The sequence below is a fragment of the Salvelinus fontinalis genome, chromosome 36, assembly GCF_029448725.1.
Source record: "Salvelinus fontinalis isolate EN_2023a chromosome 36, ASM2944872v1, whole genome shotgun sequence".
NCBI lineage: Eukaryota > Metazoa > Chordata > Actinopteri > Salmoniformes > Salmonidae > Salvelinus > Salvelinus fontinalis.
Window position 1 is genome coordinate 21,233,229 of NC_074700.1, and position 144,179 is coordinate 21,377,407.

Below are 144,179 nucleotides of genomic sequence, written 5' to 3' on the forward strand. Positions count from 1 at the left end.
CTAGCGAGACTTCACCTGATTGGCGACGAGACAAATAAAGTTGCATTTATTTAATTTAATGTTAAAACACCTACCATAGAAAACATACTAGACTAGAGAGCCCTTTGGGCCAAGTGTGCCCTGTATCCAACTATTCTTCAACATACCTTTCTCATTTGTGTTACGATTGCCATAGGCGTGGTGGCAGCGTTGGGGTAGTGGTGGGCCAGAAACTTACCTCACGGTGTAACAGGACCCAGAACCCCTTCTCAGGGGTGAGACACACCCCACGAGATGTCATGTTTAATTGCTATATTGTAATTTACTTCGCCACCATGGCCTATTTATTGCCTTACCTCCCTTACCTCATTTGCACTCACTGTATATAAACTTTGTTTTCTTTTTTCTACTGTATTATTGATTGTGTTTTGTTTATTCCATGTGTAACTCTGTTGTATGTGTCGAACTGCTATGCTTTATCTTGGCCAGGTCGCAGTTGTAAATGAGAACGTGTTCAACTAGCCTACCTGGTTAAATAAGGGTGAAATAAAATTTAAAAAATGACTTGCCACAGATCCATTTCCAACCCAGTCCTCCACCTCCACCTCCACCTCCCAGTAGGCTCGATGGCTGCTGAACCCCTGGGTAGCGAGGACGCACGGCACCTGGGTGAAGCGCTGGGCCGACAGGGGGAACTTCCTAGCCATCTTGCGCCGGTCCACCCGAATCTCACAACCATGGGACCCCCTTCTGAACAGCAGCGATGGGTGGGCTGTGCTGGGGTCAGGAGTCACCTCAACTGAGAGGAGGAGAAGGGATAGGTAGAGGAAAACTACAATCCATTGTTGAATTGATTTTCAAAGTTGAGCATATAGGGTTATTAACACACCAGGCACTAAATAAAACACACAACATGGAGGCAGACTCAGGACTACACATTAGCTCACCTGTGAACTCTTTAACCAAGGCAATCTGAGGGATAAACAGAAGGTAACAACAATTTATTAGAAAACATACAATTGCAAATGTTTAATGGTGCACATCTGGGCCCGTGTTCATATGTTGTCAGACTAGGAATGCTGATCTAGAACCAGAGGGGTATCCTAATCAGGTTTGAGGAGTTGTGAGGTGGCTTAGGTCAGGTCAGAGTGCAACTCGGGATAACCAGTCATACGAATGTCGCTCACCTTTACATCAGGTAAATGTTTATGGCAACAAATCCTTCAAAACCAAACTGCTCCCAGGCAGGCTAACTCAGGGCTAAAGCCCTTTATCCTGAATGAAGTGTTGGAGTTGAGACCAGTGAATGAAGTCTGATTCTCCCTCCCCCCTGCAAAGACATCATAATCTCCTTTTGAGGAAGATGAAATTATTTATCAATCAAATCTTTGTTAAAATACCTCACATTATTTAGTAATGACAGAATGCATTATAAACTTCACGCAAAGTAAAACTTGTGTACGACTCAATACAATTCCTACATCAATAAGTGAAGGGGAAGCCATCCCTGAGCATTGATCGGCACGCCAATGACAGAATTATGATTATTTTATTACTTAAGACAGGATTTCTAAAAAAACATTTCACATCATAGCCTTCTGAATCTGCAAAGATAACCAACTTCATTTGTATTTCAGCACAAATGAAAGTGTGGCATTGACTTGCCCATGGAATAACATTTCAATGAAGACTTTGGCAACCGACTAGCCAAGTGTGACATCCATGCGCAGTTACAAGCCTTCTAGAGTTAGTATTTGGCGGACGAGCAATAGCCAATGTCGTAGTAGAGATGAAGACTGAGCTAGAATTTGAAGCCAACTGAAGCTGGTTTGCTTTCAAAACCTTGAGTGATCTAGCTTGCGTCATTGTAAATGCAGAAAGGTGTACAGAGTTCAAACATTAGCAACACCTTCCTAATATTGAGTGGCACCCCCTCTTGCATTCAGAACAGCCTCAATTTATTGGGGCATGAAATCTACAGAGCTTCAAAAGCATTACACAGGGATGCTGGCCCATGTTGACTCCAATGCTTCCCACTGTTGTCTCATGTCGTCTGGTGGACCACTCTTGATACATGGGAAACTGTTGAGCATGAAAAAAACAGCATCATTGCAGTTCTTTACAAATATCGGTGCCCCTGGCACCTACCATACCCTGTTCAAAGTCACTTCAATATTTTGGCTGTGCCATTCAGAGTTAATGGACAACGTACAAAAGCCAAGTCTTTTATTTCACCTTTATTACTTTAAGTCTCAATTGGCCTATTTCATCTACGCTGACTGAAGTGTCTATAACAAGTGACATCAATAAGGGATCGTCGCGGTCACCTGGTCAGTCTCATGGAAAGAGCAGGTGCTCTTAACGTTTGGTATAATCTGACTTTGGCTATGTTGACACAGGCAGGCCAAATCTGATCTTCTGTCCAATCACATCAGATCTTTCTCAGAGATGATCTGTCAAAGACCAAGTAGTGAAAAAAGATCAGGATTAGGCTTCCTGTGTAAAAGCAACCCAATTGGTATTTTAACCAATCAGATCAGGGGTGCATTCCTTTGCACAGGTGTTGCGGACGTATGCCAGATCTTACAAAGCCTGGATAGGCATTTTAAGTAATAGCAAACCACATGTTTTAGGACTCCAGCGCCCGACAGCACAGATTAAGTGACACACCACCATTGGGCAAGCATGCAAAGTCTGAGCTGGGGGAACACAACCCAGATCTTGTGCCAATAACTGGGAAACAGATCTTAAATTAGACTTCCTGTGTAAAGGCAGCAATTAAGATCTTAAAGGCTGAAGTGACTATGTCATACTGAATACAGACCTGAGACAGCATCGCCGTTTGTCAAGTAGCCCATCTTGGGTAGTTTGTCCATGTTTCTCATGAAATTCTCCCGAAGGTCTGCCAGTAGATCTAAGGGGATGTTGACGCTGCATAGTCCTCTGATGCCATCTGGAGGAGCAGGAGGGAAGATGCTGAAAGGAGGACGAGCGAGAGATATTTAGAATGAATTAAAGGAGTTAAACATGCATGATGCATCAGAGAAAATAAAGTAGATGTCGCACGTCAAAAGTCTGATTTATGACCCTATGTCATGATGGTGTGCACACCCATATTTGGGCTTCTGGTCAGGATATCCTGGTGGGAAAGTGACCATGTGGTTATGCCCATATATGTGCATCCTGTTCCTGTTCTCACGCCATAGAGTGAGTGTGAAAAAATGTATATAATGTCTTTGAAGTTGTCATGATGCTTGATGTCTAGGGACGTCTTTGAACAGGGTGGGGGGATGAACATTTCAAAGAGTATGGCCCCCACCTAATTTAATGCCCTTAGGTTTGTTGTCTATAAAACAGGAATGTCTGGGAGGGGGCTTGTGTCTGTGCGCGTGTGTGTGTGTGTGTGGAAGTGTGTGCGTGTGTGTCTACCGCAGTGTTAGAAACAAGGTCCCTTCTCAGTGTGTACATTTCAAGCTTTTAACAACAATAAAACAGCCATATAAATAATGATTCTCGGCCCACCACACAGCCTATGGATGTTCGGTGCATGTACACTGGGGGGATTTTGAAACAGGTAGATTACAACCCCAAAGTATTGGGGTTAAGAAAAGATCATAAAGTTAATTTCAGATTCAGGTTTAGAGGGTAATAACTTTAGGGAAACCACATTTCACACTATGTACAGTCATAGAGAGCCAACAAATCAAGGGGTAACCCGGGATGAATGGAAATTAAATGTACAACAGGAGTCCTCTGTAACAAGCAATTCGTGTTAAATGTGTCACAGTCAATCACGACAGCCTCTTTTTGAAAGGCCTATGATCTGAAGGCCCTAAGAATCGCTTCAATGGCTTATAGCCCTGATGTCAAAGTGACAATATGATAGTGCTAATGCGACAAAGTCTGTCAATTCTCATGTATCTTCCATAGCAGGCAATGATGTCAACTTTTTTATGCCTGTTTTTAGTTTTAAATGGGTGGACTATCCCATTTTCATAACACTTATGAATAAACTGGACAATCTTTTCCAAAATCGTGAACAATTACGGCGCTGGCCGCGGCTATCCTTGAGACATACCCAGTACCTAAATGCCCGATGGATTATATAACCATGGAGTGAAAATTTACGGAGTTTTGATGGACCGTGCAAGAGAGCCAGACAGTTTGATGGGGAATTGGACAAGGATAATGGGGATGGTTACCCAGGCCCTTTATCTGTAAGAAAGGCATAGTAAAAAGGCGACATTAATTATGAACGGCTATAAAATGTATGTACTTGATTTTTGAATGAAATAAAATGGTTTTAAAAGCAGTATCTAAGGACAACTCCAAGGCTGAAACAACATTCAGTCATGATATTCTAAAACAGGAAGACAATGATTTTTACAGATATTCAGGAACAGATGGACAATAATTATTATTTGTTTTTTAAATATATTTTTTTAGGCAATATGTCAAATGGACGTATTCTTATAAGTTCAAATGTATCTATTTCGTATAAATACAGGTTAACATTATCTAACGTCTGTATGATACCCAGAGGCTACCGGGCATAATTGATTGGAACCGACAGAGTTAGACGGGGATTCTCAGAAGGAAACTGCGCCCGGTCCTTTACGTAGCCCTTCAACATCACACTATTTTCAACATAAATCCAAAAAAAACATTTTTTAATCCATAATAATATTTATACATTAAAAACAAAAAGTGAGCACCCTATTTTAAAAGAAATTTTTTTGTGTTTACAGCGGACAGCCAACAAACAGGGGTACATGCTGCATTAGGGACTCTGAACGACTTCGGAAGAGCAGATGAAACATGCTTTTCTACGTTTTTGGACTAACGGCCTTACCCTAACTCCAAACACCAGCCAGCAGTCCCAGGACAGATAAAATGATAATCGGTGAATCCTTCCTTCCTCATGGAACTTTTTGAAGGGGAGTTGAATATTCAAGGTGATGTTTGTATACAGATATATATTATTTAAGAATGACAGGTATTAATTCTTGGCATTTACATGTATGTTTTTTAAATGAAGGCTATTTATCCAATGAACCATTGTTTTTATTCAAACTGTTTGTAAACAATAGCTTCTTCCCTCGTAGGGTCTACTTGACCCGTTTATTAAATCAGACTAGAAAGTATGATTAGAAACCATGGCCAACTATATTCAATCTGTGATTAGAAACGATAATTAGAAGCTATGACAAAACTATGATCAAACTATGATAATAAACTATGAACAACGATGAAGACAGGGCTGTATGTGTGTGAATGATGATCTATTATTTAAGTGTGTAATTTTACTCTCTCAAAGTATACCCTTCCACTCAATGTATACCAAAGTAGCAAATATTTAACAACGTTTCAACATCCGGTATTGCAACATTTATGAAAGACAATGACATACAATTTTAGGCAATTATTGATATAATGTGTTACATAGTGTGCAGCTGCGACAACTTTAGGTAATATACTCTCTCTCTCAGGCTATGAAAAAGACAAGAGATAGGACATTGACTCCTGAGTGTTGATAGGTCTTAGATTTTATAGACAGGGTATCCGTAAAACACATTGTGACAACTATTGAAGATGCAAAAAGGGGTTTTCAGAAATACATTTTGTTTGACATCTTTGTATTATTATAAAAAGTAACATAAAAATTATCTGAATCTTTAGTATTATTATGTTATATGCGAGACATACCCAGAAATGTCAACGTAGACAACTTACAAGAATGTGTTTACCAGGCTGTGTTCCTTTTTCTCGGACTAACACACTGTAGAGTTCCCTATTTACTAAAGAACAATCACTAAGACAAAACACAAAAAGTTGTAATACAATCAGTATACATGGCATTCTACATGGAAAACAGCTACATTTTGAAAGATTATGATGTTGATGTGATTTTTTAAATTCATTTCTCAATTTAGGATAATACGGTTTATTTTATACTTGACTTAAATTGTATTATTTATCTTGCCTCATACCAGGCTAATACACTACCATGCCATGCAAACAGCTAGGGAATTAACCCAGAACCATTGTGTGTCTTTCTTGGACCAATAAATGATCAAGAATACCAATAGGCATGATCTGATCCTCAACCCTATCACGACATCCTATAATGCACAGACATATGCAAAACCATAAAACTCTGACAAGAAAACAATGAAAAGCTTAACATGACTACATGCACTGCCAATATTTTTAGTTACCATCCACCCAATGATTGAATTTGGTACTTTTTATTTGTACATGCACCGAGCCTCCAAGTGGCTGGAGACATACAACAGGCTAAATTAAAAAGACCCATATAAAAAGTATGTGAAAAGCTGGGGTCAAAAGTATTTTTTACGTTTGGTTTTTGTAACAACCAACAGGTCTTCCTAACATTCGACATAACTAGTAAGCCTTACGAGGGAGATTAAAAAGTAATAGGGGGTAAGAAAGATCCTAAAAGTAATTTCATATTTCGGTTTAGGGGGTTAATAACTTTAGGGAAACAATATTCACACTATGTGGATTATAAACATGTACATACATAGAGAGCCATCACATCATGATGTACCAGGGATGAGTGGCGATTCATCACATCAAGATGTACCAGGGATGAGTGGCGATTCATCACATCATGATGTACCAGGGATGAGTGGCGATTCATCACATCATGATGTACCAGGGATGAGTGGCGATTCATCACATCATGATGTACCAGGGATGAGTGGCGATTCATCACATCATGATGTACCAGGGATGAGTGGCGATTCATCACATCATGATGTACCAGGGATGAGTGGCGATTCATCACATCATGATGTACCAGGGATGAGTGGCGATTCATCACATCATGATGTACCAGGGATGAGTGGCGATTCATCACATCATGATGTACCAGGGATGAGTGGCGATTCATCACATCATGATGTACCAGGGATGAGTGGCGATTCATCACATCATGATGTACCAGGGATGAGTGGCGATTCATCACATCAAGATGTACCAGGGATGAGTGGCGATTCATCACATCATGATGTACCAGGGATGAGTGGCGATTCATCACATCAAGATGTACCAGGGATGAGTGGCGATTCATCACATCAAGATGTACCAGGGATGAGTGGCGATTCATCACATCAAGATGTACCAGGGATGAGTGGCGATTCATCACATCAAGATGTAACAGGGATGAGTGGCGATTCATCACATCATGATGTAACAGGGATGAGTGGCGATTCATCACATCATGATGTACCAGGGATGAGTGGCGATTCATCATATCATGATGTAACAGGGATGAGTGGTGATTCATCATATCATGATGTAACAGGGATGAGTGGCGATTCAAAGTACAACAGGAGTTTTCTGTAACCTGCAATACGTGTTAAATATGTTTAACATACATCCATGACTAAATAGTTTCACAAACTCCCTTTAAAGTTTTTGTAAGAAAGTTGTAACAGGCCTCATTCAACAGTCTAGAGATGAACCTAGAGACACCAAAACATCAACGTTTAGAGCAGCTTGGAGATTATTCCCCATGTAAGGGGGGCAAAGAGCTGATTTACCTAACTCTGTACAAACCAAAGGAATTTCCAGAGTTAGCAAACCCTGACACTGGGTATGATAACTCTATGTCTAATGATTATTGTAGATGTTTACACCTGAGGGAGTTTACAGCAGGTCAATGAGATGTATAAAGGCAAAGAGAGCAACAAATTGACCTACGTGACCTCAAAGGATAGCCTACTTTATAATAGAGAATGCAGGGGTGTACTTTTTTTAAAAGTCAGCTTAACGTATATACTAGTACAACATATTAGGTACATACACTTCAATCATTAGAATTATTTTCGTACACTCGTGAAAACATATACTTCGTTTTTACACGTATTCTATAATAATTTAAGTTCAATAAAGATAAAGATAAATAAAGAAAAAATATATTAGATTTGTATGTTTTCACGAACTCACCTTCAGAAAGCTCCATTAGGCGGGATTCCCAGAGGATCTTTTTTTTAACTGTTCAGTCCGATAACTATTGGGGTTTGCAGGCCAGTGGGATTGCAGCTGCGCTAAAACGGTTCTAGTAGAATGTTTACAGAGCAGGGGTGACGTTTTTTTTCCGGGCGCTATCCGGTATGCAACAAAAGTATATTTGATTACAAAGGTAGTGGGTTCAAACAGGATTGGGGTGTCGAGACACTATTACCCTTTTGATATTCTACATCCTCCGGGTTAACACCTAGATTCTGAGCTAAATTAGGATTTGAAAGACCTATGTGTTAATGAATCGTAAGTGTCCGTTTTTAAAAGACAGCGACACACTTTATGGTTGGGGGGTAGGCATCTGTTTTGCAGGATATTGTAAACCTGGGTTTCAAATGACCCCTGCATAGAGAGAGAGAGCTTTGAGCGCAGATGCATGGGCATTTTTGAACACACACCCTCCCCGTTTTTGCTTTTTGAAACACACGCGCACATGGCTTTTCTCTTTTTTCTCCGTGACAGACCGGGGTGAGAGTGAAAACGAGAGCTTACCGTTCCTTAAGGGGTGAGATACTGCTTTTAAAACCATTTTATTTCATTCAAAAATCAAGTACATACATTTTATAGCCGTTCATAATTAATGTCGCCTTTTTACTATGCCTTTCTTACAGATAAAGTGCCTGGGTAACCATCCCCATTATCCGTGTCCAATTCCCCATCAAACTGCCTGGCTCTCTTGCACGGTCCATCAAAACTCCGTAAATTTTCACTCCATAGTTATATAATCCATCGGGCATGTCTCAAGGATAGCCGCAGCCAGCGCCGTAATTGTTCACGATTTTGGAAAAGATTGTCCAGTTTATTCATAAGTGTTATGAAAATGGGATAGTCCACCCATTTAAAACTAAAAACAGGCATAAAAAAGTTGACATCATTGCCTGCTATGGAAGATACTTGAGAATTGACAGACTTTGTCGCATTAGCACTATCATATTGTTCGCAGGCTAAAATTGTCACTTTGACATCAGGGCTATAAGCCATTGAAGCGATTCTTAGGGCCTTCAGATCATAGGCCTTTCAAAAAGAGGCTGTTGTGATTGACTGTGACACATTTAACACAAATTGCTTGTTACAGAGGACTCCTGTTGTACATTTAATTTCCATTCATCCCGGGTTACCCCTTGATTTGTTGGCTCTCTATGACTGTACATAGTGTGAAATGTGGTTTCCCTAAAGTTATTACCCTCTAAACCTGAATCTGAAATTAACTTTATGATCTTTTCTTAACCCCAATACTTTGGGGTTGTAATCTACCTGTTTCAAAATCCCCCCAGTGTACATGCACCGAACATCCATAGGCTGTGTGGTGGGCCGAGAATCATTATTTATATGGCTGTTTTATTGTTGTTAAAAGCTTGAAATGTACACACTGAGAAGGGACCTTGTTTCTAACACTGCGGTAGACACACACACACACACACACACACACACACACACACACACACACACACACACACACACACACACGCCCCCTCCCAGACATTCCTGTTTTATAGACAACAAACCTAAGGGCATTAAATTAGGTGGGGGCCATACTCTTTGAAATGTTCATCCCCCCACCCTGTTCAAAGAGGACCCTAGACATCAATCATCATGACAACTTCAAAGACATTATATACATTTTTTCACACTCACTCTATGGCGTGAGAACAGGAACAGGATGCACATATGGGCATAACCACATGGTCACTTTCCCGTCAGGATGTCCTGACCAGAAGCCCAAATATGGGTGTGCACACGTCATCATGACATAGGGTCATAAATCAGACTTTTGACGTGCGACTCTACTTTATTCTCTCTTGCATCATACAAGCACGTTGATTCACCTGCAATGACCGAGTGAAGACTGTCCACACATCTTCATATGAAAGCGCTAGATTGGTGTAAGCATTGACTGGAAGAAGTTTTCACCATAGTTGCACCCATGACTGGGAGTGTAAGACAAGCCTATATGTCTGGAGAAGAGTACAATCGATTCAGGCAGTATGTGAGAAAATTAAAACCATGATTCATCATGGGGTAAATTGTGAGTGATCTACAAATAGCATTTAGTTATTTATGATATAAAGGGATTTTTAGATCAGTCAATCAACTCGCCTGCAATGTCAAACACGCCCAATAACTCACATCAAGAAGCTCAAAGGTGTCAGCCAATCAAACACTCCAGTGCAAAACCTCTGCTCGTCAGCGCTGTGATGTTATCTTCAAGCACACGGTTCCAATGGGACGTTGTGCTCACCAGCTCCTCCACCCTCCGAGGCCTAAGTGTTAGATCAGGCTCACCTTGCTGACCTGGGCTAGGCGGAACGCATTCACAAACTCGAGTTGGCTAATCACTGCATCCTGCAAGAGGGCAAGTAGACAAAACAGATCAGGGAGGATTTATGTGATTTGATACGTCCTGGACGTTGCAGATAGAAATGCAATAAGTAGCACAGACTCAATTTCCTGATAAATCTGACAGACATTTTCGGTTCTACATGATACATTTCTGAATGTTCTGCAACATTCCACCCCACCGCTGAAGAGGTCAAAGAGTGGTCTTCAAGGCATGGTAATTTTCATTAGCACAACAATTTGTAACCCCCATGGGAAGTTTCCATGATTTACTATTGATTTCTAAGGTGAAAGACTGCAAAATTACAATGGTGTAACATAGCCAATTCAAATGAAAAGTCACCTCACAGAGTAGGACTGAAGAGTTTAATTTCTCTGCCTCATTCTGAGTTGCCTTCAGCTTCTCCTTGACCACTGCCTGGTCTTTAGCCAGCTGAGCCTGAAGTTATGACCAAAGGTGTTAGCATTACTGCTAGAACAAAAACCTGCACACAGGGTCATATTTATTAGGCACAAAATGAAATCCCAACAAATACAATAACCAAAACCCAGGGTGGGGGGAGGGGGTACTGTCTACCCAAACTAGTCCAATAGGAAACAGTCTTCTGTTCCACATTTGTTGTGGTGTGTCGTAATGAACACAGCTCGGGATCAGTGTCAAAACAATATGAAACGAAAATAAACAAGCATTTATTGGAGTTCAGGTAGTCCCTCCTGGTTTCAGACAGTTTGCATCCACTTGGTTCCTAATGAATACAACCCTGGATTGATGAACAATTGCTCCAAAACCCATTCTTACCTTCTGAGCCAAGAACTCTACCTGCATCGATACAACCTGGTGTGCCGGCACCTGGTGAGCATCACATGCCCCACACAGGATGGTCTTGTCAGTGCGGCAGTAACACTCCAGGAGCCTGTTATGGTTCAGACACCTCTGCTCCAGGTTAGCCAGGGGTCTGACCAGCTGGTGTTGTGGACCCTTGCATGCGCCAGGCAGTACGACGACAAACACACCAGGCAGGTCTTGACGGCCTTGGGCATCCTGTCTCCTATGCATGTGTCACAGGAGACCTCTCCCGGAGCCATAGTCGGCTGGTTGACGGCCTCGTCCTTCACTTGCCCCCTTGAAGCTTTCCACAAGGTCTCTCAAGACTATGTTGACCTGGATGTTAAGGGTAGGTGTGAAGCTAGTCTTGCACAGATTGCAGGGTCTCCACTGATTTTCCAATCACCTTCAAGACAAGGCTTGCAAAAGGTGTGTCCACAAGGGATTGTGGCGGAGTTGGTGAAAACACCAAAACAGATAGAGCACAGGAACTCTGTCATGGCACTGTACAATGCCATCTCTTCAAGCTGGGGACAAATGTTGGAAAACATTGCAATCCCTTTGAGTTTCAAATTATTTAGTCTTTCTTGTCTGTGCCACTAAGAAATGACAATGTAAAAAAAAATATATATAGACTAGTCTGTAAAAAACACATTTATAAAAAGTAAACATTACAGCCAAAATCACCACAAGACACATTTTTAAAATACATACATTTGAGACAACCAAAAGCTGATATTAAAAGATGCATTAAACGTTTGCGCAAGTGGTGTAATTTTTTTATTTTTAAATGTGGCTTATGTACAGTGCAAGTAAGAATTTAAGTGTATAAGCTTAAATTCCCCACCTCCCACTCAACTACAAACACAACATTTGACTAAAAGTCCTTGTGAATTCCAAATGGGGATGGTGCAGCATTGTTCACATTTGACAAACTTTTCCCTTAGACTTGTCAAAAGTTTTCCTTTGAAACTCACCTCTCTTTGTGTGCAGCGTAGCACTCAAAATGAAACGATTCTCCTCTTCTGGGGGTAAAGCAATTTGATGAGTTTTCATTATTGCTTTCAGGTGGCATTTTGTACTGTTAAGCTCCTCCCTCTTTCATGAAGCAACAAATCAGGTTTAGCCCTGCAGTACACAGATTGAAAACATTGTAACGCTTTTGGTACTTTCAAGACAACTGGGAACTCGGTTAAAAACTAGGTCAAAATCATGATTTCTGTGATCTTCAGGTCGGAAAGTCGGAGCTTAAGAAAGAGGCCAGGGTTCCCAACGTGTAATTCCAAGTTGAATGACCATTCAAAACAATTTTTCCCAGTTGGAGATTTTTCACCGTTGTTTTCCCAATTCCCAGTTGTTTTGAACATGACATTAGTCCCTGTTCAGAGGTAAAACTACACTGGAGAGGCATACAACCACAGGTAAGAACTTTGATACATTTTTTACAAATTGATTGAATTTATTTGATCATTTAAAGTGGAAGTAGACATCACATACATCAAAGGAGGTATACTGTATGTTGGGCATTGAGATCAGATTGCTTCGAGTGGCATCAGTGAGCCTAAACATTACTGTAGGCAAAAATATAGGCCTTAGGTAATGCTCCCCCACCTACAGTAGGCTACCTGATCATCTAACCTCCCTGTTTGTTCAGCTATACAGTGCCGTGAAAAAGTAATAGCCCCCTTTCATATTCTCAATTTTTTTTCGATACTGAATGTTATCAGATCTTCAACCAAAACCTAATATTAGATAAAGGGAACCTGAGTTTACAAATAACAAAATAAATATATACTTATTTTATTTATTTAACTTGTTATGGATAGGGGGCAGCATTTTCACATTTGGATGAAAAGCGTGCCCAGAGTAAACTGCCTGCTATTCAGTCCCAGTTGCTAATATATGCATATTATTAGTAGATTTGGATAGGAAACACTCTGAAGTGTCTAACTGTTTGAATGATGTCTGTGAGTATAACAGAACTCATATGGCAGGCAAAAACCTGAGAAAAATCCAACCAGGAAGTGGGAAATCTGAGGTTGGTCGTTTTTCAACTCATTCCCTATTGAAGATACAGTGGGATATGGGTCATGTTGCACTTCCTAAGGCTTCCACTAGATGTCAACAGTCTTTAGAACCTTGTCTGATGCTTCTACTGTGAGGTGGGGCCAAATGAGAGTTGAATGAGTCAGAGGTCTGGCAGAATGCTTTGAGCTCGTGATGCTCGTTCACGTGAGAGCGAGCTCTGTTCCATAGCTTTTCTACAGACAAAGGAATTCTCCGGTTGGAACATTATTGGAGATTTATGTTAAAAACATCCTAAAGATTGATTCTATACTTCGTTTGACATGTTTCTATAGACTGTAATATGAGTTTTAGTCTGAACTTTTGCCTGGACCTGCCCGCGCGTCATGAGTTTAGATTGTGTACTGAACACGCGAACAACAAGGAGGAATTGTTTATGGAACAAATCAAACATTTATTGTGGAACTGGGATTCCTGGGAGTGCATTCTGATGAAGATCATCAAAGGTAACTGAATATTTATAATGCTATTTCTGACTTATGTTGACTCCAACATGGCGGATATCTTCTTGGGTTGTGTTGGTCTCTGAGCGCCGTACTCAGATGATTGCATGGTTTTCTTTTTCCGCAAAGGTTTTTTGAAATCTGACACAGTTGCATAAAGGAGAAGTATATCTTTGCATCTGTGAATAACACTTGTATCTTTTATTAATGTTTATTATGAGTATTTCTGTGATTTGATGTGGCTGTGCAAATTCACGGGATGTTTTGGAGGCAAAGCCAAATGTAAACTGAGGTTTTTGGATATAAATATGAACTTGATCGAACAAAACATACATGTATTGTGTAACATGTTGTCCCGGGAGTGTCATCTGATGAAGAATATCAAAGGTTAGTGATTCATTTTATCAATATTTCTGCTTTTTGTGACTCCTCTCTTTGGTTGGAAAATCGTTGTATGCTTTCTGTGACTAGTTGCTGACCTAACATAATGATATGTTCTGCTTTCGCCGAAAAGCTTTTTTGAAATCGTGCACTGTGGTTGGATTAACGAGAATTTTATCTTTAAAATGGTGTCTAATATTTGTATGTTTGAGAAAATTGAATTATGAGATTTCTGTTGATTGAATTTGGCACCCTGCAATTTCATTGGCTGTTGGCTAGCGGAACCCTAGTCCTAGACAGGTTAACAAAGTTGTGCAACACCCAATGCCCCTGTGTGAAAAATGTATTGTCCCCTTTACACTCAATAACTGGTTGTGCCACCTTTACCTGCAATGACTGCAACCTGACCCAGCATGAATCAATTATCAGGCACATTTACTCATTATGTTTCGAAGGGGGCAACAAGGAGAATTACAGAGGAGTCAAGTTGAATTAGCCAGACGATGATTGCTTTTGTTAGAATTTTTACTTTGCAAACAGTGAAAAGTATTTTTCATGCCACAAGAGGTATCGGATCCTGGCAAATGTGTCCTGGAACGAAACAGTCCAAAACTGAGAGATGCCGGATCCGGCTCAAATGAAGCACTGCCGTTAGTATGAGGTTCTTACTGCGGAATGCAGGGTTTGGTTTTCGCCAGACATAATGGGACCCATCTCTTCCAAAAAGTTTATTCAAGATTGCCAAAAGCACCTGGATGATCATCAAGAAACTTGGAAGAATGTTCTATGGACAAATTATTAAAAAGTTTAACTTTTTGGACAACAAGGGTTCCATTATGAAAACCAAACATTGAAATCTGCCACACCCCTTGAATCTGCTTTTCTATTGTCGGAAGAAAAAATATGCACACGTTTAAAAACAATATAATACTTAAGATTTTTTTTATATACAATGTGTTGGATAACTAACTTACAATTTGTTTTATCACTTTACACATTTATTTTGGGATCTACCCTTGTAAACGTAATTTGCCTGATGACATGCGAGTGTAGCAGAGTTATTTATTATAAACACATTTTCTTCCACATTCCCTTTCGCCACCTCTCCTTGATTTCCTTTGACCTTTTTTTGAAAGGAGGCGATAGAGGAATGAGGAGAGAGGACGCAGAAGTTGAATAAATCATGGTCCAGACGCGATAGTCCGGTGTCTCATTGCGACTTGCCTCAGACCACCAACCACGGAGGATGCACAGCCTGTACACGCACTTATCCAAAATTCTCAACCAACGCGGCTCCGGTACAAGTCTAATCCTTTGAATATGTTGACAGTTGGAGAAATTGCTTGAGCTGCACTGAGAATTAAAAAAAAAAGGAAGCCAACAGTCCAATATTATAGAACATTGCTGTGCGTACACAATTTGGACTATGATAAACAAGATTCCAAATATCTCTAACCATCGCCTCTGTGTGAGTTTTTTCATGTGCATGATGTCAGAAGGCTCTCACTATTCCAAAATGTGATTGTTACGCAACAGGACAGGTACCCCCACTGCACTCAAACCAAGGCACGCTGCCTGCTAATTATCTATAGGCTATGTTTCAACTTGTCCATTTCAAATAATTTTCTAACAAGTTTTATTTTCTAACAATAATTTGTATTGAGGTGTGTTCCGCCTCCTCGTTAATTCATATAAGTAGCCCAATTCACTGTTGCGGACAATTTATGTTTAAGGCTTAGTGAGCCGGACAAATTTCTCTCTTCAACAAGAGCCCAAGCACTGCCCTAGTGTTTCCCTAGATCAAGTATGAAGACATTGCACATCTCTAGTCAGAACAGGCCTTGCACAACCATTTTCCCCCAGCACATTTTCTCACTGGTGCCCGCATTTCCTTCATGGTTGTTTTCCTCACAAATTGAACTTTGGACATGTGTGCGTTCCTGTCAAAGTAAGTGGCTTATTTTCTGTATAGCATGTTGTCGTTTCTGCTGTAGCACACCGTATGTATGTATGGACCATAATGTATTTACTGTTTTATTCACATGTTTTCAAGTCTGGTGACTAATAATGCATTCTGATTCTTGCATATATTGTAATGGACACATGATGTCTAAAATACTTTTTTGAATGTTGTATTGATTATGATGAGCTAATGCTAAGCTATTTGCGGCACCATGTTTGTTGACATCATACAATGCATTCTGGTTGTCACGTAAGTGTCTGTTATAACAAGGGATAGGTCACTCAACTGACTTATGGTGCTTTCAAGACAACTGTGAACTCTGAAAAATACTAGATAAAATCATGATGTCAATGATCTTCTGGTCAGAAAGTCACAGCTCTAGAAAGAGGGCGAGTTGGAATTCCGAGTTGGATAACCGTTCAAAACAATTTTTCCCCAGTAGGAGCTCGTTTCTAATTTTCTTTATGCAATGAATGTTGAGATTTCCCAGTTCCCATTTTTTTACGCAGCATCAGATTGTAACTTTGGTACATCAGGGTTGCCAGCTCAGACCTCCCTTTCCAGGGGGTTTATTTAGCATATAAACTTCTCGTGTTTGCCCTCCATTTATTGATAATCCCACATCACAGTAATATTTCCTGCTTCATATCCCCCCACTTCTACCCACCATGGACTTGAAAACAGAAAAATGGAATGAAACCCCTCACAAACCCCCCTAAAATGGTTTCATCCCTGTTTAGCTTTCACGCTACGGTTAGGCTAGGCAGTAGGCTTGAATTTGGTGTGATGATCTGTGAGGTGAAGCTTGCCGTATGTGACAGGGATTTAAATCTATTATGGACTACAAAGAGAAACCCAGCCGCGACTTGCCCAGTGACACGAGCCTACCAGACGAGCTAAATGCATTTTATGCATTAGAAGTATGCATGAGAGCATCAGCTGTTCTGTACGATCACGTTCTCAGTAGCCAATGTGAGCAAGACCTTTATACAGATCAACATTCACAAAAGCAGGGCCAGATGGATTACCAGGACATGTACTCAAAGTATACACTGACCAATTGGCAAGTGTCTTCAATTACATTTTCAACCTCTGCCTGACCGAGCCTGTAATGCCTACATGTTTCAAGCAGACCATCATAGTCCCTCTGGCCAAGGAAGAGAAGGGAATCTGCCTAAATGATTACTACCCCGTAGCACTTCGAAAGGCTGGTCATGGCTCACATCTACACCATCATCCCGGAAACTCTAGACCCAGTCCAATTCGCATATCGCCCCAACAGTCCACAGAAGACGCAATCTCGATCGCACTCCACACTGCCCTTTTCCACCTGGACAAAAGGACCACTCATGTGAGAATGCTGTTCATTGACTACAGCTCAGTGTTCAGCACCATAGTACCCACAAATCTGATCCCTAAGCTAAGGACCCTGGGACTAAACACCTCCCTCTGCAACTGGATCCTGGACTTCCTGACTAGCCGCCCCCAGGTGGTAAGGGTAGTCAACACCACATCCACCACACTGATCCTCAACACTAGGACCCCTCAGAGGTGCTGCTTAGTCCCCTCCTGTACTTCCTGTTCACCCATGACTGCGTGGCCAAACACGACTCCACCACCATCATTAAGTTTGCTGACGACACAACAGTGGTAGGCCCGATCACCAACAACGTTGAGACAGCCTATAGGGAGGTTGTCAGAGACCTGGCAGTGTGGTGCCAGGACAACAACCTCTCCCTCAATGTGAGCAAGACAAAGGAGCTGATCGTGGACCACAGGAAAAGGCGGGCCGAACAGGACCCAATTAACATTGATGGGGCTGAAGTGGAGCAGGTTGAGAGCATCACCAACAAACTATCATGGTCCTAACACACCAATACAGCCACGAAGAGGGCACGACAAAGCCTATTCAACCTCAGGAGACTTAAAATATTTGGCATGGGTCCTCAGATCCTCAAAAAGTTATACAGCTGCATCATCGACAGCATCTTGACTGGTTGCACCACTGCCAAGTATGGCAACTGCTCGGCCTATGACCGTAAGGCACTACTGAGGGTTGTGCGTATGGCCCCGTACCTCACAGGGGCCAAGCTTCCTGCCATCCAGGACCTCTATATCAGGCGTCAGAGGAAGGCCCTAAAAATTGTCAGACTCCAGCCACCCTAGTCAGATTGTTCTCTCTGCTACCGCATGGCAATTGGTACCGGAGCGGCAAGTCTAGATCCAAAAGGCTTCTACCCCCAAGCCATTAGACTCCAACAGCTAATCAAATGGCTAACCAGACTATTTGCACTGGCTCAAATATTCCACTGCTTGGGCTCCTGTTCTTCTTTTAGAATATTGTACTAAAAGTATTGTGTAGCTCCTGCACATAAATATAAACAGTGCCAGCACCCACAATGAGTACAGGCACCTATTTCAGTCCAAGTCAAGCACTGATCTTTACACATTGAAGACCACATGAATATTGCTTACTGCAGTCACGGACTTAAGCACAAGTGATTATATAGAATATAACAATTCATCCGTAAATGCACAAACCAATGCATTTTACCGGAGACACCGACAAAACAGGAGACGGCAAACGAACATACAGTAGGTTGGGAACAATGATGAATATATACTCTGGCTTGCTGATGCTATGTATTGGCCATCGAGAGGCTTTGAAGCCACCGGTCGGCCATATTTGTTCTCCCTCCTAGAAGCAGTACTTCTAACAATTATTGTTGTTGTTGTAGTGGGGACAGTAACATTAGTAATCTCAAAATTATACTTTTAATGTACATTTGACACATTTTGTTGATTTTGTATAGCTCACATAATATAAAGAAAAGTATTTGTTAAGGTGTCTAATATAATACACGTGCCAAAATTTAATGTAGACATTAATAAATGCATTTCTATAGCTTCCAAAACTATTTATTTTTTACAGTGGAGGGAAACAAGATGGCGCCGATAGAGATGGCAGCTTCGCTTCTAGTCCTTAAGAAACTGTTCAGTATAAAAAAATGTATGTATTATTTCTTACATTGTTTGCCCAGAAAACCTTAAGTGTTTTTAGATACAGCCAGGAAGAACTATTGGATATCAGAGACGTCAACTTACCAGCACTACGACAAGGAATCCGACTTTCGCAAAGCGTATCCTTTGTCTGCACCTCCAAGGGCATTTGAACTGATTCTGTAGGCCGACCCAAAACAACGGAGGAGAGGGAGCCAGAGCAGTCTTCTAATGAGGCTTCGGAGGTGCGCACACCAGCCACCGCTTCTGAATACATTACTCGCTAATGTCCAGTCCCTAGTTAACAAGGCATCAGAGTAAGAGTTGCTTTCCAAAGAGATATCCGGGATTGTAACATACTCTGTTTCACGGAAACATGGTTAGTTTGGAATATGCTGTCAGAGTCGGTACAGCCATCGTGATTTTCAGTGCATCGCGGTGACAGGAATAAACATCTCTCCGGTAAGAAGGGCTGAGGTATATGTTTCATGATTAAACCTCTTGACGCTAGGGGTCAAATTTTTTTTTTTTTTTAAATAACGTTCCCAGGGTAAACGGACTATTTCTCAGGTCCAGATCGTAGAATATGCATATAATTTACATATTAGGATAGAAAACACTCAAGTTTCCAAAACTGTCAAAATATTGTCTGAGAGTATAACAAAACTGATTCTGCAGGCGAAAACCTGAGAAAATCTAACCCGGAAGTAATTTATTTTAAATCTGTGTTTACTGGCCTGTCTTTCTTCCATTTAAAGGGGTATCAACCAGATTCCGTTTCCAATGGCTTCCTCAGGCTGTGACCAAGCTTTAGACATAGTTTCAGGCTTTTATTTTGAAAAATGAGCGAAATGTTTCAAAACTAGTCAGGTGTCCTCTGATTAATTCCTGCGCGCGAGAGAGGTAGCTCTCCATTTTCTTTTTCTCTCTTATTGAATAGGTTACGGTCCGGTGGAAATATTATCGATTATGTTTGTTAAAAACAACCTGATGATTGATTATAAAAACATTTGACATGTTTCTACGACCATTACGGATACTTTTTGGAATTTTCGTCGAACGGAACGAGGCTTTGGTTTTCTGAACATAACGCGCAACCCAAATGGCGTTTTTTTTGTTATAAAAGTAATATTTATCGAACAAAAATTACATTTGTTGTGTAACTGGGAGTCTCGTGAGTGCAAACATCCGAAGATTATCAAAGGTAAGCGATAACTTTTATTGCTTTTCTGACTTTCGTGACCAAGCTAACCTAGCTAATATAAGGCTAACTGTTGTAGCATTGATTGATAGACTCACAAAAGCTTGGATTGCTTTCGCTGTAAAGCATATTTTCCAAATCTGACACGATAGGTGGATTAACAACAAGCTAAACTGTGTTTTGGTATATTTCACTTGTGATTGCATGATTATAAATATTTTTAATAATATTTTGTGCCCTGCAATTCAGAGGTTGTTTAGGAAAATGATCGCGTAAAAGGGATCCGTAGCGCAGAGAAGTTAACGACTCATGGTGTAATCGTAACAACATACAGGAAATCAAGTCCTTTTGTTCAGCTGACCTAGAATCCCTTACAATCAAATGCCAACCGTATTATCTCCCAAGAGAACTTTCAGCGGTTACAGCCGTGTATATCCCACCCCATGCCGATACAAAGACGGCCTTCAAGGAACTTCACTGGACTTTATGCAAACTGGAAACCATATATCCTGAGGCTGAATTTATTGTAGCCGGGGATTTTAACAAAGTTAATTTGAGAACAAGGCTACCTAAATTCGTTCTGCATATCGAGTGCATACACGAGCGAGTAACACGCTCGACCATTGCTACTCTACCCTCTGCAATGCATACAAGGCCCACCCCCACCCTCCTTTTGGCAAATCTGACCTTGTCTCTATCTTGTTGCTCCTTTTCTATAGGCAGAAACTGAAACAGGAAGCGCCCGTGCTTAGGTCTATCCCACGCTGATCTGACCAATCGGATTTCACGCTTGTTTCGATTACGTCGACTGGGATATGTTCCGGGTAGCCTCAGAGAATAACACTGACGTATACGCTGACCCAGTGAGCAAGTTCTGACTATTAAAACCTTCCCGAACCAGAAACCATGGATGGATGGCAGCATTTGCGCTAAACTGAAAGCATGTTCCACCACATTTAATCAAGGCAAGGTGAGTGGGAATATGGCCAAATACAGTGTAGTTATTCCCTCCGTAAGGCAATCAAACAAGCAAAGTGTCAGTATAGAGACACAGTGGCAGTCGCAATTCAACGTCTCAAACATGAGGCGTATGTGGTGGGGTCTACAGACGATCGCAGATTACAAACAGAAAACCAGCCCCATCGCGGACATTGACATTTTGATTCCAGATAAACTAAACACCTTCTTTGCCCGCTTTGAGGATAATACAGTGCCACCGACGTGGCCCGCTACCAAAGACTGCGGGCTCTCCTTCTCCGTGGGGGACGTGAGTAAAACATTTAAATGTGTTAACCCTCGCAAGCTGCCGGACCAGACTGCATCCCTAGCCGTGTCCTCAGCATGCGTAGACCAGCTGGCTGGTGTGTTTACATATTAAATCAATCCCTATCCCACTCTGCTGTCTCCACATGCTTCAAGATGTGAACAGGAACAAGGGTGGCCAAGAATGCAAAGCTAACTGAAGTAAATAACTATCGCCCCATAGCACTCACTTCTGTCATAATGAAGTGTTTGAGAGACTTGTCAAGGATCATATAACCTCCACCCCACCTGTTACCCTAGACTCACTTAAATTTGCTTAAAGCCCCAATAGGTCCACAGATGATGCAATCGCCATCACACTGCACATTGACCTATCCCATCTGGACAAGAGGAATACCTATGTAAGAATGTTGTTAATTGACTACAGCTCAGCATTCATCACCACAGTACCCTCCAAACTCATCATTAAGCTTAAGACCCAGACTCCCGACCCCGCCCTGTGCAATTGGGTCATGGACTTCCTGACGGGCCTCCCCCAGGTGGTGAAGGTAGGAAACATCTCCACTCCGCTGATCCTCAACACTGGGGGCCCCACAAAGGTGCGTTCTCAGCCTACTTGCAGACTTGATGTCATTGGCCACTTTAATAAATAATTGGAACACTAGTCACTTTAATAACGCCCCTTTAAGAATTTTTACACATCTCGAATTACTCATCTCATTTGTATATGTAACAGTATAACTTTAAACCGTCCTTTCGCCCCGACACGGGCGCGAACCAGGGACCCTCTGCACACATCAACAACGGTCGCCCACGAAGCATCGTTACCCATCGCTCCACAAAGGCCACGGCCCTTGCAGAGCAAGGTGCAACCCTACTTCTAGGTTTCAGAGCAAGTGACGTAACTGATTGAAACGCTACTAGCGCGTACCCGCTAACTAGCTAGCCATTTCACATCCGTTACTCACCCCCCTTTCAACCTCCTCCTTTTCCGCAGCAACCAGTGATCCTGGGTCAACAGCATCAATGTAACAGTATAACTTTAAACCGTCCCCTCGCCCCGACACGGGCGCGAACCAGGGACCTTCTGCACACATCAACAACTGACACCCACGAAGCATCGTTATCCATCGCTCCACAAAAGCCGCGGCCCTTGCAGAGCAAGGAGCAACACTACATCTAGGTTTCAGAGCAAGTGACGTAACTGATTGAAACGCTAGTAGCGCGTACCCGCTAACTAGCTAGCCATTTCACATCCGTTACACTTATACTGTATTCTACACCATCTATTGCATCTTAGCCGCTCTGTCACTGCTCATTCATATATTTTTTATATATTCTTATCCCATTCCTTTACTAGATTGTGTGTGTTAGGTTTTGTTGTGTAATTGTTAGATATTACCTGTTAGATCCTGCTGCACTGTCAGATCTAGAAGCATAAGCATTTTTCTACACTCGCAATAACATCTGCTAATAAACATGTTTGTGACCAATACATTTTTATTTGATTTTACCAATATGGAGGCACGATGGCTTAAACACAGCACCACCTATCAGTCATAAATCTTTGGTTGTCAATTAAATATGTTTGTACACGATTAATAAATGATTGTTGCAATAAATGGTTAAAATGTATTACAAAGAAGTTGTTTGTGCAGTCCTTATATTGTAATCTGTCTTGTAGCACAAAATAAAAGGTACGTGCAAGTGCTACAAACTTCTGATTGTCAAGCGTGCCATTTGTGTTTGACACAGTGGCAAGGGAATTATGCTACTTAATTTACACGTTGAAAATATTTTTTTCCCCACTTAAACGGCCCTCCAACTGGAGTGTTACTAGTGGGGAACTAGTCTTTCATCTTCAGCACCCACATGCTGACGTCACTTATGAAGGAAATTACCTTGACAACTGCATTTTCAGCAGTTACATGCAGCAACACAACGTATAAAAGCAATACATTATTTTATGCTAACTTGTTTACAAGCATGATAGCTGTAATTTTACTTTATGCAGCTTCATCATAGGGCTTAATGGTTTTTGCGACTGCACTTGAAGAAACTTTCAAAGTTGATGAAATGTTCTGCATTGACTAACCATGTCTTAAAGTAATGGACTGTCATTTCTCTTTGCTTATTTGAGCTGTTCTTGCCATAATATGGACTTGGTGTTTTACCAAATAGGGCTATCTTCTGTATACCACCTCTACCTTGTCACAACACAACTGATGGGCTCAAACACATTAAAGGAAATGAATTCCACAAATACACTTTTAACAAGGCACACCTGTTAATTCAAATGCATTCAAGGCATGAACTGCTCGTTTCAAGTAATGCCACATCTCAAATGAGATTGTCTGGATTTTGACTAGGCCATTCCAAAACTTCAAAATGTGCTTTTTAACCATTTTCACATAGACTTTGTATTTGGAACATGTAGTGTATTTTGGAACATTGTCTTGCTGTATGACCCAACCTGACATTCTCCTGTAGAATTCTGACCCGGAGCAGAATTCATGGTTCCTTCTATTAAGGCAAGACATCCAGGTCCTGAGGCAGAAAAGCATCCCCAAACCATCACACTACCACGCTTCACCGTTAGTATGAGGTTCTTACTGTTAAATGTAGTGTTGTCTCCCCCAGACATAATGGGACCCATCTAATCCAAAAAGCATTTGGAAGCACCTGGCAGATCATCAATATTCTTGGAAGAGTCTATGGACACACATCGGTCCCATTATCACACACATCGGTCCCCCTGGCGAAAACCTAACACTGAGATCTGCCCACACCCCCTTGAATCAACTTTTCTTTTGTCAGAGGAAACATGCACAAATTTTAAAACGATCAAATGTATTGATAAACGTAAATTGTTTTATCACTTCACAGATTTTGCGATCTACCTCTAAATATAATTTGCTTGATGTGCATGTAGGAGAGTTGCTTAATATCAAACATTTCCTTCCACATTCCCTTATGCCACCTCATCGATTACTTTTGACATTTTTTGAAAGGAGCCAGGAGTTGAGTAAATCGTAGTCCAGGCGTTATAGTCCGTTGTCGCATTGCGATTCGGCTCAGACCACCATCCATAGACACAGCCTGTACGCGCACCTCCCCACAATTCTCAACCAACGTTGTTCCGGTAAGATAGTATTCATTTGAATATTTTGATATGGAGAAATTGCTTGAGCTGCACTGAGAATGAATAAGCTAACAGTCCAATATTCTAGAACACTGCTGTGCGTACACATTCTGAAGCCATGTTTAACCACAGAAAAACCATTTTTACTTTTGTAGACCCTGGTTTGATGCTGGAAATAAATTGGCTGAAGTGTCAAAATTGCCCATTAGTACAGAAGAATGGAGGCGTGTGACATGTGCATTTTAATTTAACACTTCCCAGGATTCGTTTTAGCAGCTTGTATAAACACAGGAATGTGTTAGAATGTCATGGAACATTAATTGCCTCAAGTCACGAGTATATCCCAAATTTGAAGGTTTTATTCATCACCTTGCCACCCTGGAAGTCCCCCTCAGTTTTATCAGCAGCCTGTGCCAATGGAGGGCCCTCGAGTGAGTTGGTAGGGGAGAGGTTTGGTATTCACCAATGGATTGCATCCCAATAAATATCTCCTCTCGTGAAGTGTGCACTTCACTCCCAGTAATAGATTTAACGGTGGAAAAGCTCACACTGGAACCAATGCTTTTAAATCCACGGCAAGTGTACACAGAGAAGTGGGCTGCAACAAACACTATCTGCAACATTCTGAACGGATAACCAATGAATTTGACTGGCAAGAGGCTAGAGTAGTCAATACAAACATGTGCCCAGTTCTACACTTGGACTGAAATAGGACTTCAATTGCATAATCCACACATCCTCCCCTTCTCAAAAATCCATTGGAGGAGAAGGTCAGAGGGACAAATCGTTTTCATTCAATGGTTTAAGTGACGAGGGAGCAATTGATCTTTCCCGGGTCTCAACTCCATTGAGGAGAGGACCAAGGTCCCTTCAGACCGCATCCAATGACATGAAAAATGTAGACCAGGGAAGCAAAGTTTGAAAAGCTAGTCACAGTTTCAGACTCATCCCACGCGAATCGTAATTAAGGCGATGCCACTATATAGATATACAGTCGTGTTAGATGGGAGGAGACAGATGTACTTTTCTACATGCAAGATTAAGAAGCTGATTTAAAAAAATATATTTTATTTTGTAAAACTTCACACACAAGAAACATTCATACAAAACCTCTTTAAAACATTTTTGATTTCACCATTTTCTAATGATCCTGACAAGAACTCTGCCCCAAAAGGATTGGACTGGCAATGAGCATCATCGTCCACGTTGGTGGTTTGTGGCAGTGTGGGTTCTAACAATCATGGCGTGGTTGGCAGGTTTGAATGCAGAACGGAAGAAGTCAGGGCTGAAGACAGGGAAGAGTCTTTCATTGGTTGGCACGTGGTTGTACGTGTAGAGGTGATGACCGAGATGAATGTCGTAGAATGACACGAGTCGCTTCCGCCCGTCAAAGTACACACCCACATGTGCCTGTAATGTGTAATGAAGCTCATGAATTAAAAGTTATAGATGAGGAAAATTGCCCCTCGGATATTTATTACATTTGACTTGATATTAAAGCCGTAGATAAGCAAACCACCACTTCAATAATGTCAAATATCTAAACTTATGACAAAGGCTAGCTCCAAAGACATGCATGAAGCCAACTAAAATTAGCTATTTCGCCAGGTCAAATATCCCAGTGAGATTTCACCCTCTATTGGCAACGAGATGTTTAAAGAAAGTTGTATTTATTTAATATTAAAACACCCATCATAGAAAATGTACTAGACTAGAAAGCCCTTTGGGCCAAGTGTACCCTGTATCCATCTTCTACATACCTTTCTCATTTGTGTTACGATGGCCGTAGGGTTGGTGGCAGGGGTGGGCCAAAGCCTCCCCTCACGATGTACCAGGACCCAGAACCCCTTCTCAGGGGTGAGACTCACCCCTTGAGAAGTCATGGAGGACTCAGTTGCCACACCTATAAACCACACATCAGATCCATTTCCAACCCAGTCCTCCACCTCCACCTCCCAGTAGGCTCGATGGCTGCTGAACCCCTGGGTAGCGAGGACGCACGGCACCTGGGTGAAGCGCTGGGCCGACAGGGGGAACTTCCTAGCCATCTTGCTCCGGTCCACCCGAATCTCACAACCATGGGACCCCCTTCTGAACAGCAGCGATGGGTGGGCTGTGCTGGGGTCAGGAGTCACCTCAACTGAGAGGAGGAGAAGGGATAGGTAGAGGAAAGCTACAATCCATTGTTGAATTCATTTTCAAAGTTGAGCATATAGGGTTATTAATACACCAGGCACTAAATAAAACACACAACATGGAGGCAGCCTCAGGACTACACATTAGCTCACCCGTGAACTCTTTAACCAAGGCAATCTCTGAGGGATAAACAGAAGGTAACAATTTATTAGAAAACATACAATTGCAAACATTTAATTTTGCACACCTGGGCCCATACTCATGTTGTCAGACTAGGAATGCTGATCTAGAACCAGAGGGGTATCCTAATCAGGTTTGAGGAGTTGTGAGGTGGCTTAGGTCAGGTCAGAGTGCAACTCGGGATAACCAGTCAGGTAAATGTTTAAGGCAACAAACCCTTCAGAACCAACCTGCTCCCGGGCATGCCAACTACTCTGAATGTCAGAGTTGAGGACCAGTGAAGGAAGTCTGATTTCCCCCCCTTATTGCAAAGATATCATAGTCTCCTTCAATTGAAGAGTCAATAATTTATTAATCAAATCTTCATTAAAATACTTCACATTTAGTAATGACCGAATGCATTTTAAACTTCCGTACGACTTAATATAATTACATCAATAGGTGTGGAAAGTGGTCCCATGCCTTCAGAATAGCCTCAATTCATTGGAGCATGAAATCTACAAAGTCAAAACCATCCCATAGTGATGCTGACTCCAATGCTTCCCACAGTTCTCAAGTTGGCTGGATGTCCTTTGGGTGGTGGACTATTATTGATACACATTCCGGTGCGTGTAGCACCTACCATACCCTGTTCCAAGGCACTTAAATATTTTGTCTTGTTCATTCATTCTGAACGGCACACATACAAGCCATGTCTCAATTGTCATCTGCGCTGACTGAAGTGATTGTAACTAGTGCCATCAATAAGAGATCATTCTTTTCACTTGGTCAGTATGCAGGAATGAGCAGGTGTTCTTAATGTTTAGTATTCTGTGTATAATCTGACTTTGGCTGTGTTCACACAGACCTGAGCCAGCATTGCCGTTTGTAGTCAAGTAGCCCATCTTAGGTAGTTTGGCAATGTTTTGCATGAAATGCTCCACAAGGTTCCCCAGTAGATCTGTGGGGATGTTGACGCTGCATGGTCCTCTGATGCCATCTGGAGGAGCAGGAGGGAGAGAGGGAAGATTCTAAAAGGAGAAAGAGCGAGATTGAATTAATGGAGTTAAACAAAGGCATCATACACGCATGTTGATCCACCTACAATGATGACTGAGTTGGATCCAAGACATGTGGGGACTCTACAACATATTAGATTGGTGTAAGCATTGGCTGGAAGAAGTTTCCATAGTTGCATACATGACTGGGACTGTAAGACAGGCGTATACGTCTGGAGAAGAGCACAATCGTGTTCGAGAAAACCTAAACCACGATTCCTCACAGGGTAAATTGACTGAGCTACACAAAACATTTTGCCATTTATGATATAAAGGGATTTGCATATCAGTCAAACTCTCAAGTTAGCTGCAAAGTCAAACACGCCCAATAACTCACATTAAGAAGCTCAAAGGAGTCTGAGGCACCAATCACCCGCTCCAGTGCAAAAACTCTGCTCATCAGAGCTGTGATGTCTTCTTCAAGCGCACGGTTCCAATGGGAAGCTGTCCTCACCAGCTCGTCCACTCTCTTCGAGGCCTCAGTGTTGTAGCGATCGTAAATCAGCCCCACCTTGCTGACCAGGGCTAGGCGGAACTCATTCATTAACTCCATTTGCCTCGCTGCTTTATTCTGCAAGTAAAGGAAACAGAAGTGAGGATTCATGGAATTTGATACCTTCTGGAAGTTGCAGATAGAAATGCAATAAATAGCACAGACGCAACTTCTTGATAAATCTGACAGACATTTTGTTCTACATGACACATTTCTGAACGTTCTGCAGCATTCCACCCCCCTGCCGAAGAGGTCAAAGAGCGGTCTTCAAGGCATGGTAAATCAGAAGCACAATTTGTAACCCCCATGGGAAGTTGGAATTAATTACTTTTTAATTCTAAGGTGAAAGACTGCAAAATTACAACGGTGTAACATAGCCAATTCAAATGAAAAGTCACCTCACAGAGTAGGACTGAAGAGTTTAATTTCTCTGCCTCATTCCGAGTGGCCTTCAGCTTCTCCTTGACCACTGTCTGGTCTTTAGCCAGCTGAGCCTGAAGTTAAGACCATAAGTGTTAGCATTACTGCTGGATCAAAAACCTGCACAGGGTGCCCAATAATTATTTTTAATGCACCAAATGAAAGAAAACCCAATGAAAAGAACCAAAACCCAGGGTGGGGACAACTACCCAAACTAGTCCAATAGGAAACAATGTTCCATTCCAAATGTGTTATGTGTGTCATGCAGAATAGAGCTCAAGACCAGGGTTAAAGCAAAACCAACGCAGCGGGAAACAAAAATACATTTATTGGACAAGTTCAGCTAGTCCCTCTCGGTTTGTCAGTTTGCTTCCATTTGGTGCCTAATGAATACAACCCTGGATTGATGAACAATTGCTCCAAAACTCCTTACCTTCTGAGCCAAGAACTCTACCTGCATCGACACAACCTGGTGGGCCGGCGCCTGGTGAGCGTCACACGCCACACACAGCATGGTCTTGTCAGTGCGGCAGTAAAGCTCCAGGAGCCTGTTGTGGGTCGGACACATCCTTTCCTCCAGGTTAGCCAGGGGTCTGACTAGCTGGTGCCTGGAAAACCTGGCATTGTGGACCCTTGCATGCTCCAGGCAGTACGACGACAAACACACCAGGCAGGTCTTGACGGCCTTGGGCACCCTGTCTCCTATGCATGCGTCACAGGAGACCTCTCCAGGAGCCACTGTCGGCTGGTCAACGGCTTCGTCCCCTCCTCCACTTGCCCCCTTGAAGCTTTCCACAAGGTCTCTCAGGACTATGTTGACCTGGATGTTAGGGGTTGGTGTGAAGCTAGTCTTGCACAGAGCACAGATTGCAGGGTCTCCTCTAGTGTTCCAATAGGCCTCGAGACAAGGCTTGCAAAATGTGTGTCCACATGGGATTGTAGCTGGGTTGGTGAAAACACCTAGACAGATGGAGCACAGGAACTGGTCCTCTGACATGGACGATGCCATCTCTTCAAGCTGGGGACGAAGGGTTAGAAAACATTGCAATCCCTTTGAGTTTCAAATTAATTAGAGTTTCTTTTCATAGTGGCACAGACACGCAGTTGTACAAAGTGACTAGCCTGTAAAAAAAAAAAAGCATTTTTAAATATTAACATTATGGCCAATACGGCCACATGTCACATTACTGAAATCTATACATTTGAGAACACCAAAATCATTGAATGTTTGAGCACAGAGTAAAAATAGATCCCTCAAATAATGAGGGTTGTGTACAAGCTTAGAAATGGCAATATGACAATGTGGAAAATCAAAAATAAATAGTCTACATTGGACACAAGACTTGGCGAGTCCTAAAATCAGGCCCAAGTCACTCAGCTGAGCATATAACAAAGGCTTCAACACATGAATGGAAGTCTGCATGTGTAGCGTGCTGGAACATACACTCTAAAACCAGGCTAAACCATCAGATATGCCGAGGTTTTAGACTATAGGCCATACAAAGACAAGTCAAACCATTACAAAATGTTAACAGAAACCATTACTAGCGCTCAACTTGGGAAGGAGCTCACCGGAAAAGTAATAGCGCCAAATGTTCTACTGCTCGTTCCTCTTAGAAGATTATTTTTAAAGTATTGTGGATCTCCTGAACCTAAATGTAAACAGTTCCAGCACCCAAAATTAGTACAGGCATCTCTTTCAGTCCAACTCAAGCACTGATCATTAAATTGAAGACATGAATAATATAACATTTAATCCATTTTACCAGAGTCACTGACACAATAGAGCTGATGAGCACATGCACACACCCTCAAAACAGGAGAAAGTGAACACAAACAGGTTGGCAAGAATGTTATCTGGAGTTTATACATCCGCAAGGCATTGGCCATCTAGCGGCTTTTAAGCCACATTGGTACTCTAGTAGGAGCAGTACTTCAATTAAATGTTACAGACCAAATAATTTTTTTACAAGTATTTTGTGTGTTGTAGTAGGGACAGTAACAGCCATCTCAAAATGTACTTTATTATTATTTTTTTTTTACATGTGTTAATTTGTTTAGGTCACATAATGGAAAGTTCTCTTCAAGGCATCTAATAGAATAAACATGACAAAACTAATTCATTTTGTTTTAATATTTTACAGTGGTGAGTAAAAACCAACATGGAGGTGTGGTGGCTTAAACACAGCACCCCCTGTTAGTCATCTAGTGTATATACACTATCGTTCAAAGGTTTATGGTTACCTAGAAATATCCTTGTTTTGAAAGGAAAGCATATTTTTGGTACATTAAAAAAATAAATTGATCAGAAATACCATGTAGACACTTATTGTTGTAAATGACTATTGTAGTTGGAAACGCTGATTTCTCGCATTGAATAACCTTCATTTCTCAGAATAGACTGACAAGTTTCAGAATTAAGTTTTGTTTCTGGCCATTTTGAGCCTGTAAACAAACCCACAAATGCTGATGCTCCAGATACTCAACTAGTCTAAAGAAGGACCGTTTTATTGCTTCTTTAATGAGCACAACAGTTTTCAGCTGTGCTAACAGTTGCAAAAGGGTTTACGGATCAATTAGCCTTTTAAAATTATAAACTTGGATTAGCTAACAACGTGCCCTTGGAGCACAGGAGTGATGGTTGCTGATAATGGGCCTCTAGATTTCCGTAATGTTTTATTTAAAGCCATTTCCAGCTACAATAGTCATTTACAACTTAAGCAATGTCTACACTATTTCTGATCAATTTGATGTGATTTTATTGGACAAAAACATGCTTTAAAAAAACATTTGTATTATTCTGCTACATTCCCACAAACTTTAAAGTGTTTCCTTTCAAATGGTACCAATAATATGCATATCATTGCTACAGGCAGTTAAGATTTGGGTATGTCATTTTAAGTGAAAAGCGAAAGGAGCTAATTCTTAAGAGGTTTTTAAAAACAAGAACATTTCTAAGTGACCCCTAACTTTTGAACGGTAGTGTATATAAAATCAATGGTTGGCAACGAAATATAACATTAAACAATTGTTGCAATAAATGGTTAAACTGTTCCACAAATAAGTGTAAACTACCTTGTAGCATATGCAATGCGTGCAAGTGCTACAACACAGATTGACAAGCGTGAATCATACTGCTCTCATAACCAAGTGTGAATTTACCACACACTTGAACAGCCCTCCAATTGATTATTACCAGTAGGAAACTTGTATTTCATCCTGATCTCCTACATGCTTTCACCAAAAAAGGAAATGACCTTGATTACTGCATTTTGAGTAGTTAAATGCAGCAACAAAATCATGAAACCAATATATTTTTAAGACTATCTTGTTCACAAGCATGAGAGCTGTACTTCATGTTCTACACATCTTCTTGGCCATTAACCAATCGGTGTTTCTCAACAAACACCAAGCATGTGAATGCATTACACTGGTATGTGAGACATCACAAATGGTAAATTCCCACCTCGCACTACGTTCCAAACACAACATTTGACTGAAAGGCCTTATGAATTCCACATGGGGATGGTACAGCATGGTTCACATTTGACAAACTTTTCTGTTAGTCTTGTCAAAAGTATTCATTTGAAACTCACCTTTCTGTGTATGAAGCACAACAATCAAACGGAAACAATTCTGTTCTTCTGGGGGAGAAGTGATCTAATGAGTTTCCTTAATTGGTTTCAGGTGGCATTTTGTACTGGTAAGCTCCTCCCTCTTTCATGAAGCAACAAATCAGTGGAAGTGCCATTATGATTCCCATACCCACATCTGTGCTCAACAACCATTGGTTTAGCCCTGCAGTACACAGATTGAAACATTGTAATGCTTTTGGTACTTTCAAGACAACTGGGAACTCGGTTAAAAACTAGGTCAAAATCATGACTTCTGTGATCTTCAGGTCAGAAAGTCGGAGCTTTAGAAAGAGGCCAGGGTTCCCAACGTGTAATTCCAAGTTGGATGACCATTCAAAACTATTTTTCCCAGTTGGAGATTTTTCCCCTATTTTTTTCAGAGTTGTCTTGAACGCACTGAAGTCCGAAGTTGGAGATTTCCGAGTTCCCAATTCCCAGTTGTTTAGATCGCGTTATTAGTCCCTGTTCAGAGATAAAGCTACACTCGAGAGGCATACAACCACAGGTAAGGACTTTGATTCATTATTACAAATTGACTGAATTGTTTTTCTAATTACCCAGAGTCCGATGAACATGTTCTATGCAAACATCAAAGCAGTGACCTGCTCCTGCAGGTTCATGCTCTACAACATCCGCAGAGTACAACCATACCTCACAGAGGAAGAGAGTCCCTGCCCATCTTTCATAAACATCTGAAACCCTCTCTCTTCAACAGTATCTTAAACGATGCTCCTCACCTCGATGCTATTGAGAAAAAATTTACTTTCTATGCCTGTGATATGTAGTTGTCCCTTCTAGGTATATACACTGCTCAAAAAAATAAAGGGAACACTTAAACAACACAATGTAACTCCAAGTCAATCACACTTCTGTGAAATCAAACTGTCCACTTAGGAAGCAATACTGATTGACAATAAATTTCACATGCTGTTGTGCAAATGGAATAGACAAAAGGTGGAAATTATAGGCAGTTAGCAAGACACCCCGAATAAAGGAGTGGTTCTGCAGGTGGTGACCACAGACCACTTCTCAGTTCCTATGCTTCCTGGCTGATGTTTTGGTCACTTTTGAATGCTGGCGGTGCTTTCACTCTAGTGGTAGCATGAGACGGAGTCTACAACCCACACAAGTGGCTCAGGTAGTGCAGCTCATCCAGGATGGCACATCAATGCGAGCTGTGGCAAGAAGGTTTGCTGTGTCTGTCAGCGTAGTGTCCAGAGCATGGAGGCGCTACCAGGAGACAGGCCAGTACATCAGGAGACGTGGAGGAGGCCGTAGGAGGGCAACAAACCAGCAGCAGGACCGCTACGTCCGCCTTTGTGCAAGGAGGAGCAGTTGGAGCACTGCCAGAGCCCTGCAAAATGACCTCCAGCAGGCCACAAATGTGCATGTGTCTGCTCAAACGGTCAGAAACAGACTCCATGAGGGTGGTATGAGGGCCCGACGTCCACAGGTGGGGGTTGTGCTTACAGCCCAACACCGTGCAGGACGTTTGGCATTTGCCAGAGAACACCAAGATTGGCAAATTCGCCACTGGCGCCCTGTGCCCTTCACAGATGAAAGCAGGTTCACACTGAGCACATGAGCACATGTGACAGACGTGACAGAGTCTGGAGACGCCGTGGAGAACGTTCTGCTGCCTGCAACATCTTCCAGCATGACCGGTTTGGCGATGGGTCAGTCATGGTGTGGGGTGGCATTTCTTTGTGGGGCCGCACAGCCCTCCATGTGCTCGCCAGAGGTAGCCTGACTGCCATTAGGTACCGAGATGAGATCCTCAGAGCCCTTGTGAGACCATATGCTGACACATGCACATTTGTGGCCTGCTGGAGGTCATTTTGCAGGGCTCTGGCAGTGCTCCTCCTGCTCAAAGGCGGAGGTAGCGGTCCTGCTGCTGGGTTGTTGCCCTCCTACGGCCTCCTCCACGTCTCCTGATGTACTGGCCTGTCTCCTGGTAGCGCCTCCATGCTCTGGACACTACGCTGACAGACACAGCAAACCTTCTTGCCACAGCTTGCATTGATGTGCCATCCTGGAGGAGCTGCACAACCTGAGCCACTTGTGTGGGTTGTAGACTCCGTCTCATGCTACCACTAGAGTGAAAGGACCGCCAGCATTCAAAAGTGACCAAAACATCAGCCAGGAAGCATAGGAACTGAGAAGTGGTCTGTGGTCACCACCTACAGAATCACTCCTTTATTGAGGGTGTCTTGCTAATTGCCTTTAATTTCCACCTTTTGTCTATTCCATTTGCACAACAGCATGTGAAATTTATTGTCAATCAGTGTTGCTTCCTAAGTGGACAGTTTGATTTCACAGAAGTGTGATTGACTTGGAGTTACATTGTGTTGTTTAAGTGTTCCCTTTATTTTTTTGAGCAGTGTATATATATATATATAGTGGAGAAACATCTCACAGCAAGAACTGGCAAATCTGGTGCAGTCCATGAGGAGGAGATGCACTGCAGTACTTAATGCAGCTGGTGGCCACACCAGATATTGACTGTTAATTTTGATTTTGACCCCCCCTTTGTTCAGGGACACATTCCATTTCGGTTAGTCACATGTCTGTGGAACTTGTTCAGTTTATGTCTCAGTTGTTGAATCTTATGTTCATACAAATATTTACACGTTTGCTGAAAATAAACACAGTTGACAGTGAGAGGACGTAAATGTTTTTGCTGAGTTTATTACAATATTTGACATAGAAAAACACAAACATCAGAACAGTCTTATAACGGCTGAGATGTAGGCTTCTTTTCCCCTCATGTACAAAGGAAAGTATATATTTGTTTTTTGGGGTCATGTACTCATATTCTTTAGGAACATTAGAATACAATCATAGACTTCTAAAATGGTATGTTGTTTTAGTATTCAGTTACCTGTTTATTGTACGAAATTCTATTCTGAGGAATGTTCCTACCTGTGAATTTGTTGTCTTTCCTATTTACATCAGGGACAAAGCATACATTCTCCTTCAGAAGTTCTGTCACCCTAAAGTTGTAAAGAGGACTCATCCCTATCTTTGCCATTACCGTGTATGTGACAGTATGACCAGATCCATTGAGGGTTGTCTCCATTTTAAAGTAGTAAAAATGTTATTCTACTTCTAGGAGACTATTGGTGGTTCGTTAAACTGAAAAGTTGCATAATGCCTACTATTGTGTTGTATAGTTTCAACAGGCATAAATCAAAGCACCTGCACGGTGCTGGAATATTTGCTCAGAAGTATAATGCATTGGCTTATCACTCCCGCTGACCTGGATGGATTTCTGCTTAACCCATCAGAAGTTGATGTGTTTGACACCGTTTTCCATTGATTCCGTTCCAGTCATTACTATGAGCCCACCCTTCCCAACTAAGAGGAAACAATATACATGCATATTATTATACCTTTCTAGTCGTATGTTCCTGTTGTTGAATCACCACTTTTTTAAACATTTTATTTTGACTTTAACACAATCTTTAAAAGGTAGTATTGTTTTTACATATGTTTTTATTTATCATTCAAGGACACCGCAAATGTGGGCCTCCAAAAATATGTATGTTTGGTAACTTGCTATGTGTATAAAAACGTGTGATTTCTGTCCTCTTTTTAATTACAACTGTATCCCTGTGACTGTTTATTGTTGAAGTGATAATGCCTGAGAAGCTGGTGTTAGGAGGATATACTGGCACGGGTGTTGTTAGGCCTGAGATGAAGCCGAGGGCTGGCAAACCGTACCAATATATCCTCCAAAAACCGGCCTTGAGGGCTTTGACTTTTATACAACCGGTTACCAACATATTCAAATAATGATTGACACATCTTCATAAAAAAATATATTTTAAGGTTGCTACCCAAGCCGGCTGGTCGTTCGTTCTGTCGGTTTAGTTGCCAGAGACACGACCCAGTCGTTAAGTCTTTTTGTTCTGTATCTATGGACGCCACCCAGTCGTTTGTTCTAAATGTTCAATTGCCATACTGGCTGGCAATGTTCTTATCCCTTGTTTGCTTGCTAGCAAACCCCGGCGAACTTAGTTACTTCAAACAGTGCAGCCAGAATAACAGCAAAGTAACTGCATTTGCGTTTGTTAAAGCTGTTTTCTAGTGACATTTATTTGGATACGTCCATAACAATGAGCTAATGATGGGCGATTTCGACTGGCATAGAAAATGTGCTCTCGTCAGGACACTCTTGTTCAGATGAGCTAGACGACAACACAGCTAAAACAATCACTTCAAACTGAAGCTGGAAAGACAGCAAACTACAGTAGCTGCATTTCATTTGGTTTAACCTGTTTATTTCTGTGTATCTATACAAATTATGTCAGCTGTCATTTTTCTGTGTATATCTCTAAAAATGATGCCAGTTCTCTGCCTGTCTGTCTCATCCCTATTCCCGACACGTTCATTACTATGGGGGACAGCTGGAGATCGAATTGCAATATTGAAACAATGTTGCAAATGTCGAAGTGACAAACAGCAAGGTTTATACAAATCTCCGCTTTTGAAAACCAGATGCTAGTCTAAAAGAAATGGGAGATAATGTCAAGATGCTTTGCATAGTGGAGATGAAGTTTATACATTGCCTGGTTGGGCTGATAAGACTGGATTGCGCAGTGAGATGGAACAGAGTAAATATGCATTTCAACGTCATAGCTTAGGCCAGTGGTAACTTGTTGAATAGATATCACCTGGAATGCGGTTTTAGCCAATCAGTATCCAGGATTAGACCATCCCGATTAGGACACATAAGGTAGACTGAGTTTAAAACTCCTTAATTATGTTTATTTTTAGACCAAACTTAATTTAAACACTTTGTTTTCCCTAAATCCTTCCAGCAACATTCTTCAAAATGTTTTATTGCAACAATTACAATTTGACACAATCACCATTTTGTGTGCTATTATTTGATTGAAATAACTGACTTTACAATATACGTATGTATACAATGTCCTCCAAAATTATGGGGACGGTGAAGCATGTGTCTTTTGGCCCCGTACTCCAAAAGGTTAGATTTGAAATCAAAACATGACGATGAGGTTAAAACTTATTCGGGATCGGTGTCCCATCCATAGGACGGTTGAGCTAACGTAGGTTAATGCGACTAGCATGAGGTTGTAATAACAAGAAAATTTCACAGGACATATCTGATATTGTCAGAAAGCTTAAATTCTTGTTAATCTAACTGCACTGTCCAATTTGCAGTAGATATTACAGTTAAAGAATACCATGTATTGTTTGAGGAGAGTGCACAACATGAAACTTTATTAATAAACACATGAAGCACATTTGGGCAGTCTTGATACAAAATGAACAGAAATGCAATGGTTTATTAGATCAGTCTGCACATACACCGCTGCCATCTAGTGGCTAAAATCTAAATTGCAGCTGGGCTGGCTGGAATAATACATTACATTTTATTTATTTATTTATATATATATATATATTTTTTTTTCACCTTTATTTAACCAGGTAGGCTAGTTGAGAACAAGTTCTCATTTGCAACTGCGACCTGGCCAAGATAAAGCATAGCAGTGTGAACAGACAACAACACAGAGTTGCACATGGAGTAAACAATAAACAAGTCAATAACATGGTAGAAAAAAAAGAGAATCTATATACAATGTGTGCAAAAGGCATGAGGTAGGCAATAAATCGAATAATTACAATTTAGCAGATTAACACTGGAGTGATAAATCATCAGATGATCATGTGCAAGAAGAGATACTGGTGTGCAAAAGAGCAGAAAAGTAAATAAATAAAAGCAGTATGGGGGGTGAGGTAGGTAAATTGGGTGGGTAGTTTACAGATAGACTATGTACAGCTGCAGCGATCGGTTAGCTGCTCGGATAGCAGATTTTTAAAGTTGTTGAGGGAGATAAAAGTCTCCAACTTCAGAGATTTTTGCAATTCGTTCCAGTCGCAGGCAGCAGAGAACTGGAAGGAAAGGCGTCCGAATGAGGTTTTGGCTTTAGGGATGATCAGTGAGATACACCTGCTGGAGCGCGTGCTACGGGTGGGTGTAGCCATCGTGACCAGTGAACTGAGATAAGGCGGCACTTTACCTAGCATAGTCTTGTAGATGACCTGGAGCCAGTGGGTCTGACGACGAACATGTAGCGAGGGCCAGCCGACTAGGGCATACAGGTCGCAGTGGTGGGTCGTATAAGGTGCTTTAGTAACAAAACGGATGGCACTGTGATAAACTGCATCCAGTTTGCTGAGTAGAGTATTGGAAGCTATTTTGTAGATGACATCGCCGAAGTCGAGGATCGGTAGGATAGTCAGTTTTACTAGGGTAAGTTTGGCGGCGTGAGTGAAGGAGGCTTTGTTGCGGAATAGAAAGCCGACTCTAGATTTGATTTTGGATTGGAGATGTTTGATATGAGTCTGGAAGGAGAGTTTGCAGTCTAGCCAGACACCTAGGTACTTATAGATGTCCACATATTCTAGGTCGGAACCGTCCAGGGTGGTGATGCTAGTCGGGTGTGCGGGTGCAGGCAGCGAACGGTTGAAAAGCATGCATTTGGTTTTACTAGCGTTTAAGAGCAGTTGGAGGCCACGGAAGGAGTGTTGTATGGCATTGAAGCTCGTTTGGAGGTTAGATAGCACAGTGTCCAAGGAAGGGCCGGAAGTATACAGAATGGTGTCGTCTGCGTAGAGGTGGATCAGGGAATCGCCCGCAGCAAGAGCAACATCATTGATGTATACAGAGAAAAGAGTCGGCCCGAGAATTGAACCCTGTGGTACCCCCATAGAGACTGCCAGAGGACCGGACAACATGCCCTCCGATTTGACACACTGAACTCTGTCTGCAAAGTAGTTGGTGAACCAGGCAAGGCAGTCATTAGATAAACCGAGGCTACTGAGTCTGCCGATAAGAATATGGTGATTGACAGAGTCGAAAGCCTTGGCCAGGTCGATGAAGACGGCTGCACAGTAATGTCTTTTATCGATGGCGGTTATGACATCGTTTAGTACCTTGAGCGTGGCTGAGGTGCACCCGTGACCGGCTCGGAAACCGGATTGCACAGCGGAGAAGGTACGGTGGGATTCGAGATGGTCAGTGATCTGTTTGTTGACTTGGCTTTCGAAGACCTTAGATAGGCAGGGCAGGATGGATATAGGTCTGTAACAGTTTGGGTCCAGGGTGTCTCCCCCTTTGAAGAGGGGGATGACCGCGGCAGCTTTCCAATCCTTGGGGATCTCAGATGATACGAAGGAGAGGTTGAACAGGCTGGTAATAGGGGGTGAGACAATGGCGGCGGACAGTTTCAGAAATAGGGGGTCCAGATTGTCAAGCCCAGCTGATTTGTATGGGTCCAGGTTTTCCAGCTCTTTCAGAACATCTGCTATCTGGATATGGGTAAAGGAGAAGCTGGGGAGGCTTGGGCGAGTAGCAGCGGGGGGGGGCGGGGCTGTTGGCCAAGGTTGGAGTCGCCAGGAGGAAGTCATGGCCAGCCATTGAGAAATGTTTGTTGAAGTTTTCGATTATCACGGACTTATCAGTGGTGACCGTGTTACCTAGCCTCAGTGCAGTGGGCAGCTGGGAGGAGGTGCTCTTGTTTTCCATGGACTTTACAGTATCCCAGAACTTTTTGGAGTTAAAGCTACAGGATGCAAATTTCTGCTTGAAAAAGCTGGCCTTTGCTTTCCTGACTGACTGCGTGTATTGGTTCCTGACTTCCCTGAACAGTTGCATATCGCGGGGGCTCTTCGATGCTATTGCAGTTCGCCACAGGATGTTTTTGTGCTGGTCGAGGGCAGTCAGGTCTGGAGTGAACCAAGGGCTATATCTGTTCTTGGTTCTGCATTTTTTGAACGGAGCATGCTTGTCTAATATGGTGAGGAAGTAACTTTTAAAGAATGACCAGGCATCCTCAACTGACGGGATGAGGTCAATATCCTTCCAGGGTACCCGGGCCAGGTCGATTAGAAAGGCCTGCTCGCAGAAGTGTTTTAGGGAGCGTTTGACAGTGATGAGGGGTGGTCGTTTGACCGCGGACCCGTGGCGGATACAGGCAATGAGGCAGTGATCGCTGAGATCTTGATTGAAGACAGCAGAGGTGTATTTGGAGGGCAAGTTGGTCAGGATAATGTCTATTAGGGTGCCCATGTTTACGAATTTAGGGTTGTACCTGGTGGGTTCCTTGATGATTTGTGTGAGATTGAGGGCATCAAGCTTAGATTGTAGGACTGCCGGGGTCTTAAGCATATCCCAGTTTAGGTCACCTAACAGAACAAACTCTGAAGCTAGATGGGGAGCGATCAATTCACAGATGGTGTCCAGGGCACAGCTGGGAGCTGAGGGGGGTCGGTAGCAGGCGGCAACAGTGAGAGACTTATTTCTGGAGAGATTAATTTTTAAAATTAGAAGTTCGAACTGTTTGGGCATAGACCTGGAAAGTATGACAGAACTTTGCAGGCTATCTCTGCAGTAGATTGCAACTCCTCCCCCTTTGGCAGTTCTATCTTGACGGAAAGTGTTATAGTTGGGTATGGAAATCTCAGAATTTTTGGTGGCCTTCCTAAGCCAGGATTCGGACACGGCAAGGACATCAGGGTTGGCAGAGTGTGCTAAAGCGGTGAGTAAGGCAAACTTAGGGAGGAGGCTTCTGATGTTGACATGCATGAGGCCAAGGCTTTTTCGATCACAGAAGTCAACAAATGAGGGTGACTGGGGACATGCAGGGCCTGGGTTTACCTCCACATCATCCGAGGAACAGAGGAGTAGTAGGATGAGGGTGCGGCTAAAGGCTATCAAAACTGGTCGCCTAGAGCGTTGGGGACAAGGAATTAAAGGAGCAGATTTATGGGCGTGGTAGAATAGATTCTGGGCATAATGTGCAGACCAGGGTATGGTGGGGCACGGGTACAGCGGAGGCAAGCCCAGGCACTGGGTGATGATAAGAGAGGTTGTATCTCTGGACATGCTGGTCTCAATGGGTGAGGTCACCGCATGTGTGGGGGGTGGGACAAAGGAGGTATCAGAGGTACGGAGAGTGGAACTACGGGGTCCATTGCAAACCAAAACAATGATAACTAGCCTGAACAACAGTATGCAAGGCATATTGATATTTGAGAGAGACATACAATAAGGCATAAAGTGATTGCAGGTCTTGATTGGGAGAGCTAGCTAAAACAACAGGTGAGATAACAGCAGCTAGTCAGCTAACACAGCAACAGCAGGTAAAAATGGCGACGACTAGGCAGAGAGGGTCGGATTAACTACACACAGATCCTGAGTTAAAGCACAGAGCCGACAGATAAAACACAAATAAACAGAATGGAGTACCGTGAATTAATGGACAGTCAAGCAGGCATCAGCTATGTAGCCAAGTGATCATAGTGTCCAGGGGGCAGCCGTAGATGGAGCAGGGAGGCCTCCACTAAGCTAGCACGCGGCGTTTTAAAGTTAGTAGCCCGGGGGGTGGTCTGCTCAGACGGAGGGGGTCTGCTCAGACGGAGGCCGGTTGAGGGCACAGCGGATGGGGTATTCGTCTGCAGACCAAACGTGGTCGTGTCGACAGAGAATCCAAGCCATTACATTATCTTGCATTTAAAAAATGATGGTAGCACCATGTGCAATGCCAAATGTCGGCTGGAGTGGTGTATAGCTTGCCGCAATTGGATTCTGGAGCAGTGGAAATATTCTCTGGAGTGGTAAATCATGCTTCACCATCTGGCAATCCGAAACGCATTTTGATAAAAAATTTGTCAAAGTAACCGGTAATGGCTCTCCTCTGAAATAGTGACATGCAGCATATTCCTAGCTTCTTGAAACGGGTCAAATATGTTGTTAGCTTATACTTAAAATACCTATCCAGGCATTGTGAGGTTTAAGAAGGAATGTGCCCCTGATCTGAATAGTCAAAAGACCACATTAGGCTGCGTTTACATAGGCAAACCAATTCTGATATTGTTTTTCACTAACTGGTCATTTGAAAAAGATCTGATGTGATTAGTCAAAATACCAAATAGTGAAAGTGTCAGACCAAAACATATACATTCAGAGGGGAACTGCTGGTTCTAGATCTCCACTCCTACAACGTATGAAAACGGCCCAGAACATTTTGCAGTTGTATGTTTTTCTAATCAGTTTAACTCTTCTCTTTATCCCTCAGTGCTTGACATATGTTCTTCTCTTTATCCCTCAGGGCTTGACATATGTTCTTCTCTTTATCCCTCAGTGCTTGACATATGTTCTTCTCTTTATCCCTCAGGGCTTGACATATGTTCTTCTCTTTATCCCTCAGTGCTTGACATATGTTCTTCTCTTTATCCCTCAGTGCTTGACATATGTTCTTCTCTTTATCCCTCAGTGCTTGACATATGTTCTTCTCTTTATCCCTCAGTGCTTGACATATGTTCTTCTCTTTATCCCTCAGTGCTTGACATATGTTCTTCTCTTTATCCCTCAGTGCTTGACATGTGTTCTTCTCTTTATCCCTCAGTGCTTGACATATGTTCTTCTCTTTATCCCTCAGTGCTTGACATATGTTCTTCTCTTTATCCCTCAGTGCTTGACATATGTTCTTCACTTTATCCCTCAGTGCTTGACATATGTTCTTCTCTTTATCCCTCAGTGCTTGACATATGTTCTTCTCTTTATCCCTCAGTGCTTGACATATGTTCTTCTCTTTATCCCTCAGTGCTTGACATGTTCTTCTCTTTATCCCTCAGTGCTTGACATATGTTCTTCTCTTTATCCCTCAGTGCTTGACATATGTTCTTCTCTTTATCCCTCAGTGCTTGACATATGTTCTTCTCTTTATCCCTCAGTGCTTGACATATGTTCTTCTCTTTATCCCTCAGTGCTTGACATATGTTCTTCTCTTTATCCCTCAGTGCTTGACATATGTTCTTCTCTTTATCCCTCAGTGCTTGCCATGGTTAAATAGTTCACATGTCAGCAAAGGTATAGTCCTGAGTATGCTTCCCATGTTGTTTTACATTTTGGGATTTGTGCCTTGTTCATAGACTGCTTACGGGGTAAGGAAACCAATATGTGATTTTGCAATTTGAGTGAACTATCCTTTTATGTTCAAATGATTTATATTTTTGCTAGAGAATTTTAGTTTCTATGACTTCATATAAAAAAATGTATACCTGTACCTCACATGTTTAGATAAAAATGTATAATATTTTAAACTGTGACTTCTATTTCTCTCAGTCCTCCATTACTAAATCCAACACTACTATGCACTCTGTTCAACAGGAAAGGTAGCATTTATTTATCTTTGTATAGCACATTCTAGAATGCTTCTGAAAGCACAAAGCCAGTTTTATCATGGCCAGTGCCAATTATGGCTTCCACCGTTTCAAAGTAGTCAACTGGGTTGGACTTGACACAGTCGGCTGGTGGCTGCCTTAATTGGGGAGGAAGCGCTCATAGTAATAACTGAAACAGAATGGTATCGGACACATTATTTCCATGTGTCAATTCACTCCATTCCAGCCATTTATGAGCCATCCTCCCCTCACCAGCCTCCTGTTGGTGTAGCATTTTTACACTTTATTCATTTAGCAGACCCTCTTATCCAGAGTGACTAGGGTTAAGTGCCTTGCTCAAAGGCACATCAGATTTTTCACCGAGTCATATCAGGTATTCGAACCAACAACCTTTTGGTTACTGGTCCCACGCTCTTAAATCGCTTGGCCACCCCAGGACGAATCATAGAATTCCTTCTCGGTCAAGCAGGAGGGATCAGCCAATGCGTTATACCAGAGACAGAAGAGAAAGCAAAACACTCTACTCCCTAATTTCTTTCTATTTGGGTGCGGCCACTCTGGTGACACTAAGTAGCCTTTAGTCAACTGTTCCCTCTCTCTATAGCATGCCAGAGATTATGGAGGAACCATGAACTCTCCCGGGAAAAGCAAGCTCATGCGAGAGAGGGAGCGCCCACTTACAAGACAGGAACCTTGACAATTTATTTAAATGGAAAACAGCCTGAGTATCTTATTTATCCGCCATCTTTGATTATACTTCTAAGCAAATATTCCAGCAGTGTAGCTGCTTGGCTTTATGCCTGTTTAAACTATACATAATCCTGCACAGTAGGTGGCGGTATGTACCAATAAATTCACAGAAGTTTTGTCAAACTTTAGGTTGACAGATCTTTTGAAGGAGGAGTTTTTAATGCTTTGTCCCTGATGTAGTGAAAGTGAAAGTAAATAGGAAAGACAACACATTCACAAGTAGGAACGTTCGTTGTATTGGAATTTCATGTTATCAACATAAATGAATACTAAAAACAGCATACTTTTTTAGAACTTTATCATGGTATTCTAATACTTATGCAGTAAATGAGTACATTTCCTAAAAAAAAATAAATGCCTTAATCCCAACCACTATAAGAAATGTCCGATGTTTTTTTGTTCGGTGTTATATCTTGTAGTAGTTTTCCTGTCATGGAATATGTAGTTGTTGGTTTTCTACAATGCCTGAAAGTGCTAAATTCATTGTCGCAATGCACCTGTTATTGTTGTATGTGGATGAATATAATTGCTTTCAAGGGAATATGTTTGGGGCTGAGCAGTTCTTAACAGTGTATAGATATATTTATGGTATTTATATAAAAAAATGTTTCCAAGCATTTACCAAGAATGATTTTTCCTCATGTTTATAAAAGATGGTGTCATTTCTCAGAAACCTAATTGCTTAATGTTGGTTTGTTCACATTCTTGATGTGTCACCCTGTACTTTTACAGTATGTTGTTAAACCTGTTCTAGAGCTCATCTGATATGGTCTTAGAAACCAAGGGCATTAAAGGGACATTTCACCTTAGCTCTGTCATTCTACAGTATATAGTCATTACTTTAATAACAACAGTTTGTTTTGTCATAAACCACAATTCCTCACCAAGAGTTGAACAAAATGATATCATTGATAAGCATCCGTCTGGGAAGCTTTTGCATATACACTACCGGTCAAAAGTTTTAGAACACCTACTCATTCAAGGGATTTTCTTTATTTTTTACTATTTTCTAGATTGTAGAATTTTAGTGAAGACATCGAAACTATGAAATAACACATATGGAATCATGTAGTAAGGAGAAAAGTGTTAATCAAATATTTGAGATTTGAGATTCTTCAAATAGGCACCATTTGCCTTGATGACAGCTTTGCACCCTCTTGGCAATCTCTCAACCAGCTTCACCTGGAATGCTTTTCCAACAGTCTTGAAGGAGTTCCCACATATGCTGAGCACTTGTTGGCTGCTTTTCCTTCACTCTGCGGTCCAACTCATCCCAAACCTTCTCAAATTTGGTTGAGGTCAGGGGATTGTGGAGGCCAGGCCATCTGATGCAGCACTCCATCACTCTCCTTCTTGGTCAAATAGCCCTTACACAGCCTGGAGGTGTATTGGGTCATTGTACTGTTGAAAAACAAATGATAGTCCCACTAAGCCCAAACCAAATGGGATGGCGTATTGCTGCAGAATGCTGTGGAAGCCATGCTGGTTAAGAGTGCCTTGAATTCTAAATAAATCACAGACCTTCTCACCAGCAAAGCACCCCTACACCATAACACCTCCTCCTCCATGCTTTACGGTGGGAAATACACATGCAGAGATCATCCGTTCACCCACACTGCGTCTCACAAAGACACAGCGGTTGGAACCAAAAATCTCAAATTTGGACTCCAGACCAAAGGACAAATTTCCACTGGTTTAATGTCCTTTGCTTGTGTTTCTTGGCCCAAGGAAGTCTCTTCTTATTATTGGTGTCCTTTAGTAGTGGTTTCTTTGCAGCAATTTGACCATGAAGGCCTGGTTCACGCAGTCTTCTCTGAACAGTTGATGTTGAGATGTGTCTGTTACTTGAACTCTGCGAAGCCTATATTTGGGCTGCAATTTCTGAGGCTGGTAACTCTAATGAACTTATCGTCTGCAGCAGAGGTAACTCTGGGTTTTCCATTCCTGTGGCAGTCCTCATGAGAGCCAGTTTCATCATTGCGCTTGATGGTTTTTTGCGACTGCACTTGAAGAAACTTTCAAGGCTAATGAAATGTTCTGTATTGCCTGACCTCCATGTCTTAAAGTAATGATGGACTGTCATTTCTCTTTGCTTATTTGACCTGTTCTTGCCATAATATGGACTTGGTCTTTTACCAAATGGGGCTATCTTCTGTATACCACCCCTACCTTGTCACAACACAACTGATTGGCTCAAAAGCATTAAGAAGGAAAGAAATTCCATAAATGAACTTTAACAAGGCACACCTGCTAATTACCTCATGAAGCTGGTTCAGAGAATGCCAAGAGTGTGCAAAGCTGTCATCAAGTCAAAGGGTTGCTATTTGAAGAATCTCAAATATAAAATTTATTTGTTTAACACTTTTTTGGTTACTACATGATCCTCTTTGTGTTATTTCATAGTTTTGATGGCTTCACTATTACTTTACAATGTAGAAAATAGTAAAAAGAAAAGCCCTTGAACGAGTAGGTGTTTTAAAACTTTTGACTGGTAGTGTACTGTATGTGTCAAATATCTTGAGTTCAAACATTGCATTCAAGACAAAACGTCTGATGATAAAGCTGCTATCGGTAAATTAGTGAAAGACTCAACCTGACATACAGACATACCCTCTCAGACAGCCAGGCAGACATCTCGTGAAGCATACATTTTTTGCAAAAGTATACCAGACTGATGCTTTTCAGGTGATACCACAATGGTCACCTTCTACATCTAGCAATGAATCAGCTGATAGGAACAATGGCTCTATCGAACACGGACAACCAAAATTAAAACACACATAAACGTATAGTGTGATCAGTATAACAGAGGCCTTGCAGAACAGGACTGCTTTTACCTTATAAATGTTGTCCATGCAGTCAATATACCAGATGCGGTCATTTGGTGCGTCTTGTTGGCCAATTAATTAACATATCTGTGACCTGGAAGCGCTTCAGACACAAATGTTAAGTTTAAATTTTCATTTAAAGACATTTTTCATCTCACTCATTGACAAACTGATACATTTTTTTGTGAACACAAGCGTTTTGATAATTTTGTAAATGATGGGATATTTGGGGTTTGGGTCAAGATTCACATGGCCTGACAAACAAATGTATCTATTTTCAGATATGACTTCCTCCCTAAATGAAAGCCAATTCCATTGCTCCATCTGTCTAGAGGTTTTCACTGACCCAGTTTCCACTCCATGTGGCCACAACTTCTGTAAGAATTGTATCGGGGGGTATTGGGATATCAGTGACCTGTGCCAATGTCCTTTGTGTAAGGAGACATTTTACAGAAGGCCTGAGCTCCGAATCAACACGTCGTTCAGAGAATTTGTTGATCATTTTAAGAATATGACAGTTAATGAAGGGTGCATTGCTGCTACTGGAGAAGTGGCCTGTGACGTCTGCTCTGGGAGGAAGCTCAAGGCCCTGAAGTCCTGCCTGGTGTGTCTGACCTCTTACTGTGAGATTCACCTGGAGCCTCATCAGAGAGTGGTGAATCTGAAGAGACACAAGCTGATCGACCCTGTGGAGAACCTGGAGGACAGGATGTGTAAGAAGCATGATAGGCTGCTGGAGCTGTTCTGTAGGAGCGACCAGACATGTGTGTGTCAGTTTTGTGCTGAGACAGACCACAAACATCATCACACTGTGCCACTACAAACAGAATCGCAACTAAAGATGGTACCTTTTCCTAACGACGTTAACATTTCTCTTTTAAAACTAAATATACAAACACACATTTTTTTTAAGGGGTAGATCAGCTTTACTATTGCAGATTGTGGGTTCTATCAATGTTAATGTCTCATTTTTAAAATATATTTTCCTTCTTTATTACTTTCCCATAACCCTATCAGCCCTCCCCGTTAGTAAACTAACGGACAACAATGCTACACTGAGCAAAAATATGAACGCAACATGTAAAGTGTTGGTCCCATGCTTCATGAGCTGATATAAAAACATCTCAGAATTGTTCCATACGCACAAAAAGCTTATTTCTCTTAAGTTGTGTGCACAAATTTGTTTGCATTCCTGTTAGACAGCATTTCTCCTTTACCAAAATAATCCATCCACGTGACAGATGTGCCATATCAAGAATATTGAACAGCATGATTATTACACAGGTGCACCTTGTGCTGGGGACAAAAGGCCACTTTAAAATGTGCAGTTTTGTCACACAACACAATGCCACAGATGTCTCAAGTTGAGGGAGCGCGCAATTGGCAACACGCCAGCCAAGGACCCACATGTCCAGCTTTTTCACATGCAGGACTGGTGGGGGGCGGGTACTGAGGAGTGTTTGTCTGAAATAATGAGTTTTTCCCCACAAAAAGGGTTTTTATGATTGGTTGGGCCTGGCTCCTAAGTGGGTGGGCCCTCCAAGGCCCAACCATGGCTGCTCCCCTGCTCAGTCATTGAAATCCATAGATTAGGGCCTGATGAATTCATTTAAATTGACTGATTTCCTTATATGAACTGTAACTACAGTTGAAGTCGGAAGTTTACATACACTTAGGTTGGAGTTATTAAAACTCATTTTTCAACCACTCCACAAATTTCTTGTTAAAACCCCTTAAGGATCGGTGTCCCGCTAGCGGGACAACTTCCGGTGACACTGGAGAGCGCACAATTCAAATATTATTGATTTGAAACATTTAGGTACATACAAGTGTCTTATATCGGCTGAAAGCTTAAATTCTTGTTAATCTAACTGCTCTGTCCAATTTACAGTAGCTATTACAGCGAAAACATGCCATGTGATTGTTTGAGGACGGCGCCCCACATCAAAATATATTTTCCACCGGCACCGGTTTCATACATTCACATATCAAGATTAAATATTCACTTTTTGAAAATCTCTCACATTTGTCATCCAAAGGGTCCTAGCTATAACATGTAGTGTTGTTTTGTTAGATAAAATCCTTCTTTATATCCCAAAAAGTCTGTTTAGTTGGCAACAGCGATTTGAGTAATCCACTCCAACTTGCAGAGAAAGGATTCCAAAAATCTGCCCCTAAACTTTGTTTCAACAAGCCAAAATATGATTATATTTACTCCTCAGATACCCTAAAATGTAATCAAACTATAATATTTCTTTCGGGAAGAAGTTTGCTCGATAGGAAACCGATTTTAGCAGGTGTGTAATTTCTTCATGGCGAGCGCAAACACGGATTTCCAAGACTGTCCTTCTATCAAAACTGTTATTTCTTATTCGTTTTTGAAGTTACAAGCCTGAAACCTTGAACTTTGACCGCGGACACAATCTGGAAACCATAGGCATTGCATCCAGGGAGCTAATTTACAATATGACCTTTCTCTTGCATTTCTAAGAGGATGGTCACTCCAAAAAAAATAGTTGGTTTTTCTTTGGATTTTCTCCTACCATATGTATTGTGTTATATTCTCCTACGTTATTTTAAAACCTGTTATGGCTGCACGCTGAATATTGAAAAAACTGGAAAATGTGTGCACATTTTCAAACGGCCTCCTAAGAAACTTTTTATTTTCCAATATGCATATATTTACTACTGTTGGATAGATAACAGTCTGTAGTTTCTAAAAAGGTTTGAATTGTTTCTCTAAGTCGAACAGAAATATTTTTACAGCCATTTTCCCAGCCGAATTGAGTTTCCCAAAATGCGATGTGTCTCTTTAAGACCTTCTCTATAAAAGGCCATTTGACTTGGGACCATATAAACACGTCAGAGGCGTTCGTCAGACTGTAATGCGGAAGTGAGAATTGAAAGGAGTCGAACATCTCGTCCCTGGACTGAATAACACAACTTCTTGTGAGACCTGCGCAGTTAAAATAAAAATCCGGGCGCGAAGGATAATTTGATCTCGGCTTCTGGAACAAGGTAGTTAACGTTGAATATGATGCCTGACTACGATATTATTTGCTACATGTCACAAAATCATCCTAAAGTATGTTTTTTCAATATACTTTAATTATATTATTGCAATTTATTCTGGACTTTAGATGTGAAACGACGGAAGAATTTTTTGAAGAAACGCTTTCTGGCGCAGCAATGCTACCGTGCTAGCTAACCAAAGAGGGAAATAATTCGTTCTGGAACCCAACTAAAGACTCTACTGGACATTGGACCCCGTTACAACATTCTGATGGAGTACCAAGAAAGATAAGACCCAATTTGGGATGCTTTTTCATATATATGTCGAACTGTTGAATGCTAACTCTGCTAACTATGCTAGGCTAGCGCTTGACTAGAATCAATGCTGCCTTATGCTAGCTTATGATGTTAGCTAATATAACGATATATTGTGTTTTCGCTGTAAAACACTTCAAAAATCGGAAATGTTGTCTGTATTCACAAGATATCTGTCTTTCATTAGTTATCCACCATATGTTTTTCTGAAATGTTTTATGAGGTGTAATTAGTAGCCGACGTTGGTGTATGTATTTTCTCTGGCTACTCCCGGCTGGATTCAGACTGTAGCTATGTATTAGCATTTTTGGGTAGCATCAATGTAAAACTGATTTATAGCTAAAATATGCACTTTTTATGAACAAAACATAGATTTATTGTGTAACATGTTATATGACTGTCATCTGAGGTCGTTTTTTCTGGGCTCTTTAGGTTGGTTTTAGTTTATTTCGGTTGGTTGTGCATGCTACTTCAATCATAATTCATACTTCATAATCATAATTCATACGTGTCTGTCCACTTTTGTATTTGGTGGTGAGCTAACATAAATATATGTGGTGTTTTCTCTGTAAAACATTTAAAAAATCGGACATGTTGGCTGGATTGACAAGATGTTTATCTTTCAAATGCTGTATTGGACTTGTTAATGTGTAAAAGTTAAATATTTTTAAAAAATAGATTTTGAATTTCGCGCTCTGCAGGGGTGTCATTTTCGGTCCGAGGTCGGGCTTGCACCCCAAACAGGTTAACAAGTGTTTTCTTTGCAATGGTACCAATTAAATGCATATCCTGGGTTCAGGGCCTTAGCTACAGGCAGTTTACTTTGGGCACGTCATTCAGACGGAAATGGAGAACGAAGGGGCCTAGCCCTTAACTTCTCTAGAATAGGAGGCAGCATTCGGAATGAGAAGAATGCCCAAATTCAACTGCCTGCTACTCATCCCCAGAAGATATGCATATTATTAGTAGATTTGGATAGAAAACACTCTGAAGTTTCTAAAACTGTTTGAATCATGTCTGTGAGTATAACAGAACTTATTTAGCAGGCGAAACCCCGAGGACAAACCATTCAGATTCTTTTTATTTTGTTGAGGTCACTCTTTTCAATGGTTTTTCATTGGCAATCCAGATTTTAAGGGATCTTCTTGCAGTTCCTACCGCTTCCACTGGATGTCAACAGTCATTAGAAATTGGTTGAGGTTTTTCCTTTGTGTAATGAAGAAGTACGGCCATCCAGAACGAGGGTAAATTGAAGTGTATTGTTAGATAGAGGCGCGTGACCAGAAAGACAGTTTGTTTTCCTCCTGTATTGAACACAGATCATCCCGTCTTCATTTTTATCGATTATTTACGTTAAAAAAATACCTAAAAGTTGTATTTCAAAAGTAGTTTGAAATGTTTTGGCAAAGTTTACAGGTAACTTTTGAGATATTTTGTAGTCACGTTGCGCAAGTTGGAACCTGTGTTTTTCTGGATCAAACGCGCCAAATAAATGGACATTTAAGATATATATCGACGGAATAAATCAAACAAAAAGGACCATTTGTGATGTTTATGGGACATATTGGAGTGCCAACAAAAGAAGCTCATCAAAGGTAAGGCATAAATTATATTTTTATTTCTGCATTTTGTGTCGCGCCTGCAGGGTTGAAATATGTTTTTCTCTCTTTGTTTACTATGGCGCTATCCTCAGATAATAGCATCGTTTGCTTTCGCCGAAAAGCCTTTTTGAAATCTGACATGTGCTGGATTCACAACAAGTGTAGCTTTAATTTGGTATCTTGCATGTGTGATTTCATGAAAGTTTGATTTTTAATAGTCATTTATTTGAATTTGGCGCTCTGCATTTTCACTGGCTTTTGGCAAGTCGGTTAGGACATCTACTTTGTGCATGACACAAGTAATTTTTCAAACAATTGTTTACAGATTATTTCACTGTTTCTCAATTCCAGTGGGTCAGAAGTTTACATACACTAACTTGACCCTGCCTTTAAACAGCTTTGAAAATTCCATAAAAATGATGTCATGGCTTTAGAAGCTTCTGATAGGCTAATTGACATTTTGAGTCATTTGGAGGTATACTTGTGGATGTATTTCAAGGCCTAACTTCTAACACAGTGCATCTTTGCTTGACATCATGGGAAAATCTAAAGAAATCAGCCAGACCTCAGAAAAAGAAATGTAGGCCTCCACAAGTCTGGTTCATCCTTGGGAGCAATTTCCAAATGCCTGAAGGTACCATGTTCACCTATACAAACAATAGTATGCAAGTATAAACACCATGGGACCACGCAGCCGTCATACTCCTCAGGAAGGAGATGTGTTCCGTCTCCTAGAGATGCATGTACTTTGGTGCGGTGTTAAGGCTGTCGCTTTCCTCATCCTCGGATGAGGTGAGGAGAGAAGGATCTTCTGACCAAAATGCGGAGTCAGGGAAATAAGCCATCTTTTTATTTTATAACAACGAAAACTGAATGATGATGGCAACACGAAAAACAAACACTTTAACAAACTTACAACATAACAAAAACGACGTAGAACGAAACCTGAACATAAACTCACATTACTAAAACGTAAACTCACGAACAGGAACGTTACATCAAAACGCACGAACAGCCAAACAGCCCCGTAAGTGAAAATACATCGACAACGACATCACAGGAGACAATCACCCACAAACAAACAGTGAGAATGCCCTACCTAAATATGACTCTTGATTAGAGGAAAACGCAAACCACCTGCCTCTAATCAAGAGCCATACCAGGCAAACCAAAACCAACATAGAAACAAATAACATAGACTGCCCACCCAAAACTAACGCCCTGACCATAAACACATAAAAACAACATAAAACAGGTCAGGACTGTTACAGTACCCCCCCCTCAAGGTGCGAACGCCGGGCGCACCAGCACAAAGTCCAGGGGAGGGTCCGGGTGGGCAGTTGACCACGGTGGTGGTTCCGGCTCAGGACGCTGTCCCCACACCACCATAGTCACTCCCCTCTTCTGTCTACCCCTTCCACTGACCACCCTAAAACTACTTTCCCCTAAATAAACAGCCAGCACCGGGACAAGGGGCAGCACCGGGACAAGGGGTAGCACCGGGACAAGGGGCAGCACTGGAACAAGGGGCAGCACCAGGATAAGGACCAGCACCGGAATAAGGGGCAGCACCGGGACAAGGGGCAGCACCGGGACAAGGGGCAGCACCGGGACAAGGGGCAGCACCGGGACAAGGGGCAGCACCGGGACAAGGGGCAGCACCGGGACAAGGGGCAGATCCCGGCTGAAGGACTCTGGCAGGTCCTGTTTGGACGGCTCTGGCAGGTCCTGGCTGGACGGCTCTGGCAGGTCCATGCAGGCTGACGGCTCTCGACACTCATGGCAGACTGACGGCTCTCTACGCTCATGGCAGGTTGACGGCTCTCTACGCTCATGGCAGGCTGACGGCTCTCGACGCTCATGGCAGGCTGACGGCTCTCGACGCTCATGGCAGGCTGACGGCTCTCGACGCTCATGGCTCTCTGACGGCTCTGGCTGCTCATGGCTCTCTGACGGCTCTGGCTGCTCATGGCTCTCTGACGGCTCTGGCTGCTCATGGCTCTCTGACGGCTCTGGCTGCTCATGGCTCTCTGACGGCTCTGGCTGCTCATGGCTCTCTGACGGCTCTGGCTGCTCATGGCTCTCTGACGGCTCTGGCTGCTCATGGCTCTCTGACGGCTCTGGCTGCTCATGGCTCGCTGGCGGCTCTGGCTGCTCATGGCTCGCTGGCGGCTCTGGCTGCTCATGGCTCGCTGGCGGCTCTGGCAGATCCTGTCTGGTTGGCGGCTCTGGCAGATCCTGTCTGGTTGGCGGCTCTGGCAGATCCTGTCTGGTTGGCGGCTCTGGCAGATCCTGTCTGGCGGGCGGCTCTGGCGGATCCTGTCTGGCGGGCGGCTCTAGCGGCTCCTGTCTGGCTGACGGCTCTAGCGGCTCCTGTCTGGCGGATGGCTCTGTAGGCTCATGGCAGACGGGCGGCTTTGCAGGCTCATGGCAGACGGGCGGCTTTGCAGGCTCCTGACAGACGGATGACTCAGATGGCGCTGGGGAGACGGATGGCTCAGATGGCGCTGGGGAGACGGATGGCTCAGATGGCGCTGGGGAGATGGATGGCTCAGATGGCGCTGGGGAGATGGATGGCTCAGATGGCGCTGGGGAGACGGATGGCTCAGATGGCGCTGGGGAGACGGATGGCTCAGATGGCGCTGGGGAGACGGATGGCTCTGTAGGAAGGAGAAGGAGAGACAGCCTGGTGCGTGGTCTAGGCACTGGCTGCGCTGGAGAGGAGGAAACAGCAGGAGAGAGAACCCGGAGAGACAGCCTGGTACGGGGGGCTGCCACCGGAGGACTGGTACATGGAGGTGGCACCGGGTCTACCGGACCGTGAAGGAGGACTCGTGCTCTTGAGCACCGAGCCTCCCCAACCCTACCAGGTTGAATGGACCCCGTAGCCCTGCCAGTGCGGCGAGGTGGAGTAGCCCGCACTGGGCTATGCAGGCGAACCGGGGACACCACCTGTAAGGCTGGTGCCATGTACACCGGCCCGAGGAGACGTACTGGAGACCAGATACGTTGGGCCGGCTTCATGGCACTCGGCTCGATGCCCAACCTAGCCCTCCCAGTGCGGCAAGGTGGAATAGCCCGCACTGGGCTAAGCACGCGTACTGGGGACACCGTGCGCTCTACCGCATAACACGGTCTCTTACCAGTACGACGCCTACTACCTCCACGGTAAGCACGGGGAGTTTGCTCGGGTATCTTACCCGGCTTTGCCACACTCCTCGTGTGCCCCCCCCCAAGAAATTTTTTGGTCTGACTCACGGGCTCCCAACCGCGTCGTCGCGCTGCCTCCTCATACCAGCGCCGCTCAGCCTTCGCTGCTTCCAATTCCTCCTTTGGACGGCGATATTCCCCTGGTTGAGCCCAAGGTCCTCTACCGTCCAAGATCTCCTCCCAAGTCCAGAAGTTCTTGTTGCTCCGTCGAGCATTCCCATACCGCTTGGTCTCTGTTTGTTGGTGGGTGATTCTGTTAAGGCTGTCGCTTTCCTCATCCTCGGATGAGGTGAGGAGAGAAGGATCTTCTGACCAAAATGCGGAGTCAGGGAAATAAGCCATCTTTTTATTTTATAACAACGAAAACTGAATGATGATGGCAACACGAAAAACAAACACTTTAACAAACTTACAACATAACAAAAACGACGTAGAACGAAACCTGAACATAAACTCACATTACTAAAACGTAAACTCACGAACAGGAACGTTACATCAAAACGCACGAACAGCCAAACAGCCCCGTAAGTGAAAATACATCGACAACGACGAAGACATCACAGGAGACAATCACCCACAAACAAACAGTGAGAATGCCCTACCTAAATATGACTCTTGATTAGAGGAAAACGCAAACCACCTGCCTCTAATCAAGAGCCATACCAGGCAAACCAAAACCAACATAGAAACAAATAACATAGACTGCCCACCCAAAACTAACGCCCTGACCATAAACACATAAAAACAACATAAAACAGGTCAGGACTGTTACATGCGGAAAGTGCAAATCCATCAGAACAACAGCGAAAGGACCTTGTGAAGATGCTGGAGGAAACAGGTACAAAAGTATCTATATCCACAGTAAAACGAGTCCTATATCGACAGGCCGCTCAGCAAGGAAGAAGCCACTGCTCTAAAACTGCTACAAAAAACCCAGACTACGATTTGCATCTGCACATGGGGACAAAGATTGTACTTTTTGGAAAAATGTCCTCTGGTATAATGAAACAAAAATAGAACTGTTTGGCCATAATGACCATTGTTATATTTGGAGGAAAAAGGGGGAGGCTTGCAAGCCGAAGAACACCATCCCAACCATGAAGCACGGGGGTGGCAGCATCATGTTGTGGGGGTTCTTTGCTGCAAGACGGCCTGGTGCACTTCACAAAATAGATGGCTTCATGAGGTGGGGAAATTATGTGGATATAATGAAGCAACATCTCAAGACATCAGTCAGGAAGTTAAAGCTTGGTCGCAAATGGGTCTTCCAAATGGACAATGACCCCAAGCATACTTCCAAAGTAGTGGCAAAAAGGCTTAAGGACAACAAAGTCAAGGTATTGGAGTGGCCATCACAAAGCCCTGACCTCAAATCAAATTTGTGGGCAGAACTGAAAAAGCGTGTGCGAGAAAGTAGGCTTACAAACCTGACTCAGTTACACCAGCTCTGTCAGGAGGAATGGGCCAAAATTCATCCAACTTATTGTGGGAAGCTTGTGGAAGGCTACACAGAACATTTGACCCAAGTTAAACAATTTAAAGGCAATGCTACCAAATACTAATTGAGTGTATGTAAACTTCTGACCCACTGGGAATGTGATGAAAGAAATAAAAGCTGAAAAAAATAAATCAATCCTTCTCTCTGCTATTATTCTGACATTTCACATATTTAAAATAAAGTTGTGATCCTAGCTGACCTAAAACAGGAAATGTTTACTAGGATTAAATGTCAAGAATTGTGAAAAACTGAGTTCAAATCAAGTTTATTTTATATAGCCCTTCGTACATCAGCTAATATCTCGAAGTGCTGTACAGAAACTCAGCCTAAAACCCCAAACAGCAAGCAATGCAGGTGTAGAAGCACGGTGGCTGGGAAAAACTCCCTAGAAAGGCCAAAACCTAGGAAGAAACCTAGAGAGGAACCAGGCTATGAGATGTGGCCAGTCCTCTTCTGGCTGTGCCGGGTGGAGATTATAACAGAACATGGCCAAGATGTTCAAAATGTTCATAAATGACCAGCATGGTCAAATAATAATCAGGAATAAATGTCAGTTGGCTTTTCATAGCCGATCATTAAGAATTGAAAACAGCAGGTCTGGGACAGGTAGCACGTCCGGTGGACAGGTCAGGGTTCCATAACCGCAGGCAGAACAGTTGAAACTGGAACATTTACATTTACATTTAAGTCATTTAGCAGACGCTCTTATCCAGAGCGACTTACAAATTGGTGCATTCACCTAATGACATCCAGTGGAGCAGCCACTTTACAATAGTGCATCTAAATCTTTTAAGGGGGGGGGGGGGGGGGCAGAAGGATTGCTTTATCCTATCCTAGGTATTCCTTGAAGAGGTGGGGTTTCAGGTGTCTCCGGAAGGTGGTGATTGACTCCGCTGTCCTGGCGTCGTGAGGGAGTTTGTTCCACCATTGGGGTGCCAGAGCAGCGAACAGTTTTGACTGGGCTGAGCGGGAACTGTACTTCCTCAGTGGTAGGGAGGCGAGCAGGCCAGAGGTGGATGAACGCAGTGCCCTTGTTTGGGTGTAGGGCCTGATCAGAGCCTGAAGGTACTGAGGTGCCGTTCCCCTCACAGCTCCGTAGGCAAGCACCATGGTCTTGTAGCGGATGCGAGCTTCAACTGGAAGCCAGTGGAGAGAGCGGAGGAGCGGGGTGACGTGAGAGAACTTGGGAAGGTTGAACACCAGACGGGCTGCGGCGTTCTGGATGAGTTGTAGGGGTTTGATGGCACAGGCAGGGAGCCCAGCCAACAGCGAGTTGCAGTAATCCAGACGGGAGATGACAAGTGCCTGGATTAGGACCTGCGCCGCTTCCTGTGTGAGGCAGGGTCGTACTCTGCGGATGTTGTAGAGCATGAACCTACAGGAACGGGCCACCGCCTTGATGTTAGTTGAGAACGACAGGGTGTTGTCCAGGATCACGCCAAGGTTCTTAGCGCTCTGGGAGGATGACACAATGGAGTTGTCAACCGTGATGGCGAGATCATGGAACGGGCAGTCCTTCCCCGGGAGGAAGAGCAGCTCCGTCTTGCCGAGGTTCAGCTTGAGGTGGTGATCCGTCATCCACACTGATATGTCTGCCAGACATGCAGAGATGCGATTCGCCACCTGGTCATCAGAAGGGGGAAAGGAGAAGATTAGTTGTGTGTCGTCTGCATAGCAATGATAGGAGAGACCATGTGAGGTTATGACAGAGCCAAGTGACTTGGTGTATAGCGAGAATAGGAGAGGGCCTAGAACAGAGCCCTGGGGGACACCAGTGGTGAGAGCGCGTGGTGAGGAGACAGATTCTCGCCACGCCACCTGGTAGGAGCGACCTGTCAGGTAGGACGCAATCCAAGCGTGGGCCGCGCCGGAGATGCCCAACTCGGAGAGGGTGGAGAGGAGGATCTGATGGTTCACAGTATCGAAGGCAGCCGATAGGTCTAGAAGGATGAGAGCAGAGGAAAGAGAGTTAGCTTTAGCAGTGCGGAGCGCCTCCGTGATACAGAGAAGAGCAGTCTCAGTTGAGTGACTAGTCTTGAAACCTGACTGATTTGGATCAAGAAGGTCATTCTGAGAGAGATAGCAGGAGAGCTGGCCAAGGACGGCACGTTCAAGAGTTTTGGAGAGAAAAGAAAGAAGGGATACTGGTCTGTAGTTGTTGACATCGGAGGGATCGAGTGTAGGTTTTTTCAGAAGGGGTGCAACTCTCGCTCTCTTGAAGACGGAAGGGACGTAGCCAGCGGTCAGGGATGAGTTGATGAGCGAGGTGAGGTAAGGGAGAAGGTCTCCGGAAATGGTCTGGAGAAGAGAGGAGGGGATAGGGTCAAGCGGGCAGGTTGTTGGGCGGCCGGCCGTCACAAGACGCGAGATTTCATCTGGAGAGAGAGGAGAGAAAGAGGTCAAAGCACAGGGTAGGGCAGTGTGAGCAGAACCAGCGGTGTCGTTTGACTTAGCAAACGAGGATCGGATGTCGTCGACCTTCTTTTCAAAATGGTTGACGAAGTCGTCTGCAGAGAGGGAGGAGGGGGGGGGAGGGGGAGGAGGATTCAGGAGGGAGGAGAAGGTGGCAAAGAGCTTCCTAGGGTTAGAGGCAGATGCTTGGAATTTAGAGTGGTAGAAAGTGGCTTTAGCAGCAGAGACAGAAGAGGAAAATGTAGAGAGGAGGGAGTGAAAGGATGCCAGGTCCGCAGGGAGGCGAGTTTTCCTCCATTTCCGCTCGGCTGCCCGGAGCCCTGTTCTGTGAGCTCGCAATGAGTCGTCGAGCCACGGAGCGGGAGGGGAGGACCGAGCCGGCCTGGAGGATAGGGGACATAGAGAGTCAAAGGATGCAGAAAGGGAGGAGAGGAGGGTTGAGGAGGCAGAATCAGGAGATAGGTTGGAGAAGGTTTGGGCAGAGGGAAGAGATGATAGGATGGAAGAGGAGAGAGTAGCGGGGGAGAGAGAGCGAAGGTTGGGACGGCGCGATACCATCCGAGTAGGGGCAGTGTGGGAAGTGTTGGATGAGAGCGAGAGGGAAAAGGATACAAGGTAGTGGTCGGAGACTTGGAGGGGAGTTGCAATGAGGTTAGTGGAAGAACAGCATCTAGTAAAGATGAGGTCAAGCGTATTGCCTGCCTTGTGAGTAGGGGGGGAAGGTGAGAGGGTGAGGTCAAAAGAGGAGAGGAGTGGAAAGAAGGAGGCGGAGAGGAATGAGTCAAAGGTAGACATGGGGAGGTTAAAGTCACCCAGAACTGTGAGAGGTGAGCCGTCCTCAGGAAAGGAGCTTATCAAGGCATCAAGCTCATTGATGAACTCTCCAAGGGAACCTGGAGGGCGATAAATGATAAGGATGTTAAGCTTGAAAGGGCTGGTAACTGTGACAGCATGGAATTCAAAGGAGGCGATAGACAGATGGGTAAGGGGAGCAAGAGAGAATGACCACTTGGGAGAGATGAGGATCCCGGTGCCACCACCCCGCTGACCAGAAGCTCTCGGGGTGTGCGAGAACACGTGGGCAGACGAAGAGAGAGCAGTAGGAGTAGCAGTGTTATCTGTGGTGAGCCATGTTTCCGTCAGTGCCAAGAAGTCGAGGGACTGGAGGGACGCATAGGCTGAGATGAGCTCTGCCTTGTTGGCCGCGGATCGGCAGTTCCAGAGGCTACCGGAGACCTGGAACTCCACGTGGGTCGTGCGGGCTGGGACCACCAGGTTAGGGTGGGCGCGGCCACGCGGTGTGAGGCGTTTGTATGGTCTGTGCAGAGAGGAGAGAACAGGGATAGACAGACACATATTTGACAGGCTACAGAAGAGGCTACAGCAGCAAGGCCAGGTGGACTGGGGACAGCAAGGAGTCATCATGCCCGGCCGTCCTGACGCATGGTCCTAGGGCTCAGGTCCTCCGAGAGAGAGAGAGAGAGAAAGAAAGAAAGAGAGAAGGAGAGAATTAGAGAGAGCATACTTAAATTCACACAGGACACTGGATAAGACAGGAGAAGTACTCCAGATATAACCAACTGACCCTAGCCCCCCGACACAAACTACTGCAGCATAAATACTGGAGGCTGAGACAGGAGGGGTCAGGAGACACTGTGGCCCCATCCGATGATACCCCCGGACAGGGCCAAACAGGAAGGATATAACCCCACCCACTTTGCCAAAGCACAGCCCCCGCACCACTAGAGGGATATCTTCAACCACCAACTTACAATCCTGAGACAAGGCCGAGTATAGCCCACAAAGATCTCCACCACAGCACAAACTAAGGGGGGGCGCCAACCCAGACAGGAAGATCACGTCAGTAACTCAACCCACTCAAGTGACGCACCCCTCCTAGGGACGGCATGAAAGAGCATCAGTAAGTCAGTGACTCAGCCCCTGTAATAGGGTTAGAGGCAGAGAATCCCAGTGGAGAGAGGGGAACCGGCCAGGCAGAGACAGCAAGGGCGGTTCGTTGCTCCAGAGCCTTTCCGTTCACCTTCGCACTCCTGGGCCAGACTACACTCAATCATATGACCTACTGAAGAGATAAGTCTTCAGTAAAGACTAAAGCAGAGTGGAGTTTAAATGTATTTAGCTAAGGTGTATGTAAACTTCCGACTTCAACTGTAAATGCTACCTTTCCATTTGAACAGAGTGCATAGTAGTTTTGGATTTAGTAATGGAGTACTGAAAGAAATAGAAGTGACAGTTTAAGATATTATACATTTTTATCTAAACATTTGTGAGGTACAGGTATATATTTCTTTATATGAAGTCATAGAAACTAAAATTCTCTAGCAAAAATATAAATAATTTGAAAATTAAAGGATAGTTCACTCAAATTGCAAAATTACATGTTGGTTTCCTTACCCCGTAAACAGTCTATGAACAAGGTACAAATCCCAAGTTATGGTACCTATATTAGCATGTTTCACACAAAATTTAAAACATTGGAAGCATACTCAGGACTACGTGTGTACGTAAACTTCCAACATCAACTGTCGGTAAAATTTTTGAAATTGTTTCATGTTGCATCTATATTTCTGTTCAGTGTAATATGTACATTTTACATTACTTATCTTTTTTAATTACTTTCAACCCCTCCCATCTATCTCTGAAAACCATTCAGTTTGAATTTCTACTTGCCATATATTTTTCAATTGTGCTGAACCTTTCTATTTGCTATTCACCCAGCAGTGCTATTTGCAGAGTTGGCTCTATATCAAAAGTCATTTTTCAGCCATTTCTAAACCTGCAACCAAAAACCAGCTACATAGCACTTATGATTTGGTCAACTAATCTAGCAGGTCTGTCTGTTTGGTTACCATGGAAACTGCTGCAGCTATCTAGTAAACTTAGTAACTACTTTAGTGTATGTTGAACACATTTATACCAGTAAATGAACACATTGCTAGTGGCAAATGTGTTCAATTATAGCCATGGTATTAAAGGGATAAACAACTCGCTATCTATGAGATATCTAAAAAATAATGCAACTTCGTGCAATGTCAGTTCCACTCTGCTAGCATGTCGTGGAACACACCTTCCATGTGTTTCATTACTTTTCATGGAACATATAGCCCCTTGTTGATGATCCCTTACATAAGGTTATCTTATCCCAAGAAACTGCCCTACACCAGCTACGTTTTGGGAATAAATGAAAGAGTGTAGCCCAGGGGTACTCAACTCTTACCCTACGAGGTCCAGAGCCTGCTGGTTTTCTATTCTACCTGAATTATTGCATACACCTGGTGTCCTAGCTCTAAGTCAGTCCCTGATTAGAGTGGAACAATGGAAAAAAATGCAGTGGAACTGGTTTTGAGGTCCAGCGTTGAGTTTGAAGGATGTAGCCTCGTGTTGTCCACAGGCTCTTATTCGGAGGTCAAAGGCGGATGTGCAGCAGATGATCCAAGACCGGCAGCTGAAGGTGGAGGAGATCAACGTTTCAGTGGAGTTAAGTAGAGTGAGTCCTTAGATTAAACAGTCCCTCCAGGATTCCGCAGGGATTTTTTGTGATGCTTGAATTTGCTGCAGCTATTCTGACATTTTGCATGACAATATGCCAAAATGTTGTCCAATTTGACACGAATGCGCTGATGAGGAAAAGGTTTGTTGACATGTGGCATGCTTGAACCATATGTCGTACATGTGCACTGATTGGTTGAAATTGCAAGCCATCTTTCTGGACTGTGGTAATGGGTCAGTTTTATGTGACAATATTGCGATGATTTAAAATGTTTGTTGCGGAAATAGCCTTAACATATGGAGGGGATAGTTTTGTCAAAATGCATTAAGTAAGAATCCAGGAGGGACTGATTCAAGACTTCAACATGTCAAGGTATTCAGCATTATTTGCTTTTGCAGCGCTGATGCGTTTCCAATCGTAAATGTAATATTTCAAGATGAAGATAAATTGTCCAGCATAATACATGTATAACTAAACCACAGTGGGTATTAGTCTAAATCTACTGTCTATGATGTAATCAATGTCAATTCCTATCAGGACAATGCAGAGAGTGAAATAGCGGACAGTGTTGAAGTCTTCACTAGACTGATGCGATCTATTGAGTCAAGCCAGGCTGAACTCATAGAGGTGATTGAGGAGAAGCAGAAAGCAGCAGAAAGGCAGGCAGAAGGGCTCATCAATGACCTGGAACAGGAAATCACTGAGCTACAGAGGAGAAGTACTGAGCTGGAGCAGCTCTCACACACCGAGGACCACCTCGACCTTCTACAGGTCAGTGGAAGTACTTTAAAAAAAAAAAATAATAATAATCTTGTTCATTCCTTATGCTGGAAACCTGAAAAAAAAAGCTATGTATTGCAGGCCTGTGAGATATTTTGACAGTAACATTTTACCTTCCTTTAAAACAGAGCTTTTACAAGCAAACTACTCTTCCAAAAACTAAAAGCTGGACTAATGTTGGTGTTTATCAAGTCAACTTCTTGGGCTGTGTTCGAAATACAGTGCTTCAAGTGAAAGACTCCATCGAAGAACAAATAAGAAAGCTGTCAGCTATTGGTACGTTTGATGAATCACAGGGTATTTAAATGTTACAGGGTTTTTAAATGTTTTGCCTTAAAACATAGGTGTCAAACTAATTACACAGAGGGCAGAGTGTCTGCGGGTTTTCACTCCTCCCTTGTATTTGATTGAAGTAAGGTCACTGATTTAGTAAGGAACTCTCCTCACCTGGTTCCTAGGTCTTAATTGAAATGAAAAAACTAAAACCGTCAGACACTAGACCGTCCATGGATTGAGTTTGACACCCCTGCCTTAAAATATCACTTTTTTTCTGTATTTTGTTCATTAGTCCACTGTTAATACAATCCAAAAAATGGTGCATGTCAGCAGTCAAGTTTAAGTGTTAATAACATGCCAATCATAAATCTGTGATATACATGTTCTCTTGGTTTAACAACTAAGGACAGTCAGGACATTAAAACGTCCCTCTCATTGTAACAGTTAACCGCTAATTGTGCTTGTTTTTCCACAGAACTGAAAGAGATGCAGAAATATGCAGGTACAGAACATCATTTAAGTAATTCATTTTCAGTGCAGAGAATAACATGTGATGTTTACCTTTTCTACATTAATGTAGTGGATGTGACGATGGACCCCAACACTGCAGGCCCATGGCTTATCCTCTCTAATGATGGAAAACAAGTGAGAAAATCGCCAAGGAAATTGAAGGTCCCAGATAATCCTGAGAGATTCACTAAGGATGTCTGTATCCTGGCAAAACAAGGGTACAACTATGGGAAACATTATTGGGAAGTTGGGTTACAGGAGAAATCAAACTGGGTTATAGGAGTAGCTTGCGAGACAGTGCCTAGGAAGGAATTCATTTCACCTGAGCCTGAGAAAGGGTTATGGACTCTGTGTCACAGGGATGGCAAGGAATATCTGGCGTTCACAAAATATCCATGCATCATTTTACCTTTTCCCCGACCCCAGAAAGTCGGTGTCTTCCTGGATTATGAGGAAGGCCAAGTGTCATTCTTTGATGTTGATGCAAAGTCTCACCTATTCACTTACACAGGGTGCAAATTCTCAGAGAAAATCTTTCCCATATTTGATCCTTGTGTTACTGCAGAAAGAAATGAAGTCCTTCCTCTTATGATTACTACGGTGCAGGTAAATTGGTGACAGTACACTCCATATGTAGTGTAGATCCAGCTACAGTGTACTGTATATGCTTCAACCTTAAGAACATTTGACATTGCCCATCTAATTGATCTATCTTTCACTCTCATTTGGAATAGAGGCATCTACACAATGGGTGACATGGGACGTGGACTCATTTCAACTTTAGTTTACTTTGGGGGTCTGAAAATATCTTTAACTTTGATATCTATTGTTATACATTTTGCAAATATCTTGATTATATTCACCTGCCTTGATTGTGACAAAGTGAAATAAAATCCCAATTACTCTAATATCCATTTTAGAATTGTATATCAAATGGAAATACTGTATTTGTATCGCTGTGCATAGTATCTTTAAAACACCTACATTGTAATGATTAGGTATCTTGCAAATTAGCCAGGAAAAGTGACAAAATACATTTCTCAGTATAATCATTATTTTCTTCATGCGAACCAGTGTAAGAGAGATTGTTGATATACTGGTACATTAAATCCAGCCCCTAACACTGCTAGAATAATCCAAAGTGCAAGAAAGTATATTTTTTTAAGCATACCTTATTTAAGTATTCAGACCCTTTGCTATGAGACTACAAATTTAACTCAGATGGATCGTGTTTCCATTGATCATCCTTGATGTTTAAACAACTTGATTGGAGTCCACCTGTGGTAAATTCAATTGATTGGATATCATTTGGAAAGGCACACACACGTCTATATAAAATCATCCCACAGTTGACAGTGCATGTCAGAGCAAAAACCAAGCCATGAGGTCGAAGGAATTGTCCGTAGAGCTCAGAGACAGGATTGTGTCAAGGCACAGATCGGGGAAGGGTACCAAAAAGTGTCTGCAGCATTGAAGGTCCCCAAGAACGCAGTGGCTTCCATAATTCTTAAATGGAAGAAGTTTGGAACCACCAAGCTTCTTTCTCGGGCTGGCTGACCGGCCAAACTGAACAATCGGTGAAGAAGGGCCTGGGTCAGGGAGTTGACCAAGAACCCGATGGTCACTCTAACAGAGCTCACTCCTGAGTTCATCTGTGGAGATGGGAGAACCTTCCAGAAGGACAACCATCTCTGCAGCACTCCAACAAATCAGGCCTTTATGGTCGAGTGGCCAGACGGAAGCCACTCCACAGTAAAAAGGCACATGACAGCCCGCTTGGAGTTTGCCAAAAGGTACCCAAGGACTCCCAGACCATGAGAAATAAGATTCTCTGGTCTGATGAAACCAAGACTGAACTCTTTGGCCTGAATGCCAAGCATCACGTCTGGAGTAAACCTGGCACCATCCCTGCGGTGAAGCATGGTGGTGGCAGCATCATGCTGTCGGGATGTTTTTCAGCGGCAGGGACTGGGAGGATCGATGGAAAGATGAACGGAGCAAAGCACAGAAAGATCCTTGTTGGAAACCTGCTCCAGTGCACTCAGGACCTCAGACGGGGTTGACAGTCCACCATCCAACAGTACAACGACCCTAAGCACAAGGCCAATACAATGCAGGAGTGGCTTCGGGACAAATCTTTTAATGTCCTTGAGTGGCCCAGCCAGCGCCCGGACTTGAACCCGATCAAACAACTTAGGAGATACCTGAAAATAGCTGTGCAGCGACGCTCCCCATCCAACCTGACAGAGCTTGACAGGATCTGCAGAGAAGACTGGGAGATACCTCCAAAATACAGCTGTGCCAAGCCTATAACGTCATACCCAAGAAAAATAGTCTAATTGCTGCCAAAGGTGCTTCAACAAAGTATTGAGTAAAGGGTCTGAATACTTGTGTAAATGTGACATTTCAGTCTTTTTGAATACATTTGCAAACACTTTTTTTGCTTCGCCATTTTGGGGTATTTTATGTAGATTGATGAGTGAAAAAAAATATTTATTCCATTTCAGATTAAGGCTGTAACGTAACAAAATGTGGAAAATGTCAAGGGGTCTGAATACTGTACGATTGCACTGTTTAAAGTATTGGGACAAGGACACATTTGTTGTAGTTTTGGCTCTGTACTTCAGCCCTTTGGACTTTAAATTATACAATGACTGAGGTTAAAGTGGAGCTTTCATTTCGGGGCATTTGTCCATTTCGGGGAACCGTTTCGAAATTACAGCACTGTGTGCATAGTCCCCCCCCCATTTCACTTATATGTGTATTAAAGTATTTGGTCCCATATTCTCAGCAGGCAATGACTACTGTACATCAAGCTTGTGACTCTAAACTTGTTGGATGCATTTGCTGTATGTTTTGGTTGTTTTCAGAGTATTTTGAGCCCAATAGAAAGTAATGGTAAATAATGTAGTGGGTCATTTGAGTCGACATGCTACCATGATTATGATAATCCTGAATGAATCGTGAATAATGATCAGTGAGAAAGTTAGACCGACAAATATATCCCCAAATAAGAGCTAACCTCACCTCTTATTGTAATGGTGAGAGGTTAGCATGTCTTGGGGGTATGATGTCTGTAATTTTCTCACTCATCACTATTCATGATTTATTCAGGATTATCCTAACCATGGTAGCATCTACATTCATGTAGAAGTGTTTAGAAACATTCTCTATTCTTATTCACAATAAGTGAGTCAGATGACAATACATTCATGAACAATTCACCTCTGTTGGAAATAAAATAATCTAAAACACAACCAAAACAAAAGAGCAAATGCATAGAAACAAATTTGTAGATTCACAATCTTGAGGTAATCATTGCCTGCTATGAATATGGGACTTAATACTTCAATTTTTACTACACGAGTGAATTTGTGAATTTGTCCCAGTACTTTTGCTCCCCTAAAATGGGTTGACTATGCATAAGAAGTCCTGTAATTTCTAAACGGTTCACAAAATGGATGAAAATAGCCACAAATTAAAGCTGACAGTATGTACTTTAACCTCATAGTCATGGTTTGATTTCAAATATAAACTTTTGGTGTGCAGGGACAAAAAAAGAAAATCCCAATAATTACAGAGGGCATTGTATATTGTAAAGTCAGTTTCAATCAAATAATAACCTACATGAAGTGATTGTATCAAATTGTAATTGTTGCAATAAAACCTTTTGAAGAATGTTGCTGAAATGATATAGGGAAAACAAAGTGTATACAATATAAGTTTGGTCAATAAAAAAAAAAAAAGTTTTAAACTCTTAAACTCAAAATTATACAACGGGTGGGTCTAATCCTGGATGCTGATTGGTTAAAACCGCATTCGTGCCAGTGTCTATTCCACAAGTTACCACTGGCTAAAGTTATTAAGTTGAAATGCCTATTTACTCTGTTCCATCTCACTGCGCAATCCACTGTTTCATCAGCCCAGTCAGGCATTTTATTAACTTGATCTCCACTATGAAAAGCACCTAGACATGATCTCCTTTTTCTTTTAGACTAGTATTTGGTTTTCATAAGCGGAAATTTGTATAAATCTTGCCGTCTGTCTCTCCGACAAGTTAGCCATAGTTGACTAGCTAGCAAGCAAGCAAGGGATAAGAACATTGCCAGCCAGTATGGCAACGGAACATTTAGAACAAAGGACTGGGTCGCGTCCATAGCTACAGAACAAAAAGACTTAACGAGGCCTCCCGAGTAGCACAGCGGTTTAAGGCACCAGTCGTGTCTCTAGCATCCAAAACGATAGAACTAACGACCAGCTGGCTTGGGTAGAAACCTTAGATTTCTGTCAGGACTAATATCTTGTGGAAGGATGAAATGGTATTAATAAAATAAGAAATGTCAATCATTATTTGAAAATGTTGGTAACACGTTGTATTAAAGTGATAACCTCCGAGATGCCGGTGTTTGGAAGATACATGGGCACGGTTTGCCAGCCCTCGACTTCGTCTCGGGACTAACACCTGAGCCAATATATCCTTCAAACACCGGCTTCTTGATGTTGGGTTAGGTTCCTTGTCAATCATTTGCTTATTGGTGAAATCAGCAATCAGACAATATCTAAGTAAATCAATCATTCATTTATTAATGCAGACAGAAGTTGACAACATGAACATAGCACGTATGTTTCCCAGTAAGTTCTGCACCCCACCAAAGGGCACAGCTGATTTTATACATCTGATCACTCCCTAGTGGTATGATCACCTACATTAATGTATGTGTGTATCAATAAGCTGAGGTTACTTTAAGGCAACCTAGTACAGTAGCTTCTCTGAATTTATTAGCATTGCCCACTGTCACACAAGATCAAAATGTCAAAACCAGACAGTAGTTACTTCTCTTTATCTAGTTTCGGTTTGACTCAGACCTAGCCTGCAAGCACACTCTCGCAACAGCCAGGGCTTAACCACACAGACTAATATAGATTGCCACTGTACATTGCACAAGCTGAGTTTTAAGACACATAGCAACAGTATATTATTAGAAGGCCTGCAGCAAAACATATGAATCTTAAGGTCCCCTTAATCAATAATGGGGAGGGTCTTTGGGACCCACCCCCTACATCGGGCATTATCACGTCAACATTAAACAGGGAGACAGTTGTAAAAAAAAGAGAGAAAATACAACTTCAAACATTTTTTGGGGGACAATATTTTGTCTTTGATAAATAAAATCTTTAACATCAAAATAAAATAAGTCTCATCTGTCACTGTGAAATATAAGACAAAAAGTGGTTATTTTACAATTGGTAGGACTGGTAGATACAGTAGTAATGACTGGAATGTAAAACATGGAAAATGGTATCAAACAACTTCTGATGGGTTAAGCAGAATTACATCCAGGTCAGCGGGAGTGATAAGCCAATGCATTATACTTCTGAGCAAATATTCCAGCACCGTGCAGGTGCTTTGCTTTATGCCTGTTGAAACTATACAACACAATAGTAGGCATTATGCACCTTTTCAGTTTAACGAACCACCAATAATCTCCTAGAAGTAGAATAACATTTTTATTACTTTAAAATGGAGAGAGACCTCAATGGCTCTGGTCATACTGTCATATACACGGTAATGGCAAAGATAGGGATGAGTCCTCTTTACAATTTTAGGGTGACAGAACTACTGAAGGAGTATGTATGCTTTGTAACTGATGTAAAGTGAAAGTAAATAGGAAAGACAACAAATTCACAGGTAGGAACATTCCTTAGAATAGAATTACGTACTATCAACAGGTAACTGAATACTAAAACAACATACCCTTTTAGAAGTCTATGATTGTATTCTAATGTTCCTAAAGAATATGAGTACATGACCCCAAAAAACAAATATATGCTTTCCTTTGTACTTGAGGGGAAAAGAAGCCTACATCTCAGCCGTTGTAAGACTGTTCTGATGTTTGTGATTTTCTTTGTCACATATTGTAATAAACTCAACAAAAAAACATCCACCCACTGTCAACTGCGTTTATTTTCAGCAAACTTATCTGTAAAATATTTGTATGAACAAAACAAGATTCAACAACTGAGACAAACTGAACACGTTCCACAGACATGTGACTAACAGAAATTGAATAATGTGTCCCTGAACAAAGGGGTAAAAATCAAAAGTCAGTCAGTATCTGGTGTGGCCACCAGCTGCATTAAGTACTGCAGTGCATTTCCTCCTCATGGACTGCACCAGATTTGCCAGTTCTTGATGTGAGATGTTACCCCACTCTTCCACCAAGGCACCTGCAAGTTCTTGACATTTCTGGGGGAAATGACCCTAGCCCTCACCCTCCGATCCAACGGGTCCCAGACGTGCTCAATGAGATTGAGATCCGGGCTCTTCGCTGGCCATGGCAGAACACTGACATTCCTGTCTTGCAGGAAACTACACACAGAACGAGCAGTATGGCTGGTGGCATTGTCATGCTGGAGAGTCATGTCAGGATGAGCCTGCAGGAAGGGTACCACATGAGGGAGGAGGATGTCTTCCCTGTAACGCACAGTATTGAGATTACCTGCAATGACAACAAGCTCAGTCCGATGATGCTGTGACACACTGCCCCAGACCATGACGGACCCTCCACCTTCAAACCGATCCCGCTCCAGAGTACAGCCATTTATGGCACACGCAAACACGAATTTCCAAGACTGTGTCCCTGTACTAAAACTCATATTTCTTATTCGTTTTTGAAGTTACAAGCCTGAAACATTGAACATAGACTGCTGACACCCTGTGGAAGCCATAAGAAATACATCCAGGGAGCAAATGTTCAGTATGGCCTTATGCAGATAATTAAATGTCAATGCCTTTTCTCTCCTTTGCAGTGATATTTGGTCATTGGGATGGGTGCTGTATGAGTTATGCATGCTTCAGTGTGCCTTAAATAATGCTTCCATCTCCTTATTTGCCTCTTGTTAAATCAACATACCCTTTTATAATTATATGATGGTATTCTAATACTCATAAGGAATGAGTACATGACCCCAAAAACAATTACATGCTTTCCATTGTACTTGAGGGGAAAAGAAGCCTACATCTCAGCCATTATAAGAATTGTCTGATGTTTGTGTTTCTTTGTCACATATTGTAGTATAATTTCCTGTCATGGAATATATATATATATATATATATTTTAATGCCTAGATGTGAAATTCTCTATATGGGGGATGTTGAGTGGTTCAGGACTGGTTCTGACTCAAATTTTGGTGTACAGTACAAAGCACTCTGAACATCTTAGGATCCCGTGCCTTATAGTTTCAGCAAGCCCTGTCTGTCTGCTCTCCGCTCCCACTCTCTAAGCGGAGCTGACTTGAAGTGTCAGGTTTCATATCCTACATTTACATAGGGAGTGACAAGTCACATTTTATGGCCTATCCAGAAAAACAATAGATTTGCACATATGAGCAACTGTGAGATGGCATGAAAGGTAACAGTCCAGCGAATCCAACAGTTGTGGTTTGATCTAGCTGTGATATTCTCAGCCGGATTTAGAAACAGTAAGAAAACTTTCAGGGAACCATTGTAAACATTCACATTCTCAGAATCTCCATGCAACCTACATTGCAACCTCCATGCAACCTACGTATGTTTCCAGAACAGGCAATATTTTCCCGTTCAGTTTTAACAGTCAATAAATGTATGGCTTCTTTCCCAGAACCAATGGGAAACAAAACATGTATATTCCCAGAACTTCCAAAGAACCAGATGTGCTAGCTGGGCAGTTCCATATTGATATTATATAACAGGGAAAGCATTTAGACAAACATTGAGAGTACAGCATACTCCGTGTCAATCTTACCATCTTGTTGACACAGAGAACCACAATGGAAATACACCTTTGGGGTTTATGGTGTTTTATCCTTGATAAGGTTTAAAGGGGCAGTTAGTGGTTGAAACAGTAACACAACATACTCCCCACCACTGTTTCGGTAAAAAGCTGAGGGATTGTGCTGGAGAAATGTAATCACTCTCAAACTGATAGTCAGTCCTTTCATCCATAACTCTGTCTATCTATGATATCAAAATTGTATCGTTTTAACCATGTTTTAAGGGTATACCGTGTGTTTACATTTACTTTGTTGACGAACATTGGACTAAAACAAGCTTGTATTTTGGGTTCTGATCAGGTACTGTTGAACTAAGTTCATGAGTCATAGGTTATATTTTTCAAGAATCAACAGGTATATACTGTATGATGAATTTATTAATTTAAGTCCAAAATGGATATAACAACTGCATATTGCCCTTTTAATGTATGTGATGTTGTCTCCTACCATTTTAAAAGATCAATACAATCCTTTTTTTTTTTTCTTTTTTACATTAGAGTCCTTACCTGTGGTTGTATGCCTCTTCAGTGTAGTGTTACCTCTGAACAGGAGGTGCGTTCAGTTCGCTTGAACGTTTGCTACATTGAGGAACTATTTGTACTGAATGACACGTTTCCCCCAAAATGTTTTTTGTACATTCTTGAACAGACTTTTAGGTGTGTTTTCTCCCGTTCGGTGGGTGAAGCAATGAGTGGCGTATTTAAACGGAAGTGGCCATGTTAACGGCGTTCCCCAACCCACAATCCAAACACTCCCCGATTTTCAATTGGTCATTCAGGTCAGCACTGTTTCTGTTTAATTTAAAAACGTACTGAACGCAGCCCGGGACAAAGCGTTACAAAGTTTTCATTCTGTGTCCTGTACGGTGAGGCCAATGGTTGTTGAGCACATACCCATACTAAAAGCTTCCAGGCACGTGTTTTTTTCATGAAAGAGGGAGGAGTTTACCAGTCTTCAAAATGCCACCTGAACTCAATCAAGGAAATTCATCAGATTGTGTTTTCCCCCCAGAAGTGGAAGATAATTGTTTCCTTGTGAGCTGTGTTCTGCATACATAGACAGGTGAGTTTCAAAGGAATACCTTTGTCTAATGTGATCTATGCCGCACCATCCCCACATGGCATTCACAAGGCCCTTAATTTCCCACCAACTGAGTCAAACAAATGGAACTCTTGACAACTTTTAAGCACTTGCGTCCATGTACAGCCTATATTTTGTTATATTACAACATAAGGACTTTACAAACTTTTTTTGTGTAACATTGTAACCATTTATTGCAACAGTCGTTTGTCCACCCGTGTTTGTGGTCACAGTTTTGCGCTGTTTTACGGGTGCGAACACACGTCACTATCTATTATGTCGGTGACTCTGGTAAAATCAAAGATTGTCATATTTTGACAAGATGGTCGAGTGAATGCTTTAATGAATTGCATGTTCTCAAAGATGGAAGGCAGGAGAACGTGCGACCAGGTGGGGCTATTCTTGCCAATGGGGCAGAAGCATGTGACCAATGGGTCATAGAGATAGAGGACTCATCTTTGTATCTCTGCCATTAAAGGATCTGTGATAACATGGACAGTGCCAATGAGGCTTGTCTCCACTTTAAAATCGTCCTTTTCTTTCTTAATTGGCTGATTGTTCCTAACTTGTATGAATCTCATCAGTTGCCTACTTTAAAATGGTGGAAGCCCTTTGTGCTCCTGAGTGGCGCAGTGGTCTAAGGCAGTGCTAGTAGGTGTCACGACAGACCTGGGTTTGATCCTGGGCTGTATCACATCCGGCTAAGATCGGGAGTCCCATAGGGCAGTGCACAATAGGCCCAGAGTCGTCGGGGTTAGGGGAGGGTTTGACTGGGGGGGACTTTACAAGTAGGCCGTCATTGTCAATAAGAATTTGTTCTTAACTGACTTTTATATGGGTTAAATATTATTGCCATTTAAAAAAAAAAATGATGTCCATGAGTCTCTATGACAACGGGAAACTCTGATCTTTTAATTTTTGAAATTCCACAAGCGTCCACTTATCAGTGCATATTTAACCACCGAGCCATTGTGAAACTTCGATTCCATCAAATATATCTTGTGTCGCAAATTAGCAATAAAATGTTTTGTTTTCCAAATTCGACACTCTTATTGACCTCCATACAAACATTTACTTCATGGGTTTATTTTCGTGGACAGATTTTCCTCTCGCTTTGCCTCTTCTGGTAAAATGCATTGGTTTATTCAGTTTCAGATTATTGTTATTCGTTCATGCTTACATTATTTATGTGGTTTTACATGTTTTAACGGTGTCTATTTTCATTTTGTCATGTGCGTCTCGACTGGTCTCTGTGTAGCCTAAAACCTATTGAGGAGAATGGTTTAGCCTGTTTTGGGAGTGTAAATTCAGGCTATACTATCAACTTCTATTTATGACAACCTGTACTTGGAAGCTCTTATGAGCGTTTGTCAAATGTGAACTATGCTGCACCATCCCCAAGTGGAATTCATAAGGCATTTTAGTCTACCGCTCTGTTTGTAACCAGCAGCATACCACCCTGCATACCACTGCTGGCTTGCTTCTGAAGCTAAGCAGGGTTGGTCCTGGTCAGTCCCTGGATGGGAGACCAGATGCTGCTGGAAGTGGTGTTGGAGGGCCAGTAGGAGGCACTCTTTCCTCTGGTCTAAAAGAAATATCCCAATGCCCCAGGGCAGGGATTGGGGACACTGCCCTGTGTAGGGTGCTGTCTTTCGGATGGGACGTTAAACGGGTGTCCTGACTCTCTGAGGTCATTAAAAATCCCATGGCACTTATCGTAAGAGTAAGGGTGTTAACCCCGGTGTCCTGGCTAAATTCCCAATCTGGCCCTCAAACCATCATGGTCACCTAATAATCCCCAGTTTACAATTGGCTAATTCATCCCCCTCCTCTCCCCTGTAACTATTCCCCAGGTCGTTGCTGCAAATGAGAATGTGTTCTCAGTCAACTTACCTGGTAAAATAAAAATAAATAAATAAAATATGGGAGGTGGGAATATACAATTTTGTGAAGTGTCAGCTACTAGTTGGATGCATTCACGTTATTTGAACTCGTTGAGAAACAGACTGGCAAATTGCCACCAAGCTCCATAAACTAAAAGTACAGCTATCATGCTTGTAAACAAGTTGGCACAAAAAATATTAATATATTGCGTTTAAACATGTTGCATTTAGCTACTGAAAATGCAGTTAAATGTAACTTCCTAAATTGGTGACATCAGCATGTGGGAGCTCAGGATGAAAGACTGGTTTCCCACTAGTAATATCCAGTTGGAGGGCCTTTCAAGTGTATTTAGTTCTTAACGTGTGTTGTAAACTCCCACTTGGTTACGAAAGCAGAATGATTCCCTTGCCACTGTCAGACATATAAATTGAACTCTTGACAATCTGAAGTTTGTAGCACTTGCACGCATAGCCTATTGTTTGTTTCTGAGGTAGATTACAACATACAGCACAATCAATTTTTTTGTAAAACACTGTCTGTTTACTCCAATTAGGGTAGTGGTGGTAGGATTAGTGGAAAATATATTTTAAAAAATGTGTGTGCGTGTAACATACGCCGGGAGTCAGGAAGCAGGTGTAGAATGTGAGTTTAATAATGAAACGATACAAAAGAACAAACATAAAGCATACTGAACGTGAGATGAAACCACAACACCACCTAATGACTACTCCCCCTTTATTTATCCCTCAGTTGTTATTAGTCATTAGGTGGTAATCAGAGAGCGAATGATGATTCGGTGTGTGTAATATAGATGCCAGGTCCGGTGATTAGTAGACCGGTGACGTCGAGCGCCAGAGGGAGCGTGTGTGGATTCGAAATGATGCAGACAATTACATTGATGGAGGCCAAAACATATCTGCAATATTAAAGCTGATCTACCCCCTATAAAAAACGAATAGTGTAACCATTTATTGCAACAATTGTTTATCAATGGTTTACAAAGTTACATTTCATTGCCAACCAGTTTATTTATATATATAAACTGGTTGGCAATGATATACACTGCTCAAAAAAATAAAGGGAACACTTAAACAACACAATGTAACTCCAAGTCAATCACACTTCTGTGAAATCAAACTGTCCACTTAGGAAGCAACACTGATTGGCAATAAATTTCACATGCTGTTGTGCAAATGGAATAGACAAAAGGTGGAAATTATAGGCAATTAGCAAGACACCCCCAAAAAAGGAGTGATTCTGCAGGTGGTGACCACAGACCACTTCTCAGTTCCTATGCTTCCTGGCTGATGTTTTGGTCACTTTTGAATGCTGGCTGTTCTTTCACTCTAGTGGTAGCATGAGACGGAGTCTACAACCCACACAAGTGGCTCAGGTAGTGCAGTTCATCCAGGATGGCACATCAATGCGAGCTGTGGCAAGAAGGTTTGCTGTGTCTGTCAGAGTAGTGTCCAGAGCATGGAGGCGCTACCAGGAGACAGGCCAGTACATCAGGAGACGTGGAGGAGGCCGTAGGAGGGCAACAACCCAGCAGCAGGACCGCTACCTCCGCCTTTGTGCAAGGAAGTGCACTGCCAGAGCCCTGCAAAATGACCTCCAGCAGGCCACAAATGTGCATGTGTCAGCATATGGTCTCACAAGGGGTCTGAGGATCTCATCTCGGTACCTAATGGCAGTCAGGCTACCTTTGGCGAGCACATGGAGGGCTGTGCGGCCCCACAAAGAAATGCCACCCCACACCATGACTGACCCATCGCCAAACCGGTCATGCTGGAGGATGTTGCAGGCAGCAGAACGTTCTCCACGGCGTCTCCAGACTCTGTCACGTCTGTCACATGTGCTCATGTGCTCAGTGTGAACCTGCTTTCATCTGTGAAGAGCACAGGGCGCCAGTGGCGAATTTGCCAATCTTGGTGTTCTCTGGCAAATGCCAAACGTCCTGCACGGTTTTGGGCTGTAAGCACAACCCCCACCTGTGGACGTCGGGACCTCATACCACCCTCATGGAGTCTGTTTCTGACCGTTTGAGCAGACGCATGCACATTTGTGGCCTGCTGGAGGTCATTTTGCAAGGCGGAGGTAGCGTTCCTGCTGCTGGGTTGTTGCCCTCCTACGGCCTCCTCCACGTCTCCTGATGTACTGGCCTGTCTCCTGGTAGCGCCTCCATGCTCTGGACACTACGCTGACAGACACAGCAAACCTTCTTGCCACAGCTCGCATTGATGTGCCATCCTGGATGAGCTGCACTACCTGAGCCACTTGTGTGGGTTGTAGACTCCGTCACATGCTACCACTAGAGTGAGAGCACCGCCAGCATTCAAAAGTGACCAAAACATCAGCCAGGAAGCAACTCTTAACCACGGAAGAAGTGGTCTGTGGTCACCACCTGCAGAATCACTCCTTTATTGGGGGTGTCTTGCTAATTGCCTATAATTTCCACCTTTTGTCTATTCCATTTGCACAACAGCATGTAAAATTTATTGTCAATCAATGTTGCTTCCTAAGTGGACAGTTTGATTTCACAGAAGTGTGATTGACTTGAAGTTACATTGTGTTTAAGTGTTCCCTTTATTTTTTTGAGCCACCACCTCCATATTGGTATTTACCCACCATTATTAAAACATTTTGGAAGGTATAGAAAAGCATTTGTTAATGTCTACATTCATTTTTGCCACATTAATTCTAAGACACTGTAATAAATACTTTTTAAATTAAATTGTGAGCTAAACAAAATTAACAAATGGGTAAAATTGGAGATTACTAATGTTACTGTCCCCATGACGACAAATTAAATTTTGTCCTTAACCTTTCATTGAAATATGTTAGCATTTTTATTAATTCCTATGGTGGACTGCTCCTATCGGGGAGTGCCAATATGGCTGAACTGTGGCTTCAAAACCTCAATAGCCAATACATGGCATGAGCAAGCCAGCGTGTACATACATTATTTTTGCCAACCTGTGTTTGTGTTCCTGTCTCATGTTTTGAGGGTGCATGCATCACCTGTCTTGGTGACTCTGGTAAAATGCAGTGGTTTATGCAGTTACTGAATAATTGTAAAATTCGATATATTCACTCAGGCTTAAGTCAGTGACTGCCGCAATCATTATTCATGTGGTCTTCAATGTGTAACGAACAGTGCTTGACTTGGACTGAAATAGGTGCCTTTACTCATGTTGGGTGCTGGTACTGTTTATTGGAAGGACAACTATTTCAATCCTATTGTAAGTAGCTACAGGTCATTATTTAATTTAAATCTGGAAACACTGGGCAGTTACTTTAAGTGAATAGGATCTAGTTAGGAGGGCTTGAACTAACTGAACAAATATGGTGAAAAATATGAGTTTTATTTACAGTGCAGCCCAGTGATAACAGTGCAACAGGGCATGTAACAAAAATATGAATGCAAAATGACCGTTGAAAAATACAAAACAGTAGAAATAGTCTACCTTGGACACACAAAGATTTGGATGACCTAAAAATCAGACCTAACTCACTCAGCTGAGCATATAACAAGAGCTTCAACACGCATGAATGGAAGTCTGCATGTGTAGCCTGAGCTTGAACAGGTACTCCCAAAAACCTAGGCCTATAGGCTATACAAAGACCAGTCAAAACATGCATTACAAAATGCTAACAGACACCGTTACCAATGCTCGGCATGGGCAGGAGCTCACCAGAACTGAGTACCAGCACCTCAAATGTTCAGCTTTGGCTTGTGTTGCTCTTATAAATTATACTTTTAATATAGTGGAACTCCTGCACCTAAATATAATAATTTAAAAAATGGTTGGTATGGTTAAAAAGCAGGTTCTCTGTTTTAATAGTTGTATTTTATATTTAACTTTTTAACTAGGCAAGTCAGTTAAGAACAAATTCTTATTTACAATAAGGTCTAACCCCGGCCAAACCCGGATGACACTGGACCAATTGTGAGCCAGCCTATGGGACTCCCAATCACAGCCGGATGCGATGCAGCCTGGATTCTAACACGGGACTGCAGTGATGCCTCTTGCACTGAGATGCAGTGCCTTAGACCGCTCAGGAGCAATATTGGAGGCTGTGGAGGGAAGGGTGGCTCATAACAATGGCTAGAATGATCGAATGGCATTTGATACCGTTCCAGTCAAGCTATTAACATGAGCCCGTCCTCTCCAATTAAGATGCCGCTAACCTCCTGTGGTGTGTGCGTACCCCTAACAATAGAATGGTGTGGGCATATATCGTCATAAATGGTAATGCAACTAGACTGCCGATTGACCAGCCCATCCCCCTCTGGGCTGCTGATTGGCCAACTCATTCTCCTTAGGGAGATGACATGTTCTGAGGAAATGGCAGAACAGTCTTTGAGAGACAACTTTGAAGTGTTTTTTTTATTTCAATTTATGCTTTGGCAATGTAAGTTTACATTTATTTGCATATGAGGTAACAGAATATAAACTTTTGAAAGTGGAATTTTCTCTGGGCAGTTTAAGTCACTAAAACTTTTTTGGGACAGATGTGAATGCAAACAATTTTTATTTTTTTATTTTACCGTTATTTTACCAGGTAAGTTGACTGAGAACACGTTCTCATTTGCAGCAACGACCTGGGGAATAGTTACAGGGGAGAGGAGGGGGATGAATGAGCCAATTGTAAACTGGGGATTATTAGGTGACCATGATGGTTTGAGGGCCAGATTGGGAATTTAGCCAGGACACCGGGGTTAACACCCCTACTCTCAATAGGCTGAACAACTTGCCAGTTTCTGGTTGTCTCCAACCTTATCATTTTCACTATTCACATTACTTTTTGTCAATGCAATATTTACAGGCTAGTCGTGTTTAGACAGGCAGTCCAATTCTGATGTTTTCATTAATTGATATTTAGACCGATTGTATCAGCTGTAAAAAAAATATCTGATGTGATTGGTCAAAAGACCCAATTAGGGAGGGTTATCGGAATTGGACTGCGTTAGACTAATTCATGTGCAACTTAAATTTATTTCAATGTTTTCTAACCGGTTGTCCCCAGCTTGAAGAGATGGCGTCTTACAACGCCATGTCAGAGGACCAGTTCCTGTGCTCCATCTGTCTTGGTGTCTTCACCAACCCAGCCACAATCCCGTGTGGACACACATTTTGCAAGCCTTGTCTCGAGGATGACTGGAACAGCAGTGGAGACTATGCAGTCTGTTCTGTGTGCAATACGAGGTTCACACCTACCCCCACCATCCAGGTCAACATAGTCCTGAGAGACCTTGTGGAAAGCTTCAAGGGGGCAAGTAGAAGGGGCGGTGCGGCCGTAGACAGGCCCGCTGTGGCTCCGGGAGAGGTCTCCTGTGACGCGTGCTTAGGATATGGGATGACCAAGGCTGTCAAGACCTGCCTGGTGTGTATGTCGTCGTACTGCCTGGAGCATGAAATGGTTCACAATGCCCGGTTCTCCAGGCATCAGCTGGTCAGGCCCCTGGCTAACCTGAAGAAGAGGATGTGTTTGAACCATGAGAGGCTCCTGGAGCGTTATTGCCGCACCGACAAGACCATGCTGTGTGTGGCGTGTGACACTCACCAGGCGCCGGCCCACCAGGTTGTGTCGATGCAGGTAGAGTTCTTGGCTCAGAAGGTAAGAATTAGTTTTGGCACAATGGTTCCTCAATCCAGGGTTGTATTCATTAGGCACCAAACGGAAGCAAACTGACTGAAACCGAGAGGGACTAGCTGAACTTGTCCAATAAATGCTTGTTTCTGATGTGAAATGTTTCCCTATGATTTCCTTTGATCTTGGTCCTTATTTGTATTCATTAAGGCACACCATATCAAAACATTTTGGAACAGAACATTGTTCAAGTAGTCCCTCACGTGTTTTATCCATTTTTTAAAAATTCTTTAGTTTGGTGCCTAATGAATATGCCCACGGGGACCGTGTGTGTGTTTTTTTTTGTTCCATCCCAGCACTAATGCAAACACTTATGGTCTTCACTTCAGGCTCAGCTGACTGAAGCCCAAGCAGAGGTAAAGGAGAAGCTGAAGGCCACTTGGAAAGAAGCAGAGCAATTCAACCTTTCATTCCATCACTGCAAGGTGAGTTTTTTTCATTTGAATTGGCTGTAGTCACGCCCGTTGTAATTGTGCAGTCTTTTGCCATAGCATTCAATTGTAAAACATTCCAAGAAACCTCACATGGGGTTACAAAGACTCAGGGACAGTTTTCCCTATGCACTTGGGTTAGTCACTTCTTCAGGGCACCTGCTTCCATTGTTGTGCCTACTGAGAGAATCTATTATGCCTTAGGATGTGTTCAGGATGGTGTAATGCTTTGGAACATTCAGATAGAAATGTGTTGTGTAGAACATGCTGATTGAGATTAAATGATTGTCCATCTATTGTATTTCTATCTGGAACTTTCAGAAGTTATCACATCAATGAAAACACCTCCTAGATCTGTTTGATGTAATTGCCCCCTTGCAGGATGTAGCGAAGAGCCAGATCCAGTTTGTGAGTGGGTTCCGACGAGACCTGGTCAGCCAGGTGGGGCGGGTTTATGATCGCTACAACATTGAGGCCTGTAGGAGGGTGGATGAGATGAAGAGCACAGCTTCCCGTCGGAGACGTGTGCTTGAAGATGACATAACAGCTCTGACGAGTAGAGGTGCCGAGCTGGAGCGGCTGATTGGCTCCTCAGACTCCTTTGCGTTTCTTAATGTGAGTCATTGCAGCCGATTTGAGTCCAGAGTGATTTATCTGCAAATCCCCTTGCATCCATAAATAACTTCTCATTGTCACAATTGACTAATTATGCATCATGGTTTTGATGCTCTCGAACGTGGCCATTGGCTGCACCCTGAATCGCTTCCACTTCTCCCAAAGTGTTTTCTTGAATTACACTCCAAGTCACAGATGTAGCTATGTTGGAAACTTCCTACAGCCAATGCTTACAAAAATCAAATGCTTTTAAATCCAAGAAGGGTACAAGTGTGGAGAATCTAAACACGGCATCGTTGCTGGTCAACTTGCTTGTATGTTCAACCCCATTCACTCCATCTCTCTTTTGTTCCTTCTCCCTTTAGATTCTTCCCTCTCTCCCTTCTGCTATTCCAGATGGGGTCAGAGGACAATGCAGCATCAACATCCCCCCAGACCTACTGGGAAACCTTCTAATACCTTAATGAAAGACATGGCCAAATTACCTAAGATGGCCTACTTGTCTACAAATGGCTATGCTCTCCCAGGTCTTTTTTTTTCTCAGTCTGATGTAGTCAGTTCAGCTTTTAAGATCTTAAAGGCTGCTTTTACACAGGCAGTTCTAACATGTTTTCCAATTATTGGCAAAAATATGGGTCACGTTCCCCTCAGGCGTTGCATGCATAAACCAATGGTTGCTTGACTGTCGTCGGGCAGCAGTCGAGTGACCCACCACCTGGATTCGGGCCTATATTGCAAATGGTGTGATGAATTTTTTTTTTTTTTTTTTTTTAAAGTTTTACATTGGATAAAAGTAGACTCTTTAAGGATTCACATGTGAGGACATGTGCTAAACTGAGAGAATACAGTAATGTAGTAAACAACCAAACATTTCAAGACTAAAGTAGTGAACTATATAATAAGGAAAAACTCCAGGTCTTGGCCTATATCCTAATCTGACTTTGGTGCAAGGTCATGTTCTGCACATTACCATCTCTGGTAAACACTGACTTTATCACATGCACAGGATACAGTAGGTGTAAACGGTACAGTGAAATGGTTACTTGCATAGTGGAATATTTTGTTTAGACATGTAGCTAGCTGAACAATGAACAGTAAACAGAACGCTTAATACCATGCATGAATCTGCAGGTAGCTAAAGCTAACCATATAAGTTCAAAGTTAGTTACCTAGCTAAAAATGTGGCTATGGCTGGCAATGCAAGTGGCCTACTTAGATGCAATATCATTTGTAACATAGATCATACATGCGTATGTAACGTTAGCTAGCTATTAGTATGGAGATAAGTACAACAGCCTCCTGTGTTCTCTTTTCAACTCGCCACATTTGGGACTCATCTCTGCTTCCACTGGGCATTCCACCGATTTTTAAAGACACTTAACTTCTTCCATGACAACACTGTTGATCACCCTTTCTTCTGATGACAGTGATGGGGGAATATTCTACAACGTCTGGTTCAATTAAAATGTTTTTACCTAAATCTGGTATTTCCTAATTGTCTTTTTTTATTTTTTTTGTCAGTCAGCATGGTGCGTTAGTCCTCCAGAAAGTAGTCATCACATTTCCCACTGATCTTTGTCTATAGCGCTATTAACTTCAGGTCAGAAATGCAACACTTAGTTCATCATGATATATATATTTTGTATTAAAGTGCAGTAATAGGGATTATCCACACATACTAAGCAGGTCATGTTATAGACAGAAGTATGCTACATGGCAGACCTATCCAAATGCATATTTCTGAATTTTCAGTCCATCCATTATCTCAGACAATCATGGCTAGTGGGATGGTTCCTGTATTTTGTTTCTGTGGCCAAACCAACTGCAGTCATAATTTTACTGTATTTGTATTTACAGATCACAAACAAGTTTGTTTTATTAAGGCACATGTAATTCCCCATGTTCCAGAAGGCAGTTCTACCAAAACAAATTGGAGAATTTTTTTTTTTTTTAATATCTAGCTTCTTGAAACAGGTCACATATGTCATTAGCATATATTTAAAATAGCTATCCAGGCATTGTAACATATGGCATGTGTCTGCAACACCTGGGCAGAGGAATGTGCCCCTGATCTGATTAGTCAAAAGAACAATTAGGCTGTGTTTACACAGGCAAACCAATTCTTATCTTTTTTTCACTAATTGGTCATTTGACCGATCAGCAATTCTGATCATTTTTCCACTCATTTTACTTATCACATCAGATCTTTTTTCAGAGGGCTGTCTGTGTAAACGCAGCCAAAAAGTCATTTTATACATGCAGAGTGGAACAACTGGTTCAGCACTGTTACTCTGACATGTGAAAATGGGCCCAGATGTACAACATTTTGCAGATGTATGTTTTCAAAAAAAAATTGTAAACCTTTTTTGTTTATCCCACAGAGATTGCCGTGCTTAAAGAGTTCACAGGTGAGGGAAGGTGTAGTCCTGAGTCTGCTTCCCATGTTGTGTTTTATATTTTGTATCCACCCAGCAGATTTTGAATGATTCTGGAAGGTGGATTGCTAACCCATCACAGGAGGCCGGTGAGGGAGGACTGCTCATAATAATAGAATGGAGTAAATGAAATGGTATCAACCAGATGGAAACTACGTGTTTGTTTTATACCATTCCGTTCCACCGATTTTACGATGAGCCTGTCCTTCCCAAATGAAGGTGCTTCCTGTAAACCTCATGTATCATATACTTTGACCTTAACCCTTACTGAACTTGTTTATGTACCAGGGACAAATATGCAATTCTCTATAATGGCAAAGGTGCATAAAATGGAGGAATTCAGCTATGAAGTCATTGTTTTAGCACTACCCACAGAGTTTTTAAACTATGGTGTTCGACATGATTCAATGTAAAAATTAACACAATCTACTTTAGTGTTAAAAAATAATAATTGTATTTGGAGCTGGAATTGGATCAAACTGTGCTAATGATTTTAATTTTTTTAAATAACAGCAATGTACAATATGGCAAAATGAGGAATTTGTGTCTGCTATTGGATTGAAATGAATACAACCACTGATCATAAAGTTGTCCTCTACCCAGACCCCCTCCCAAAATGAACCCTTACGTAACCTTTGGGTCTGCCGGCCAAATACCTATAATTAGGAACAATTGATTGTTGCGTTCCTCTAGCCCTACCTTTCTCTTCTCCTCTCAGTTGAGGTGACTCCTGACCCCAGCACAGCCCACCCATCACTCCTGTTCAAACAGGCGTCACGTGAGATCCGAGTGGACCGGCACAAGATGGGCCAGACGTTTCCCCTGTCTGCGCAGCGCTTCACCCAGGTGCTGTGCGTTCTCGCCCCCAAGGGGTTCAGCAGCCACCGAGCATACTGGGAGGTGGAGGTGGAGGACTGGACTTCCACGGCATCTGGTGTGTGGTGCGTGGGTGTGGCAACTAAATCCTCCATGACATCACGAGGGGTGGATCTCACCCCCGAGAAGGGGTTCTGGGTCCTGGTACACCACGGGGGAAAGCTTTGGCCCTCCACCAACACAACACCTGTGGCTGTCGGAAAACAAAGGAGAATGGTATGTTGATGGCATAGTTGGATAGAGGATACTTGGCCCAAAGTGCTCTCGAGTATAATACACCTCTATGAATAAATAAATACAACTATACTTTAAATGTTCCTCACCAGGAGAGGGCACAATCACACTGGAATATTTGAACTAAGGAAAAGGTTCTCTCATTTTGATTCATGCATGTCTTTTGGAGCTAGCCTTTAGTGTCATGAGGAATGTTTGAAGATACAAGTTGAATATTTCTAATGTTTTATCACTCAATATGTGGCATAGATATGAGTCAAACATTTTATTCTAGTCTCAAAATTGAATTTAAAAAAATGTAAATAGAATAATTTTGGTCATAAAGTCCAAAACTGATATTTGCTAAATGGGGAAAAAAATGTATATCACAGAATGAAGGGGTACTGTAGAAGTTCTCCATGGGTTAATTTCAATCCTGCCCACAGCTGGCATCACTCAAGTTGGCTGCAGCTGAACACGACCTGATCGTAATGCCCGTGGTCAATTTGGTTTGACAGTGGATATCCCTATGGGGCTAGTTGGAGACCATCAGTAAATTACACTATGTATGTAACGGATGTGAAATGGATAGCTAGTTAGCGGGTACGCGCTACTAGCATTTCAATCAGTTACGTCACTTGCTCTGAAACCTAGTAGTAGTGTTGCCCCTTGCTCTGCAAGGGCCGTGGCTTTGTGGAGCGATGGGTAACGACGCTTCGTGGGTGTCAGTTGTTGATGTGTGCAGAGGGTCCCTGGTTCGCGCCCGGGTCGGGGCGAGGGGACGTACTGAAGTTATACTGTTACATGTACATGGGACAATATTTTAAAAGGTCAATAGCTATTTATTTTTTTACTTAACCTCAAACCAACTATACATTGTAGAAATGTGTATATACATCTTGAAACCATTTAATGAGACAACTAAAAGGTGTGTAACATGAAGATATTGTTCCACTTACATTGTCTAAGTTATCCCTATTAGCCCCACAGATTGGCTATTCAAAGTCAAACCAACTTTGTCACGGTAGCATACCAGCTGACGGAAGCTTAATGGCAAAGTTGGCTGGCTGGCTTGCTAGCTAGTCTACTTCCAGACATGAGCTGGTTAGACACTTTCAAGTTTTTTAGAAGGGTGATTTGACTGTGGGTTTTGGCAGGGAAAGTACAAACGCTTCCCTCGTTCGAACACACACAAACGTGCGCACACTCGAGATGCCCACGTAAAAGCATGCCTCAAAAACCCAAATCCTGCTCTGTTGCATTTCATAATGAGAAGAGTTGAAACGGAGGCAAAATCCGGAATCATATCTACGCCTTTAAATTCAAGTCAAATGTATTTATTCCGGAGGGGCAATTTTATTCAAATACAGTTAGTTTACTTTAAGTAACTATTAATAAATTAATTTTATACTTTACAGGCACATGTGGGTGTGTACTTTGATGGGCTGGAGCGGCGCCTGTCTTTCTACAACGTGAATCTCGGTCTTCACCTCTACACGTACCACCACGTGCCAACCAATGAAAGACTCTTCCCTGTCTTCAGCCCTAATTTCTTCAGTCCTGGAGACGACCCCGCCAACCACGTCATGATTGTTAGACCCCTCACTGCCACAAACCACCAACGTGGATGGTGATGCTCAGTGCCAGTCCAAGCCTTTTGGGGGAGAATTCTGGTCAAGATTACTTTACTTTTTTTTGTTTGTTTTCTTGTCCATTTTTTTTTATCCAGTAAAAAAATATATCTGTTTTTAAAGATGTCTTAATAAAAGTGACTTTTTAATTTTTTTACCTCAAGCTCCTTATTGTTGCATGTAGAAAACCGATCTCTCCCTTCCCATTTAACAGGATTGTATAATGGCATTGCCTTGTTCTCATTTAACGTGAGCTGAATAATAAAAAAAAAAAAGAAGGATTTATCTTTGCTTCCTCTGTCCTTGTTTTCGCAATGAATCTTATTGGAGGAGGTCTGAACGAGTGATCTTGGGTCTTCCCCTCTAATGGAGTTGAGGAGACCCAGGGGAAGATCTCAATTGCCTTCTCCTCGTGTCCTCTCTAGTCTCATTCTCAAAACCCATTGGATGAGTAAGCCAGGGGTCCTGCCCCTCTGACCTCTTCCTCCAATTGGGTTTGAGGAGACTACACGAGGGGAATGAAATTGTGTTCTTTCCCAGGATGGAGGAAGCAAGGGTTGACTGCTAGTAATGTTTTCAGACAGCCATGGTTTAGGCACATGTAGTGCTAGACTTGGGCAGGAGCTCACAGTAACTGGGTACTTGCAAAGATGATGGTGGGGGGGATGGTCACAGTAGACAGTCTTTTCCAAAACTACTCCAAATTCATTGGTGATTTGTTCAGAATGTTGCAGATGGTAAGAGGGCAATGTTTTTTTTTATCTGGGCTGCATTCCACTTCTCCAAGTGTACTTGAGCATTCATGTATTTGAACGCATTGGATTGGTGTAAGCATTGGCTGGAAAGTTTCCACCTTTGTTAAATCTGTAACTGGGAGTGTACACTTCGGGAGGAAGGAGACATTGTTGGCACTCAATCATGACTGGGAGTATGCAAGTGTAAGCGACAGAAGGGTTGGGAATGAGGATGCTGCCTAGGTAATTTCTTTCTTCACCTCAACTTTCCTCCATTTTACACTCAATGTTGATTTTAAATTTACTCTGTATATGAATGCACAAATCATTGACCAATATAATTCTTACAGAGGTTATGGCCCTGGGGAGTAGTGACTGGAGTAGTGAACAATTCCAGACTGAGCAATTTAACTGTCTTTCAAGCAGACTATTTCTAGAGGAGGCCATATCTGATAATATAATAGTGTTTTGGTCAATGCCATGTGAATCTTGACCCAAAACCCATATCTCTTGTGACTTCACAACATTTGCAAATATTTCCATTCTGTGTTTAGCGCCAACTGATGGCAATGGAGTGAAATGACAGACTCGTGCGTAGGCTACTTCAGTGTGCAGTGTCACACAGGTATATCTTGACTTAGTCTGGTTAGTTTTTGTAATGTTTTCATATAAAGGAATGAATTACAATCCATTATAGCCTAGGCCTAATTGTGACAATTCTGACAACTTTGCTTAGGCTTCTGGAGTGATTGTGATGTTGTGGTATTGGGGTTGAGTAGGGCGTGCGTAAAGGTGGAGACTAGAGAAGCACTAATTTCCTACCGTGTCCTGTATTCGTAAAGCCTTTGACTATTATTGCTGATCTAAGATCAGTTTTGCATTTCGACCATAATATGATTATATGGACTTTGATAAGGGACCTGATCCTAGATCCGCACTCCTGCTTCGCGAATACAGGCTCAGGTGAAGTTTGGACACACCCACAGTGCTCACTGCTCAGATCAAAGTGAGAGAGCGAGGGAGATACTGCATGGTGGGATGTTGAGCTCGAGGGAGAGACACTAGTGAGTTTCACAGGGCCAAAACCTGTTGTGGATTTCCATAGAGACTGCCAGTACAATACAGTGGAGTAGGGAGAAAGCTCCGGAGTCCTGTACAGAGACATACGGGACTGTGGACACGTGAGAAACAGGATACCTTAATCAGCATGCAGAGTAAGTTAACCTTTTATATTTATAAACATTTTTATCCCTTTTATTGTTGTAATATATGTCATCAAGTTGGTTACCAAGAATGATTGTAATCTTGTTTGGACAGGTTTTTTTCACAGTATGTGAGGAGTGCATTTAAAGAAATGTTGATGTAGTATAGAACAATTTACAAAAGTATGAATCAATGGTATGGGCTGAGAAATTATTTTTAAAGTCAACATGAAAGAATAGTGTCTAAAAGTGTTTTTTTTAGCATGAATTTGATAATAGTTCTGTGGAAATTGACAGGTTATTCTGCCATATGCTCTCCCTGTTACTTCAAACTTCCTGTATTTGTGAAGCTGTTTTGTTAATAGTATCGTTATTTGAAGTTGAAAAGGTATTTATCGAAGCATGTCATTTCAATTCAAGTAGGTTGCGCCCCAAAGGGCACCATGTCCTCTATCAGTGCACTACATTTGACCAGAGTGCACTGTACAGGGAATACTGTGCGCATCCGTACAGATTATTTTAAAACTTAGAGCAGGTACAAGGTAGACGTACACCCTGCATTTCTACATTCCAGGGATGGTTTCCAGCTGAAGCATTTGGAACAAGCTCTTTCATGACCCGTTTGTTGATGGGAGTGAGCATTGTGTTGATGTTTAAAAAAGTTAGGGCTGTAGTGCTCATTTTAAACATACTGGCTTTTTCGTCTCTCCCTCTTACGCACTCACACGCTCTCACTCACCTCCCTCTCCTTGCCTCCCCCCTGTCAGGTGTGAGATCCCCAGGGAGGGGGGGCACCTTGTCAGAGGAGTCATTCCAATGTTCTATCTGTCTGGAGGTCTTCGTAGAGCCTGTCTCGACCCCCTGCGGACACAGCTTCTGCAAGGCCTGTCTTCAGGTATCACATTTACTTTAAAGCCTTTTTTACATCAGCAGTTGTCACAATGCTTTACAGTTACCTGGCCTAGACCCTAAAAAGCAAAGAAACGTGGCCAAGAAAAACATTCTAGAAGGTATTAAGGAACCTAGGAAGAATACTAGACTATGTGCTTCCAACCTCTCGTGTGTGTGTGTGTTTCCATGGACTGTAAAGAAAATGTACAAAGTCATTATCTTTCTCATTCCTCCCCTTCCTCCTTCTCGTTCTGTAGGGCTACTGGGATCACAGCAAGAAGTTCCAGTGCCCCATGTGTAAGAAGAGCTACACCCGGAGGCCGGAGCTCAGCATCAATCGGGTCCTCGCCGAGATCTCTTCCCAGTTCCAGGGGCTCGATGTGGGGGTGACTTCACCGAACACGAAGGCGGGTGCGGTGGCTGGGTGTCTGGCGGCGGGACATGGGTTTCACGGAGAGTCACCGGCAGCTGCGGCGGAGGGTGGAGAGTTCGCCCGGGCGGGCGAGGTGCCATGTGATGCGTGCATTGGGAGGAAGATGAAGGCATTGAAGTCTTGTCTCAACTGTCCCGGGTCATACTGTGAAGCACATCTCCGACATCACAAGTGAGAAATAAAAAAAATATATCTATTTTTCCTCCTTCTCCCTATGGTTGAAATGTAATTGACCCCCACCCTGACACATAAGCTAAACTTGACCTAAACACAGGAAGGTGAAGTCTCTGACGTCCCACCGCCTGGTTGAGCCCATGCACCACCTGGAAGAGAAGATCTGTAAGAAGCACGAGCGCCTGCTGGAGGTCTACTGTCGTAACGACCACGGCTGCGTCTGCATCTCCTGCACAGAAGCCTCACACAAGACCCATGAGATCGTCTCCCTCGACCGTGAGTGGAAGAAGAAGATGGTGAGTCCAGGGTAGATAGACACATACAGCAAAAAGATAGGCTTGATAGCCAGGCTTTAGCTCAGCGGGCTAACCCAGTCTTGTAGTGCACAGCATTCCCTGGTTGATTATAATTACAGAAATTGTGCAGCACTACAGTGCATTAGCTCAGCAGACAGACATGTGTAACACTATATAACTTGTGGATACATTATTGTTGGGTACAGCCATCCCTTGGGTAACGGAGGTGATTCGGCATTCATCACACCTAGCATCTGTATCACATCTAGCCAGTAATTGCAACAAAAGCACCCCCTCTTGTGTATTTTTGGTTTTGTACTGTACTATATATCAGACTTGGATATTTTCTGCCCTCACACAGAGTCATCTGGGCAAGTGGAGGTCGGAGCTGAAACACCTGATCAAGGAGCGGGCCAAGAAGTTGGAGGAGATCAACCAGTCCATACGGGTCATAAAAGTGAGTCCCTTGTATGAATGGTGATTTCATCAAAATGCACCACCTTTGTCTTTTGTGGTGTTTGGTTGAGTGAGTGTAAACTGGATTGTATTCATAAGGGCAAACCATAGCAAATCAACAATAGTGCATTGAACATTATAGTTGATTGGCATACTGTCTCTTGATCAAGCCCCTTTTTTTTCATTCTATTATTTCTGTAACATAAATTTATTCACCATATGTCAAGAGATGTTTATGATGTATAAATCAAATAGAATACATTTGCAAAGTGTCATTACCCCCATCGTGTCCCCAGCCCTTACGATAGGTCTTACAGTTGACTACCATAGAAAGCGTTTTTGCTCTCATGTTTGTGATGGCTCTGGTCCATTTCCTAGGCAGACTAACCGGCGTGGCCAGTGCAAACATTTACATGAGTGTCCACACCCTGTTTTAATCCTATACTCCTTAGCTAGAACCTCCTGGAAACTCCCTTTGTGGACCAAAAGAGGTTAATAAGGTAGAATTTCTGTAGGATTTAAAGGGGAAATCCGGTATTCGAATAACAGCAAAACGACCACCCCGCCACTTGTTTAGGTAAATAGCTGAGGCATGGGACTAGAGAAAATGTAGCCACTCAAATACATAGACAGGCACTAGCCAAGGTCGTGGGGTCAATTCCTGCAGGGATTACATACTGTAGACACAGCCAATTGAGACTAGGCTAAATGGTAGTAAACAGTAGTAAACAACCCTGTTTTCTCTTTAGCTGTACTTCCCACTCACTAAAGCTCCCTAAGTTCACTGCTACACTGGTCGACCAGTCTCCTGGTCAGATATGGACTGTAAATAGAGCACAGTGCAACTGCAGTTCACTTGAGCCATGTTTAAAAATGCAATGAGGTTACAGAAGGATGGGATATATTGGTGGGTTAACTTTCTGACTGGAGGGAGGGATGGAGGAGATGGGGGGATGATAACCAATTCTGTTAATAGGTTCTGATTTTCAATGTTTTTGTATTATACACTTTTCCTGTGTAATCATGAACATGTGAAATGGAAAAGAAGTAGAACAAAACACACACTGTTTCCTCCAACTCAAACAGGTAGATATTTGAATGTGGGCTGAGGGAGATAAGGCAGCCAGACCTGTTTGGCGAGTTGTGCTGTTGGCAAACCGGGGTGGGTGGGTGTGCGTGTCCACAGCTCTAGTCACTTTGCATCATTCAAACACCTACCTCAGCCGTGTGTGTTTTCACAACCTCTCTCCTGCATCATCTTGTCTTTATAGCAGTGCTCAGAGGGAGATGGAGGAGAGTGAAGGATTTATCTCCATCTCCAGAATGTCTGTATACAGTACAGTGCTTTCATAAAGTATTCAGACCCATTGACTTTTTCCACATTTTGTTACGTTACAACCTTATTCTTATTCTAATAGTTTTCCTCATCAATCTACACACACTACCCCATAATAACAATGTAAAAACAGGTTTTTAGAAATGTTTGCAAATTTATAATAAAAAAAAAACTATTCAGATCCTTTGCTAAGGGATTCAAATGAGCTCAGATGCATCTTGTTTCCATTGATTATCCTTGATGTTTCTACAACTTGATTGGAGTCTAGCTGTGGTAATGCATTTATCTGTATCTCTAGAATGTCTGTACATGTCACGCTGTCCTCTCCCATCTCTGACTCTCACTGTATATATACTTTTCTATTGTGTTATTGACTGTACGTTTGTTTATTCCATTTGTAACTCTGTGTTGTTGTTTGTGTCGCACTGCTTTGCTTTATCTTGGCCAGGTCGCAGTTGTAAATGAGAACTTGTTATCATCTGGCCTGTCTGGTTAAATAAAGGTGAAATAAAACATTTAAATAGAACAATGTCTCAATGTCTGTGTATGTCTGTCTTATCACCTGTCTTTATAGAGCACTGCCCAGAGGGAGTTGGAGGACAGCTGGCAGGTGTATGCAGAGCTGCAGCGTCTAGTGGAGCAGAGCCAGGCTGAGCTGGTGGAGCTGATCGCTACGAGACAGCGTGAGGCGGAGAGGCATGCCCAGGAGCTGGCCCGAGGTCTGGAGGACGAACTGAGCCAGCTCCGGAAGAGGAGCGGAGAGCTGGACGCCCTGGCACAGAACCAGGATAAAGTCATCTTCCTCCAGGTAGGCTAAGACATGACGAGGGGATACACAGACCCACACACATATACACATGCACACACCCACAGTTAAACCCCTCCTCGTCCTCCCCTGCAGAGCCTGCCCACCCTGGCGCCCCTCCCAGAGACCAGTAATTGGTCAGGTGTGAGTGTGAACACAGACCTCTACCTAGGAACCATCCAATCATCCGTCAGCACCCTTGTCGACAGGTTCCAGGAAGAATTGAAGAGCCTGTATGGAAAAGGTGGGTAAAATCAACCATTATTATATAGAGCAAATGATACCTTGTTTTTCAGGGTAAAATAGTGCTGCACTACCCACAGCAGGGGTTGGCTACAGGTACTGCAGGATTTTGTTGCCACTGGGCACCACTCCTGACCAACTGAGCTAATTGATCAGTCCAGTGATTGCCTAAATTCAACACACCTGGTGTTCCACGTCGGTTAAATCAAAAACGTGGAGTTCTACGGCACTCCAAGACCAGGGTTGCCTACCCCTGATCTACAGTATAAGGCTTTAGTCAAATGTGTAAAACAGTGAAAATCGAGAGACAACCATTTTCACTTGCTTACTGTGACCTCACTTCCTGTTACCAAATCCCATTTCTCTCCAGATAGAATATACCTGTAGGCACCAATCTTGGATCAGTCTAGTTTCACTCAATCCTTATCTCAACTGCAGGGAAGAAAAAAAAACACCAAACGGACCTTACGTCAGTGTTTATCACGGCTCATAATAATGGCCATAATGGAGCAAATGGAATGGCATCAATGGAATGGCATTGGTTTGATGTATTTGATACTATTCCACTCCAGCCATTACCATGAGCCCGTCCTCCACAATGGAGCCACTAACCTCCTGTGGTGTCTATGTAGATTTCTAGATGTAGGTCATTGGACTAGCACCTCTATATATAAAGAGTGAGTCATCCGATGGAAGTACAGTAGATGCCAAAGGTCAGCCATCTGTTAGTAATGAGATGGCAACAACAGGCGACTGACTGACAGCGCCACATGAAGGTGGGATTAGCACTGCTTGTTTACCTCCACGTTTACCTCCACCTCCGCGCCGACTGTTGCTCGCCCGCCCGCGCCGACTGTCTCTTTTTTTTGTACCATCTTTGAAATGCAAGAGAAAGGCCATAATGTATTTTTCCAGCCCAGCTGCAATTTAGGTTTTGGCCATTAGATAACAGCAGTGTATGTGCAAGGATTTCAGACTGATCCAATTAACCATTGCATTTCTGTTCAAAATGTTGTGTCAAGACTGCCCAAATGTGCCTAATTAGTTTATTAATAACGTTTTATGTTCAAAACTGTGCACTCTCCTCAAACAATAGCATGGTATTCTTTCACTGTAATAGCTACTGTAAATTGGGCAGTGCAGTTAGATGAACAAGAATTTAAGCTTTTTGCCAATGTCAGATATGTCTATGTCCTGGGAAATGTTCTTGCTACTTACAACCTCATGCTTATCGCATTAGCCTACGTTTGCTTGGTGGTGACCCACCAGTCTTGAAGAAGTTTTAAAGTACAAAATGGAAAATAAATAAACATAAATATGGGTTGTATTTACTATGGTTTTTGTTCTTCACTCGTTGCCCTTTTCTCGTAGCAACAGGTCACAAATCTTGCTGCTGTGATGGCACACTGTGGCATTTCACCTAATAGATATTGGAGATATCAACATATGATTTGTTTTCAAATTCTTTGTGGGTCTGTGTAATATGAGGGAAATATGTGTCTTTTATATGGTCACACGTTTGGCAGGAAGTTAGAAATTGCAGCTCAGTTTCCAACCTCATTTTGTTGGCAGTGGGCACATCCTGTAGACTGTCTTCTCTTTAGAGCCAGATCTGCCTACGGCTGCTGCAGCTCTCAATAGCAAGGATATTCTCACAGAGTCTGTACATAGTTAAAGCTTCCCTTAATTTTGTGTCTGTCACAGTGGTCAGGTATTATGCCACTATGTACTCTCTGTTTAGGGTCAAATAGCATTCTAGTTTGCTCTGTCTTTTGGTTCATTCTTTCCAATTTCAAGTAACTATTTTTGTTCTCGCTCTCTGTCTTGCAGAGCTCAGGCAGCTGCAGAACTATGCAAGTGAGTACAGTTACCTGTGTTTTTTTTTTTTTGATTGGTGCGAATTTGACTTTCAACTGTGATTTGGCTAAACATACTCCTCTTTGAAACAACTTTGTTTTAACGTTAATGACAGAATCCTGTGGACTACTTAAATGTTGGTCGATATTAGAGGAAAATTGTAAGGCTTTGATGAACCTCAGTAATTCAGCTCTGTCTATACTTCACAATACAGTGTCAGTACTGGGTCATTGTAACAGTTAGGATTTGATACAAACCTGCAGTGGAGGTTGGAGGCACCTTAATTGGGGAGGGCGGCATGGTAATGGCTGAGCAGAGTAAGTGGAAAGGTATCAACAACATCAAACACATGGTTTCAATGTGATGCCATTCCATTTGCGCCGTTCCAAACATTTATTATGAGCCGTCCTCCCCTCAGCAGCCTCCACCGGTTGTTTACTCCAGGGATATGTCCACTCCTCCATTTTGTTTGGTCAACTACAGTACATACATTGTTTTAAATGGAACTTGGACTGGTCACAATATAACCCACCCTCTTCCAAATATAACTTACTCTCTTCTCATAAGAATCAATGCTGTTCTAAATAGAATCAGCACTGTTCTCAACACTGCTCTCTCTCTCTCTCTCTCTCTCTCTCTGCTCCTCCAGCTGAAGTGTACCTGGACCCGGGTACTGCCCAGAGGAACCTGGTCCTGTCAGAGGATGGTCGCCAGGTGATATACGAGGAACGGAAGCACAACCAGTCGGAAGGCAATCGTCGCTTCAGCCCCGCCCTCTTCGTGCTCGCTCGCGAGGGCCTCTCCTTTGGACGCCATTACTGGGAGGTTGAGGTGGGCCGCAAGACTGCCTGGACTGTGGGTGTGATGCGGGCATCGGCACGCCGGAAAGGAGAGATAAAGCTGAGCCCTGACGGAGGGTAATGCTGACTTTCTATTTAATTGTTTTACTTTTTCAATTAAAATGTCAATCATTTTGAAGGATAAAAGTTCAAATGTAATACAAAAAGCAACACATCCTTCCACAAATTTGAACACAAAACATCACAAATTGCCCTAGTGGTGCAGTGGTCTAGGGCACTGCATCGCAGTGCTAGAGGCGCCATTACAGACCCGGGTTCAACCCCAGGTTTTATCACAACTGGCCGTGATCGAGGGTCCCATAGGGCAGCTTACAATTGGCCCAGCGTCGTCCGGGTTAGGGGAGGGTTTGGCCGCGGGGACTTTAGCTGGCTCATTGTGCTCTAGCGACTCCTTGTGGTGGGCCCGGGCGCCTGCAGGCTGACCACTGTTGTCAATTGAACGGTTTTACTCCGACACATCCGTAAGGCTGGCTTCCGGGTTAAGCGGGAGGGTGTTAATAAGTGCGGTTTGGCTGGTCATGTTTCTTAGGACGCATGACTCGACCTTTATTTGCCTCCCAAGCCCGTTGGGGAGTTGCAGCGATGAGACAAGATAAAAGTTGGGGAGAGAAAGGGGGTAAACAAATGTATACAAAATGTATAATAATAATAACATATTCAAAAAGAGTCTAGATAGATTTCATGACCTTATTGTTACAGAGCATATTATTTAGTGTAGCAAAGTAATTATTTAATCCTACCTTTTTAAAATATTGTTTGTTTTATTTTAATTGTATTGCTAACACGTGCCAATAAGGGTACATGAATAGACATGAACAAATGCTGCAGTTAACATTAGCTAATACATTTACAGATAATTTATGGATGTGATATTTACCAAGAATAATAATCTAATGTCAATTCATCACATAGGTACTGGTGCCTGTGGCTGAAGAGTGGGGAGGTCAAGGCTCTGGCATCCACTCGACAATCCCTCCAGCTGACCTCTCACCCCCAGAAGATTGGCATCTTCCTTGACTACGAAGGTGGCCAGTTGTTGTTCTACGACGTCAAGGCGCGCACACACCTCTTCACGTTCGTGGATACTTTCAGTGAGAGTTTGTATCCGATATTTAGTCCCTGTCTCAACCAGGATGGAAAGAACACGGCCCCGCTCATCATCAGTGCTGTGAAACAGAGCTGAGACAAAACATGGCATGGGATGTGTCCCAAATGGCACCCTATTCCCTATAAAGTGCACTAAGTTTGACTGCACTCCTATGGGCCCTGGTCAAAAGTAGTGCACTATGCAGGGAATAGAGTGCCATTTGGGATGGACATTATGCAACCTTGACAACAACCCATTCTGTTCAGAGGTTGACCATTTTAGCCACTTGATTAGGGGCCTGAGTTCTTCCTCACTGTGTGATCTTACCAGGAAAAACTGTGGTACCCAAGTGATAGCCAATATACTGTATAACAAAGGCCCAGAGTTTTCCTCGGGTTAGGTAACATAGTCAGGAAAAGCTAATGTTTGATTGACCTTACTGTCCAGATTCTTACTTGCTTTAATACACGGAAGTCTAGTGCTTTACATTTTAACTATTTTGATAGCTGGATTAATCAAAATGGACATTTAGTTGGGTATTGCCATACTTTAATTTGAGTATTGTTTTACTAAACAATAAACAACTAAACATGTTAAGTATTTGTTAATAAAGGGATCGATCTTTGGATAAAAATATTTCTTCTAAAAATCCTTACTGTGAGACAGTTGACCTTTTTATGTCTTTCATTATATATTTTATAAGTCTAGAGGTAAATTGAAAGCTATAAACAACTACAGCACAGCAAATTCACGGAGTGTGTGTGCGTGTGTATACACACACACACACACGAATGGAGACCGGACTCCGACATTGCTTATCCTAAAACTTCTATTCCATTGTTTTACTTTTAGATTTTTGTGAATTGTGTTTTCTTAGATATTACTGCACAGTTGGAGCTAGGAATTTCGCTACATCCACAATAACATATTAACTATGTAACTACAGTACAGCAAATTCACAGAGAAAAATGTTTTTACTTTTGTACTTCAATCTGCAGCTTTTAAATAAAGATGTTCTATCAAGTAAATGGCCTCTGAAATGATATTCAACCAAAGTCCTAGGAAAGAAAACCACTACAGCAAACTTGGAGTTATATAAATGTGTCTGGACTATCATTAAATGTGAAGACTATATTATCAAATAAATTCTCTAGGTTTAATCATTATGTGATTAAACTAATAATGTAAACATTAACTAGGAAGTCAGGCACCACGGACATTTTTTTAGTTCTAATTTCCCAAATATAACTTCAGATATTAAAATATCTATCAATTAGTCTTAGATTTAATGAATTATTACTTTTACGTCATCAGTTCTCATTACTGAACGTAGCGAACCCTTGAATATCTGCATGAACCTTAGTTTCCATAATGAATCAGCAATATACAAATTGGCTTAATGTATTTACTAACTAATCACAGAAATGCGTAACAAACAGTAGATATTGGTTACCAACAATGATTGAAAAGTCCCTAGTGGGCTAAGCCGAAATGACTGCTTGGTAGACAAAGGAAAGGGGTGGGGACTGAGAATGGATAATTATAATCATTGAAATTATAATCCTTTGCACATGAACGGCCGCTCATTCAAGAATAATTGCAATGTATATATTTATGCCCGTATGTCGTCGTCTTCTCTGTTGGAATACTCGATCGTCCTGTAGAGTTCATCAGAGTCTCTAGTTAACTTTCCCAGAAGTCACAATGTCTTTTGTGGTTGTAGGTGGTTAGAATGGATACTTCAGAGTAACATTCTGAAATGTTCTCATAGGATAGATGCTTTGGCGCTTGTCGGTATTCTCGTTCTAGGTTTACGTAATTTCTAGCTGCAGACTAGTAATTCTTGTGTCACCTAGAATTTGCTCCTTCTTCTGTAGTGATAAATAGTCTCAGAGTTTAACCATTTCCAGCCGTGTAGCCAAAACTACAGCTGCATGGTCTCCGTGGAGTATAGAATTGTGGCCATTCCAATGTGGGGACTCTGTCCCGGCGTTCTCGGAGTTAATGTATATTTTGTAGGAAGTGGGTTTTATACTCTGTGGAAAAAGGGGCGGTTCGATGACACCTAATGAGATGTCTGGCCTCACGGGTGTGTGGCCACTGACTAATCTTTATATGAAAATCCATACTCATTTAGAAGGTTAACATTACATATTTTCACAAATAGCTTCATGTTTAACTTCTACTTCATCACAATCCCGGATCCGGGAGCACCCCCATCAGTAAAAAAGCTGACTAGCATAGCCTAGCATAGCGTCAATACTAGCATCTAAATATCATTAAATCACAAGTCCAAGACACCAGATGAAAGATACACATCTTGTGAATCCAGCCATCATTTCTGATTTTTAAAATGTTTTACAGGGAAGACACAATACGTATTTCTATTAGCTAACCACGATAGCAAAAGACACAACTTTTTTTTCCCACCATTTTTTTCCTGCATAGGTAGCTATCACAATTTCGACCAAATAAAGATATAAATAGTCACTAACCAAGAAACAACTTCATCAGATGACAGTCTGATAACATATTTATTGTATAGCATATGTTTTGTTAGAAAAATGTGCATATTTCAGGTATAAATCATAGTTTTACATTGAAGCCACCATCACAACTCTCACCAAAGCAACTAGAATAACTACAGAGACCAACGTGAATTACCTAAATACTCATCATAAAACATTTATGAAAAATACACAGCATACAGCAAATGAAAGACAAAGATCTTGTGAATCCAGCCAATATTTCAGATTTTTTAAGTGTTTTACAGCGAAAACACAATATAGCATTATATTAGCTTACTACAATAGCCAACCACACAACAGCATTGATTCAAGCCAACAATAGCGATAACGAATAAACCAGCAAAAGATATTAATTTTTTCACTAACCTTCTCAAACTTCTTCAGATGACAGTCCTATAACATCATATTACAATAATACATATAGAGTTTGTTCGAAAATGTGCATATTTAGCGGCACAAATCGTGGTTATACAATGAGAATAGTAGCCAAGCTGCCAACAAAATGTTGGGAGAAATCTTGTACGGCCAGAACGCTCAAATCAACCTTACTCCTCGGCCCGAACGTCCAGTGTGTGCTCCGAGAGTGAAACAGTCTGAATTTAAAAAATGACAATCTGACAACACTCTGAATTTATGAGAGCAGGCACTCCAGCATCAACTTCTGGTAGAGAAGTAGAAAAGGCAAAGAGCTAGTACACTCAACTGAAAGTTTGGTTACACTACAATTAGGGTGTGGAAATGTAATGCCCCTTAGATATTAATTTAGAATCCTCCAATCCACTTATGCTGTAGCCTACTCCCGACCGTCACGTTGTGCAGTGCCATATTTGGACACACCTACTCATTCCAGGATTTGTTTTTATTTGTACTATTTTCTAAATTGTAGAATGATAGTGAAGACATCACAACTATGAAATAACACATATGGAATCAGTTAAGAACAAATTGTTATTTACAAGGACAGCCTACTCCTTCCTCTCTGTCGGGGAATTGAACCCCAGTCTCCCGCGTGCCCTGCACTCATGACACAGGGAGTCTTTAGATAAATAGCCCAGTACTATACTGCCAACCGTCACATTGTACAGCACCATATTTTCTCTTCCTTCCTAAAGAAAACCCAGAGGTTTTTTCGTTTTTCTTGGAATAGAAACACCATAATATGAATGAAATTAATTAAGCAAGTGTAACGGATGTGAAATGGCTAGCTAGTTAGCGGGTACGCGCTAGTAGCATTTCAATCAGTTACGTCACTTGCTCTGAGACTTAAGTAGGGTTGCCCCTTGCTCTGCAAGGGCCGTGGCCTTTGTGGAGCGATGGGTAATGATGCTTCGTGGGCGACCGTCGTTGATGTGTGCAGAGGGTCCCTGGTTCGCGCCCGTGTCGGGGCGAGGGGGCGGTTTAAAGTTATACTGTTACACAAGTACCAGTAAAAAGTTTGGACACACCTACTCATTCCAGGATTTTTCTTTATTTTTACTATTTTCTACATTGTAGAATAATAGTGAAAACATCACAACTATGAAATAACACATATGGAATCAGTCTCCCGCATGCCCTCCCCATCTCTGGTAATGCCCATATGGAAGACTATCGAATGCTTCTCAAAGATGCTCTCTGGTGGTCAAACTAGCACTAACTTGCATTAACAGAAATAATGGCTCACGATTAAATGACGTGCCACAGAATGCTGCAGCAGCATGCAGGGTGTGCCGCTGTATGACGCAACTTTTAAAGGAGGAACCACTGTGTTTATGACCTTTGTAAAACCTGACGTGGGAGAGAGAGAGAGGGGGGGCACAATATACACCCAAAAGGCCATGTGTTGACATAACTTACATCTAAAGTGAGAGATACGGCATTGTGTGATGTTGACGTTCACATTTTAGTAACTTAGCAGACGCTCTTACCCAACAATTTGGGGTAAGTGCCTTGCTCAAGGGCACATTGACAGATGGTTCACCTAGTCGGCTCGGAGATTCAAACCAGCTTTCGGATACTAGCCCAAACCTCTTAACTGCTACGCTACCTGCCACCCGGTATGTCTATTCTATGTTACTAATTTTTGTGTTGAGTGTATGACCCAATCCTACAAATGTTAATCAATGAAAAAGTGACCTAGGGCTGTAGGCAAAGAATGATAAAACCCATTACCTAATAAAGGGTTAATCTTGTTCCCCTTTGTGCACAGTGATCGTGGAAGTATAAATTGGTAAATGAGGTGAAGAGGCGGAGGGAGAGGGGTATATTTTGGGGAGTGGGGCTGTTGGTGGCAACAGTGTCATGTGTCAGTGTTGGTCAGAGCAGGGACTGTCTACAGTGGTTCTCTACAGCAGCTGCCTTCTGGTGAGCGTTCCCATATCTCTCTTTTTCTCTGTCTCTATCTGTCTAGCTCTCTGTCTGTCTATGTCTCTGTCTCTCTCTTTCTCTGCACGTTTTCTCTCTACCTCAACTGCTTCAGCAAGAATACACTTAAGATATTGGGAATTCTATCATGTATTTTTGATTGTTTGTATTCGATCAGGACAGATGGGAAACAGTTTAATATCGTAGATAAGGTGAGGCTTCAACTAATGCTTGGTCTCAGCTGTGGAAATATCTTGATTGTGTACTACAGGCGGATTGGAGGATGCATATGAAAACAAATCATTTGTAATTATCTGAGGAGAAAGTCTCTTTGTGGTTATAATAATAACAATCTATTTTTCCTCCTGAAGTTAACACTCATTCACTTATGTAAAACCATTGGATTGATATACCAGTCATCTTTCAAATCCATGAAGAGAAGTGCACATGTCTGGAGAAAGAAGAGCTTATGCGGATGTACCCAAGTTGTTTATGACAGAGAAAGCAGAGCAGATCTATGAATAGCCAACCTTCTATCCATGGTGTGTATTCCAAATGGCACCATATTCCTTTTATAGTGCACTACTTTTGACTAGAGCCATGTGGGCACAAGTCAAAAGTAGTGCACTGCATAGGGTATTATGGTTCCATTTGGAACGCAGACCACGTGTTCATAAATGCTTGTTGTCCAAATTCCAAAGCGGGTGGGCCAGGGGTGCACATAGTTTTAACATGCTTGCCTAGTCTATTTAACATGGGGGATAATTCAAGTAATGAATGCCCACACGCTTATCAACAGATCTCGCTTGGCTCGTCATCAGAAGTGGTGAGGACCGCATTTGTTGTTAGTGTTATAATACAAATTCTTCAAGAAACACTGGAAATTAATATCTAATATTCTGGTTTGAGAAATATATTTTGGAGACGATATTAACATCCATCCATACTTCATGAAGACCTTTTTGTTTTAAAATACACCTGATGTTACTGCCTGCTTTATGGCCCGCATCTCACAGGTCAGATATCACAGGTTGGACAACGATCCCAATGTCAATAAAGTGTCACAGAACACTGCAATGTAAAGTGTGACAGTGCATGGTGTTCTCTGCCAGCAATGGCTTACCTTGCAGGAAATAATGGAAATCTGGCGGAAGAGCAGGTCCACTGTTCCATCTGTCTGGACGTGTTCACCAACCCTGTCTCCATCCCCTGTGGACATAACTTCTGCCGCTGCTGCATCCTAGACTACTGGAAGACCACCGCCCTGTTCCAATGCCCCATGTGCAAGAAGACCTTCTTCAAGAGGCCCGACATTAGCATCAACACTGTCCTGAGGGAGATTGCAGAGCAATTCAAGGACATCAGGGTTAGCAATGCAGAGCGTCTCCAACAGCAGGAGCTGAAAGAGGAACGTGAGCTACAAAAGAAGATTGAGGAACAAAGAAAGGAGCAGGAGGAGAAAAATATGGAGCAGGAAACTAAGAAGAAAGAACAGCAGGATCTGGTTCAAAAACAGCAGAAACTTCTTCAGGAGCTGAGGCTGAATCAAAAGATGCAGAAGCTACAGCTGCAGCGAACGACCAGCCAGGAACCAGAGAAATTAATGGATTCAAAACCAGAGGAAAGGCCAAAGGCCCCACCAGCCCTTGCTCCGCCCTCTCCACCCCACACTCCCTGGGGCGAGGTTTCTTGTGATGTCTGCATGGGTGATCGCATGAAGGCTGTCAAGTCCTGCCTGGTGATATACGATTCTTATTAGATTTGTTTGTTGTGTTTTGGATAATATATAATTTATGCATTTCTTGTCTGTTATATTTTGATGATGATGAAGATTATTCAAGTTGATTGTTCTGAAAAGCGCTTAACAATTGTAATAATTTATTATGATTATTATTATGAATTATTCGTAGGTGTGTCTGACCTCGTACTGCGAGGAACACATGAAGAACCACAACACCCGCTTCACTAAGCACAAGCTGATTGAGCCTGTGGCTAACCTGGAAGATAGAATGTGTCCGAAGCACGAGAGGCTCCTGGAGCTCTTCTGTAAGAAGGACCAGATGTGTGTGTGTGTGCTGTGCACCGAGACGGACCACAGAGCCCACTATACTGTCCCTGTGGAGAGGGAGTGGTCTGACAAGAAGGTGAGAGGAATCCCCTAGACTTGAGATTAAATCCTAACACCCAATTTTCTCTTAGTCATGCATTGATGTCAGTGAGAGAATGGAAGTTAGGATTTGCCCCATAATGTGCAAACACTATACTGTATCTGAACGTTTTGAGAATGAATTGCAGTTTATTGAATTGGTTTAGAATTTTCGAAGACATAGCAACTCTTCTGATGTCAAGGCCTGATGCACATAGCATGGAAAGCAAAAGAGTATAGTCTAATCCTGATGTTGCATCACATTATGGCCAGAAGATTTCAGACATCTATAGTCCACTACTAATTAAACCGACAGACAGTGATTCCCATTGTGGTTGTAAAAGTAACTTTCAGAAGAGATCAAGTTTATTTGTTACTTAAATACACCAATAAAACACTACAATTTGTGATGCTTAGCCCTAGATTTTATTGGAAGAGAATATGCTGCCTACCCTGAATTCCAGTCTGCTTGTGCTATCATGCCAAGTCCTTGTTGGTCATTGTCAACATGTTGTATAAGCAGATCTGGGACCAGGCTATAGACTGCCTGCTATAAGATTAATTATCTCTCACCTACGTTTTCCACATCAGGCTCAGCTGAAGAAGACAGAGATTGATGTACAGCAGATGATCCAGGAAAGACTGAAGAAGGTGGAGGAGATCAAACACTCAGTGGAGCTGAATAAAGTGAGTTATTTGGCTGCTATGAAAATGGTACCCTATTCCCTACATAGTGGACAACTTTTAACAATACGGGCCCTGGTTAAAAGGTACCCTGTTCTGTACATAGTGCACTACTTTTCATCACAGCCTTGGATCCTGGTCAGAAGCAGTACTCTATAGCATATAGGAAACAGAGGTTATATAATTGTATTTATTTTTTACCTGTATTTAACAAGGCAAGTCGGTTAAGAACAAATTCTTGTTTACAATGACGGCCTAGGAACAGTGGGTTAACTGCCTTGTTCAGGGGCAGAACAACAGATTTGTACCTTTTCAGCTCTGGGATTCGATCCACCAACCTTTCGGTTACAGTCCCAACACTAACCACTAGGCTACCTGCCGCCCAGTTGTCAAGTTGACAGTTGGGATTCGTACTGTACAAGAGATTAAATCATAGATTTATCAGGGATATATTTTGACAAACATTGTAGGATGAACTTGTGGATGCCATTTCTTTGTCTCTGTGTCCAATATGAAGGGAGTTAGAGGTACTGTAGTTTCGTGAGCTAATGCTGACTAGCATTAGCTCATTACGCTAACGCTCATGAGCAATTGAACTAGTTAGCCACTTCCTTCAAATTGCACGCAGAGACATAAAAATGGTACCCACAAGTTCATCTGACTCTAGGGAAGTAGATACAGGGCCTCATTGCCAAAATCCTGAAGGATCCCTTTAAGGACCAGGGTTGACATAATACACTGCTGGATTCTAGGATATAATTTAGCTTTGTACATCGGCCCAATGTGGGGGGCAGGGTTGACACAATACACTGCTGGATTCTAGGATATAATTTAGCTTTGTACATCGGCCCAATGTGGGGGGCAGGGTTGACACAATACACTGCTGGATTCTAGGATATCATTTAGCTTTGTGTACATCGGCCCAATGTGGGGAGCAGGGTTGACACAATACATTGCTGTTGGATTTTGTAGGGTAGATCCGTATTTTAGCTTCAAAGTATTTTCCTTCCTTTATCGAGATGTAGAAAAACACACAATGTAAATGTATCCTCCTCAGGCAACCTAAAGGTCATCTGACAGAAGGGGTGGATCTCAATAACGTCCTGGCACACTCAAAGCCAACACTTCAGCCATAAAGACCAAAGGCCTGAAGGGCGCTGCATCCCAAACGGCCCCCTATTCCTTATGTCGTGCACTACTTTTGACCAGGGCCCTGGTTAAAAGTAGTTCACTTATTAGGGAATAGGGTGTCATTTGGTGTGCACCCTGGACCTCTTGGCAGGGTTGTAGTGTTAACCTTATTGATGTGCTTACCACAGGGCGTTAGACAAAATACTGTAGTATACTACTGCCGCTGCAGCTGCTGCTCAAGAAATGTTATCCTCTTCTACACTCTAGAGGGGTGTCCCAATACAGTATAATAATAACATTGATGATACCCAGTTGCTAAGAAGTAAGCAATATTCAGACGTGTAATAATCAAATCAAATTGTATTTGTCACATGCTTCGTAAACAGCAGGTGTAGACTAACAGTGAAATTAGTGGCCCCTTCCCAACAATGCAGATAGAAAAAATTGAAAGATAATAACATAGGGAATAAATACAATGATCATTTACTCATTGTAACACTGCTCTAAAATGGTTTTTACCATGTTATGAAGTCTAAATATTGTGAAGTATGATCCAGTACCCAGAGGGAATACCATAATATATACAACTAGTATGCACACTGTTGTAGTCACAACTGGGGTTACAAAATACCTGAAACTTTCAATAAATTCCCTGGTTTTCCAGAAATCCTGATTGGAGATGTCCGGATTTCCTGATTATTCCCTTCTGATTCCAGGAATCCTCCAACCAAGAAAACCAGGGAATTTATAGAAAGTTCAAGGAATTTTGCAACCCTAGTCTTAATTATGCAATTACAAATATGTAAATACCATGTAACAATGTATAATAACATTGTAATTACTATGGTATAAGTGGAACCCCAGAATGCAATACTGCTTCACCTTAAGTAATAGTACTCCCTGCTATAGTCCAGCGCCCAGAGGGAGATCGAGGAGAGCAAGCAGATGTTCCAGGAGCTGATTCACTCCATCCAGAGGACCCAGACTGAGCTGGTGCTGGCCATCGAGGAGAAGCAGAGCGAGACAGAGAGGTGTGTAGGGGAGGTACTACAGTACCCTTAATGCTCTGTGTCGTGTATCCGGTGTTATCTTACTAAAGAGGTTCCTGATGGAGAAAATGGCGCTGACAGATGGCAGCTCTGCTTCTAGCTCCTAAGCAACTTTTCAGTATTTTGTTTTTTTTGTCTGTTATTTCTTACATTATTAGCCCAGAAAGTGTTTTGTGTTATTACATACAGCCGGGAAATAACATTTGGATATCAGATCGGCGGTAACTCACCAGCATTACGACCATAAACATGACTTTCCCGAATTGGATCCTTTGTTCGTACCCCACAGGGCAATTTAGCTTATCCCAAAGGCTGCTCCAAGACGCCACCGGCAAAGAAGAGGTATTCAGAGTGGACTTCTAGCCGACTCAGGATGCGTGCACACCATCCACCACTTCAGAGTATTTTACTAGCTAATGTTCAGTCCTTGAACTATAAAGTAGACAAGCTCAGGATGAGGATCTCCTTCCAGAGAAACATCAGGGACTGTAACAAACTTTGTTTCATGGAATCATGGCTCTCTCCGGAAATATTGTCCCTGTCCATATAGCCAGCTGGGTTCTCAGTACATCGCGCAGACAGGAATAAAGAACTCTACGAGAAGAAGAAAGGAAGCAGTGTTTGATTCATGATTGATTACTCATGGTGTGATTGTGATAACGTACAGGAACTCAAGTCCTTTTGTTCACCCAACCTAGAATATCTCACAATCAAATGTCTACTGTATTACCTCCCAAGAGAGTTCTCTTCGGTCACAGCCATGTATATTCCCCTTCAAGCCGATACCATGCCGGCCCTCAAGGAATTACACTGGACTTTGTGCAAACTGGAAACCACATGTCCTGAGGCCGCATTTATTGTAGCTGCGGATTTTATCAAAGCAAATTTGAGGAAAACGCTACCAAAGTTCTATCACCCTTTTGACTGTAGTACTCGCGCTACAGAAATTCTTGACTCCTTTCCGGGATGACTGCAAGGCCCTCCCCCTCCCTCCCTTCAGCAAATTAGATCACGACTCCATTCTGCTCCTCCCTTCCTACAGGCATAAACTCACACAGGAAGTACCGTGCTAAGTTCTTTTCAACGCTGACCAATCAGAATCCATGCTTCAAGATTATTTTCATCAGGTGGACTGGGATATGTTCCGGGTTGCCTCTGAGAATAACATTGACGTATTCACGACAGGGTAACTGAGTACATCAAGACGTGTGTAGGGAATGTTGTTCCCACTGTGACTACCTTGACCAAAACTGTGATAGATGGCAGCATTCGAACAAAACTGAAAGTGCCAACCACCGCATTTAACCACGGCAAGATGACTGGAAATATGGTCCAATACAAACAGTGTATTTACTCCCTCTGTAAGGCAATCAAACAGGCAAAACATCAGTACAGAGACAAAGTGGAATTGCAATTCTATGGCTCAGACACGAGATGTAGTATGTGGCTGGGTCTACATACAATCACTGGCTACAAAGGGAAAACCAGCCACATCACGGACACCGACGTCTTGCTCCCAGACAAGCTAAACACCTTCTTCGCCCACATTGAGGATAACACAGTGCCACCGACACGGTCTGCTCCCAAGGACTGTGGGCTCTCGTTCTCCATGGCCGACGTGAGTAAGACATTTTAATCGTGTTAACCCTCGCAAGGCTGCCGGTCCAGACAGTAACCCTAGCCGCGTCCTCAGAGCATGTGCAGACCAGCTGGCTGGAGTATTTACGGACATATTCAATCTCTACCTATCCGGGTCCACTTGCTTCAAGATGTCCACCATTGTTCCTGTACCCAAGAAAGCAAAGGTAACTGAACTAAATCACCCTGTAGCACTCACGTCTGACAAAATTAAATGCTTTGAGAGGCTCGTTAAGGATCATATCACCTCCACCTTACCTGACACCCTAGACCCACTTCAATTTGCATACCGCCCCAATAGATCCACACATTATGCAATTGCCATTGCACTGCACACTGCCCTATTCCATCTGGACAAGAGGAATACATGTGTAAGAATGCTGTTCATTGAATATAGATCAGCCTTCAACACCAGAGTACACCAAGCTCATCATTAAGCTTGGGGCCCTGGGTCTGAACCCCGCCCTGTGCAACTGGGTCCTGGACTTCCTGATGCGCCGCCCCCAGGTAGTGAAGGTAGGAAACAACACCTCCGCTACGCTGATCCTCAAAACAGGGGTCCCACAAGGGTATGTGTTCAGCCCTCTCCTGTATTCCCTGTTCACCCATGACTGCTTGGCCACGCACATCTCAAACTCAATCATCAAGTTTGCAGACGACACAACAGTAGTAGGCCTGATTAACAAGAATGACAAAACCGCCTACAGGGAGGAAGTGAGGGCCCTGGCGGAGTAGTGCCAGGAAAAAAACCTCTCCCTCAGCGTCAACAAAACAAAGGAGCTGATCATGGACAACAGAGAGAGCACGCCCATATTCACATTGACGGGACCGCAGTGGAAAAGGGAAAGCTTCAAGTTCCTCGGCGTACAGATCACTGACAATCTGAAATGATCCACCCACACAGCCAGTGTGGTGAAGAAGGTGCAACAGCGCCTCTTCAACCTCAGGAGGCTGAAGAAATGTGTGTTGGCCCCCAAGACCCTCACAAACCTTTACAGATGTACATTTGAGAGCATCCTGTCGGGCTGTATCACAGTCTAGTACGGCAACTTTGCCACCCGCAACTGCAGGGCTCTCCAGAGGGTGGTGTAGTCTACCCAATGCATCACCGGGGGCACACTGCCTGCCCTCCAAGATGCTTACGGCACCCAATGTACAGGAAGGCCAAAAAGATTATCAAGGACGTCAACCACCCGAGCCACGGCCTGTTCACCCCGCTTTCATCCAGAAGGCGAGGTCAGTACAGGTGAATCAATGCTGGGACCGAGAGACTGAAAAACAGCTTCTATCTCAAGGCCATCAGACTGCTAAATAGGCATCACTAACCGGCTACCACCCGGTAACTCAACCCTGCACCTTAGAGGCTGCTGCCCTATATACATAGACATGGAATCACTGGTCACTTTCAATGGAACACCAGTCACCTTAATAATGTTTACATACTGTTTTACTCATTTAATATGTATAGGCTGTACTATACTGTATTTTAAATCCATTCTTTTACTTTTAGATTTGTGTGTATTGTTAGATATTACTGCACTGTTGGAGCTAGGAACACAAGCATTTCGCTAAACCCACAATATCGTCTGCTAAATATGTTTATTTCACCAATAAAATGTGATTTTATTTTAAGTTAACACTATGGTGTCCTGTCTCTACAAGGTGGTCCCAGGGCCTCATAGGGGATCTGGAGCAGGAGATCACTGAGCTACAGAGGAGGAATAAAGACCTGGAACAACTCTCATGCACAGAAGACCACATCCACTTCCTACAGGTTGGAATTATTTCATACATTCCTTTCATTGTCCATGCATAGCAGAATATATTTGTGTGGTACCCAAGCATCATGAGAATGACCACACATTGTAGAGTCTAGATACTGTAGAAATATGGCACACAAATATATTGCATAGGTAGATTGACTCACCGTTTTTTCATATCTCTCGCTGTAGAGTTTCCCAGCCCTGTGCAGCCCTCCAGCCACTAAGGACTGGTCTGGGACCAGGGTTCACTCTGAGGTGTGTGTTGGGATCATCAGAAGAGCAGTGTCAGAACTGGAAGAAACACTGGCTAAAGAAATTGAGAAACTGGTGGACACGGGTAGGTTTCTGATTCCTCTTTACATGAGGTCCACACCTTTAGGGGCGGGTTCCAGGACAGATAGTCTAGCCTTAAAATAAAAAACATTTTCAATGGAGATTCCCCAAAGACTGTGCTTTTCGGTCCAGCAATAGGCTTAATCTGTGTCAAGGAAACTTTCCCCCCCAAAGTTCTATATTGCAAATTATACATTGATATTGATTATTTCTTTATTTTACAGAGCTGAAGAGAATTCCAAAATACTCAGGTGAACATTTTTCTTTTCCCTCTGATCCATAGATGTACCTGTGAAATTATCCACAATTCTAGTCCTTAAAGTCACAAGCAATATTGTAACTGGTACAATTGAAGCTGTTGATAGAAATTTTCCGTAGATGCAGACCTAGGATCAGTTTACCTTCCCAGACTAGTGGTGCACGGTTAGCTGATTGTTCACCTGCACCTGCCTGAAATCGCTAGTAACCCATCCGCAACCACCCGACTATATGTGATAAAGTGAAAAGCAAAGGCCCACACCCGACCCTAAAACGCTAAAATAGAAACTGCACTAGGCTACAGTCAGAGATCTCAGAATGATTTTTTTGACCAGTGGAGCAGTTTTTTTTTATTGTCTATGTTTCTGCTTATGATTTTAGGACATTTCGGTAGGCTTGTTAGTCAACTTGTCTATAATCAGATGCATGCAGTTTATTTTTTGCCATTCTAAATGATATTGCCCTAGAAAAGGTCCCCCCCCCCCCCCCCCCCGGGTGCACGTTTTGGTTTTTGCCCTAGCACTGCACAGATGATTCACATAACCAACTCATCATCAAGCTTTGATTATTTGATAAAATCAAAGTGTGCAGGGGAGTTACACATAACTGACCTAAGAACAGTTGGCAGGTGCAATTGCATCCTATTCCTATATATTCCACACATCTATAACACCTTTACCAGGTCTCTCCTGAAAAATGTATATTGAGACTAACCTTTGTTTTTTACAGTACTTTCAATGTAATTTCATTGCATTACATACTGTAGCTCACACATTTCTCCTCCCCATTCTCAGTCGACCTGACACTTGACCCGGACACAGCCAACCCGTGGCTCCAGCTCTCAGAGGACGGTCGACAGGTACGACACTTCGGGGCGTGGCAGGACCTTCCGGACGTCCCAGAGCGTTTTGACACCGTGGTCATTGTCCTGGGCTGCGAGGGCTTCAGCACCGGGCGGCACTACTGGGAGGTTCAGGTGGGAGACAAAGATGACTGGTACCTAGGCGTGGCCAAGGCGTCGGTCAACAGGAAGGGCCGGATCGCCATTAGCTCCTCCCAGGGATACTGGGCGCTGGCCATGAAGAAAGGTCAGGAGTATAGGGCCTCCACGACCCCGCCGTTACCGCTGACCCTTGACCCCAAGCCAAAGAGGGTCGGGGTGTACGTGGACTGTGAGGAGGGCCAGGTGTCATTTTACAATGTGAGGGAGAGGAGTCATATCTATACGTTCATGGAGGACAGCTTTAAGGAAAAGTTGTTTCCCTTCTTTTATTTGTACTGTTGTGATAAACAGTCGGATACCATGGTAATCTGTCCGGCCAATGAGATGACTCAGATCAAGCAATGCTGAGAAAGACTGCAATTCTGTGTGCAGAAAATACATTTACAAATTATCTTGGTAGGGAAACCATGTCCGAATTATATATATACAGTACATTTAGAAAGTATTCAGATCCCTTGACATTTTCCACATTTTGTAACGTTATTCTAAAATGTATGAAAATGTTTTTTTCCCTCATCAATCTACACACAATACCCTATAATGACACCCCACTCCCCCCCCCCCCCCAAGAAATAAAATGTATTAAAGGTAAAAAGCTGAAATATCACATTTACATAAGTATTCAGACCGTTACTCAGTACTTTGTTGAAGCACTTTTGCAGCGATTACAGCCTCGAGTCTTCTTAATTAAGTATTACGCTACAAGCTTGGCACACCTGTATTTGGGGAGTTTCTCCCATTTTTCTCTCTCAAGCTCTGTCAGATTGGATGGGGAGCGTTGCCGCACAGCTATTTTCAGGTCTCTCCAGAGATGTTAGATTGGGTTCAAGTCCGGGCTCTGGCTGGGCCACTCAAGGACATGGAGAGACTTGTCCTGAAGCCACTCCTGCGTTATCATTGGCTGTGTGCTTAGGGTTGTTGTCCCTTTGGAAGGTTAACCTTCGCCCCAGTCTGAGGTCAGGAGCGCTCTGAAGCATGTTTTCATCAAAGATCTCTCTGTACTTTGCTCCGTTCATCTTTCCCTCAATCCTACCAGTCCCTGCTGCTGAAGCACAATATTGGTTTCATCAGACCAGAGAATCTTGTTTCTCATGATCTGAGAGCCTTAGGTGCCTTTTGGCAAACTCCAAGGAGGCTTTCATGTGCCTTTTACTGAGGATTGGCTTCCGTCTGGCAACTCTACCATAAATGCGTAATTGGTGGAGTGCTGCAGAGATGGTTGTCCTTCTGGAAGATTCTCCCATCTCCACAGATAAACTGGAGCTCTGTCAGTGACCACTGGGTTCTTGGTCATCTCCCTGACCAAGGCCTTTCTCCCCCGATTGCTAAGTTTGGCCGTGCGGCCAGCTCTAGGAAGAGTCTTGGTGGTTCCAAACTTCTTCCATTTAAGAATGATGTTTTGGTACCCTTCCCCAGATCTGTGCTTTGACACAATCCTGCCTCGGAGCTCTATGGACAATTCCTTCGTCCTCACAATTTGGTTTTTGCTTTGACATGCGCTGTCAACTGTGGGACCTTATATAGACAGCGATGTGCCTTTCCAAATCATGTCCAATCAATTGAAATTACCACAGGTGTACTCCAATCAAGTTGAAGAAACATCTCAAGGATGATCAATGGAAACAGGATGGACCTGACCTCAATTGCGAGTCTCATAGCAAAGGGTCTGAATACTTATGTAAAGGTATTTCTGTTTTTATTTTTAATACATTTCCAAAAATGTCTAAAAACTTTGTCATTATGGGGTATTGTGTGTAGATTGATGAGAACATTTTATTTATACAATTTCTTTATACATTTTAGATTAAGGCTCTAAAGTAAAAATATGTGGAAAAGGGGAAGGCGTATGAGTACTTTCCGAATGCGCTGTAAACTCTTAGGGGTAGCCCAAAGTGCCCTGGGTGTGAGTGCCAGACGTCAATATCTTTTCACAATTGCAGGAGGGGCTCATATTTAATATTTATTTCATGGTGATAACAATGGAATTTATTATGGTGGTGTCCAGCCCCCCTATCCCCCATGTCAGTTGAACCTTGTTGAGAAAGACTGCAGCTATGATGAACAACTCTGAAAGACTACAGTTCTTTGTGCAGAAAATACCTGTATAGGAGAAGAATGCCTGCACACTGTTAAAGCTCCCAATTCAACGATTTATTGACAACGTTTCGATCCGTAACGGATCTTTGTCAGGTCAAACAAACAGAGTTCTCACATCCCAGAAAATACCTTCAAATATCATCTTGGTTGGAAAAGTGGTTGTTTTTTTCTTTGATTTTTTTTTTATGTTTGTGTTTTTTTATGGCATATTTCCTGTTCGTTAAAGTCTAGATTAAATATCTGAAAGAAGATGAATCTAACAGACATTGGTTTCATCCCAGGTCCTTGAATGTATCTATGAGGATGACAGTACTGTTCTCTAACTTGCACTTTAGCACCTATTTACATATTCAACTTACATTGTGAAAAAAATATGAATGATTTTCAACAATAAACGTATGTTTGTCTTTGGTCCATGTCTTGTGAGATTTTGAAAAGTTTGAACACACTCATTCTGAAAATGTAGGTTTCACGTGGGAATGTTTTGTGTTAGAGTTTAAAGTTTCACTTTCAGCAAAATTATGTCACTTAGCTCCTCCCTCTCAAACATTCATCCTCCTGTCTTTGTAAAGGTAATATAATACAGTATCGTTTGTGAGTATGTGTGTTTCGCTGTTGTCATTCTTGTGGTGCATTTTGAAAAGTGAGCCCAGACAAATCTTGCTATAGACATTTTTTATTGTTTTTTCTTCTTCACAAAACAGGTAGGCATATGTTTTTTTTGTCTTACTTTGGACTTATTTTGTTATTTTCGGGTTGTTGCTTTCTGAGAAAAAGTGAGAGAAACTGATGTTTTTCATCTTGAGGTTTTGGTTAATTGGCTGGAGGTGTTGGGTTACATGCATGTACAGTGAGTCACTCTCAGCAGGATGGAGACCAGTCTTATTATTGATGATGTAGGTACAAGCCTTTGCTTGCAGTGTAGTTCAGTTTTAGCTGCTTAAAATGTTGTGCATGTACTTTTTTTCTACATATTTACTTGTGAATTTACAGTATTTTCACTGTAATTGAGCTAAAGTCATTTCTTATGAACCTCACCAATACTGTGCTAAAGTATATGAGCTAAAGGTACTAAAAATATATGATTATTCAAGAGCCATAATAATTTAATAATAACATATCTCCCACATAGAGATGTCATCATTGAATGCTGACAGCAGCCTTCTACCAGAAGAGCAGTTCCTGTGCTCTATCTGCCTGAATGTGTTCACTGATCCAGTTACCACTCCTTGTGGCCACACCTTCTGCAAAGTTTGTATTAGTGGACACTGGGATAACAGTGAGATATGCCAGTGTCTAAAATGTCCGAAACGATTCTACGTGAGACCAGAGGTCTCCACCAACGCTGTGATAGAAGAGATCTCTGTGCATATCAAGAAAAGAAAACTTGATATACCAGAATGCTCAGTTTCCGTTGGGGAGGTGGCTTGTGATGTTTGTTCCACAATAAAGCTCAGGGCCCTGAAGTCCTGCCTGGTGTGTCTGACCTCTTACTGTGAGATTCACCTGGAGCCTCATCAGAGAGTGGTGAATCTGAAGAGACACAAGCTGATCGACCCTGTGAATAACTTGGAGGACAGGATGTGTAAGAAGCACGAAAGAGGCCTGGAGCTGTTCTGTAGGACTGATCAGACATGTGTGTGTGTTTTGTGTACTGAGACTGACCACAAGTGTCACAATACTGTACCCATTGAAGAGGAGGGAGTAAAACAAAAGGTAAGACCTTTTAATTAAACATTTTTCTATCATTCTTTTTCGACGACATCTTAATTTCCTAAATGCATACTTGATATGAATTTTCCACAGGCTGAGCTTGTGTCCACTAAGGCAGAGGTGCAGAAAATGATTCAGGACAGACATGCAAAGATGGAGGAGATCAAACGCTCAGTGGTGCTCAGCCAAGTAAGTTCTGACAAAAATAAAACATGTTACATTACCACACTGGATTGCCATAATGTTTATTTAGCCAGTGGGAAAATGTGTATACATTTTTTTAAACCAAAATGAATATTATTCAATCAATTGATCAGAAGGCAGGTATCTTCTGTATTCAAGCAGTTTATAGTAGAGTATTAACCAAATATATTGTTTTTGAAGTAATTAACTATACATGCAATTTTTTTCATTAGAAAAGTACTGAGAAAGAAGTGGAGGACAGTGAAAAGCTTTTCACTGAACTCTTACAGTCTATAAAAAAAAGGAGAGCTAAGCTTGTCAAGGTAATAGAGGAGAGGCAAAAAGCAGCGGAGAGGAGAGCTGAAGGGCTCACCCAACAGTTGGAGCAGGAAATCACTGAGCTACAGAAGAGAAGCACTGAGCTGGAGCAGCTCTCACACACTGAGGACCACCTCCACCTCCTACAGGTCAGTGTCCCTCTCTGTCATCAATAGGTTAGGGTTAATCTATATTGTCAATATAGTGTAAATGCATGAAGTGAAAACTCCTGAGATAATGAATACATTTTTGGGAGTTGTAGAGTTTGCCGTCCCTTCGCACCCCTCCGTCTACTAAGAAATGGCCCAGGGTGACTGTTAACACTGATCTGTGTGTGGGGACTTTGAGAAGAGCCTTGTCTCAAATTGAGGAAAACATAAGAGGAGAACTAAAAGTTCTTACAGAAATGGGTAAGATTCATTTTGACCAATATTTATTAAAGAAGCATTTAAAAAAATATGTCCTATTGTATTCTGTCTGGATTGTTTAATGACGGTCTGTCTATTTTCGTACAGAACTCACAAGAATGCAAGAGTTCAAAGGTGATATAAATTGTAATTTCTTTGAGAATGATAACGAGGTTAATGGTCATTAACAACCTTGATATGGCCCATAATTGTGCTATATGTTTTGTAAATGTTATTTAAATCATATATCGGCCCATATCTCTGCTCGTCAGATGAAGTCACTCTGGACCCCAACACTGCAAATCGTTGGCTACAGCTCTCTGAAGACGGAATGCGAACAAAGTACGCCAAAACAGCCCAGACGGTGTCTGACAATCCAAAGAGGTTTGACTACTACTCAGCGGTCTTAGGAGAGAAGGGCTTCAACTCTGGACGCCATTACTGGGAGGTCCAGGTGGGCGTGAGTGGGAGGTGGGAGGTTGGCATTGCCATGAGGGCCGTCAACCGGAAGAAGGCGGTTAAAAAGAATTCCGAACATGGCTTCTTTGTTCTGTCAAAGAGCGGATACTTGGAGTATGAGGCTGGTTCTTCACCCCCTACCACCTTCAATCTGAACCCCATACCGAGAAGAGTCGGTGTGTATGTTGATTACGAGAAAGGGCAGGTGTCTTTTTATGATGTGCTGGCAAAGTCACACCTCTACTCATTCCTTGGTCTGTCCTTCACCGGGAAACTTTACCCTTACTTTTACCTCTACAGCATGAAAAAGAAGTCTGAGTCACTAGTCATTTACATCGATTGGATAAAGAAGTGCAAAGACCATTTGAGGAGACTCTCCAATACCGCAAAGTGAAGATACTCACCATAAAAGACTAGATATTATTACTCAATAGTACTCAATATTACACAAAATTAAATGACTTGGCACCCCTCACTAGTTTCCTCTGATGTAATAAAATCCTGTATCATGTTTATATAGCATGTGTTTCCTCATAAACATCAGTAAAAGTTATAAAATTAAGGAATACATGAAGTCGTTATGTTGTCATCAAATATGTGTGTGAAATTCTGCTGTATTTACATGTTTCAAACATTTTTGTACATACAAGATTTGCAAGAGAGGAAAGTACAATTGATGACATTGAACAAGGAAAGAACAAGTCCAACAGCGTGTACTAGTATTTGCACACAGGCCTGCTGTGGCCGTGACTTGATTGTATCTATGATTATTACAGTATTCTTCTCTGCCTTGTCATTTAGCATGAAATGCCTATTTGCATATTCTACCTACTCTCTCAGATGCATTTTGCATACTATGTAAAAACATGTACATAGATATTCAACAATAGATTTATGTTTGTCTATTCTCCATGTCGTGTTAGATTGTTATCATAAAGTATGAAAATCCTACACCTCAAGTTGAAGATTTGGGCGTCACCTGTGAATGTTTCCAGTGAGAGTTCTAAGTTTCATTTTCAGTGAAAATATGAAATGTAGCTCCACCCTTTCAAATGCTCATCCTCCTCCCTTCTAAAAGGAACAGCATGTATCTTCTTGTGAGGGAGTACTGTATGAGTACTGTATGTGTGTGTGATAGTTTTCTTTCCTGTCCTGATGATTCCTGTCTGCGTTTGAAAAGTATGCCGGGACAAATCTAGCTAAAAAAAAAGACAAAACAGGTAGTTTTTACTTCTTACTTTTTACTTTTGTTCACTGAAGTGAAAGAAAGTGATGTTCAACTTTAGGTTTCAATTAATTGGCTGGAGGTGTTGGGTTACATGTATATACAGTGAGTCACTCAACAGGGTGGAGACCAGTCTTATTATTGATGATGTAGGTACAAGCCTTTGCTTGCAGTGTAGTTCAGTTCCATCTGCTTAAAATGTTGTGCACGTACTTGTTTTATACATATTTCTATATGTGTATGTTACAGCATTTTCACAGTATTTGGGTTGAAGTCATTTCTTATCAACCTTAATATGTAAGCAAATAGACTAAAAGTATATTGACTCAAAGTATATGGATGATTCAAGAGCCATAATAACTTAATCACAATAACATATCTCCCACATAGAGATGTCATCATTGAATGCTGACAGCAGCCTTCTACCAGAAGAGCAGTTCCTGTGCTCTATCTGCCTGAATGTGTTCACTGATCCAGTTACCACTCCTTGTGGCCACACCTTCTGCAAAGTTTGTATTAGTGGACACTGGGATAACAGTGAGATATTATGCCACTGTCCAAAATGTCAGAAACGATTCTACGTGAGACCAGAGGTCTCCACCAACTCTGTGATAGAGGAGATCTCAGTGCATATCAAGAGAAGAAGACTTAATGTACCAGAATGCTTAGCTGCTCCTGGGGAGGTTGCTTGTGGTGTTTGTTCTACAAGAAAGATCAAGGCCCTGAAGTCCTGCCTGGTGTGTCTGACCTCTTACTGTGAGGCTCACCTGGAGCCTCATCAGAGAGTGGTGAATCTGAAGAGACACAAGCTGATTGACCCTGTGGAGAACCTGGAGGACAGGATGTGTAAGAAGCATGATAGGCTCTTGGAGCTGTTCTGTAGGAGCGACCAGACATGTGTGTGTCAGTTCTGTACTGAGACAGACCACAAGTCTCACGATACTGTGCCTATTGAAGACATGGGAGCACACCAGAAGGTAAGATTTGTTGAAACCACACAGTTAAAAAAAAAATATACGCAAAAACAGAATTGATTTATTTCAATATTGTCTGTCTGTAGGGTGAGCTTGCAACCGCTAAAGCAGAGGTTGGAAAGATGGTCCAGGTCAGACAGAAGAAGGTGGATGAAATCAAACTCTCCGTGGGGCTCAGTAGGGTCAGTCTTTAGAAATGTCATAATAAAAAATATCACCAATACACAATGTTAATGTAATCATTGGGAAAATGGGTATAACAATTCAATCAGTTAATAAATCGTGTGTAAACATCTTTCCATTACATCAGAAAAGTACAAACAAAGATATTGAGGACAGTGAGAATCTCTTCACCAATCTGTTGCGTTCGGTTGAAGAAAGACGAACCAATCTAAAGCAGGTGATGGAGGCGATGCAAACAGCAGCAGAGAAAAGGGCTGAAGGACTCATCAATGACCTGGAGCAGGAAATCACTGAGTTACAGAGGAGAAGCACTGAGCTGGAGCAGCTCTCACACAGCGAGGACCACCTCCACTTCCTACAGGCTAGTATCACTCTCAGTGGTTGATGTCAATGTGTCAGAGGATTACTATACTGTACATAACTTAATGTTGTTGGCTTTCTGATCTCCTTCCCTGCAGACTTACCTGACCCTATGTGCCCCTACATCCACCAAGGACTTTTCTGAGATCAGTGTGTACTCAGATCTGTGTGTTGGGGTAGTGAGGAGAGCCGTGTCCAATCTGGTGGAGATATTCAAGAGAGAATTGAAAACACTAACAGACATGGGTAAGCTTTATGTTAAATTATTCAAAATATATATATATATATATATATTTCTGAATGTAAATATAGTGGAGGATCAATCATTTACATATTTTTTCAGAACTGAAGAGAATGAGGGGGTTTAAAGGTAAGATGCTAAATTCTCCAACTACAAGCAGTATGACACTTAAATCAGAGCAGTAATTGCCATGAACAGTGAATACAGTGCTATGATGAAGTATTTTCCCTCTATCAAATTTTCTCTACTTGTGCATATTTTTGACACTGAATGTTATGAGATCTTCAACCAAAATCTAATATTAGATAAAGGGAACCTGAGTGATCAAATAACACAACAATTACATACTTATTTTATTTATTTCATTAACAAAGTTATGCAACACCCAATTCCCCTGTGTGAAAAAATAATGGCCCCCTTACAATCAATAACTGGTTGTGCCATCTTTAGCTGCAATGACCCCAACCAAACGCTTCTTGTAGCTGTTGATCAGTCTCTCAAGTCACTGTAGAGGAATTTTGGCCCACTCTTCCATGCAGAAATGCTTTAACTCAGCAACATTTGTGGGTTTTCAAGCATGAAATGATCGTTTCAAGTCCTGCCACATCATCTCAGTTGGGATTAGGTCATGGTTTCTGCTCTGTATCAGATAATTCTACAAGAGAATATTAGACCATCTGTCTGTGAGCTGAAGCTGAAGCACAGCTGGTTCATGCAGCAAGACAATTTTCCAAAGCACACAATCAAGTCTACATAAAATTGTTAAAACGCAACCAATTTGAAGTTTTGGAATGGCCAAAACTGAAAGTCCAGACCTAATCCCAATTGAGATGCTGTGGCAGGACTTGAAACAAGCCGTTCATTATTGAAAACCCGCAAATATCGCTGAGTTAAAGCAGTTCTGCATGGAAGAGTGGGCCAAACTTCTTACACAGCGATGTGAGATACTGATCAACAACTACAGGAAGTGTTTGGTTGGAGTCATTGCAGCGATGACACAACCAATTATTGAGTGTAAGGGGGCAATTATTTTTTCACACAGGGGAATTGGGTGTTGCATAACTTTGTTATTTGTAAACTCAGGTTCCCTTTATCTAATATTAGGTTTAAGTTGAAGAACTGAAAACATTCAGTATCACAAATATGCAAAAATAGAGAAAATCAGAAAGGCATATACTTTTTCGCAGCACTACATATTTCAGTAAGGTTGCTATCGATTTTCTGTTCCACAGAGGACGTCACCCTGGACTCGAACACAGCAAGTCGTTGGATATGCCTGTTTGATGGTGGCAAACGCATCAAAGACTCTAAAACACCCCAGATCATATCTGACAACCCAGAGAGGTTCGACATCTACCCCATGGTTTTAGGAGAGAAAGGCTTCAACTCTGAACGTCATTACTGGGAGGTGCAGGTGGGCCTAAGAAATGACTGGGATGTAGGCGTTGCCAAGGAAACAGTAAACAGGAAGGAAAAGGTCCAAATTAACTCAGCGCATGGGTTCTTTGCACTGGGAAAAGATGGATTTAATTATAAGGTTCATTCCTCCCCCCTTAAGAATCTTTATCTGAACCCCAGGCCTAGACGAATTGGGATCTATGTGGACTATGAGAGGGGTCAGGTCTCCTTCTACGACGTGGATGAAAAATCTCACATCTACTCTTTCACAAACCAGTCTTTCACTGAGAAACTCTACCCTTACTTTTACGTGTATAGCAAGGCCAAAAAGTCAGAGGCATTGGTCATTTCCTGCATGGAGGACCCAAGAGCACGCTACCTATCACTCCTGCAAGCCGTCTCTAAAGCTAAAGAGTAACCATATGAATTGTATGGCTCTAGCACTCTAGAAGTCAGGTTTTATAGTTTCCCTTCCAGTCATTCTAATGCATCATAATGTGGTTCACGTTCTATAAATTACATAAATATTTATTTCAAATGTATCTTTATTGACAGTGTCAAAACACATTTTATAGACATTTTACATATCGTAGAACAATAATTCAATATTGTTGACACTGTTGCCTTTCTGTATCAATGGCTGTTTACTTTGTATTTACACTATGAGTGTATAATGTTATAAATCAAGACAAAATCAATATTTTTCTAATCTACATTTTGGATTGCGCCTTCTTCACCACACAGTGTGGGTGAACTATTCAGATTGTCATTGATGTGTACGCCGAGGAACTTGAAGCTTTCCACCTTCTCCACTGCGGCCCCGTCGATGTGGATAGGGTGTGCTCCCTTTGTTGTTTCCTGAAGTCCACAATCAGCTCCTTTGTTTTGTTGACGTTGAGGGAGAGGTTATTTTCCTGGCACCACTCTGCCAGGGCCCTCAGGCTGTCTCGTCATGGGTCATGGGTGAGCAGGGAGTATAGGAGGGGACTGAGCACGTAACCTTGTGGTGACCCTGTGTTGAGGATCAGCGAAGTGGAGGTGTTGTTTCCTACCTTCACCACCGGGGGCAGCCTTTCAGGAAGTCCAGGATCCAGTTGCCCCGGGCGGGGTTCAGACCCAGAGCCCTGATCTCAATGATGAGCTTGGAGGGTAATATGCTGTTGAAGGCTGAGCTATAGTCAATGAACAGCAATCAGACGCAGAACAGCAATCTTGTACAGATGGGATAGGGCAGTGTGCAGTGCAATGGCGATTTCATCATCTGTGGATCTATTGGGTCAGTAAGCAAATTGAAGTGGGTCTAGGGTATCAGGTAAGGTGGAAGTAATATGATCCTTAACTAGCCTCTCAAAGCACCTCATGATAACCTGGTTGTAATGCTGATGAGTTACCGCCACTCTTATATCCATATTCTTTCAGGCTGCATGTTATAACACAAAACACGTTGTAGGCTAAACATTTAAGAAATAACACACAAAAAAACAAAGAACTGCAAAGTTGCTCAGGAGCAGAGCTGCCATGTCTGTCAGCGCCATCTTCCTAATAGGCCTATGGAAAGTCCAGGAAACTGCAGCCTACTGTCTAGATGGGTTACATGGAAACTGAAATCTGGACACTGACTGTACATCTATAACCTCTCACATAGCCTTATTATAAACTCCTGCAGAAAAAAACATTTATTGAATGAAAATGATACACCAAATGCAGGCAGAATTTGGACTTGGGAACAGGAGTGGAGAAAAGTGATTTCTTTCTTTCTGCATCTTAAGAGAATACAATGCTCAGTTTGACACTATCTCTTGAGGTGCTGTCTTCATCATTAAAGCTGATAGTATTTCAACCACATAAAGTAGGCTATTTGTATTTGTATTAAAGATCCCCATTAGCTGCTACCAAGGCAGCAGCTACTCTTCCTGGGGTCCAGAAACTTTAAGGCAGTTATATATACTTTAAAATATTACATGACATAACATTTCATAACACTTTACCCAATACATTTAGTTTATTCCCTCAGGCCACTATTCCGCTATCACATATTTACAATACAACATCCATGTGTACGTTTGTGTGGGGTGCTTGTCTTATCATGTGTACGTGTGTCTCTGTCTGTGTATCTCTTCACACTCTCTGCTGTTACATAAGGTGTATTTGTGTCTGTTTTTTAAATCTGATTATACTGCTTGCATCAGTTACCTGATGTGGAATAGTTACATGCATCCAAGGCTCTAAGTAGTACTGTGAGTCTCCCATAGTCTGTTCTTGACATGGTGATTGTGAAGAGACCTTTGATGGCATGTCTTGTGGGATATGCATGGGTGTCTTAGCTGTGTGCTAGTTGTTTAAACAGACACCTTGGTGCATTCAGCCTGTCAACACTTCTTACAAAAACAAGTAGTGATGAAGTCAATCTCTCCTCTTTGAGTCATGTACATGCATATTATTCATATTAGCTCTCTTGTACATTTAAGGGCCAGCCGTGCTGCCCTGTTCTGAGCCAATTGTAATTTTCCGAGGTCCATCTTTGTGGCACCTGACCACACGACTAAACAGTAGTTCAGAGCTTGTAGGACCTGCCTTGTTGATAGTGTTGTTAAAAAGGCAGAGCAGAGCTTTATTATGGACAGATTTCTCCCCATCTTAGCTACTGTTGTATCAACAAGTTTTGAACATGACAGTTTACAGTCCAACAATTCATCACCTTAACTTGCTCAATTTCCACATTATTTATTACAAGATTTAGTTTAGGTTTAGGGTTTAGTGAGTGATTTGTCCCAAATAAAATGTGTTCAGTTTTAGCAACCCAGACAGGAAGATCACGTCAGTGACTCAACCCTCTCAAGTGACGCACCCCTCCTAGGGATGGCATGAAAGAACACCAGTAAGCCAGTGACTCTAGCCCCTGTAATAGGGTTAGAGGCAGAGAATCCCAGTGGAGAGAGGAGAACCGGCCAGGCAGAGACAGCAAGGGCGGTTCGTTGCTCCAGAGCCTTTCCGTTCACCTTCACACTCCTGGGCCAGACTACACTCAATCATATGACCTACTGAAGAGATAAGTCTTCAGTAAAGACTTAAAGGTTGAGACCGCGTCTGCATCTCTCACATGGGTAGGCAGACCATTCCATAAAAATGGAGATCTATAGGAGAAAGCCCTGCCTCCAGCTGTTTGCTTAGAAGTTCTAGGTACAATTAGGGGGCCTGCGTCTTGTGACCGTAGCGTACGTGTAGGTTTTTTCGGCAGGACCAAATCGGAAAGATAGGTAGGAGCAAGCCCATGTAATGCTTTGTAGGTTAACAGTAAAACCTTGAAATCAGCCCTTGCCTTATCAGGAAGCCAGTGTAGGGAAGCTAGCACTGGAGTAATATGATCAAATTTTTTGGTTCTAGTCAGGATTCTAGCAGCCGTATTTAGCACCAACTGAAGTTTACTTAGTGCTTTATCCGGGTAGCCGGAAAGTAGAGCATTGCAGTAGTCTAACCTAGAAGTAACAAAAGCATGGATAAATTTTTCTGCATCATTTTTGGACAGAAAATTTCAGATTTTTGCAATGTTAAGTAGATGGAAAAAGGCTGTCCATCTGCTGTCCAAACACTTCACCATGTTTCATTGAAATGTACAGCTGTGTGTCATCCGCATAGCAGTGAAAGTTAATATTATGTTTTCGAATGACATCCCCAAGAGGTAAAATATATAGTGAAAACAATAGTAGTCCTAAAACGGAACCTTGAGGAACACCGAAATGTACAGTTGATTTGTCAGAGGACAAACCATTCACAGAGACAAACTGATATCTTTCCGACAAATAAGATCTAAACCAGGCCAGAACTTGTACGTGTAGACCAATTTGGGTTTCCAATCTCTCCAAAAGAATGTGGTGATTGATGGTATCAAAGGCAGCACTAAGGTCTAGTAGCACGAGGACAGATGCAAAGCCTCGGTCTGACGCCATTAAAAGGTAATTTACCACCTTCACAAGTGCAGTCTCAGTGCTATGATGGGGTCTAAAACCAGACTGAAGCATTTCGTATACATTGTTTGTCTTCAGGGAGGCAGTGAGTTGCTGCGCAACAGCTTTTTCAAAAATGTTTGAGAGGAATGGAAGATTCGATATAGGCCGATAGTTTTTTATATTTTCTGGGTCATGGTTTGGCTTTTTCAAGAGAGGCTTTATTACTGCCACTTTTAGTGAGTTTGGTACACATCCGGTGGATAGACAGCCGTTTATTATGTTCAACATAGGAGGGCCAAGCACATGAAGCAGCTCTTTAAGTAAGTTTAGTTGGAATAGGGTCCAGTATGCAGCTTGAAGGTTTCACTCGCTGTGAAATAGACACACTGGCTATACTCAACGCTAGTGGCATGTCATTAGTAAAAATTGAAAAATGTAAGGCTCCTAGACAGCTGCTCTGGGGAATTCCTTATTCTACTTGGAGTATGTTGGAGAGGCTTCCATTAAAGAACACCCTCTGTGTTCTGTTGGTCAGGTAAGTCTTTATCCACAGCAGACTATGATGGATAATGTCAAAGGCTGCACTGAAGTCTAACAACACACAGCCCCCACAATTTTTATCATACATTTCGCTCAGCCAATCATCAGCCATTTATGTAAGTACCGTGCTTGTTGAATGTCCTTCCCTTTAAGCGTGCTGAAAGTCTGAAAGTAAAATAGCATTGTATCTGGTCAAACACATTTTTTTCCAAAAGTTTACTAAGGATTGGTAACAGGCTGATTGGTCGGTTTTTTGAGACCGTAAAGGGGGCTTTCCTATTCTTGGGTAGCGGAAGTACTTTTGTTTCCCTCCAGGCCTGAGGGCAAACACTTTCTAATAATTTGTTCACTACTTCCAAACTCACTAATGGGTGCATGCTAAATAGTAACTGGAATCAGCACTTTTCAGAAATGTGTCAAATGCAGCGTCTGGTTGCTCCTCATTACACACCACAGAACAACAAACATTATTTACATCAACAACATAGGAATCACTATTGTGTGACCTATTCTTAGACCAGCCTTTGGAACTTTGGTTTTCCTATCTATGGCTGCTATATTGTGATCACTACATGCAATGGATTTTGATACTGCTTTAAAGCACATTTCTACAGCATTAGTAAAGATGAGATCAGTACATGTTGATTTTATTCCTGTGCTGTTTGTAACAACCTTGGTAGGTTGACTGATAACCTGGACAAAGTTACAAGCAAGCACTAGTTACAGTTAGAAGCTTTTTCTTGAGTGGGCAGCTTGATGAAAGCCAGTCAATATTGAAATCACTCAGAAAATATACCTCTCTGTTGATATCACATCCATGATCAAGTATTTCAGACATGTTATCCAGAGACTGTCTGCTAGACATTGGTGGTCTATAGCAACTTTCCACCAGAATGGGCTTCGGTGAGGCAGATGAACCTGAAGATATATTACTTCAACAGTATTTAACATGAGATCCTCTCTAAGATTTCTAAGAACGGGGTTCTGAATATAAATGAAAACACCTCCACCTTTGGCATTTCTGTCTTTGCTGTAGATATAATGTATTGCTACCATTGTATCATCAAAGGTATAATCTAAGTGAGTTTCAGAGATTGTCAGAATATGAACGTCATCTGTTACTAGCAAATTATTGATTTCATGAACCCTGCTCCTGACTGGCGCAGAGGTCTAAGGCACTGCATCTCAATGCTAGAGGTGCCACTACAGAGCCTGGTTTGATCCCGGGCTGTATCACAACCGGCTGTGATCGGGAGTCCCATAGTGCGGCGTACAATTGGCCCAACATCGTCCAGGTTAGGGGAGGCCGGGGTAGGTCGTCACTGTAACAAGAATTCGTTCTTAACTGTCTTGACTAGTTAAAGAAAGGTTAAATAAAAACACATTGTAACGTGGGCTATTTTTTAGCATTTTCTACTAGGGCACACCGCCTCAGTGCTAACTATATAACTCTAGCTATAAGATCAGCAGAGGCATTTAGGGCAGTAAGAGGGACATAAATTAGGTTACTTACATTGTGTCTTCCAACGCCCCTGGGATAATGTACATTTGCTTAAGCATAATGACAACTCAGCGACACAATGGTAGGGATTAACTGAGCTGGGCTTGGGTCAGTCATTGTCTCAACGTAGCCTTATAATGCTGTGAAAGGATCTAGGAACCAAAATGATTTGGGTGTATCCCATCCTACTTATAACATTTGCTTTGTTTCCAGAAGGTATAAAAATTGTCAATAAAATGTTACACCCACAGAGCTGCAATAGTTTCGTAACTACATATGGAGAGCAACAAGTCTGCTGAAACATTACATGCCATGGGGAGGGAACTAGGCCAGATATTATAGGGTGTTTGTTGGTGTCAAGCAGAGACCCAATCAGTTCTTTAAAATCCATCTTCAGCTGTTGTGGGCTGCCCTTCAAAATATTATTGAATCCCAGGTTTAGGTTTAAAATGTTTGGGAGCAGCTTATTCATGTCTTGTGATCATGGATAGCACAATGTTTTTGCTCAGGTACTGAGACATTTCTCATCATTGATCTTCCCAATACAATGGCCGGAGAAGGAGATGGAGAAATCCACCCATTCCTACCCCTCACACAATTCGTTGAACCTTTCACAGGCCCCACTGCTCCCTGGGATAGATCCAGACCTCCCATAGCAGGCAGTGCCCCGTCAGATCCAGAGAGAGGGAAAGGTTCCAAACTCGACGACGAAGCCGCTGCTGGAGTTAGCGTAGCTGAAATCAGCACAGCCGTCGCAGACACAGGCAATCCCAACGATAAAGGCACCGGTAGAACAGGTACAGTGAAGCTATAAGTTATGTCAATCTGCTCCAGACCTCTCGCACACGTCCCGTCCACTTAGCAGCATGCCGCTGCCTTCTGTTTCCACGACTTGTGACATGGGGCCAGCTCTGATTGAAACAATCCTCTTGCTGATCTCCATCTACTCCACTACAAGATGGAGGAGGAGAAGCAGATGGAGAAGACTTCCTTGGCAGGCAAGTTCCAGGTAGCACAGGCCATTCGGATAGGGACAGATGATAAGGCGGGGAAACATCCATCAGCCCCGAGCGGCGTCCAGCTACAGGAGTCGAGATCTGAAACTTAACTGAAATCTTATCAGAAACACCTTTGAGTCGTTTTCACAGCTTTCTTTTTCCTTACCATCGGTCAAAATGATGTCATTTGGACATTGTGTACATAAAATAAACATGTTTGATGACAGAGAGAACTTTACTGATATAACTATATAGACTGAAGCATTCATTCTATCAAACTATTACATTATTCTGTTTCACAGGGGTTTGTTTAGTCTTCTATGGCAACATATAATGACAATAGAGAAGCTACAGGTATCTAACTATAGACACGTTGACTAACAAATAGCCCACCAAAATGTCAAATCATAAGCAGGAACATATCTTACTCAAGCAAAAAATAAATCCTGCAATCGCTGTCAAAAAATCTTTCTGCCGTCTTTGACTGTAGCTTATAGCGTATTGTCTATATTTGCGGGTTAGGGTTGTGTGTGGGCCTCAGATTTGGACTTTATTACATATAGTCAGGCTGTTACAGATGGGTTATTAGCATTTCTGGGTGAACTAACAGCTGACCCGCACACCACTAAAATGTATGGCGTCTTAGAATTTGACCAGAGGAAATGTCAAGATGTTGAATTATTTTCAACTTTGCCAGAAAACAGTATGACCCACCAATCAAGTTTTACACAGGGTTGTCACCATTTAGTGATTGTGCAGTTAGCAAAGTTTGTCTTTGTCTTGTGTAAATACTGCAGCTTGTCGTTAACGTAACAGAATGCCAAAGAAAGACGCTTGACTTTCAAGCATCAAACACACAACACACACACACACACACACACACACACACACACACACACACACACACACACACACACACACACACACACACACACACACACACACACACACACACACACACACACACACACACACACACACACACACACACACACAGTCTTGTACAGCTAACCTTGTGGGGACATACTATTCAGTCCCATTCAAAATCCTATTTTCCCTAACCCCTAACCCTAAACCTAAACCTAACCCTAATCCTAACCCGTACTCTTACCCTAACCCTACAACTAATCCTAGCTCCTAACCTTAATATTTATCTTAATTCTAACCCTAACACTAATTCTAACCTTAACCCTAAACCCCCTAGAAATAGCATTTGACCTTGTGAGGACTAACAAAATGTCCCCAGCTGGTCAACTTTTTGTTCGTTTACTATTCTTGTAGGGACTTCTGGTCCCCACAAGAATAGTTAAACACGTCCACACACGCACACACACACACACACACACACACACACACACACGTTTGCATAGGCCCACACTGGTACTGATGTAGAAATACGTGATTCAGGGAAAGGGGTGTGTATATATTATGTTTTCAGAAACGAAACTCAAGGCAGAAAAGACAGAGAGTATTAGAGATCAAATACACAGAGACTATAAGAGCCTGAAGTAAAGGAAGATCGCATCAGCTGAAAGGTAGTACTTTTTTTCTTATAGTAAAAACCGATTGTGTGTACATTATGCTACCGTCAGGATGTGTTGACATAGGATGTAAAGGAATGTTGTTCAACTGTCATGTATTATTGATTGTTTGTTATTGACCACGTACAGGTACCATAGATGTAAGACATTATGACATGGTGGAATACTGTTGATAGACATATTATACTTTGAAGGACTATGGTAAAACTACTTTTATTGTTATTTCTGCATCAAAACTAGCCAACAATTCGCCTCATTCAATGAAATAGTCAAAAGTAGGTCAGTAGGTAGGTAGGTCAGTAGGTAGGTAGGTAGGTACAGTAGGTAGGTAGGTATACACACAGTGTCTTAGAGTCATCTCTCGTTATATGGGTGTGTCAGTGGTCATACCATATGTGGGCATACCTATATGTCTCACTGTGAAATCTCATTTGACTGATGCAAATACCTCAATAGACATTGTACTATAGACATCAGGATGGTGTTGTACTGTTCCTGTACCAGTAGAGGGCGACCAAACACTGTTCATTTTAGTGCCTCAGTTACACAGCAAAATTGTGACTATTCTGTAAAGCAGCGTTTTCCAAACTCGGTCCTGGGAACCTCATGGGGTGCACGTTTTGGTTTTTGCCCTATTACTACACATCTGATTCAAATAAAAAACGTTGATTATTTGAATCAGCTGTGTACTGCTAGGGCAAAAACCAAACTGTGCACCACCAACAATGCATCTCTAATATGCGTTTTAGTCTCTTAAAGGGGCAATCAGCAGTTGAAACAATAACAAAGTGTGATTCCCACCCCTGTTTCGGTATAAAGCTTATCAATGGTGCTGGAGAAATGTAACCACTCCGAAATTCATAGACAGACCTATGGATGCAAGGGCTGACCATCCATTATATCAAGATGATAGTTTTATCCATGTTTTGAGGATACATAGTGTTTGTTTCCAAACATTGGAGTAAAACAATCTTATATTTTGGGTTCTGATGGAGTACTCCAGTTGAACTAAGCTCATGAGGCATTTAAAATGATGTAGCAACTGCAGACTGTCTGTTTAATGAACGATGAATAATGAATCTGATATCTGTAACGTCCCATATCAGACATGGCCTTCTCATCTGCAGTCTCCATCTCCATCAACACTCCTGTCCTGATTGAGCAGCACCTCAACTGTACCATCTGTCTGGGCCTGTTTAAGGACCCGGTCACCACCCCCTGTGGCCACACCTTCTGCCAGACCTGCCTGGAATGCAATCTCCACTTCAATGACCTCATATGCCCCGTCTGCAAGGAGCATCTAAGGAGGAACCCACAGGTGAATTAATGCTAGATTAAGTCAATATAACACTTCCTGTCTCAGCCATTTCCCCCACTACATCAACCTGTTGTTTGGGGGGGATGTATTGCACTAAAATCAAATCAAATGATTTGTAGACTAACCGAGCTGTATACTAACAGGGAAATGCTTACTTATGGGCCCTTCTCAACAAAGCAGAGAGAACAAATTTAGAAATAGTAGAACAAATATTACACAAGGAATACATATGAAAATAATAACCCAAGGAATAAATACACAATGAGTAATGATAACTTAGCTATATACACTTGGTAGCAGTACTGAGTCAATGTGCAGGGGTACGAGGTAGATAGTTACATATAGGTAGGGATAAAGTGACTAGGCAACAGGATAGATAATAAACAGTAAGAGCATCAAATTGATAAACAAAGCACAATATCATCCACAGGTGAACATCATCCTCAGTACTCTCATTCAGGAGTTGAAGAAGGCCCAGGAGAGGAAGCCAGGGGAGTATTCTGGAGCTCCAGGTGAGGTGGCCTGTGACGTCTGCACTGAGAGGAAGCTTAAGGCCCAAAAGTCCTGTCTGGTGTGTCTGGCCTCATACTGCGAGACTCACCTGGGCCCCCACACCTCAGCAGGCAGGCTGAAGGGCCACAGGTTGGTGGCCCCTGTGGATGTCCTGAATGGCTTGGTTTACTTTGACTTTATTGATTCTTGCTAACAGTTCACAATTAAACTGTAGAGATACAGAAAATTGCATAGAAAACTTCATCAGAAAACACACACTTAGATGGATAATACAGTGTACTGTTTAAAATGTATAAACAGGCTGGTGGCCCCTGTGAAGGACCTGGATGGGAGGGCGTGTCTGACCCACGGTCGTCCCCTGGAGCTGTACAGCAGGGCAGAAGGGCGCTGTGTCTGTGCCCTCTGCGTGGAGGAGGGTCACGAGGTCATCTCGGTGGAAATGGAGTGGGACAGGAAGAAGGTGTCATATTTTCAATGGGGTTTCATGCTGTCATATATTCAACTGGTTTAATAAATTCTGTAGATGTTTCGTTGTGTTTAAAAAGTGTGTAGTATTGAGTGTGTCTGAATGAGAGTGTGTATTGAGTGATGAAAACATAAAATAACCTATCACAAAACTATGAGATAGTTTCATTGTGTGTGTGTGTGTGTACATGTTTGTATGTCCTAGGGTAACCTGGGGAGCACCAAGGCTGATATGCAGGAGAGAATCCTGGAGAGGGAGAGAAAGGTGGAGGAGATCAGGGTGTCTGTGGAGCAGTGCAAGGTGAGGCCTGGTTAAGTCAGAGTGAGGTACTACCTGTTTACCTGCAAACACAGAGATGGAGGACTGTAACAGTGACATATTTAACCATGAGACAGGCGGAGAGACCTGTTGCACATAGACAGGGAGAAAGAGAGACCTGTTGCACATAGACAGGGAGAAAGAGAGACCTGTTGCACATAGAGAGGGAGAAAGAGAGACCTGTTGCACATAGACAGGGAGAAAGAGAGACCTGTTGCACATAGACAGGGAGAAAGAGAGACCTGTTGCACTTAGATAGAGAGAAAGAGAGACCTGTTGCACATAGATAGAGAGAAAGAGAGACCTGTTGCACATAGACAGGGAGAAAGAGAGACCTGTTGCACATAGACAGGGAGAAAGTTAGACCTGTTGCACATAGACAGGGAGAAAGAGAGACCTGTAGCAAATAAACAGGAAGAAAGAGAGACCTGTTGTACATAGAGAGGGAGAAAGATAGACCTGTTGTACATAGAGAGGGAGAAAGAGAGACCTTTTGCACATAGACAGGGAGAAAGAGAGACCTGTTGCACATAGAGAGGGAGAAAGAGAGACCTGTTGCACATAGACAGGGAGAAAGAGAGACCTGTTGCACATAGACAGTGAGAAAGAGAGACCTGTTGTACATAGAGAGGGACAGGGAGAAAGAGAGACCTGTTGCACATAGAGAGGGACAGGGAGAAAGAGAGACCTGTTGCACATAGACAGGGAGAAAGAGAGACCTGTTGCACATAGACAGGGAGAAAGATAGACCTGTTGCACATAGACAGGGAGAAAGAGAGACCTGTTTCACATAGACAGGGAGAAAGAGAGACCTGTTGTACATAGACAGGGAGAAAGAGAGACCTGTTGTATATAGAGAGGTAGAAAGAGAGACCTGTTGCACATAGACAGGTATAAAGAGAGACCTGCTACAGATAGACAGGGAGAAAGAGAGACCTGTTTCACATAGACAGGGAGAAAGAGAGACCTGTTGCACATAGACAGGTATAAAGAGAGACCTGCTACAGATAGACAGGGAGAAAGAGAGACCTGTTTCACATAGACAGGGAGAAAGAGAGACCTGTTGTATATAGAGAGGTAGAAAGAGAGACCTGTTGCACATAGACAGGTATAAAGAGAGACCTGCTACAGATAGACAGGGAGAAAGAGAGACCTGTTACACATAGACAGGGAGAAAGAGAGACCTGTTGCACATAGAGAGGGACAGGGAGAAAGAGAGACATGAAACACAGACAGTGAGACAAGCACAGAGAGAAAGGTAAAGTGAAAAGTGAGGCAGACAAAGACAAAAACACAGGAGGGAGAGAGACATTGAGTTGATACTGAGTTGTTGTCCACCATCCATCCTCTAGGCCCACGTGGACAGGGAGAGGAGGGAGATTGACTCTGTGTTCAAAGCAGTGATAGCAGCTGTAGAGGAGACCCATCTAGATGCTCTCAGGCCCATGGAGGAGAGGCAGCAGGAGGTGGAGAGAGAGGCAAGAGAACTCACCCAGGAGCTGAAGAGAGAGATCAGAGAACTGAAAGAAACCATTGGTAAATTGGAGGATGTTGCTGACCTCAAGGATCACATTCACTTCCTGCAGGTGAGTAATTTTACTTTGACATAACCCTTTTAATATATGATCCACACATGATCTCCACTGGCACCACACTCTGAACATTCTGCAAGCTCTTCCGATGTTAGTTGATGCATGTGTTTGTGTACCAGTATTGTGTGAAATACAGTACATGGATTGTACTAGACTGGAATGTCTATTGTCTGTCTAAAAATGGTTGAATTTGAATATCATAATAATGATACAGTATAATGAAAAACAACTGTTCAATGAACTTTGTCATCTATCTCTGTTAATGTGTCTCTCTTTCTCTCTATTGATTCCTCTGTCTCCCTCTCTTTCTTTCCCTTGTCCCTCCATCTGTCTCGCCACCAGACCTTCCCATCCCTGTCGGGGCTGTGTGATGGCAGAGACTGGACTGAGGCCTCCATTGATACTACACTCTCCTTTGGCACCATGAGAAGCAGCTGGTCGACCATGACGGAGAGAATCAAGCACGAGCTGGAGAAGCTCTCCTCAGTTGGTAAAAGATTGAGACAATATAAACCGTACTAAAAATAATACAGTTGGAGTCGGAAGTTTACATACACCTTAGCCAAGTACATTTAAACTCAGTTTTTCACAATTCCTGACATTTAATCACAGTAAAAATCTCCTGTCTTAGGTCAGCTAGGATCACCACTTTATTTTAAGAATGTGAAATGTCAGAATAATAGTAGAGAGAATGATTATTTCAGCTTTTATTTCTTTCATCACATTCCCAGTGGGTCAGAAGTTACATACACTCAATTAGTACTTGGTAGCATTGCCTTTAAATTGTTTAACTTGGGTCAAATTTTTCGGGTAGCCTTCCACAAGCTTCCCATTCCTCCTGACAGAGCTGGTATAACTGAGTCAGGTTTGTAGGCCTCCTTGCTCGCACACGCTTTTTCAGTTCTGCCCACAGATTTTCCATAGAATTGAGGTCAAGGCTTTGTGATGGCCACTCCAATACCTTGACTTTGTTGTCCTTAAGCCATTTTGCCACAACTTTGGAAGTATGCTTGGGGTCATTGTCCATTTGGAAGACCCATTTGCGACCAAGATTTAACTTCCTGATTGATGTCTTGAGATGTTGCTTCAACATATCCACCTAATTTTTCTACCTCATGATGCCATCTATTTTGTGAAGTACAGTAATCCCTCGTTTATCGCCGGGGTTACGTTCCGAAAATGACCCGCGATAAGTGAAATCCGCGAAATAGAAAACTTTTTTTTTTTTTTACAATTAGCAACTATTACATGTATACAAATACAGTGACTCACATGTAGGCCGTTTCACTGCTCTTCAGACTGGGCCGCTGCATCCTGACTGCGCTCTGCAGTGTTCTCTTCTTCTGAAGCCCGCGGTGCAGGTGTGTTTGTTCGGGAGAAGAACATAGTGATAGGCAGCTGTTGTCGCTCTTTTTTCTTCTTTGCAAAAAGATCCTTGTACACCGACATGCCACCATCGATTACGTTGGAGAACTGTAATGAACGGCTCATCAAAGGGTCCCATTCCTCAGCTACTCGCTTAAGTTCAGTGGCCATTCGCCATTATGAAAATCCGCGAAATAGCGAATCCGCGATAAGTGAACCGCGAAGTGGCGAGGGATCACTGTACACCAGTACCTCCTGCAGCAAGGAACCCCCACAACATGGTGCTGCCACCCCTGTGCTTCACGATTGGGATGGTGTTCTTCGGCTTGCAAGCCCCCCCCCCTTTTTCCTCCAAACATAACGATGGTCATTATGGCCAAACCATTATATTTCTGTTTCATCAGACCAGAGGACATTTCTCCAAAAAGTATGATCTTTGTCCCCATGTGCAGTTGCAAACCATAGTCTGGCTTTTTTATGACGGTTTTGGAGCAGAGGCGATATAGGACCACAGTTTTACTGTGGATATAGATACTTTTGTACCTGTTTCCTCCAGCATCTTCACAAGGTCCTTTGCTCTGAAGTACCTTCATCTCTAGGAGACAGAACGCGTCTCCAGAACGTGTTTCCTTCCTGAGCGGTATGACGACTGCTTGGGTCCATGGTGTTTATACTTGCACACTATTGTTTCTGCAGATGAACGTGGTTCCTTCAGGCGTTTGGAAATTGCTCTCAAGAATGAACCAGACTTGTGGTGGTCTACAATTTTTTTATGAGGTCTTGGCTGATTTCTTTGGAAGTTCAAATGATGTCAAGCAAAGAGGCACTGAGTTTGAAGGAAGGCCTTGAAATACATCCACAGCTACACCTCCAATTGATTCAAATGATGTCAATCAGCCTATCAGAAGATTCTAAAGCCATGACATTATTTTCTGGACTTTTCCAAGCTGTTTAAAGGCACATTCAACTTAGTGTACACTTCTGACCCACTGGAATTGTGATACAGTGAATTATAGGTGAAATAATCTGTCTGTAAACAATTGTTGGCAAAATTACTTATGTCATGTACAGAGTAGATGTCCTAACAGACTTGCCAAAACTATAGTTTGTTAATTAACAAGAAATTTGTGGAGTGGTTGAAAAACGAGTTGTAATGACTCCAACATACGTGTATGTAAACTTCTGACTTCAACTGTAAATATTATAGGACTACTTTCCAGTGTTTTTCTGTTTAGCTTGATATGTTGCAAGTACCCTGACAGCCCAATTATGTGATTTCTTCCACAGAACTTGAGAGGATCCTGAAGTTTGCAGGTGTATATTTCTTTTATTTCAGTGTAAAACTACATTAGTATACAGATATTTTAGAGTACATCTCAACCACATTCATTTTGTAGTAGGCCACATGTTAACCTCATTCAGGCCAACTGATAGGCCTTATATATGCCCATATATCTTTTCATATCAATAACAACCATATTTGATGTTATTCAGTTGATGTGACATTGGACCCGGACACAGCAAACACACAGCTGATTCTATCTGAGGACGGGAAAGAAGTGAGAGACGGAGGGAAGATACAGGACCTCCCTGACTGTCCACATCGCTTCGATCACTTCGGCAGCGTCCTAGGACACAACAAGCTAACCTCTGGGAGATCATACTGGGAGGTGGATGTCGGGAACAAGACGGGTTGGGATCTGGGAATTGCAAGAGGAGATGCCAACAGGAAGGGGAAGCTCTCTGTGAATCCTACTAACGGTTACTGGGCTATAGTGAATTATAATGGTGCCAAATACGGAGCCTTGGGGGACCCGCCTTTTCTGTTGTCACTGAGAGAAAAGCCCCAGAAGGTGGGGGTGTTTGTGGATTATGAGGAGGGGTTGGTGTCTTTTTATGATGTGGAGGCTAAGGCTCACATACATTCTTTCACTGGGTATTCCTTTATTGGGGAAATATATCCATATCTCAGCCCACATCTTCTGAATGGGGAGGAGAACTCAGACCCACTGGTCATCACCAAAACAGGGTGATGTCACGCATTGCTCAGCCTTATAGGTGAAAGACATTCACTTTAGGTTAGGATTAGGATTAGGGCTACAGCTAGAGTTAGGGTCGGGTTAGGGCTGTGGCGGTCACAAAATGTTGTCAGCCGATGATTGTCAAGCAAATAACTGTCGGTGTCAAGGTAGTTGACTGTTAATTAACATAAACACATTTAGCATCTCCTGGCTTCCACACATACAAGCCACTGGTGCAGACCTTTGGAACGTTAACATTTGAAAAAGTCTAATATGTCCATGTAATATAGCCTACAAATTCACAATAAATCCATTATTTATTTTAGACAGGTCTAAAGAAGCATGATATTAAGAAAATGTAGTCTATTTCAGAAGAACAGAAAAGCATACTGATGTCCTTATTTTAGGTCCTGATCTGGCTATGCCAAATGGCTGTGGGCTACACTAGTTAATTTAGCATACAAGATTTGCTTAGAATTTTGTTGCATTATTGTATGAAGAATAAAATTGAACAAAGCTGAATAAAATAGAAAGGATATTTTCTCCAATAGATTTGAGGAAGTGCGCACATGTAGCTATTTTAGGTTTAGCGGTTAACAAAGAAATAGGTATTCCCTGTTTAGCCCCGGGGTGCCGCTAGCGGCACACCCCCCCCACCCCCACTGAAAAGGCAGAGCCGCGAAATTCAAAAAAATTTTTTTTTTTAAATATTTAACTTTCACACATTAAAGTCCAATACAGCTAATGAAAGACACAGATCTTGTGAATCCAGCCAACATGTCCGATTTTTAAAATGTTTTACAGGGAAGACACAATATGTAAAGATGTAAATCTATTAGCTAAAAACACATTAGCATAATCCACCATCTTTACTTTGTCCACCAACAACAGTAGCTATCACCAATTCGGCTAAACTAAGATATTGATAGCCCCTAACCAAGAAAAAAACTCATCAAATGACAGTCTGATAACATATTTATGGTATAGGATAGGTTTTGTTAGAAAAATGTGCATATTTCAGGTAGATGGCATAGTTTACAATTGCACCCACCGTCACAAATGGACTAGAATAATTACAATGAGCAACGTGTTTACCTAACTACTAATCATCAAACATTTCGTAAAAATACACAGCATACACTAATCGAAAGACACAGATCCTGTGAATACAGACAATATTTCAGATTTTCTAAGTGTCTTACAGCGAAAACACAATAAATCGTTATATTAGCATAGCACATGTGCAAACATTACCCCAGCATTGATTCTAGCCAAAGAGAGCGATAACGTAAACATCGCCAAAATATATTATTTTTTTCACTAACCTTCTCAGAATTCTTCAGATGACACCCCTGTAACATCACATTACAACATACATATACAGTTTGTTCGAAAATGTGCATATTTAGCCACCAAAATCATGGTTAGACAATGAGAAAAGTAGCCCAGCTGGTGAGAAAATGTTCGTGCGCCATATTAGACAGTGATCTACTCGTATACATAAATACTCATAAACGTGACTAAAAAATATAGGGTGGACAGCGATTGATAGACAATTTAATTCTTAATACAATCGCGGAATTACATTTTTTAAATTATCCTTACTTTTCAATACAGTTTGCGCCAAGCGAAGCTACGTCAAAAAAGATGGCGTCCTAAGCCACTAACATTTTTCGACAGAAACACGATTTATCATAATAAATTGTTCCTACTTTGAGCTGTTCTTCCATCAGTATCTTGGGCAAAGGATCCTTTCTTGGGTCTAATCGTCTTTTGGTGGAAAGCTGTCCTCTTGCCATGTGGAAATGCCAACTGCGTTCGGCATGAACTGGAAGCGTGGACAGAAATTCACAGCGTCTCAGAAATAAATGTCCCAAAATCGCACTAAACGGATATAAATTGCTATAAAACGCTTTAAATTAACTACCTTATGATGTTTTTAACTCCTATAACGAGTATAAACATGACCGGAGTAATATTACTCCCTACACTAATGCTTGGAACAAGAGCGGGTCGGTGGCCGCCGCGCGCATGACGCAGCAAGAAAAGAGTTCCTATCTACAGGGTTTTTTCATTTATAGTGGCTGTGATTGGGCAATCGACACCATTCAAAACGTCATCCAAAAAGGCATCCAGGGGAAGACGTAAGCAGTGTCTGTATACTCATAGGAATAACAGTGGCCTTAAAACTGACTCCAGAACAGAGGCCAACATTTCTGAAATCTGACTCCATGTCAGGGAAATTGCTGTAGAATGATTTCTGTTCCACTTAGAGACAAAATTTCAACTCCTATAGAAACTATAGACTGTTTTCTATCCAATAATAATAATAATATGCACATTGTACGATCAACAATTTTGTAGGAAGCCGTTTCAAAAATTACACAATTACCATAAATAGTGACAACAGCACCCCCTAAGCCTCAACAGGTTAAGAGTTATTCATGTAACTTTAATTGTTATACAAACGTTGGGGCTATATGTTTAGACGTCTAATACATTGTAAGGCTGCATGATGCGACTCTAATGATGATTTGAAAAAAGTTGCTTGAAAGACATGAGCTCTGCTTAGTTTTTTGGCGCAAGCTGTACACACGACATCAGTCACTCATTCACAATATGACAAGCACTTGATGCCTCGAATTTTACAGTGGCATTCCCTTTGTGTGGCTGTAATGCACCCTAAGAAATGTCCTTCCTTTTGCAGCCAGTAGCCGTTGTGCCCTTCTCCCTGAGTGCTGCTTGCTCTGAATCACCTCTCACTAACATGGCTCTCCATCACGTGATCAGGTCTTTCTCACAGGCTACAAGTGAAGACCGACACTTCGGGGACACAACTGCACCTGTCCTTATCCAATTCCAAGGTTCATATTTAAGTTATTGGAAGAACTGTCCACATTTACTTTTCATCAGCCATCAAGATGAGTAGGCCTAACAAACAGCAAAAGCACAAGCCTATATCAATCTACTATCCCCCATAGTGCAAAAGTTGACCTATTCTGTTCTGTGTGAGAAATAAATATTCCAAACATAGTCTGGGACAGTTGTGGGATGTGATAGATCCCAAATTCATACAACCACTAGCATCAAAAAAACTTTTTTACGCAATATGACTGACCCAACAGATCAGAACATATACCTTAAAATGTTAGGCTATTAGGCTATTTATTCACATTATAAGCGCAGCAACACGCACATGGTAGTAGGCTATAATTAGCTGAAAACACATCAAAAGTGACCGCAAATGCAATTATGCTTGTAATGCTTTTATTATGAAGGTGCATTTTTCTGGTGAAAATGATCTTACCCAAACTGTAAACTCACACGCTGCTAATGTTTGTCAGTTAGGCTTTATACCCCGTGTAAAGCGGATTAATGTACTTAGTTTTAAGAAGTTATTTGGCAACTTTATATAGAGCTATGGGCTAGGCTACATGAGGTGTGCGACTATGATTAGAAAAAGTCGCAAAAAAAGTAATTGTTTCTTATGCTGGGCATCATTCTCAAGTGATAATATATAATAGGCTAATATTGTCACCCATCAGACTATTCTTGATTTAATCTTTACATATACTAAATAATACTTGTATGACATTAGTTTTGATTGAGAACACACCACTATCATGCACCTGTATTACAACAGGGGCAGGGTGAAAACATGTCATCTATGCACTTAAAGAGCGAATGGAGGAGGCTTTTCCCATGGTTCATTTTCATTCCAGTCAGGTAGGCTATACTCCTGTTATAATATAAGCAAAGTGCTTAATATTAGGAAGGTGTTACAATGACCCCAGTCGCAGAGAAACACAGCAAGCAGAGGTAAGGGTAAATCCAGATCTTTACTAAAAGTCTTAACAGAATCAAAGCAACCACACAAGAGTGCACTAAACATAAGAGCTAAGCAAGGATCCAGGCCAACAGAGGAACCTAAATAGCCAGGTAACCAGGTGAACAGAGGAACCTAAATAGCCAGGTAACCAGGTGAACAGAGGAACCTAAATAGCCAGGCAACCAGGTGAACAGAGGAACCTAAATATCCAGGCAACCAGGTGAACAGAGGATCGATCCTAAATATCCAGGCAACCAGGTGAACAGAGGATCGATCCTAAATAGCAAACACAGGTGAAGCCAATAAGAAACAATCAGGGAAACCTGGAAACTAGAAACAAGGTACGAGGACCCTCCTGCAGTAACCCAAGGAAACACACTCAAAATAAAACAGAAACTGTAACAGAAAGTTGAGAAATAAATATAGTAGGCCTAGCCTATAGAAAGCTGATGTAATCCTCCTATTTTTTTATAGAGCCCATCCTCTTTTCTTGCGCAATTGCATAGCCTATATAAATGTTGAACAACATGAGCTCATGGACTTGCATGAAGTGTTTGATTAGATTCGATTACATTTGCATTGATGTCAGAGTGATTAGATGGACAATAGAGTGCTTAGTACCAGGCAACTAGCAAGTTTGGTAGACTACTAATTACCAGCAGAAAGCATCAGAACTTGGAGAAGCCTAATTAACGTGACTAAACGGTCACATGGAAGTTGACTGCCTTCATGACTTGTGACTGCCGGTGTTGCGGTAATACGGTCACCGCAACAGCCCTAGGTTGGGTTAGGGTTAGTATGGTGTTAGAAAATTGTCAATTCAATCAGATACGTATTTTGTCTTTCTTTTTACTTTGTTACACATTGATGAAAATATTTGACTTGTTTATTGTTTACTCCATGTGTAACTCTGTGTTGTTGTCTGTTCACACTGCTATGCTTTATCTTGGCCAGGTCGCAGTTGCAAATGAGAACTTGTTCTCAACTAGCCTACCTGGTTAAATAAAGGTGAAATAAAAATAAAAAAAAATAAAAAAATTGCATATATATAACCAATGAGTGACTACTTTTTGTATGAAATTAAAACTCTTACTGGCATTACAAAGCATAAGTGTATACATCCTGAACCCTCTGTGTAGGCCTGTGTACTGTAGATTTTTGCTGACATGCCTCTTATTCACACAGGAGCAAGTCAACAAACAATTTAACACCCACCCAAAATAGTTACACTGGCCATCTCTGAAGTCACACATCAATTGCTGTTAACTCAAAGCACTTTTGGGGCAAATTAGGTCATACACTGCACTGCTGAAGCTATACTTATAAAGTCATGAATAAATCAGTATAGCTATTGTGGCGGTTTCGGCACCAGTCCAAGTGAAGGGTTAAACTGGTTTATTAATATCAGGCAGCGTTCTTGATATACAAAACTCAAAACAACCAGAGTAAACACCTCGTCGCCAGTGGAAGGTCCTCCAATCTTGGTATTTGGGGGTTCAATCCTTGTTGAAATCATAATTTCCTTTCTTCTTAAAACCTCCTCCATCGTATGCTTTGTCTTGTCCAATCACCTCCTACTACTTCACCTGCTGGGGTCAAAGAAAGAAAACCGCCCCCTGGGTTAAGTAGAGGCACTGATGGGTTTCACTTGTCTGCAGTTTGGATCTGACTACAACTTGAGACAGGTGTGGCTGTTCTGCTGCAGTCTAGTTTTCCCCTGAGCTGTCCGTGGTCCTGTCTCTGGGGAATACTTCACATTGCTGTCCGTGATCCTGGCAGACAAAAAACAAAGAAACCTCGCAGGCACATAACATAACGTCCATCCACCACACAACCCATGAAACCACTATATTATACTATAAGTAATGTATAATCACTATAGCTATACCCATATAAAGTAATGTACAATCACTATAGCTATACTCATATAAAGTAATGTATAATCAGTACAGCTATACTTATATACAGTCATGTATAATCAGTACAGCTATACTCGTATAAAGTCATGTATAATCAGTATAGCTATACTCATATAAACCCATGTATAATCAGTATAGTGTAGCTATACTCATATAAAGTCATGTATAATCAGTATACTGTAGCTATACTCATGTGAATTCTTAACTGCGTTGTTATGTCATAAATACACAAACATAAGATATGAGAGTTGCAAAACTAAATAGCTTCCGATAAATTAATTAGCCTAGCTATACAATTTAAAACCAATGCTGCTGATAGACCTACAGCTACCAATTTCCTCTACAGTTTTTCTAATGTACAGTTTTATGCAACTAAGGGCT

General features: G+C 42.3%; 7 protein-coding genes and 2 pseudogenes across 7 annotated transcripts; 7 read left to right on the top strand and 2 right to left on the bottom strand.

The window, feature by feature from the left end:
* Window positions 1-583: 583 nt before the first annotated feature.
* Window positions 584-19,820, bottom strand: LOC129835711 (E3 ubiquitin-protein ligase TRIM47-like; annotated as a pseudogene).
* Window positions 19,821-25,717: 5,897 nt separating this feature from the next.
* On the bottom strand, window positions 25,718-32,595 carry LOC129835693 (E3 ubiquitin-protein ligase TRIM58-like). Its single transcript, XM_055901431.1, has 8 exons — window positions 32,532-32,595; window positions 29,369-29,953; window positions 28,914-29,009; window positions 28,360-28,593; window positions 27,833-27,995; window positions 26,958-26,984; window positions 26,430-26,809; window positions 25,718-26,079 (listed from the first exon to the last, which is right to left on the bottom strand). The coding sequence occupies exons 2-8, from the start codon at window positions 29,942-29,944 to the stop codon at window positions 25,864-25,866; spliced, it is 1,692 nt and encodes a 563-aa protein (XP_055757406.1). The 5' UTR covers window positions 29,945-29,953; window positions 32,532-32,595; the 3' UTR covers window positions 25,718-25,863.
* A 15,049-nt stretch (window positions 32,596-47,644) lies between these two features.
* On the top strand, window positions 47,645-68,168 carry LOC129835695 (E3 ubiquitin-protein ligase TRIM41-like). Its single transcript, XM_055901433.1, has 6 exons — window positions 47,645-48,209; window positions 62,826-62,921; window positions 63,462-63,695; window positions 63,833-63,980; window positions 64,456-64,482; window positions 64,561-68,168. The coding sequence occupies exons 1-6, from the start codon at window positions 47,649-47,651 to the stop codon at window positions 65,106-65,108; spliced, it is 1,614 nt and encodes a 537-aa protein (XP_055757408.1). The 5' UTR covers window positions 47,645-47,648; the 3' UTR covers window positions 65,109-68,168.
* A 5,187-nt stretch (window positions 68,169-73,355) lies between these two features.
* LOC129835705 (E3 ubiquitin-protein ligase TRIM17-like) lies at window positions 73,356-87,280 on the top strand (annotated as a pseudogene).
* A 1,601-nt stretch (window positions 87,281-88,881) lies between these two features.
* On the top strand, window positions 88,882-98,506 carry LOC129835692 (nuclear factor 7, brain-like). Its single transcript, XM_055901429.1, has 10 exons — window positions 88,882-89,070; window positions 89,826-89,953; window positions 90,207-90,553; window positions 90,657-90,852; window positions 91,214-91,309; window positions 93,219-93,452; window positions 93,546-93,693; window positions 95,523-95,549; window positions 96,199-96,466; window positions 97,322-98,506. The coding sequence occupies exons 1-10, from the start codon at window positions 89,064-89,066 to the stop codon at window positions 97,590-97,592; spliced, it is 1,722 nt and encodes a 573-aa protein (XP_055757404.1). The 5' UTR covers window positions 88,882-89,063; the 3' UTR covers window positions 97,593-98,506.
* A 4,724-nt stretch (window positions 98,507-103,230) lies between these two features.
* On the top strand, window positions 103,231-112,938 carry LOC129835689 (E3 ubiquitin-protein ligase TRIM7-like). The gene is made up of 8 exons (XM_055901426.1): window positions 103,231-104,105; window positions 104,278-104,511; window positions 105,105-105,200; window positions 107,238-107,359; window positions 110,678-110,789; window positions 110,968-111,115; window positions 111,336-111,362; window positions 112,164-112,938. Exons 1-8 carry the CDS (start codon window positions 103,482-103,484, stop codon window positions 112,718-112,720), a joined length of 1,920 nt encoding a protein of 639 aa, XP_055757401.1. The 5' UTR covers window positions 103,231-103,481; the 3' UTR covers window positions 112,721-112,938.
* Window positions 112,939-115,603: 2,665 nt separating this feature from the next.
* LOC129835477 (zinc-binding protein A33-like) lies at window positions 115,604-118,495 on the top strand. Its single transcript, XM_055901115.1, has 6 exons — window positions 115,604-116,185; window positions 116,276-116,371; window positions 116,599-116,838; window positions 116,946-117,093; window positions 117,199-117,225; window positions 117,363-118,495. Exons 1-6 carry the CDS (start codon window positions 115,604-115,606, stop codon window positions 117,941-117,943), a joined length of 1,674 nt encoding a protein of 557 aa, XP_055757090.1. The 3' UTR covers window positions 117,944-118,495.
* Window positions 118,496-118,632: 137 nt separating this feature from the next.
* Window positions 118,633-122,628, top strand: LOC129835730 (zinc-binding protein A33-like). The gene is made up of 7 exons (XM_055901501.1): window positions 118,633-118,769; window positions 119,165-119,751; window positions 119,835-119,930; window positions 120,059-120,292; window positions 120,390-120,537; window positions 120,635-120,661; window positions 121,765-122,628. The coding sequence occupies exons 2-7, from the start codon at window positions 119,167-119,169 to the stop codon at window positions 122,346-122,348; spliced, it is 1,674 nt and encodes a 557-aa protein (XP_055757476.1). The 5' UTR covers window positions 118,633-118,769; window positions 119,165-119,166; the 3' UTR covers window positions 122,349-122,628.
* Window positions 122,629-131,565: 8,937 nt separating this feature from the next.
* Window positions 131,566-138,119, top strand: LOC129835729 (E3 ubiquitin-protein ligase TRIM39-like). The gene is made up of 8 exons (XM_055901500.1): window positions 131,566-131,775; window positions 132,206-132,417; window positions 132,589-132,748; window positions 132,959-133,054; window positions 134,425-134,658; window positions 135,007-135,154; window positions 137,317-137,343; window positions 137,524-138,119. Exons 1-8 carry the CDS (start codon window positions 131,566-131,568, stop codon window positions 138,060-138,062), a joined length of 1,626 nt encoding a protein of 541 aa, XP_055757475.1. The 3' UTR covers window positions 138,063-138,119.
* The last annotated feature ends 6,060 nt before the right edge of the window (window positions 138,120-144,179 follow it).

What these genes read in the sequence shown, in the direction of transcription:
- LOC129835695 (XM_055901433.1), top strand. Translation starts at nt 47,649, where the DNA reads ATGACTTCCTCCCTAAATGAAAGCCAATTCCATTGCTCCATCTGTCTA. An exon ending in TTTCAGTGGAGTTAAGTAGA is followed by an intron (nt 62,922 to 63,461) that starts GTGAGTCCTTAG and finishes AATTCCTATCAG; the next exon opens with GACAATGCAGAGAGTGAAAT. An exon ending in AAGAAAGCTGTCAGCTATTG is followed by an intron (nt 63,981 to 64,455) that starts GTACGTTTGATG and finishes GTTTTTCCACAG; the next exon opens with AACTGAAAGAGATGCAGAAA.
- LOC129835689 (XM_055901426.1), top strand. Translation starts at nt 103,482, where the DNA reads ATGGCTTACCTTGCAGGAAATAATGGAAATCTGGCGGAAGAGCAGGTC. An exon ending in AGGCTGTCAAGTCCTGCCTG is followed by an intron (nt 104,106 to 104,277) that starts GTGATATACGAT and finishes AATTATTCGTAG; the next exon opens with GTGTGTCTGACCTCGTACTG. An exon ending in GGGAGTGGTCTGACAAGAAG is followed by an intron (nt 104,512 to 105,104) that starts GTGAGAGGAATC and finishes TTTCCACATCAG; the next exon opens with GCTCAGCTGAAGAAGACAGA.
- LOC129835730 (XM_055901501.1), top strand. Translation starts at nt 119,167, where the DNA reads ATGTCATCATTGAATGCTGACAGCAGCCTTCTACCAGAAGAGCAGTTC. An exon ending in ACATGGGAGCACACCAGAAG is followed by an intron (nt 119,752 to 119,834) that starts GTAAGATTTGTT and finishes GTCTGTCTGTAG; the next exon opens with GGTGAGCTTGCAACCGCTAA. An exon ending in ACCACCTCCACTTCCTACAG is followed by an intron (nt 120,293 to 120,389) that starts GCTAGTATCACT and finishes CCTTCCCTGCAG; the next exon opens with ACTTACCTGACCCTATGTGC.
- LOC129835729 (XM_055901500.1), top strand. Translation starts at nt 131,566, where the DNA reads ATGGCCTTCTCATCTGCAGTCTCCATCTCCATCAACACTCCTGTCCTG. An exon ending in ATCTAAGGAGGAACCCACAG is followed by an intron (nt 131,776 to 132,205) that starts GTGAATTAATGC and finishes TATCATCCACAG; the next exon opens with GTGAACATCATCCTCAGTAC. An exon ending in GGCAGGCTGAAGGGCCACAG is followed by an intron (nt 132,418 to 132,588) that starts GTTGGTGGCCCC and finishes ATGTATAAACAG; the next exon opens with GCTGGTGGCCCCTGTGAAGG.
- LOC129835692 (XM_055901429.1), top strand. An exon ending in AGTCCATACGGGTCATAAAA is followed by an intron (nt 91,310 to 93,218) that starts GTGAGTCCCTTG and finishes CTGTCTTTATAG; the next exon opens with AGCACTGCCCAGAGGGAGTT. An exon ending in GAAGAGCCTGTATGGAAAAG is followed by an intron (nt 93,694 to 95,522) that starts GTGGGTAAAATC and finishes TCTGTCTTGCAG; the next exon opens with AGCTCAGGCAGCTGCAGAAC.
- LOC129835477 (XM_055901115.1), top strand. Translation starts at nt 115,604, where the DNA reads ATGTCATCATTGAATGCTGACAGCAGCCTTCTACCAGAAGAGCAGTTC. An exon ending in AGGAGGGAGTAAAACAAAAG is followed by an intron (nt 116,186 to 116,275) that starts GTAAGACCTTTT and finishes AATTTTCCACAG; the next exon opens with GCTGAGCTTGTGTCCACTAA. An exon ending in AAAAGTTCTTACAGAAATGG is followed by an intron (nt 117,094 to 117,198) that starts GTAAGATTCATT and finishes ATTTTCGTACAG; the next exon opens with AACTCACAAGAATGCAAGAG.
- LOC129835693 (XM_055901431.1), bottom strand. Translation starts at nt 29,944, where the DNA reads ATGGCATCGTCCATGTCAGAGGACCAGTTCCTGTGCTCCATCTGTCTA. An exon ending in AAACGGCAATGCTGGCTCAG is followed by an intron (nt 26,985 to 27,832) that starts GTCTGTGTGAAC and finishes TTTATCCCTCAG; the next exon opens with AGATTGCCTTGGTTAAAGAG. An exon ending in CTTGGTTAAAGAGTTCACGG is followed by an intron (nt 26,810 to 26,957) that starts GTGAGCTAATGT and finishes TCCTCCTCTCAG; the next exon opens with TTGAGGTGACTCCTGACCCC.